We start from the raw sequence: 138,462 nt of genomic DNA on the forward strand, positions 1-138,462 counted from the left end.
GGAGGGGAGCTGCGTTTCCATTTAAGGGCTATAAGGGATTTAGAGGCTGTGCTGGGCTGTATCATTGATGCCCTGTTGCCACTATTCTGCCACTTTTAAGTAGAGATGAGCGCACTCGGATTTATGAAATCCGAGCCCCCCCGAACGTTGCCGATCCGAGTCGGATCAGAGACAGATCCGGGTATTGGCGCCAAATGCAAATCTGAAACCGAGGCTCTGACTCATAATCCCGTTGTCGGATCTCGCGATACTCGGATCCTATAAATTCCCCGCTAGTCGCCGCCATCTTCACTCGGGCATTGATCAGGGTAGAGGGAGGGTGTGTTAGGTGGTCCTCTGTCCTGCTATATCTCGTGCTGTTCAGTTCAGTGCTGTGCTGTGCTGTGCTGTGCTGTGCTGTGCTCAGTCCAGTGGTGCTGTGTCCTGTGCTCTGTCCTTCTGAGGTCAGTGGTGCTGCTGGGTCCTGTGCTGTGTCCTGTTCAGTCCAGTGGTGCTGTGTCCTGTGCTCTGTGCTTCTAAGGGCATAGTTATTTCCCCAATATTCCCCTGTGTTTAAAAAAATAAAAAAACGTTATTTAAAAAAATACCAAAAACTAATTTAATTTTTTTTTAATTACCACAAAATTTGCACAACCAATCCTGCAGTATAAGCCCATTGGTACTGCAATATTACCAAGTTCACACATTCAGCAGTAAATGTCCAGTGGTACTGCAATATTACAAAGTTCACACATTCTTCAGTATCAGTCCAGTGGTGCTGTGTCCTGTGCTCTGTCCTGCTGAGTTCCGTAGTGCTGCTGTGTCCTGTGCTGTGTCCTGTTCAGTCCAGTGGTGCTGTGTCCTGTGCTCTGTGCTTCTAAGGGCATAGTTATTTCCCCATTATTCCCAAGTTTTTAAAAAATTAAAAAAAAAGTTATAAAAAAAATAAAAATTAAAAATTAAAAAAAAATATATAATTATAGCCAAATTTACAAAACCAATCCAGCAGTATAAGCCCATTGGTACTGCAATATTACCAAGTTCACACATTCAGCAGTAAAAGTCCAGTGGTACTGCAATATTACAAAGTTCACACATTCTGCAGTATCAGTCCAGTGGTGCTGTGTCCTGTGCTCTGTCCTGCTGCGTTCCGTAGTGCTGCTGGTTTCTGTGCTGTGTCCTGTTCAGTCCAGTGGTGCTGTGTCCTGTGCTCTTTGCTTCTAAGGGCATAGTTATTTCCCCATTATTCCCAAGTTTTTAAAAAATAAAAAAAAAGTTATAAAAAATATTAAAATAAAAAATTAAAAAAAAAAGTAATTATAACCAAATTTGCAAAACCAATCCAGCAGTATAAGTCCATTGGTACTGCAATATTACCAAGTTCACACATTCTGCAGTATCTTGTGCTACATATAATGGAGACCAAAAATTTGGAGGATAAAGTAGGGAAAGATCAAGACCCACTTCCTCCTAATGCTGAAGCTGCTGCCACTAGTCATGACATAGACGATGAAATGCCATCAACGTCGTCTTCCAAGCCCGATGCCCAATCTCGTAGTACCGGGCATGTAAAATCCAAAAAGCCCAAGTTAAGAAAAAGTAGCAAAAAGAGAAACTTAAAATCATCTGAGGAGAAACGTAAAGTTGCCAATATGCCATTTACGACACGGAGTGGCAAGGAACGGCTTAGGCCCTGGCCCTTGTTCATGACTAGTGGTTTCAGCTTCACCCACGGATCTTATCCCTCCTCCTCCTCCCCCCCCTCCAAAAAATTGAAGAGAGTTATGCTGTCAGCAACAAAACAGCAAACAACTCTGCCTTCTAAAGAGAAATTATCACAAATCCTCAAGGCGAGTCCAAGGGTGTTGGTGGTTGTCAAGCCTGACCTTCCCATCACTGTACGGGAAGAGGTGGCTCGGGAGGAGCCTATTGATGATGTAGCTGGCGCTGTGGAGGAACTTGATGATGAGGATGGTGATGTGGTTATTGTAAATGAGGCACCAGGGGGGGAAACAGCTGATGTCCATGGGATGAAAAAGCCCATCGTCATGCCTGGTCAGAAGACCAAAAAATGCACCTCTTCGGTCTGGAGTTATTTTTATCCAAATCCAGACAACCAATGTATGGCCATATGTAGCTTATGTAAAGCTCAAATAAGCAGGGGTAAGGATCTTGCCCACCTAGGAACATCCTCCCTTATACGTCACCTGAATAACCTTCATAGTTCAGTGGTTAGTTCAGGAACTGGGGCTAGGACCCTCATCGGTACAGGGACACCTAAATCCCGTGGTCCAGTTGGATACACACCAGCAACACCCTCCTCGTCAACTTCCTCCACAATCTCCATCAGATTCAGTCCTGCAGCCCAAGTCAGCAGCCAGACTGAGTCCTCCTCAATACGGGATTCATCCGAGGAATCCTGCAGCGGTACGCCTACTACTGCCACTGCTGCTGTTGCTGCTGTTAGTCGGTCATCTTCCCAGAGGAGAAGTCGTAAGACCGCTAAGTCTTTCACAAAACAATTGACCGTCCAACAGTCGTTTGCCATGACCACAAAATACGATAGTAGTCACCCTAACTGCGGCTGTAACTGCAATGTTGGTGTAAGACGTGCGCCCGGTGTCCGCCATCAGTGGAGTGGGATTTAGAGGGTTGATGGAGGTATTGTGTCCCCGGTACCAAATCCCCTCGAGATTCCACTTCACTAGGCAAGCGATACCAAAAATGTACAGAGAAGTACGATCAAGTGTCCTCAGTGCTCTAAAAAATGCGGTTGTACCCACTGTCCACTTAACCATGGACATGTGGACAAGTGGTTCTGGGCAAACGAAGGACTATATGAATGTGACAGCCCACTGGGTAGATGCATCCCCTTCCGCAGCAACAGCAACAGCTGCATCAGTAGCAGCATCTACAAAATGGCTGCTCGTGCAAAGGCAGGCAACATTGTGTATTACAGGCTTTAATAAGAGGCACAACGCTGACAACATATTAGAGAAACTGAGGGAAATTATCTCCCAGTGGCTTACCCCACTTAGACTCTCATGGGGATTTGTGGTGTCAGACAATGCCAGTAACATTGTGCGGGCATTAAATATGGGCAATTTCCAGCACGTCCCATGTTTTGCCCACACCATTAATTTGGTGGTGCAGCATTACCTCAAGAGTGACAGGGGTGTGCAGGAGATGCTTGCGGTGGCGCGCAAAATTGCTGGACACTTTCGGCATTCAGCCAGTGCCTACCGCAGACTAGAGGCACATCAAAAAAGCATGAACCTGCCCTGCCATCACCTCAAACAAGAGGTTGTGACGCGCTGGAACTCCACCCTCTATATGCTGCAGAGGATGGAGGAGCAGCAAAAGGCCATTCAGGCCTACACAGCCACCTACGACATAGGCAAAGGAGTGGGGATGCGCCTCAGTCAAGCGCAGTGGAGACTGATTTCCGTGTTGTGCAAGGTTCTGCAGCCATTTGAACTTGCCACACGAGAAGTCAGTTCCGACACTGCCAGCTTGAGTCAGGTCATTCCCCTGATCAGGCTGTTGCAGAAGCAGCTGGAGAAAGTGAGGGAGGAGCTGGTAAGCCATTGCGATTACACCAAGCATGTAGTTCTTGTGGATGTAGCCCTTCGTACGCTTTGCCAGGATCCGAGGGTGGTCACTCTTTTAAAGTCAGAGGAATACATTCTGGCCACCGTGCTCGATCCTCGGTTTAAAGCGTATGTTGTGTCTCTGTTTCCGGCGGACACAAGTCTACAGCGGTGCAAAGACCTGCTGGTCAGGAGATTGTCCTCTGAAGAGGACCGTGACATGCCAACAGCTCCACCCTCATTTTCTTCCACATCTATGGCTGCGAGGAAAAAGCTCAGTTTTCCCAAAAGAGGCGCTGGCGGGGATGCTGATAACATCTGGTCCGGACTGAAGGACCTGCCAACCATTGCAGACATGTCTACTCTCGCTGCATTGGATGCTGTCACAATAGAAAAAATTGTGGATGATTACTTTGCTGACACCATCCAAGTAGACATGTCAGACAGTCCATATTGTTACTGGCAGGAAAAAAAGGCAGTTTGGAAGCCCCTGTACAAACTGGCTCTATTTTACCTGAGTTGTCCCCCTTCCAGTGTGTACTCGGAAAGAGTTTTTAGTGCAGCGGGGAACCTGGTCAGTGAGCGGCGAAGGAGGTTGCTTCCTCATAACGTTGAAAAAATGATGTTTATGAAAATGAATAATCAATTCCTCAATGAAGTACAGCACTGCCCTCCAGATAGTACAGAGGGACCTGTGGTTGTGGAGTCCAGCGGGGACGAATTGATAATGTGTGATGAGGAGAAAGTACACACTGTAGGGGGAGAGGAATCAGAGGTTGAGGATGAGGACGACATCTTGCCTCAGTAGAGCCTGTTTAGTCTGTACAGGGAGAGATGAATAGCTTTTTTGGTGTGGGGGCCCAAACAAACCAATCATTTCAGCCAAAGTTGTTTGGTAGGCCCTGTCGCTGAAATGATTGGTTTGTTAAAGTGTGCATGTCCTATTTCAACAACATAAGGGTGGGTGTGAGGGCCCAAGGACAATTCCATCTTGGAACTTTTTTTTTTTGCATTATATGACCAATCAACAGTCGTTTGCCATGTTAAAAAAGTAAAACCAAATTTAAACAAATTCAAGAAATTAAACCAAAAGTAAAATGCCCTGTCATAATTTAAAACAAGAGGTATTGACGTGCTCTAAAACTACTGTATTGTTGTTTATATTTTATAAACACTACACTTGAAAGCTTGAGTCTTTCAATGAAAAAGTAACTGTCCATTGCACAAATATTTGCAACAGGGACAATTTTAGGGTTAAGAAAGTCAACTAATAACACTTCGACGCTCTGTCTTTATAAACACTACACTTGGAAGTTGGAGGAGGTATTGTGGCCCCGGCACCAAATTTACTACCGGGGCCACTCCACTGTGCAGTCCATATTTAGGTGTATCAGATATTAAACAACGGTGACAGTTGATGCCCAATTTTTTAATTATATTGTTGGCGCTGTAAAAAATTGTGTTCCGGGCACACCACACTACGCAGTCCATACCCTTTTTTGGTGGAATTCTGACCCGTGGAGGGTTTTTTAATTATATTGTGGCCTCGGTACCAAATTGTGTACCGGGGCCACCACACTACGCAGTCAAGATAGAGAGATGCGTATCATAGATAAAGTACATTCAGTGGTGTGGGGCAAATTGAAAAATATTCAAAATGCACTGACATTATCAAAAACAAGAGGTTTTCACACGCTGAAACTCCAACATGTATATCATCATCATCATCATCACCATTTATTTATATAGCGCCACTGATTCCGCAGCGCTGTACAGAGAACTCATTCACATCTGTCCCTGCCCCATTGGAGCTTACAGTCTAAATTCCCTAATATAGACACTCACACACACAGACAGACAGAGAGGGAGACAGGTAGACACTAGGGTCAATTTTAATTGCAGCCAATTAACCTACTAGTATGTTTTTGGAGTGTGGGAGGAAACCGGAGCACCCGGAGGAAACCCACGCAAACACAGGGAGAACATACAAACTCCTCACAGATAAGGCAATGGTCGGGAATTGAACTCATGACCCCAGTGCTGTGAGACAGAAGTGCTACCACTTCGCCACCGTGCTGCCCATGTATATGATGGAGAGGATGGAGGAGCAGCCGTATGTGCAGTGTAATGCAGACCTGTTGAAGGTTTTTTATATATTTTATTGTGGTGCCCAGTGCCCACTACTCTACGCAGTCCAGATACTATTTTTGGGTGTAATTCTGACCTGTTGAAGGTTTTCTATATATTATATTGTGGTGGCCAGTGGCCAGTCCTCTATGCAGTCCAGATACTATTTTTGGGTGTAATGCAGACCTGTTGAAGGTTTTCTATATATTTTTTATTGTGGTGCCCAGTGCCCACTACTCTACGCAGTCCAGATACTATTTTTGGGTGTAATTCTGACCTGTTGAAGGTTTTCTATATATTATATTGTGGTGGCCAGTGGCCAGTCCTCTATGCAGTCCAGATACTATTTTTGGGTGTAATGCAGACCTGTTGAAGGTTTTCTATATATTTTTTATTGTGGTGCCCAGTGCCCACTACTCTACGCAGTCCAGATACTATTTTTGGGTGTAATTCTGACCTGTTGAGGGTTTTCTATATATTATATTGTGGTGGCCAGTGGCCAGTCCTCTACGCAGTCCAGATACTATTTTTGGGTGTAATTCAGACCTGTTGAAGGTTTTCTATATATTTTTTATTGTGGTGCCCAATGCCCACTACTCTACGCAGTCCAGATACTATTTTTGGGTGTAATTCAGACCTGTTGAAGGTTTTCTATATATTATATTGTGGTGGCCAGTGGCCAGTCCTCTACGCAGTCCAGATACTATTTTTGGGTGTAATTCAGACCTGTTGAAGGTTTTCTATATATTATATTGTGGTGGCCAGTGGCCAGTCCTCTACGCAGTCCAGATACTATTTTTGGGTGTAATTCAGACCAGTTGATGGGTTTTTAATTGTATTGTGGGGAACACTCCTCTACGCAGTCCAGAAAGATACCTCGTTGCAACATTTTGTACTAAAAAAAATAAATTATTGTGAGGTGTTAGGTGTTCAGAATAGCCTTTAAATTAGTGGAAATTATTGTTATTGAATGTTATTGAGGTTAATAATAGCGTAGGAGTGAAAATAAGCCCAAAAACTTGATTTTTACACTTTTTAGTTTTTTTTCAAAAAAAATCCGAATCCAAAACCTTAAATCCGAACCAAAACGTTTCGGTAGGTGTTTTGCAAAACAAATCCGAACCCAAAACATCGAGAAAATCCGGATCCAAAACACAAAACACGAGACCTCAAAAGTCGCCGGTGCACATCCCTACTTTTAAGCAGATGGTTATGACAGATGAAGAGCACAGATCTGAAGGTAAATCGTGTACAACGTCTATAGTGTGTACACATGAATCGGCAAGCTGATCTGGACTTTTTTTTTCCTGTCGGTAAAATCGTTAAAACTATGGCATTGTTAGAACGTTCCTGTAATGTGTATCAAGCCTTACAAAATATGCAAAATACATGACTACATAAAACAGAGCACGTACATACATCAGTATTATAAATCATATAAAGTACATGGACACAAAGATGGAACAAGCCACTAAAGCAATGTCTACCATATTGTTGGAGCAGCTGAAGGAGATGGATTCGGTTAGTAGGCGCAAGAAGACACCTGTCTGCTGAGGTTCTTGGAGCATGAACGGAAGCAACAAAGCAATTTTATGATTCAACTAATGACCATGCATGAGTGTATCAGCAGAGAAAATAGAGAGAGTCAGATGTCTTTCCTAGATATTTGATTACTAGAGTGCAAGGGCCCACAGCACATCCACACCCTTCCCAACACAATTTTGTGGGAAATTATTGCAATTATGGTGGAAGACTAGTCCAAGTTATTTTGAACCCAGCACAATGGACACTCTTGCCAATTCTGATTTAAAGATGTACAGGCATTTGTAATACTTTTATTGTTTTTTTCTGTTATAATTATGTTTTTTAAAAATATTGTTGGTTTGTTATGGCTAAAATCATTACAAATATTTTGTTGTTTAAAAATGTTTCTTGTTATCAAAACTGTACTGTTTCCCAAGCTCACTTACCCTCTGCAAATACTCCCTATTGATCTAACCATCACAGATGCCATACGTTGTACTAAAAGGTTCTCCAAATTTCTCTGGAAATGTTGTAAACATTTCATCATGACCATGACATGTAATAAAACCAGATGGCCAGATTCAGACAAATTAGATTATTTATATCGGGACTTCCTGTTTTCTGATAACAGTAGACTCTGGAAACACACACTTCAAAATTGGAGTCAAGATATTCCCTCATTAACAAATCTAGACATTATACTAAAGTATCAAGACAAAACTTTAAAATAGGTCCATATCAATGTGTTACACAGAACTTATATATCACACTCACAGAGAAAGCATTTCATGTCAGAGGAGAGAAGTTCATGCCCGAAATGCAAACAAAGTCCAGCCACATTTTATAACTTGTGGGAATACAAGAAAATACCTTGCTTATGGAACAAAATATTAGCCTTCCTAAACTCTGTTTTTAAGGTTACATTGCGTGGAGACCCCATTCCAATGTTATTTTGTAATTTTGACACTTGGAAAGACAGTTTGCCTTCTGTTAAAATTATACCAATTCTAACTGGTATTTACAGTGGCAAAAAAAGCAATTTCTAAGCATCTGGACGTCCTCTGCTCCACTGTTCCTAAGAGATGTGCAACTGGAATTGCTAGAACTCCTCTTCTTTGATAGACATGCAGCCTTTCCAGTTGTTGAGAAGGGGGAACTTAAATTATATTCTAAATGGGGTCTCTATGTGGAGTCATTGTCAAAATCCCAACAGGATGATATTCTCAAACTATTTGAATCTACCAAATGGTCCTTGTATAGACGCTTGGGCTCAGATAAATAATGTAGCTTGCTGGCTGTTTTATTTGATGCCTCATGTACTACTTGATGTAATGTGTTAACACAGCACAAAATATGTGATATTGTCTACCCACCCTCTTTCCTTCACCTCCTCTCCCTCGGCCAACACTTAATACACAGTGTAATTAAAATTCATAATCTACAAAATGTTGTATAATTATTGTAGAAAAGTCGTATGATGCATTGACATTGACTTTGAGTCTGGCTATACTAAGTTATGCTTGATAACAAGTAGATGTTCCCTTAATGGAACCAACCAGGGCCATCTTTTCCATTGGGCACGATGGGCAAGTGCCCGGGGGCCCCACGGGCAAGGGGGCCCCATAGGCAGGGCTCTTAATTAGAATAAATAATCCTGCAAAAGAAAACTTTCAAGGGTCACTGAGCAACTACATCTATCTATCTCTATACATCTATATCTATCTATCTATATATATATATATATCTATATATATATATATATATATATATATATATATATATATATATAAATATATGTAGGGGCCCCGGTGCACTGCTTTGCCCGGGGGCCCATAATGTTGTTAAGATGGCCCTGGAAGCAACTCCACCACAATTCAAACTTGCATCTCCTATTATCTCCTTTTTGTATTGTTACAGTATTATCTGATGCATACATTCGTTGCTATTTGAAAATCACATATATTGAATATCTACTGTGTTTTTGTGTGTAGAATATGATAAATAAAACGTTTTGGTTTTTTTAAAAAATGTTTATTTGAAACACAAGGTACACAGGCCATTGTCTATACAACGATATTTACATTTAAAAACATTACTGTTACTATTTTTCAAGTAACATTTGTTAATCTAAATGGTGGAGACTGATGTAAAGTGCAGTTTTGCATAGATGTGACTCAATCTCAATTAAAATGTCAAAAAATGCAAATTCTAAACAATGTGTCTTTAATACAATCATTCCTATTGCCGTCCACGTGTCTTGCCTTTCTGATATGTTGGCAGTAATTATATATTATGTAAATACAACAAGCAGCAACTACATCTGGCATTAAGTTCATGGCAATGTCATTCCTATTTAACAAACAACGCCAAAGTCCTTTTAGTCGTCCAAATGCATTTTCAGCCACCATCCTGGCAGAGTTACGGGTATGGGTGAAGCGAATCTGGTCAGATGAAAGTTGATGATGCTGGGTGTATCCCTTCATTAACCATCGCCTCAATGGATAAGCAGCATTGCCAATAATATGGACTGGGATCTCCACTCCCTGGACCATCTTGGATTTCTGAAAGCAATAAAGCAGTTTTAATAAAACAGTAGAGTAGGTACAAATATGCACAGATAGAATATACAAACTCAACACAGTTGCTTTTGACGTGTAAATAGCACCCAAGGCCTTAGTGCTGTAAAGAAAGTAATGCTAACCATGACTGTTAAATTCTACAACTGTTAGGATTAAAATACTAAATCAAATAAAATTGCTCAAAATTTCATGACCAGTACTGTAGATCAAATATAATTTGAAACATCCAACGCTTTTAAATTTCAGACCTTTTTAAACAGGGGGGGGGGGAGAGGGCTTCACTGTACCCTTAGCCCGGGTGCCTCCATTCCCTTAATCCGGCCCTGGTTACACCTCTGCAATTTGGTAGAGGTCAGAATTGGAAAGAACTCTGGCATCATGTGCACGACCAAGCCAGCCAATATAAACTGAATTAATACGTTTTAGTTAGTATTCATATATAACAGTAGAGGAGATATATTACATATTAGCTATTTTTTAATCAAAACATCAAGAACATATTATGCATACCAGAAATTGTGGTCAACTACAGCCTGTAGAATAATTGAATGCCATTTTTTTCTGTTGTAGTAGTCTGCCAGATTGTCTCTTTGGGCAATAATCAGGATGTGTGCCCCCTCTATGGCTCCAACAAACTGTGGATATCTGTGTTTTTTTAAACCTATAATGGTGTCATTTGGGCGCTGTCCATGTGGCATGCAGATAAAACGGTAGTACAGGGTTTTCATCAATGCTGCAGTCACTTTATGACTCATCTATAAGAGCCTCTGCTACATCATCTATATGAGCCTCTGCTGTCCCCTTTTAATGACTCAACTTGAAAATGCAGGGCAGACACAGGCCCAGTTTGAAAGGCAGCGACCTGGGATATAACCAGGACCAAAGTGAGGTGTGAAGGGTTGCAACAGTGGTTGAAACCGTGTTCATTATTCCGTGTTTGACCTGGGATTTTGGTGAGAAAGGGGTATTAAAGTGTTGGGAGGATAGCTCCACCCCTACTACACGAACTATCACTCCAGTTTATTTCACGTGCCTTGTAGTCAGCATGTCTATTAGGGATCCTGCCCGGATTTTTCTTTTTAATTTTTCATTGTCTTGGGCTCAGGGATACCTCCCCAGGAGTTGCTAGCCTGTGGCCTTCCTCCACTCTTGGTCCCTCAGCCGGGGGAAAATAGCCTGCAGGCTTTCCTTACCGCCAACACCGCTGCAATACTCCTGTAGGAGAGAAGTAGATGACTGACGGCTGTCAGCTCCCTGCACAGTGTTTCCGTGCAGGCATGCAGCGTTGACAGTCATTACCGCAGCAGACTCGATAAACGGTGCTGCGATGCATGCCCCCTATGCAATAAGCATTTGCCTGACCAGAAAAGCAGCATCCATCCAGTGGGGGGGGGGGGGGGGATCTCTGACGACGTCCAGAACTCATGCAGGTAATGTCTCAATGTGAGGTAAGTGACACTACAAGTACTATTTCTGCACCACAGCTTCCTTCCTTTCAACTGGTACCACCCACCAGTGGGGTGTGCTAGGCTGAGACAGCTTTGGCGCACTCCCTGGCAGAGTCCGTCCAGAGTTTAGCTAGGGCCTCTTTCTCATTGGAACGCCTCCTTAGCACCCCCATAGAATTAGGAGTAAACGTCATGAACCAGACACGACTTAGGCACAAGATTCCACCTCTGACCTCTCTTCTGAAGTGGAAGGAGAGTGTTGAGGGAGTCAGGTGACAAGGACTCCTATAGTGTTGAAGATTTATCCACAGCTCAGAGCGTGGAAGGGCGAGTTTTAGGGGTTTGTCAAATATTAGGGTTTGCGCATCCAGAGATCTCAGATTCTGCTGGGTTCTTCGTTTTCAAACGGCAAAAGAAACAGGTGATTTGTTTCTCCTCAGTTGTTGGAATTGATATCGGAGACAGGGAAAAAAACCTGACAGCCATTTTCATATGTTGGGAAAGTTTAAATCCCTTTACCCCTTACTCTGAAAGAAGGTGGAAAAATGGGAGACTCTTTCCACTGTGGATCAACTTATTGCCAGGCCGACCAGATTCACTGCTATCCCTGTACATGTTGGGGTTTCTCTCAAGGACGCCACAGACAAGAAATATGATTTCTTGCTGCACTCAGCTTATGTAGCAGCGGGTAGCCTTTTCAGGCCGAACATGTCTACAGCCTGGGTAAACAAGGCTATTCAAACATAAGCTGAACAGTTGGACAAGGGTCTGCATGAAAATCGACCACAGGCTGATTTGCTTGTTCTAGCTGATCCCATTAGAGAGGCTTCTGAGTTCTAAGGTCAAGTATTTGGATACAATCTGAGTTACTTCAAAGCTCTTTGAACTCATTGTAGCAGATCTTTATGGCTACACTCTTGGTCCGTAGATGCCGATTCCAAACATACGCTAGAGGCGTTACCCTTTGATGGTGTAACCCTCTTTGGATCCCAATTGCACCAGATTATTCAGGTGGCCTCTGGTGGTAAGAGTTTTATTTTCCAATTAGCCAAACTAAACCTAAACATCTCAGGTTTCGGTCCTTTTGTCCCTTCATTAGATCGCAGGGGGCTCCTTCAAGAAGGCAGTCCTTTTCCACAAAAGGCAGAGGGCCCTCTAGACGCGGAAACCCCAGACTGACAGACATGGTGTCTGCATGACGGGACTCCCAACCACGGGACTGTGGTAGGGGCCCGTCTCATACACTTTCAGGAACAATGACTGGAATCATCCCAAGTATTCCTTAATTTCACAGGGGATGCTCTTTCTGGGCCTCGGTTTTGACACCAGATGTCAGTGGGTAATTCTTCCGGAGGACAAGGTTTTCTTGGTTCTGTCCAAGACCAGGTCTTCCTGGCGAATCAGGATGTGTCCTTCATCTTCTGCATGAAGTTTCTGGGCACCACGGTATCAATATTTGAAGCGGTTCTCTTTCCCCAATTTCATTATCGTATGTTCCAGTGGGAGTCCCTCCGCTGGTGGTTAGACCAGTCGCATCTCAACATAGGTCGCTCCTTCCAGTCCTGGAAGTGAATACTGGTGACAACGGGCGCCAGTCTTTCAGGATGGGGTGTGGTCATTGGTGCTCTCTGGTTCCAGGGCTCTGGGACTCTTAGGAGGCACTTCTGTCCATCAATGTCTTGGAACTCCGGGAAGTTTACAGAGCGCTTGTACGGGCTTAGAGGCTGCTGGCGGGTAGATCTCTGAAGTTCCAGTCATACAATGCAACTGCGGAGACTTACCTGAACCATCAGGGGGGCACTTGCAGCTCAATGGCCATGAAGGAGACATTGGTTATATCTTGGGTGGTACATCATGGTCCGGTAATATCGGCTATCTTCATTACAGGTGTGGGAGGCCAAATACCTTAGTCACAACAGAGTACATCCAAGAGAATGTCTCTTCACAAGGATGTGTTTGCCCTTCTGGTTCAGTGTTGGGGTCTGCCAGACATAGATCTCTTGTCTGAACTTCATGGTACTTTTCCTTAGCGTAAAATCCCGGGATCTCGCCACAGGGTACATCGATGCCATGATGATTCCGTGGAAGTTTCGTCTGATGTACTTCTTTCCGCCAATTCCCATACTCCTAAGAGTACTCAAGAAGTTGAAATGGGACAAGGTAACAGCCATCATGATAACCCCAGACTGGCCGGGCGTGATACTTAGATGTCCTTAAGATGGTCACAGGTCCACCCATCAGGTTGCCCCTTCGTTGTCACTGGTTAAGTTGTCTGGCTTTGATAAAGTGGCTTTTGAGACCCTGGTTCTTCAAGCTCAGGGTTTCTCTCCCTCAGTGATTCACAATGATCAAGGCCATGAAACTTTCTGCTGCCAATTATTATCTGGTGTTGGGTTCAGAGTTTTCACACCTTTCGCTTCAACCTTTCCCGTTTCCTCTGCTTCCTTCAGGCGAGTCTCGACAAAGGTCTCCGCTTAACCTTTTTTAAAGATGCAGGTTTTGGTGCTGTCCATCTTTTTCCAGCACAAGTTGTCAAGTATGAAGGATGTCCAGACCTTCCTGCTGGGGGTTCTTCATGCTCAACCCCCTTTTGTGCACCCGGTTGAACCATGAAACTTTAATCTGGTACTCTGGGCCCTTTGAACCACTGGAGTCCGTAAATCTTTGTTATGATACCTTGAAGGTAGCGTTTTTACTCGCTGTGTCGTCGGTGTATCAGGTTTCTAATTTGGGGGCTTTGTGCTGTACTCCCCCTTTCCTTGTGGTTCATCTGGACCGGGTAGTGCTTCCCTCTAAGACCTCTTTTGTCCCTAATGTGGTCTCCCGGTTTAATTTAAACCAGGAAATTTTCTTTGCGTTCGGAGTCTTTGGATCCGTCCTTGTTGCATTTGAACGTGGTTAGGGCTCTTAGATGTTATGTGGACCGTACCGCTACAGCTCACAAGTCTACTGATCTGTTTGTGCTGTATGATGCGCACAAATGTGGTTGACCGACCTTGAGACTGTCGCTTGTGCGTTGGATTATTTGCACTATTCGGTTGTGTTCCGTTCAGTCGGCTTGGCTGGTGCCAATGGGCTTAATAGCTCATTCGACCAGAGCTGTCAGTGTTTTATGGGCGGCTCATCATTGTGCTTCGGCCGAACAGTTGTGTTTGGCTGCTGCTTGGTCATCTGTCCGCACTTTTGTCAAATTTTACAAGTTGCAGGGCTTTGCATTTCAGGATGCTAGCTTTGGGCACAAAATCTTGCGCACAGCCGTTTAAGAGCAGTCCCTCCTTTAGGGGCAGCTTTGGCATGTCCCCAATGTGTTGCAGTGTCCCCCAATAGCATGACAGAGAAAATGGGATCTGTGTTACTCACCGTAAAATCTGTTTCTCTTAGTCTATTGGGGGACACTGTGCTCCCACCCTTTTCTCTATTTGTTTGCTGGTTGTCTGTTTTGGTTTTTCTTCTTGACCTTGTTGGGCCCTCTCTTTTGGGTTTTATTATTAAAAAACTGGAGTGATAGTTCCTATAGGAGCTATCCTTCCAACACTTTTAGTTTAAAGTGCCCCAGACTCCACGACCACCTACTATACCCCAATGTGTCACAGTGTCCCCCAATGGACTAAAAGAGGTGGATTTTACTGTGAGTAATAAAAATCCCATTTTTGTCTGGGCTTTCTTTTCTTGCACATATGCATTGGACATATCCTGTAGTGCAGGGGTGTCCAACCTTTTAGCTTTCCTGGGCCACATTGGAAGACGACGAGTTGGTTTGGGCCGCACATAAAATACACTAACCCTAACGATAGCTGATCATCGAAAAAACCATAGAAAACATAGTTAACATATTAAACTTACTTGGAAATGAAGTTATACCCCATTCATACTGCACCAAAAACCCAGGTTTTTGCAGAGGCACGCTGAAAAACCGGGGTCTTGGTTCAGTATGAATAGTCCAACCACAAAATCCCGGGTCTAAAATCCCGGGATTTAGACCCGGGATTTTGCGAGGGGTAATTCCCGGGTTGGACCCCGCTCGCCTGCAGTATGAATGGTGCAACCCGTGTAATTCCCGGGTCTCACCATTCATACTGTAAAAAAAAAAAATGGCAAAGTGTAAAAATATGGTTTTTATTAATAAAAAATACATAACAAATGTTTACTTAACTTATTTTCAGCCAGCGGTGTCTCCGGTGCGTTGCCGGCTGTCAGGGGGACCTTTAGTCCATTAGACGTAATTTCTAATGGACTAGAAATTACGTCATTTTAGTACCCAGAGGTCCCCCTGACAGCCGGCAACGCACCTGAGACACCGCTGGCTGAAAATAAGTTAAGTAAACATTTGTTATGTATTTTTTTTTAATTAAAACATTTTTTTACACTTTTTTTTTTCTAAAACCCGGGTCGGACAGGTGCAGTATGAACCCGCCCAACCCGGGAATCTTCTTATCTATACTGCCCTGTGCCCCGGCAATATCCCGGGTTAACAACCCGGGATATTGCTGGGGCGGCAGTATGAAAGTGGTATTAGTAAGAGTTAGGAAACCTGTTGCAGAATCATGATTAAAGCAGTAGTCCCATTACCAGCTACAATTTAACTTACCTGCATCTGTCCCTTAGTGGGGTTCGGGGAATTAAATGCCAAAAACTTTTTTTTCCTCTGCACCCATGAATCATTTTTTTATTTGACCAGTTTGAAATGGTCACCGATATAGGTAGCATCAGGAGGACTAATAGAAATCTACAGAGATTTAAAGATAGGGTGACGGGAAAAATGGCTCATGGAGCAGCCTCCGATGAGGGTAACAGTGGGTGATATTTTCACCCTACTCAGCACTGCACATTTAAAATGGTTTAAAATATAAAAAATACAATCATCTCTTAATATTTATATTAGATACATACAGAGAACACAGCTAGTTCATAATTGCATGGTGCAGAAAGTCCAAATTCAGAGTAACAACAATAAGATACTGGATAATCTTTCACTGCTGCTGATAGTTCGCGCGGGTGACTCCTCTGTGCTGCGCTACACAATGGATGTCGGGTGTGATGACGTCACCCCCGACATTCACTGCGAATGCCACACGGAGGAGGAGACCAGGGAGGGAGCCGGAGCGCCAGCTGACGTGACCGCAAGATAAGTATTTTATTTTTTCAGCGCTGCCCCCTTGCCACAACCAAAACTCCTGCTGGGCCACATTTACAGGCATGCTGGGCCGCATGCGGCCCGCGGGCCACTGGTTGGACAACCATGCTGTAGTGTATTGTCTGTTAGAGCAGAGTGCACCTAGACCTGTATTCAACAAGACTAGTAGGTTTAGATCCGCTCCTAGTTTAATATGGACATGTGTATGCCTGATTTACGTGCGTTTTAAAAAAAAGTTATTTATGTTTGTTTTGCGTGGCTTAATGAATCAGGTCTTCTATGTTAAGGAGTGCAATTGCCTATCTCCTTAGAATGGTGTATTGTGGGAAATGTGCCTTGACCTGAAAAAATCGCATCCATATGTGCTTATGTGCATGTTGAATATCTCCTTCCAAAACCATTGGCATTGGTATGATATTGGTTCCCCCTTTGATGCTATAATAGCCTCCACTCCTCTGGGAAGGCTTTCCACTAGATTTTGAAACATGGCTGCCAGGATTCACATCCATTCAGCCACAAGAGCCATGATTGGTCACACCAGAGAACATGTTTCTATTGTTCCAAAGTCCAATGATTGTGTGCTATACACCACTCCAGATGATGTTAGGCATTGCACAAAGTGATCTGAGTCATGTGTGTGACTACTCGGCCATGGAAACTCAATCCATGATCGCGTTGATGAACAGTTCTTGTGCTGACGTTGCTTAAAGAGGCAGTTTAGAACTCTGTAGTGAGTGTTGCAACCGAGGACTGATGATTTTTACTTGCTACAGCACTGTTATTTTGTTTTTGCTGCTCTATTGTCTCAGAATCCATTCCAGGTTCTGCTGTATGACAGACTTGTGTCTCTGTGTGCTGGAGGTTGCTAAGCAACCATATTCACCTTGCTTTCTGAGATGCTGATGGGGATTTCACATTGTAGCTAATTTATAAGCTCTTGTAATACTTATTACTGCTGACTACCTAGCAGCTGATCAGCCAATACTCTCTGCTTACATGACTTCTATTCACCAGCTGATCAGTCAAAACTTCCTGCTCACATGATTTATACCCAGCAGCTGATTGACCAGGACCTAAATAGACTAATTGCTAGTTCAATTTCTCTATTGTGTACTCTGTATGTGCCTCTCTCCCTCTTCATTATCTGTCATGTCTGAGAAAGTGTGCAGAATTATTTATACTTGTGTGAAATGTCACTGAAAGTTGCCCAGTGGAAAATCAGAGATGGACGCCTAGTGCCTATCATGCAAGGCTGGCCTGGTGAGGATCTGAATCAGGGCCGGACTGGCCATCTGGCACTTCTGGCATTTGCCAGAAGGGCCGATGGCTGTATGGGCCGGTTCGGTCCCTGCGTTTTATGTCCCACAGCTTTTTCTTCTTCTTTTTTTTTTTTTTACTTCTGCGCGGCTGCCCAATGTGATGTCATGACGTCACGCAGCCGCCTAGGAGCTGTCAGTATGTTGAGCGTTCGGGGTTGTTGAGGTGAGTTGGTGTGTCCGGGGGATAATGACAGGTACTGCAAGGGAGGGGAATGAGTAAAAATACACGGAGGAAGTGATTGAAAATGTCTGCAAGGGAAAGGGCGGGGTGTGTGACAATGGCTGCAGAGGGGAATGGGGGGGTGTGTGACAATGGCTGCAGAGGGGAAGTGGGGGTGTGTGACAATGGCTGCAGAAGGGAAGGGGGGGTGTGACAATGGCTGCAGGGGGAAGGGGGGTGTGTGACAATGGCTGCAGAGAGGAAGGGGGGGGTGAGTGACAATGGCTGCAGGGGGAAGGGGGGGGTGTGACAATGGCTGCAGGGGGAAGGGGGGGTGTGACAATGTCTGCAGGGGGAATTGGGGGTGAAAATGTCTGCATGGGGGGCAATGGCCGTAGGAGGGGGAAAATAAAAAATGGCTAATCTGTGTGGGGGACAGTATATGACTATAATGTGTGTGGGGGGACAATATATGACTATAATATGTGTGGGGGGACAGTATATGACTGTAATGTGTGTGGGGGGGACAGCATATGACTATAATGTGTGTGGGGGCACAGTATATGACTGTAATGTGTGTGGGGGGACAGTATATGACTGTAATGTGTGTGGGGGGACAGTATATGACTGTAATGTGTGTGGGGGGACAGTATATGACTATAATGTATGTGGGGGACAGTATATGACTATAATGTGTGTGGGGGACAGTATATGACTATAATGTGTGTGGGGGAGAGTATATGACTATAATGTGTGCTATTAAGTGAATGTGGGGCTGTTTGGGGAAAATTAGGTATATTTATTAAATGAAATTATGAATTATTTAATGCCTGAGATGGTTGTGGGAAATGGTTATTTTTATTAAATATAAATGCTTTTTAATTTCCTGCTGGGGTTGTTTGGAGGGAGGGAAAGCGGTTTATTTATTAAATGGGAATACTATTAATTTAATGTTGGGGCTGGTTGTAGGGAAATAGGTCTATTTATTAAATGTATATACTATTTAATGTCAGGGCTAGTTGGAGGGAAATAGATGTATTTATCAAATGTGAATACTATCATTTTAATGTTGGGGCTGGAGTAAGGCCTAATTTTAAAACGTGGGTGTTATATTGATTTAACACCGCTGCTGGTTGGAGTTTTCTAAATTTCATGTAACCATTTTTTTTTTTCAAATAGGGCCCCCAACATTCCAGGATCTAAAGACACCAGCAGCCACAAGTGGAGACAATGACAAGACAGGTAAGAGAAACCAGGACATTCTGCCAACTGTCCTGAATTTGGTGGGTGACTGTCCCGCTGTCAGGATTTGGTCTGACTACAAGGACAGTTGGGAGGTATGTACTGCTTCACATTGTACTGCTTGTGAATGCAGAACTGTGTGCACCTAATAGTAGTGCTCACAGTATTGCCTGTGTATTTGTTGAAAATGTGTCTAATAACCATATTACATCATAGGAGTCCCCCTGTCTAAAGTGCCTAGGGGCCCCCGAGCCTTAATCCAGCTCTGGTTAGCAGGAGGGAGCGGATAGCTACTCCCAGTTCCTGTATAGGACACAGCCTGCAGAGAAAGCTGAGGAGCTCTAAGTCTCATGAGATTTATTAATCTTGTGAGACTAATAGCTTCCCTGCTCACTCTACAGGAAGTTCCCACCCTGATGGATGTCAGCAGCATCAGAAGCATAGATAAGTGCATTGGGCTGGGGGTGTTGTAATGTGTTTCTGGGGTGGGGTGTGGTATGATAGGGAGGGCCTGATAAATGTAATGTTTTCTGATAATGTATGTATCAATGCCCCATGTTGACCACGCCCCCAACATAATGTGGGCACGCCCCTGGCGGCGCCGCTGCTGCGCAGCGACACACAGTCTTGTCCTGCTCATCAACAGAGATGGGCCTGTATGCTTGAAATGCCAGGGCTGATTTTTAGTCCCAGTCCGGCCCTGATCTGAATGATTATTCTTTCCAGAAAGAGAAAAAAAAGAAAAACAGTTGGTTTCCTTTCCCTTGTCCCCACATTTGGATACCTTGCTGTTAGGCATGAACTAATTCTGACCAGAAGTTTCAGGTTGCCCACAGATTACTGACCTTTATCCTGTCCAATGTGGATATGGATAAATGGGAAAATGTCCCTATAGGGCATTTGTCTAAGGCCATCACTATACCGATCCTGAATGCCGCAGGTCTTAATGATGGTACAGATAGGAAAAAAGACACCTTTCTTAAGTCTATTTACATAGCAGTGGGTGCTTCCCTGTTTCAGCTTCAACTTGAGTCAACATGCCTGTAGAAAAATGGTTGGAACAACTCCTAAAGGGTTTGCAGTCAGGGAGGCCTAGGTTTGAATTGGTAATATTTTCCGAACATACCTGAGAGGAGTCAGAATATTTGGGGGATGACTGTCTTATTGGGGCTGAAATTTCGGCTATGTTGGTATTTGCTTGCTGAACTCTCTGGCTCAAAACTTGTGAGGCGGATTTAGAGTCCCAAGAAGGCATGTACACTCGCTTTCATTCCTTTCTTGCTGCCAGAAGAGGAAAGTCTGAGGTGCCAATACAATAGTCCTCTGGCCACAGAGGAAGATAATATAAAGGAATACAGGCCTGTGGGTATATTTACTAAACTGCGGGTTTGTAAAAGTGAAGCTGTTGCCTATAGCAACCAATCAGATTCTAGGGCCTGATACATTAAGGATCTTAACTTAAGGAACTTCTTATTTAAAACTATATAATTTGCACCCCTTGCATTGTAACATGGTTTTGTCCAGGAGACTTAAATAAGAAGTTTCTTAAGTTAAGATCCTTAATGAATCAGGCCCCTAGTTATCATTTATTTAGTGCATTATACAACATGATAGCTAGAATCTGATTGGTTGCTTTAGGCAACATCTCCACTTTTTCAACCTGCAGTTTAGTAAATATACCCCCTAGTCTGCAAAGAAGCCAGCGACCAAGCCCTCAGACATTTTCTACACATGACAGGACTTCATTCCCTCAGTGGTGGCTGTAGTGGGAGCGTGCCTGCTTCTCTACCTAGATAATTGGTTTAGGTCCACTTCAAATTCATGGGTGAAGGGATCTAGGATATATCATTATCAACCTGTTTTTGGTCCAAAATAAAACCAAATGGTTCTTTTCAACCAATTTTGATCTTCAGAAACCTTAACCGTTTTGTTCAGGTGGACAAGTTCAAGAAGGAGTTGTTAACATTTATTAACAATATGGAGCAGTACGATTTCATGGTGTCCATGGACATCAGGGATGCTTACTTGCATGTCCCAAGCTGCAATGTCTTTTCAGATTTTCGGTTTGATCCCACAGTTTACAGTTTAGAGCCCTTACCTTTGGTTTGGGGACTGCCCCTTGGGTATTCACAAAGATAAAGGTGGTTATGGCCACGCTCTTGAGGTCCAGGTGAATAATGATTATCCCTTACTTGAACAATATCTTGATCAAGCTGGAGTCTCCAGTTCTGCTTCAGACACATTACTGGGAAACAGCACAGCTATTGGAGTCCCACAGTTGGATTATTAATGATCAGAATACAATCTGATTTCTACCCAGAGGCTGGTCTTTCTGGGTCTGGTGTTGGACATCCGACTGCAGAGAGTGTTCCTTCAAGGAGACAAGATAGACTTGATGTTACAACTCACCTGTCCTCGCTCCAGCGCCGCGATCCTCTCTTCCGGGTCGCGGCAGGGCTGTCACATGACAGTCAGGGCGGGGAATTCATATCTGCAACACTACTAAAGTCCTGCTCTGAGGCCTGGACAGCGTCAGAGCAACTTCCTATGTACCCTGACTAGGTGCTTCTAGTGTGTCTCCCATGTACCAGTTCCTTGCAGGCTTTTCAGACATTAACTCCACGTGTACCAGACCCAGGCTTGCTGACTACGTATTATCTCCACTCCAAATGTGCCAGACCCAGGCTTGCTGACAACGTATTCATTTCCATTCCAAGTGTACCAGACCCAGGCTTGCTGACTATGTATTATCTCCACTCCAAGTGTACCAGACCCAGGCTTGCTGACAACGTATTCATCTCTATTCTAAGTGTACCAGACCCAGGCTTGCTGACAACGTATTCATCTCCATTCCAAGTGTACCAGACCTCGGCTATCCTGATACTACCTTCCAGTTCCAGTGTTATCGTGGGCTACCTCCTACATCCTTACCTCTAGAGGCAGACCAGTGGACCGCGACCTGCGATCCTCCGCAGCAAAGCCCATCCCGCCTTGCGACGGTTCTTGGTGAACACCAGGGGGTTTGTTAGACTCCGCACCACCGGCCGGCCAGTGCTGATCTAGAGTAAGGCAAGTACTCCATATTCATTACTTACATTGCTACATAATTGTTACACTTGATACATAAACTAGTAAGGACTTCTAATGTCTCACAGACGGATGTCTGTGAGACATTAGAAGGTGCTGAAGGTGCTGTGGAAGATGGTTTTGACCTTCAAGGCAGTGCAGTTCCAGGTTTTCTTACAAGTGCATTTCAGTTTGAATTCTTATCGATATGGTACAAATATCATTTAAACTTGAACACACAACAGTCCTAGGACACATTAATCGCTTCTCTGGTGGCTGAGGGAAGACAACCTCAACAGAAGTCTTCCCTTTGCTTTATGGAACTGGATAAATTGCGATTACAGTCTGAGGCAAGGGGGCGTTCGTTCTTCAGAACCAGTTTCAGAGTCTATGGTCCCCAACGGACGCTAAACTTTCATCTTCATAATCATGATCAATATCCTAAAGTTAAGGGTTCTGTTAAACGCTCAAGTTTAGGGACAAACGTCTCTTGCGGAGCAAGCCAATTAGAGTTCAGTCAGTACATCATCCATCAGGCCTGACCTATATAAAGAGTTCCCTAGCAATGAAGGAGACCACCAGTATCATGCGTACGGGGCCAAATGAATTCAGTCTGTAACGAAGCAGGAGGAGTGTCACGAAGAATGTCACAAGTCAAATCGTGATTAAAATGTGATAGTTTTTATTGCAAATAAGATAAAGAAGGCTGTGTAGTCCTCATTTCGGGAGAGGAAAATATAAGTAGCACACAGGTAACAAGGGCCAGTAATTGTGCACAAATAGCATAGTTTGTAGATTCTCACAGACAGCAAGGTAATACATAACACAAGGCAGTCCACTGATTACAAGTTACAAACATTATTATGTTTGGCTCTGCATATTATCTCCTGGCTTCTGACCTCTGGCTATATTGACTATTCTATTAGATCCCGCTTCTGTACCTCATATCCCATCCGGCTTGAACTCGGAATGTCTGACTATCCTCATTCATTTACTACGTTGCTGGTAGCTGTCTTTGGGAACTGCAACCTGTGAATCCTTTGCAACAAAAAACATACCTCTTTGCGGGGGTCCCTGGCAAAGATCAGCCTCTCAACCTGTTCCTGTTACATCCTCGATTGCTACATTATCTTCTTCGGCCTCTACACCCACCTTGTCTAAAAGTCTACGTATTCCTCCTCCCGAAAAATATGACGGGGATTCTATGAAATGTAGAAGCTTCCTTAACCAATGCGCCAATCAGTTTGAGTGGAATCCGGAAACTTCGTCCAAGAGGGTCAAAGTGGCTTCTATCATTTCCCACTGGGCAAGCGCCAGCTTGGGTCTCAATGCAATGGGAGAGCAATGATCCTATCCTGCATAATTCTATTACCTTCGTTGAAACTTTTCACAAGATTTTCTATGAACCAGGTCATATTTCTTCAGCAGCTGAACCTTCATCAGGGATCCCTCCCCCTGGGGCAATACGCAGTCCAATTCTGTACTGTGGCATCCGAACTAAAATGGAACAATGAGGCTACTGCTACTATTTCCCTATGCATCAGAGTGGATTTGTGCTTCGGGAGCGCACTCAGGAGAGAGACTGGTCCCGTCACTTTACACCCTGTCTGGCTACCAGGTTCCAGAGTCTCACCCTCGTTCCAGAGAAGCCAATGCAGATCGGACGCTCTTGTCTCACTCCTGAGGAATGTGAGAGACATTTTAAAAACAACCTTTGTCTTTACTGTGTTGACTTGGGGCATCTCTTGACCACCTGTCCCAGGAAAAAGAGAAACGCCCTCTCCTAGCCGTGTCAGGGAGGCCTACCTAGGAGCTTGGGGTTCTACTTCCTATTCCACAAACAACTCATATTTTTTGATGTCTGTCACTGTCGACACTCCTAGTGGGTCTTCTGTGATCTCTGCCTTTGTGGAGTCCGGATCTGCCGGACATTTAATCTCCGTCGCTATGATGTTTCTGCTCCATTTACCTATGCAGTCCCTGCAGCAGCTGTTATCCTTAAGCGCTGTCTATGGTAACCATGTATCCAATGGCTCCATCACCAGCGTTACCTACCCTGTCCGGCTGCTGGTAGGAGTTTTACATGTTGAGTGGGTCAAGTTCCTGGTTTTACCACAGTCCATCAATCCTATCATTCTGGGGTTGCCCACAGTTCGACTGGCACCACGCACAGGTCAAACGTTGGGAACCTCAGTGCAGAAAAGAGTGTCTTACTCCAGTAAATCCCACAGTGTCCCACACTTTTTGCCATATTCTTTTTTCCAAACCAGCCTTGCCTGCTGTCTACGCTTCCTTCTGTGATGTTTTCAGTAAAACAACTTCTAAGAAATTGCCACCTCATCACTCCTGGGACTGTCCTATTGACCTCGTTCCAGGGAAACAGATCCCTAAGGGAAGAATCTACCCTCTATCACTTCCAGAGACTTAGGCTATGCCATGGTACGCTTCCCGAAAATTTGCAACGAGGCTTTATCCTCCTCTCCCGCAGGAGCAGGGTTCTTCTTCATTAAGAGGAAAAATGGTTCTTTATGTCATCGTATTGATTATCATCAATTAAATGGCATCACTATTAAAAATCAGTAGCCCCTTACCTCTGAATAATTTGACCGGATCAGTGGTTCCAAGTTTTTCTCCAAACTTGATCTTCTGGGAGCCTACAATCTCATCCATATATGTCAAGGGGATGAATGGAAAACTGCCTTCAATACTCAGGATGGGCATTATGAGTATCTAGTTATGCCTTTTGGCCTTTGCAATGTCCCAGCAGTTTTTTAGGCCTCTGTCAATGACATTTTTCGGGATTTTCTGTACCACTCCATTGTAGTGAATTTGGATGATATCCTGATTTTCTCTTAACATCTACCATCCCATCACTCTCATATAAAGGAGGATCTCTCCCATCTACGCCAGCATCTTCTTTACTGTAAGTTGGAAAAATGCCTGTTTGAGTCCCCTCAAGTTTCCTTCCGTAGATATCTGGTGTCCGGTTCAGGCCTGCAGATGGAGCCGGAGAAAGTAGGGGCTATCGTCAACTGGCCACAGATTCAGGGGTTTAAAGCAGTCGAACACTTTATTGGTTTTGCCAATTATTAAGGCTTTTCTACCCTCATCGCACCTATTACCAATCTCACTCGGAGAGCTACCAGTCTCAAGTCTTGGCTATCTTAGGCGGTAGCAGCTTCTGAAAAGAGCCTTCTCCTCAGCTCCAGTTCTCACTCAGCCAGATCTGTATAAATAAAACCTTTTACCTGGAGGTAGATGTCTCCACAGTCGGAGTAAGGACTGTCTTCTCCCAAGAGTCTTCTCCAGGGAAGTTTCACCCATGTGGGTTCTTTTCCAAAGAATTCTCCATCCACAAGAACTACGGAATTGCCATTAAGTGCACCTTGGGGGAGTGGCGTCATCTACTGGAGGGGGCGGAGCATCCAGTCACTGTCCACGCTAACTATAAGAACGTCACTTATCTGCGAACCGCATAGTTTCTCAATCCGCATTAGGCCCGGTGGCCATCATTCTTCTCTTGTTTTAATTACTTACCTTCCGTCCTGGTTCCAGAAATTCCTGGGCCGATGCCCTGTCTCGGTCCTTCAAAAATTCTGATCTTCTCTGGGCTCCTGAGCCACGGCCAATTATTGATCCCATGAAAATTGTGTCCTTGACTAAAGCTTCTACCAGAACTCCTCCTGTTGATCGTTGTTTCTTGGATTCTCATCTCCGCCTCAATGCCTTACATTGGGCTCACAATTCTAAGTTTTCAGTTCATGTTGGAGTCAAGAAGACACTTTCACTTCTTTCATGACACTACAGGTGCCCCACTCTCCACTTCTGTTTTGGTCTGCAGAATTTGTGCCAGGCACAGGGTCCCCAGACGACCACCTTTGGAATTACTTCTTCCTCTTCCTATTCCTGATTGTCCCTGGCCTACTATTACCATGGATTTTATTACAGACTTATCGAGCTGTGGGTACAATACCATCTGGGTTGCAGTGAACCGCTTCTCAAAGATGGCTCATTGTGTCCCTTTGAAAGACATACCATCTGCTTTCGATTGACCTCCATTTTTATAAGAGATCTTCCAGCTGCATGGCTGCCCACGGAATATAATCTGTAACCGAGGCGTCCAATTCGTCTCCCGCTTCCAGAGATCCTTCTGCAAGAATTTAGGGGTCGACTTGAAATTCTACTCTGGATATCATCCCCAAACTAATGGCCTGATTGAACGAGTCAATCAAAATCTAGAACTCTTTCTACATTACTATTCCTCTGAGAACCAGTTGGACTGGAGCAACCTTCTCCCATGGGCCGAATTCTTGCACGATAACCATCTCCGTGAATCCACAGGCTCTACACCCTTCTTCATTGTTTTTGGTAATCATCCCATCCTTCCTGACTTCACTTCTAATCCTGGCTCTTCCATCCCAGCGGCAGATGCTCTGGTATGCGATTTTTACTGTATCTGGCACAGACCAAGACTAAGCTTATGGAGAACTCCCTATGATATCAACAGCCTGTGGATCACTGCCGGAGAGATTTCCCTTTTCTTCACAGCGATGATAAAGCCTGGCTCTCCACCCGCAACTTGAAGCTTCGGATCCCAGCAATGAAGCTGGCTCCTCGCTTCATCGGTCTGTTCAGTATCATTCAGTTCCGCCCTCCCTCAGAATCTGCAACTCTTTTCACCTTTCTCTACTTAAACAGTTAGTGCTTAACAAGTTCTTTCAAGAACCCTCTCAAACATCCCCATAAGAACTACGTCTAGTGATGAGTATGACGTTAGCCACCTTTTGGACTTTCACATCTTTCGAGGTCAGCCTCAATACCTGGTCCACTGGAAAGGATTCGGTTTGCAAGAGAGGTCTTGAGTAAACAATAAAGACCTCCATGCCCCCCAATTCCTGGCAAAATTCAAAAAAAGTATCTCGGATTCCCTTCTGGATAGGAGGAAGGGAGGGAGTACTGCAGGCGCAGTCCATGTCTCTCCTCACTCACGCAGGAACAGCTGCCTGTCTACTTGTTTCTGGACATGTCCGGCAACCAGGCGTGCTTCTTCTGACCGGTTACTGTGCGCATGCGTGTCCTGTGGACTTAACTCTGTGATTGTGCACGCCTCAAAGGGCAGCTTTGGGAAATCCCAAGGATTTTTATACTTATGTTAAATCCTATTCTCAGAGTCAATTGGGAGACACTGGGCCCCCACCTATTTTCCTGTTTAATGTTTTTTTCAGGGGTGATGTTTTCTCTCTCTGGTTCTGTGGGGTCTTATTAGAACAACTGAGTTTCTTGCAGGATTGGGATATAGGAGAAGGGGAGCTTAAAGAGATTACAGATATTACAGCCTTCTTACGTCTCTGTCTGTCTGTATTACCCAGTATTATTTTATTAATGTGCTTGTATCCAATTGTAAAGACATCTATTTAAAACAAAAACCATATATCCAACTTGATTTTCATGCAAGATATGTTTTGAATTATGGGCTACAGCATAGATATCACAAATTTAGTAACAGAGGTAATGTATAAAGCAATGTTAGATAATTTCTAGTGTTCATTTGGAATACTTGTGTAAAATAAGAAAGAATACACTTCCTACAGTAAATTACAGATATTAGAAGTAAACATATATATACACAAACACAGTAGGAATCCTATATATAAATCGTAACTTACAATTTTAGCACCTGAGGCGAGTAACAAAAATGTTACACCCCTAGGCCTCAATTTTAACCAAATGAACATAAAATACACATAAATGATGCCCCCCCTTCAGCGTTGCACCCTGGGCGTTTGACCCTATCGCACAGTCCTAGTTATGACCCTTTAAATCAGGTCAGGTTTCTGACCACTTGCTTTCAGTGTAGAAATCTAGGGCCTGATTCATTAAGGAACTTAAATTAAGAAATTTCTTATTTAAGTCTCCTGGACAAAACCACGTTACAATGCAAGGGGTGAAAATTAGTATTTTGTTTTGCACATAAGTTAAATACTGACTGTTTTTTCATGTAGCACACAAATATCAACTTTAAATTTCAGTGTACAAATAAGCTATCAAGTATTTGTGTGCTACATGAAAACGTCACAGTTATCTCTATAAATATAATTCTACACCACTTTTTAAACAACCTTCACTATTACTTAATAGAAAAGCATGTAATGGACATTAAAGTGTTTTTCCACCTTTCTTTCATATTTTTAGATCCCCCTTTCCCAAAATTAGTGCTTTGGTTTGGGTCTCTCCTTTGTGGAGTTTACAATTACAGGGAGAAATCCAATGTAAAGCTAGAAATTATAGCTTACTCCTGACTGGAACAACTTTGCAGCCATCTGATCAGGAGTCAGCTATTAATTTTAGTCTTATGTCAGATGCTCAGCGGTTTCTACAGAGGCTAGCCAGCAGAGGTCCACAGTAAATGAAAACATTATGATGCAGCATGGTGGCTTAGTGGTTAGCACTTCTGCCTCACGGCACTGGGGTCAGTAGTTCGATTCCCGACCATGGCTTTATCAGTGTGTAATTTGTATGTACTCCCCGTGTTTGCGTGGGTTTCCTCTTGGTGCTCCATTTTCCTCCCACACACCAAAAACATTCTAGCAGGTTAATTGGCTGCTATTATATTTACCATAGTCTCTCTCACAGTCTGTGTGTGTGTGTGTTAGAAAATTTAGACTGTAAGATCCAGTGGGACAGGGACTGAGGTGAGTTCTCTGTACAGTGCTGCGGAATTAGTGGTGCTATATGCTCCAAGGAAAAAACTTGCTCCAAAGTAGCAGTTGGGGTATGTAGATGGGAGAGGTGGAGTAAGGACTCCAGAGCCTGGCATACAGTTCAACCAAAGCTTTATTGGCCCCAAGTCTAATATACAGAGTACACAGAAACAATATTGGTGTAAAGGTGCTATATACAATATAATTACTACTGGCAGTTGGTAGCACAGAGTGAGCTAACAAACTACACAGCTTCCTCTTAGCAGTCTATCGTAGAGATTTCATTAAGTCACATCAGCCTTAATATTTGATATACATATTTAATTAAAAAAAATCCATAGAAATTGAGGAACAGTAATTAAACATATTTCTTTATATACATTAGAGAAAAGTGCTTTGGAGGGTAATTTAAGAAAAGTGGGAAAGAGGGAGAGTGCAAGGTAGTATGAGAGCACAAGGAGGAGGAGATATAGAAACAATGTGTATGGCTCTCCATTCAGTAGGTGTGGCTCTCATGTTAGTTAGGTTGTACTTACGGTGTATGCGCCATTGCGTAAATATCAGTTCTGTGTCACAAGATCTTAGAGGATAGAAAGCTTTGATGTATTTTACAATGTGTTGCTGTTTTAGAAATTGTCTACAGTGCACATATTGAAAGCAGTTTCCTATAAAACAGGATTTATGGATATATTATGAAGAATGCTATTGTGTTATGAAAGTTTGGTTTGTCTACCAGAAAAGTGTTTTGTGTTTTACAGTGCCTAACCCTTTACCTTCAAATATATATTCTGTTCCCTGTCACTTTCTTTAGGATGAAAATGCTGAGTTATGTTTGAAGCTGGTGGCTCAAAGGAGGTGTGAGTGCACTGTATTTATGATATGTAAAAGTATAAACATAAGTGGCTCTTACGTGGTTGCATGTATCTGCAATTTTTGGTATGTAAGCATTTCAGTAGTTGTAGAGGCGTCAAGACCCCATGGGCTCAGTATCAAGTGTAGCACAAGTATATTACTGTGAAGATGAATTGGGAACTGTGTAAAAGTTTACCTTTGTTGGGAAATGTACTTCAATGTAAAGCAAAGTGCTGGCAGTACTTGGAATATGGACAATGCATAGCTGTGCTACAATGTGTTGTTTAGTAGTAAAATTTGGGGTATTGTGCACAAGGCTCAGGTACCTATATTAGCACCATTGCCAGAAGACACATTTATGTTAAAACTGGCTCAGAATGATCTTCTGTGCACATTTCAAGGAGGAAAAAGTCATGGTTCTATGTCTAAGGACATGGCTCTTAGTTAGGTAGGATAGTTCTTTCAGGCAGTCACTCTCTGTCTGAGAAGATATCACTCATAGGTGGAGGATAGCGATTGGCTGCGAGGCTGGTTGACTCCTCTCACAACTCTCCATTGAAAAATGCTTGCATCTTTTCCACCCAAAGAGATAAGGTAACTGTCATCGTGAGTGAAGCGAACGTTGGTCACATGACTCCCATGACCAGAATACACATAACTGGGTGCCTAATGGAGAAACATATGTATTGTAAATTAATTACATGAACATTGCTTTGAAGGACATGCTATGTGTGATATACCAGTGCAATATCATTATAGAATACAAAGTCATGACAAAACATATTAATGTGCCAGACTTCATACCTTTGGTTTATTGCAAGGGTAGCGAAAGAGGTGAACTTTACAGAAATCATCTGCAACAGAGATCATGGTCATTCCACGGGAGCGGGCAAGAGCGTTAATATCTGTCCCATCAGAACCCTCAGGCCAAACCCCTGTAAAAAAATGTTTAAATATTTTTTTATTTTTATGTTATATAGTCGAACTATTCCAATGTCAACCATATAAAACACACCTAAAAGAGGTAAAAAAATAATACATAGACGGAAGTTACATGAAAAATAAGTGAAAGAAATAATGATATCTGCCGCAAATGTTTTTGTGCAGCACTGAAGACCCATGTGCAGACATATAAAACACACCTAAAAGAGGTAAAAACACCTAAAAGAGGTAAAAAAATAATACATAGACGGAAGTTACATGAAAAATAAGTGAAAGAAATAATGATATCTGCCGCAAATGTTTTTGTGCAGCACTGAAGACCCATGTGCAGACATTGCTACAGATTGAACAAGTTGTATTTAAACACGTGATTAGCCAGAGCTACAGTTCTATCACAAGCACACTATATGTGAGTGGGTGGCCCAGTATATACATCAGGTTTGCTGTTTCTTTCAATTAAACATGCTTTATTTGTATATAAATGTATAGTTGTTGTGACACCAACAGTCATTAAAGCTTTGTTGCACTATGCTTAGTACACTGCCACAGTTTAGTAAATCTCTTTCGAGCAAATAGAACCGTGACAAGAAAGAAGTGTTGTCCCTTGCAGGACAAATGGGAAGTGTGAGTGGCTAGCCCATTGGTCTATTTGCCATAATCTAACACTCTGTTGGGAGAACTGGATAATTTTGAAAAGCCATTATGGCCCTACAGGGATTCTGCTAGTGTTCAGCCCTGGCTTGTTTGACCAGAGGCGGAACTAGTGATCTGTGGGCCCTGGTGCAGGGAGGAAGGAACTGGAGCCCCCGACCCTCTGCATCTGCCATGTAGCGGGCTCCATTATCTCCATGGGCCCCAGTGCATGGCATCTGCCGCACCAGCAGCCAGTGCAGAGAATGCCATACAATGTGATTCCTTCTGGCTAGAACAAAGGCAAAGTGGTGACAGGTAAAGTAAGTGAACAATGCAGCAGGAGATACTCAGTGTCTGTGAGCTGTGCAGACCGCGCCTGCAAATATGGAACTGGAGTCTAAGAAAGAACCAAATCAAACCCAAAAAGGAGAAGATAATCGCCTCCTGGAAGGCAAGGGCGGAGTGTGCAAAGACTCCCACAGCAGCAGTAGTGTTATGCTAGATGAGGCTTGTGTGGAAGTAAGTTCTGTACTGCGTGTGTGTGGATCTGACTTAATGCTTGCGCTCTTGTGCCTGTCCATTGGTGGTTCTCAGTGTGCCACCAGAACAAAAAAGGAGGGGAGGGACCCAGACACCTTTGGGCTCTTTCAGTGTTTTTACTCATCGGGTGGTCCCCTGTCTTGGTAATAGAGTCCCTGGATTTGTGCACAGCCCTTCAGTAAAGCCAGATTGCAGCTGTCTAAGGCAGAGGTGCACAGTAAAGAAGGACACCTTGGTTGCCTGAAGGTAGAATAAGATTAAGACAAAATAAAATAAGAATAGACGACCTCATAAAAAACTAAATTAAGACAGGTTAAATAATGTCATAGCTGTGGGGTATGACCTGCAAGTGGTTTTTTTATTTTTACCTCTTCCAAACTCATGGTGACAGCAAAGCTTATAGCCACCATCCCTGTGTCCTCCAATAAAATACATGAGACAGACATCTAAATATCTGTATTTGGCAAGGACCATGATGTCTGCCAATTCACTCCTGTGAGTTTACTGTGTCACAGCATATACAAGAATACCAAGTCACTTTTCCCATGACAGACCTATAAGCATTGTGCAGATTATAAAATAGGTCAAGTACTGTGACAGTCACTCACCAAACACATGGTATCCCAGCACACAAGTGTATGTCGCCCACTCACGATCTCTGCTTTCATATCTGTTTCTGAGAAGTTTGCAGCTCCCGGCGATATCCCCTATCATATGAATAATTAAATCACAAAAAAAAAAAAAAGAGTTTGTCATTTGCATAAGGATGAAGCTGTATCATATATGTTGTATGACTTTCTGTGCTGTGTTGAACAGAGATACTTTGTTCAAAATGTATTGATTTGTAATGTCAAGCAGTATCTATAAAACTATTGTTGAACTGTTCTGTTTTTTATCTATCAGATGTCATTTCAGTTCAGTAGAGAAAACAATATGGAAGTTATTACTCTGTTCCATGTTTTGGCCCCTGCACTTTCTTACCACTAGGAATATATTTTGCAGATACAAATATTTCATTATATGTAACGGTTATAATGACATTTTCACATGAATGCCAGCTTTGGCCTTCAAAGACACTATACAAAGGAAGCACTTGTACTATTGCTTTTGAATGCAAGCTTATAAAATCAGGTTTAGCTAAAGGCTTGAGGAAGCCTCCAAATACTGTGCTGTCACTACTGTCCAGCATAATAAGTTTGGGAAGGTTACTATTATCCTTTTCATGTTCTTTTTTATGCTCAGAAATTAGAGTATCACCAAAAATAGGAATGCACTTAACATATAAATAGATAATCTCTTAGATATGATTATAATCAAAAGTAGTATCAATTATACTCACAGTACAGTATCTCATAGTCACCAGAGTTTGACATTATATATTTTCCATCCTTTGACCAGTCCAAATGTGTGATGAAGCTAGAGTGACCCTATGGTTGTACAATGGGAAGACAGAGTATGAGAACAGGGTGGGATTGTTGGATGATGGAGAAGAGGGTGGGTGTGAAAGGGATAGAATAGTGTGAAGGAAGGGAAAAATAAAGGCTTGTTCTGAATACCCAAAAATATTCTGCAGAATATCAAAAGAAAACCAAAGCCTCATTTTTATATTAAAATAAAACAAAATTTGTTTAAATTATAACATTTTATTAGTAGTTTTAGCTAATGAAAACTATTTACCTATACTCTACACAGAACTCACAGGCATTCAGCAAGTCTAATAACTCTTTGGCCAAAATTCCAGAACAAATTCTGGATTTGGTGTCTAATAGGTGAAAGATGCATCAAGCAGTCATATTGGTTTAAGGCATTGCCTTACTTTGTTCTTACTGGTTATATGGCTACATAGGAACTTCCTGTCAGCCACTACAGTTGTTTCTGAGATATGTAGTATGTGGGCATGAATTTCCAGAACTCTGGAGCCAATAATACAAAATGGTGAATGAACACACGGGTCATAGAGTATCAAACCTTAGGGGTGAAATATAAATCAGTTACCAACTTACAGCCCCACTCCTCATGTTTAACAAGTTGCCCTTCTGTGTAGCAAATTCAGTCAAGGTCCATCCCTTGGGATCCCCATCAGTATTTTCAGTTTATCACATGTCCCTGCAATATGACTGTACACAGCCAAGACAGGTTCAAGCTTTGGAGGACCCCAGTTGTCCATCTGATTCACATGATGGACAGGAGAAGTATGAATGTGACACAAAACATACCAACAAAATCTTCTCAAGCTAAAGAGAGCAGGCACCTTTAGGCCATCAACAAAACTGCATCAACATACATCTCCTCACTTGTCTAAAAATATCTCCCAACTCAACACCTCCGTTCTGCACAAGATCTGCGTCTCTCATCTATTCTCATTACATGCTCCCATTCCCAGCTGCAGAACTTTTTTCGGCTGCACCCACTCTGTGGAATTCCCTCCCTCGCACATTAAGACTTTCCTCTAGTCTTCAGACATTCAAGTGCTTTCTGAAAACCTACCTCTTCAGGCAAGCTTATTACCACCCTTTACATAGTCACACAACACAACAACCCTCCGACGTCCTGGACAACATTGCTGTGTGACTGGATTGTATAGCATTTTTTACCTTTGCACTCCTGGTGGACCAATATGCAATATGTAGCACTTAGCCATCATGTATTAAACTCCCATTGTCCTATTATAATTATCGTAGATTTGTAAGGTGCCACAGTGTTCTGCAGCTCTGTACAGTAGGGAAAACAGTACATACATAAAATAGGGACATACAAGGTAGACAAAAAAACACAGACATGAAACAAAAGGTGTGAAGGACCCTGTTCATTAGAGACTGGAAGATGGCACAGCTGAAACCAAAGGAGCAAATGTGGTTTAGTGTGGAGATTGGGACAGTTGTGAGGGTGCATTAGTGTGAATAGTGTTATCGGGGATAAGGAAACCTCTAAAAAAACAGATGGGTTTTCAAAGAGCGTCTAAAGATGAAGGCTGTGGGAAAGACTGATTGAGTGTGGTAGGGAATTCCATAAGTGGGGAGCAGCACGGGAGAAGACTTGTAGGCGGGAGTGAGAGGTGGATACCAGAAACGAGAAAGAGGTAGATCTAAAAGGGCGGGAGGGAGAGTATTTTGTTATGAGATTGAGATGTATGCATAGGTAGTGTTGTTGAGGGCTTTGTAGGTAAGGGTGAGTAATTTTAAATTGATTCTGGAGGACACAGGGAGCCAGTGTAGGGATGTGCAAAGTGGAGCAGCAAATGTGGAGTGGTGAGAGAGGAAGATCAGTCTTGCAGCAGTATTTAGGATGGATTGAAGTATGCATATATGGGTGTCAGGAATGCCAGATAGCAGGAGGTTGCAATAGTCAAGATGGGAGATGATGAGAGAATGGATGAGTGTTTTGGTAGCATGTTGAGTAAGAAAAGGGCATATTCTGGCAAAATGTCCCACAGGCTGTAAGCTTGCGAACAGGGCCCTCTTAACGCTGTCTGTCTTTATTACCCAGTATTGTTTTATTACTGTGTTTGTTCCCAATTGTAAAGCGCTACGGAATTTGCTGGCGCTATACAAATAAATATTGATGATGATGATGCATAACTATTAAAAAGGGGTGGGTATTGAGATGAAATTCTGAAAACAATAAAGAAGCGGTCTCTAATTCTGAAGGAATGAGACCACTTCTGATCGGTTGCCCATCTGTTAAGTAGGGTGGCTTACCGAACAGTAACTCCATGACGCTGGGTAGCTCCTACAGGGCAGTCCATTTTAGTTCAATGGGTTTTTTATCCCCCTAAGATGGAGTATGTCAGATCAAGATAAAAAGGATGATAGGTAGGTATATCTTACTCATGCTATATATTATGTATTTATTGTAATTTCTAAAAAAAGATAATTTAAATCAACTGACCTCCTTCTATAAAGTAGAAACTCTGCTGAGCAGATGTACTGTAGAAGAAAGGGATTTTCCAAGTCACAGGGTCCCAGCTGATAACAATCTAGAGCAAAGATCTTTTGCAAAATCAGAGGACATGGGCTTGGAATGATCTTAGGATTGTCAATTAAAAAAGGATGTGACTCAGTGAATGCTGGGTAGACAAAGAGACCCCAGACAACTTCAGGAGCACAGCTGTCGTCATCATCATCATGTATGTATACATGGAATATAGTCATAAGAATCTTTTTCATATTTTAAGATATCTCTGTGCCAATTTAAACTTGGGGACAGAAAAGGCGTAAGATGTGGGAACTATTAAGAAACACTGTACAGAGAAACTAGAGTAATCGCATCTCATATGCGGAAGGAGATTTTATTACGTCATATTATTATTATCATATTTGATATGAAATTGTGCAAGAGGCAATCTATTGAATGGGAAATTATGTCAGAGGCAAGATATGGAAGAATAAAGATTTTGGACTATATATATATATATATATATATATATATATATATATATATATATATATGTGGTCATTACTCATGTGTCAGACAATGTGATAATTTTGGAGCAATTATCAAGGCCTTATATTCCTGTACACAAGGCTAAGTGGTGTGATTTACTTCAATGGAGTAAGTTTGTTCACAATAAGTATTATTAATTATTTATTTATAAGGCATCACAGATTCTGTAGCACCAGTCATACAGATACAGATAGGACATAACTAATACAGTAAGCAATATCACAACCACATGAGGCAGTTAAGTAGCACAGATGAGTGTGAGTAATAGTGTGGGGGCTAAGCAGAATGTAGCAAGAGACATGACAGGACATATGAGGGAGACAGGCAGTAGACTGACATGAGACAATAGGTAGAGAGGACCCTGCCCGTGAAAGCTTACACCAGGCTTGTCCAACCTGCGGCCCTCCAGATGTTGTGAAACTACAAGTCCCAGCATGCCCTTCCAGCTATCAACAGGTTGTATACTGGCAAAGCATGCTGGGGCTTGTAGTTTCACAACACCTGGAGGGCCGCAGGTTGGACAGGCCTGGCTTACACTCTACAGACAAAACACCCTTTGCTACTGTACATGATACTCATTCAAAACTCCTGCAGCCGCTTTTTCATCTGGAGTGGCAGAAGCCAAAGACATCATAACCAATCTTCTCGTACGAAGCACACAAAGTCGTTAAAGATATTTCCCATCAAGCAACTGAAAACACTGTATAATTTCCCCATAACTAATACCAAGAGACAAGGTTTGATTGTCTACCATGAATATCCAATTGAAAGTGCATTCCATGACATTTGCTGAATTTCACTGGCTCTTACAAGGTCTCTGAATGAATCAATGCTACATCATTTCATTTCAAAATCCCTTCTACATTACAAATATCTTGCATAGAATTTATCTTAGCTAACACCTCTGTGAACAATCAACTTGCAATGTTCATGCTCCTCTTTTGGTTAAAAACGTTCACTCTCGCTCAAGCCTATGGCCCCCAACCCGTATGGGGGGTACAACAATCCTGTCTTTGTGTTTCCACTGCCTCAGAATGTGTATATCCCCGATTTTCTTCTTCACAAAAGAGTATGCTCAGATAGGCACATTTTATATAATTGCACCCAGACTGGAGCACTGTATGTAGTTAATGTAACTTAATTAGGCACTGTCAGGGCTTCAAGTTTACTCAGATGATACAGATTAGACAGTAAGAAGGGACAACACAAGTCCTGATTCACAGAGATCATGTTACTTTGTTTATATAGACATGTGGGAAAGTTGTTGTTATTTTGTTGAGGTTGGTATAATTAAATTAATGCTGTGGCCTTTTCATTGTGGATTGCTAAAAATGCTAGAATGTTTTTTGTTTAATAACTACACAAGAGAAAACAATGTGGAAGCCTTAGCCTTATAACAAAATATAAAATAAATAAATGGTGCTAATGCCATAATACAATATGGTAGTAACACATTCTCAATAGGAACTGAATATGTATTGGCCGTCAAAAAAAAAACCATAAGTATTATAAAAAATATTATTAAGTGTAGTATAAAGTCAATAGAGCATTTGCATAAAAGGTTTTCGAATCCTTGAAAAAGAGCTCAAGGGCAGCTGTTTGTAGACTGTTGCTTGTCAGATTTAAATAAGTGCATAGAATAAAATTAGACACCCATTCAGTGAGCTAGTTTAACTCCTTTGCTGCTGAGGCTTTTCTCAACGAGGACTTTTCACATATTTGTTTATAGCCTGCCGATCAAAAGCGATTAGCAGGCAATAAATAAACAGGTACATTTCTATATATACTTAAAAACTAAAACACAAGTACAGGCTAAACTGGTTACAGATGAAGCACGAAATACTGCAAAAATAAAGTACATATAAAAACAATATAAGTAAAATTGTACACAATTTCAAATTCATTAGAAACACTAATCCTTTGACCTGTACATATGGGCAGGGCTACCATCATAAATTGCAGGGCCCAGTACAAATGAAACAGGGTCCCACCCATACTTGACCATCACCCCCTTCCCCATCCCCCGTGTTCAGTGGATGCAGAGGTGTAGTGTGGAACCATAGTGCCCGGCGCAAAAACAAACATCCCAGACCTCCCCACATGCACACCAAACTCCACACAGGTCATCAGACCTACCTACATGCCTTTTACATTTAATGAGATCAGTGCAAGGGGGGCTAACAATAATATTTAGAGATATGTTATTGTTTGTTCAAGAGGGGCTGGTGATGGGGTTTTTCTGAAAATTGACTGGCAGTGAAATCTTTGTAATGTAGTTGACAATGAAAATTATAATCCACATACATAGCTAGACCCTCACTTATTGCAAAATGTCTCTACAGTGATTCCCCTCACAAACACCCTAATATTACACTGTGACTCCTACACACCAGGCATGTCTACCTGTAATTACACTGATGTCATGACTCCTATAGAGGGCCACAAATACTCTTATATAAGAAATCCTTCTTATCTTTAAGGGTTAGCAGACCTCTCATTTTAACTGAATTTGTCATTTAAATCATTGCAATTTCAATGTTCTCCCCAGCACCTATTTCACACGTGCCATCCGGTTCTTGGAGCCGAACAGAGTCCTATTATAAGAGAATCATCTAGAATCTATTAGAAGAGGCACTATGTGAGCACTATAGCCAGCAGTGTATGTTTGACCAAAAAATAAAACATTAGAGAGAACTGTCACTCACCACACACTTTCCATATCGTGTGTATCGCTGTACTTTCTCAGAGACAGAGCTATCTCCTTCTCCTCTGGTACTTTCTACCTCTTCTTGAAAACTATCTTTTTCTTCTAAAGAGCCGTCTCTTGAATAATCACCCTTGCGGTCTTTCTGGCCTGTGCTGTATATGTAGATAACGTTGTCATGGGATCCAATAGCCAGAAAACTCCCATCTGTGAGACATAAGGGGTTAGGAGGAGCAATAAGCATTGCAAACTAGTCTGACAGTATGTACACTAAAGTTAAGCAAATGACGATTAAATGCAAGAAATATAAGAAAATACATTGAAAACAGAAGAAAAAGGATTTTTAGACTTACAATAAATCCATTTCTCTTATTCCATCTGGGAGAACATGCTACCATGGTTAGTATGAGCGGAACAATGAAGTTGGCACTTAAATAGTTAATTGTTTAATGTAACTTGCTGACAGAACACCTCCGCTCTGCAACCTGTAACTCCTCAGTCTAATTATAAAGCCCCAAGGGAGGTAAATAAAACAAACAAACACCAAACAGCAAAAGAGCAGAAGGAAGGGAACGCATTGTCCTCCAGATGGAAATTTATCGTAAATATAAAAAGTCTCTTTTCTCTTTCATCCAATCTGGGGGACACTACTACCATGGTGACGTGCTAAAGCAGTCCCCTAAGGGATGGATCGCTCTGACAGCCCGACACGCAAAACACTGCAGCCGATACTGTCTTCCAAAGATGCAAAAACAGTGAAGTGATAAAACCTTGTAAAGCTGTGGACAGAGTACCAGGGAGCTAATCTGTCGAGGCCCAGTTATGTGCAGCCCAAGGGGCTCCCACAGAGTGGGTGAAATGTGCGGTAATACGACTATGAACAGGCAGACTGGAACTCACATAGGCCTGCTTGATAATAGATGTGATCCACCTGGCGATGGTCTTTTTTGTAGTCAGCCAACAGCACAAACTGGATAGCGGAAGTCCGCTCCATATAAATGGGAGAGCACAGACCACATCCAGGGAAATGGGAGCTGTGACTCGAAGAGGCAGCCGCCTACTGGAAGACCAGGACCACAATCTCTGGATTCAGAGGTAAAACTAAAACTATCTTGGTCTGGAAAGAGGGATCCGTATGTAACTCAACCCTGTCATCGTGGAAGAGGAGTTAAAGGGAACAGCAGACAAAAGCCCCAAGCTGTGATACCTGCCATATGGAAGCTATGGACAGTAGAAACACCACCTTCCACGTGAGGAACCGTAGCTCGACAGAGCCGAACAGTTCACTGGATAGTATCAGAAGCACTTCAAGGACCAAGTTCATATCCCAAGGTGCTGTGGGCGGGATGTAAGGCAACTGGATATGCAGAACTCCTTAAAGGAAAGTCTGCATTTCAGGAAAAGCCACCAGTCTAATTTGTAAAAAAAAGAGAGAGAGACGACACCTGCACCTTTAAGGAACTGAGGCAAAAGTCCACATCCCAGCCATCCTGTAGAAAGGCTAGGAAATGTGAAAACTGAAAACGTAGCCATGTGACAGATCCGATTCTCACACCACTTTATGCAGGCGCTTCATAGCCGGTGGTAAATAGCTGGTTTCCTGGCCTGTAGAATAGTGTCCACTACTCTGGTGAACAAACCCTTGGACCGCCACAGACTGGCATCAACAGCCTTGGTGTTAAAGCCAACCGAGACAAGTCCTGGTGTTGAAAGCAGACCATGCAAGAGAAGGTTGTCGCAAAGAGGCAGATGACACCACGGACTTACACTAATGCGTAGGATGTCTGTGTACCAAACCTGATGAAGCCAATCGGGTGGGCTGCCAGTATTACTGGAAGCCCACTTGACCCAGTGGAGAACTCGAGGAAGCATCGAGATGGGAGGAAACAGGAATCCCAACTGGAACTCCCACCACATTGTCATGACGTGCACCACAAACGCTAAGGGGTCCCTGGTCCTTGAGCAGAATATGGTCACCTGGTAGTTGCAGCGAGACGCCATGAGGTCTATGTCTACAAGACCCAACTTCTGGACCAAAAACTGAAAGATTTAGAGATCACTCTCTCTGTAGTACTGCGTATCTGCCGAGGTAGTCAGACTCTCAATTTTCCACCCTGTGGCATTGTCCGACTGGAGGTGGACCGATGAACCCTGAAGGATCAACTTAGCTCCCATAGAGGCAGGAACATGGCTTTTAGTTCTAAGACATTTTACGGTAGAGAGGCCTCTCAAGACGACCAAATACCCTGTAGGTGGTGGTGAAGAACCCCAGCTCTCCAGCCCTGGAGGCTGGCTTTCGTGGTGACAATGATCTAGACAAAGGACCTGCCTACTGTCAAGTGATCCTGCAAAAGTCACTAACGGAGGGAGACACGCCTCAGGTGACAACTGTATCAATTGGGAATCCCAAGTGGAGAAGGGAGCCAGACCTTTTCCTCAAGAGGTCCCATTGGAAAGTCAGATAGCGGTGACTCATGTAAGGGAGAGTCTCAAAAGCAGAGACCATCTGCCCAAGCAGCTGCATGCAGAGGCACACAGAAGGGCAAAGGACGTCCAGAACACTTCTCATCATGACTTGGAGGGAGCGCACCTTGATCTTTGGGTAAATATCTTCTGTGCCATGATATTTAGGATAAGACCTAGGAATACCATGTGTTGACAGGGGACCTGTCAGGGGACCAATTGGGACTTTTGAAGATTGATGATCCATCCATGTTCTTCCAGTACCGATGGTGAGGGTAAGATGCTGTTGCAAGAGCAGATCTGAGTCTGCCTTGATCAGTAAATTGTCCAGGTATGGGACGATGCTCACCCCCAGAGCGCAAACGAGTGGCCATGAGCGCCATGATCTTTGTGAAGATCCTTTGTGCCGTGAAGCCCAGAACTGACAGTGGGAGTTCCACACTGTATACGGGGATGGGAATGATGGCCCTTCCTGATGGGCACGTGGAGGTAAGCATTGTGAATATCGATGGAGGCTAGGAACTGGTATGGCTCCAATCCGTTTATCCCAGATCGTAGTGACTTTATGTGGAACTTGTCCACCCGAAGGTGCAGGTTGAGAGACTTGAGATTGAGTATACGATGAAAAGATCCACCTGCTCCTCTTTGCCCCACTGGAACCCAGCAGATGGCATCTGTTGAAAGAAGCGAAGCGGCCGAATGGAGCATCCCTGATCTTTTTATGTTATCATGTGGAAGAGCAGTGGCAAAGAAGTGAGCGCAACCAAGGATATCAGTTTTGTAACCCTTCTCTAAACAACAGTAGGCACAGCCGGGAGGAGGAAGCCCTCAGGCTGCAGGCTTATCAGGGAGATTGGACCCTGGACGCCTCGTCGAGTAAGACAATTTGCCCCTCTGAGAATGATTCCTGGCTGCAAAAGGTCTCTGTAAGACCGACCACTGGTGGATGAACCACCATAAAAGGACTGGCGAAAAGGACCCAAACCTATGGATCAATGGGTTGGGGACATTTACTGGGACGAAGGCGCTCTTACTTCCTGTGGCCTTACAGCTCATGTTATCTAATTCCGGCCCAAACAGGACTGAACCTGAATAAGGAAGCACCTACAGGCACTTTTTCAACTCAGCATAAGCGTCCGAGGACAGCAACCAGAGAGTACATCTGGCCAAAACTGCCTATGCCGAGACAGATAACGAAATGAAAGCTGTGTTTTGAGCTGCCTCATATAGATATATAGAAGCCACTATTAAAATGTAAAGCCAGGGGAAGTAGTTCCTGTAGAATCCCTAGCAGGGGGCTGAGTGAAGTGCTCACAGCCACATAGACTTGATAAAGCCAAGTGGGTCAATGGGAAACAAACAACCTGTCTTTTTTGCTATGTGCAGAGACCCAGGTCAGCAGACTGAGGTTCTTCTAAATCCAAAAGGTCTCAGGCCTGACGTACTACCAGGACAAAATCCTCTAAGCTCTGACACCTAGAAGATTCCTCCAGGTCCCCTACCTAAGAGGAGTCAGAGTCCTCAATGAGTTCACCCTCCTCCTCAGATTATTATTCCAAGTCTGAGACTGAAAGGAGGGGATAAGTGGACCTATGACGCTTGCATGAGGTCTGCGCGAGTCCAGGAACCTATTCAACCGGTCTAGCCCCCTAACCAATGACGTGGACCAAGAGGGTTCCCTCAGAGGTGGACCTTGGAGAGTGGGAGAAGACATGGGACCAGAAGTACTCAGGTCAACAACAATTGGTACCAGGACTGCCACCTTTCCCTTGTCAGTCATTGTCCTGTAACAGGGTAACTACAGCACCAATAAACCTGCAAACCCAAAATATGAAAGCAGGAATAATTCACACAGACCTTGTTTGTTGGTTCAGGTATGTATTTGAACAAGACTGTCTTATTAATAGCAGATAATGAACTAATGTATTGTTGATCACCAAAAGCAGTATCCTGGGTTATCTTGCAATATCACTTTTATGTTTTTGCAATTGTAGTCCTATCTGCTCAGTCAAATACCGAGCCCATGTGTAAAACTATATCACACAGATATCTATTACACTGAAATAAATACAATATACATAGGTTTTAGCTAGAATACAAGAATCAAACAATGTACTTAGCCCTCCAAGATAGCATAGTACAAAGAGAAAAGAAGCCTGTCAGCAAGCCTTACAGCATGCACTCCCTATTGAATCCTCTCAGGAGTGTTCTGCAGATGCAGTGATTTCCTTTCTCGCTCTAGGAAGGTAGCAAGTCCTCAATATGAACTGGGGGGAAGGTGGGGGTGGACATTTCTCCTTAAGGCGTCCTGTTCTGCCTCCATGCTTTGCTTCCGGCTCATTGCAGGCTGTTTGCAATGGCTTTCAGTGTTAAGCCCGCAAAACGGCCTCTCCTCATTGCCTTTGCCAACTCCATTGGTCCCCTCATACAACCAATGGTAACAGTGTCCACCCGCCTGGATGAAAGAGAAAGAGCTATATATTAACAGGACATACAGTTCCTCTTATTGTCTGCTCTTGACTGAAATTTCCACTCACCTGGCGAGTATCTGACCACAGAAAGCTGCTCATTGCCATCAGAGTACATAGACAGAATACTGTGAGACTGCATATCCAGGACCAGCCACCTGTAAAGGAGAGACATATGACTGTGCCAGGAGGAAAAGGTGAGAGACAGGGCAACAACAGATATGGAAACAGTGAAAGATGGTGAAGAGCAGAACAGAGAAAAGTCGATAGGGGCAGTAGAGAGCAATTAAAATTAATAAAGGTCAATGGTGGAGAGATAAGAAAGGAGAAGTATAAAGTAAGATATGTTATAGAGAGTAAGATGTATTCATAAACATATTTTCATTCTTACTTTCCTGTGCTCAGACCCACACAAGCTTCTCTTCCATTGGGGTGGAAATCTGCACATAAGCCATGATCCTATGACAAATTAAAAATAATTTAAGCATGTCCATATCATCATCATCAACATTTATTTATATAGCGCCAGCAAATTCCATAGCGCTTTACAATTGGGAACAAACAGTAATAAAACAATACTGGGTAAGAGGGCCCTACTTGCAAGCTTACAATCTATGGGACAATAGGAGCTTGATACACAAGGGTAAGTGCTTACTGGACAAAAACATTTACATGAAAATTAGTTCCCAAAATAATCAGGCGGCAATGGAGCAGAAAAATAGGCTTTAATGGCACATAGTTTGGTTTGCTTTTGCATTGTTTTTTTGTAATATACAACAAAACCCTTCATCTATTTAGTTTGCTAATTGGTACTGGACTTTTAAAAGGCCTGTCTAAAGATTAGCTGCCGGGACTATGAACTCTTCCTATAATGACCCCCTTATCCCTCTCTTGTCTTACTCTTTGCCCACCAATTTCTCTTTTCCTTAGATATGCTACTTTAAGGATTAAGAAATTAATCATCAAGGGTCTGGTTTACTCTATACTGATTTCAGCTTCATTACAGAATGGTAAACAATGCAATTTGTTGTCAGCTAGTTTTGGACAAAACAATTAAACAATTATCTCTTGTTACTGCCTAATGTCATGAAATATTGTAGTTTGCCTCATGTTTAACTTTTTATAAACTGACCAATTATTTACTGGGTGAACACAAAACAATAGCTTCCAGTACAGGGTTTAGAATTAGACACCCTACTCATCCACGCTTGTCCTGTTCATCTTATCATACACTGAGCCCATTAGCAGTCGGTCATCTCAATTTTGCAGACTACACATTTCACCACTATCCCTAAAACTATTGCTGCTATATTACAAACAATGGGCGGAATTTGTGAACCGGAAAAATGGGTGCAGCGCATATTTGTATGGACAAATGCCCCTATTTGCCTGCCAGATGCATACATTGAAGCATGCTCCATTTAGTTTCTTTAAAGTAAGTCAGCGCAGACACTTTACATAACATTTTAAGGCATTATGTTCTGTGAAATGAGCATGTTGGCTAAAGTAAAAATATCACCTCAAACTCTTAATTGATAAAAACTTTTAATTTTTTTTCCACCCAAAGTATCACTCGGGTCTCATTTATGTCTTAAATAAATAATTAGGGGATATGAGGGCTACTTTTTGTAACGTTTACTTATATTGGTTTATGTGTGCATATTAACCCTTTCACTGCTTAGGTGTTTTTCACCCCTGTTCTGAGCACTATTAGCTCATCACATATTTTCAAAAATTCAAAAATGATCAGCAGACAAAAAATAAACAGGGGAGCCATCAGTCAGGAGACTTCCCTCTTTCAAACAAGGGCACCGTCAGCTTTCTATGTGGCAGTGATAGGGAAACAGAGGCTCTAAGAGAGCCTCCCCCTATCCCTGGCATTTCCCATTAACATGCGATTCCTTATCACTGGCAGAATCATAAAACCCACAGATCTTTTCCGACTGCTAGTGACAGATGTTGGAGAGGGCGTGGTTTGCAGGGTACCATGCTGCACGTTTGGTGGTGTTGCCCTAAATTGCGACCTTATGGCAACAAATTCATAATCTCATCAAGGATATTACACTGGTTAAAATGCCCGAGTCCCCCCTATACTCGCTTTTTCCTAGACGGCTCCCGGGGACTAGTCGCTCCATGCAAAAACGTATAAATGTTTAATTGCCGCTCTATGGAAAAACACCTCTCCCCCCTCACTCTCAGCCACTATCAACAAAGTTTGGTCAGTTTATAGGATGGAAAGCATCACAGCTCTCCTCAAAGACAAACCAGTGAACTTCAAAAACACATGGTCTTCCTGGACGAATCACTGTGATGCTGAACCTCCCTTGACAACCGGTTGACAAATCTCTGTTGGTCTGGATAGGTACCCCTGTCAGGTTAAAGAAGGATCATTGCGCATATAAGTTCTGGAAAATTCTGATTTAATTCGTTCTTCATATAGCCACACGGGTCAATGCCTCTCTACCCTACAATCTGAAGCATAATACAATGAGTAGAATATTCTCCTGTTCCCCTCCCCATTCCCATAACCTCCCTTTCCTTCCCCTATTGTTCGTCTCCCCCCTCCCTCTGAAAAATAAAAACAAACAACATTTTTCTTTTTCTTTTCCATAAATAACATACCGGATTTTAGAGAATTAATCTAAGTCTTTCTATTATTATGTGTAAACTCTATTGAATTTCATATGTATACAGTATGTTTATACATTCTCTTGGTATGTTTCAATATCATTGTTTTGTTTTGAAAAAACCCCAATAAAAATTACTTTAAAAAACAAACAAACCCCCCCCCCCCCCCCCCCACAGATCTGTGGGTTTTCTAAACCCCTTACATGCAGAGGGACGGGTGGGCTTGTCCTTAGCACTTTAGGAGGACGAGTCCAAGTTGTCCTTAGCTCTCAAAGGGTTAAATAATTTCTGCTATGAAAAGTGCCTTGTTGGTACAGAAGAATGTAGAGGCAAAATTCCAATTACACCAGCTCTGAGTGTGGTAAAAATCTTGATCACCTAAATGCTTTCTAGACACCCGCTAAAACAGAAACACTCTCATGTCCGGGCAGCTCCTATTAGCATAAGGAGGAGAAATATGTCCTTGTGCAATCAATAATATTGTGCAACGCTATCATATTTGTGTGTCTATAAAACCAGATGTAACTGTGTAAACAAAGGCACATGACAACATGGATTGAAACTGAGAACCGTAAGACATAAAAAGTACCTTTCCTAAACAGACAAAGGATATAACTTTACTTCTGACAGTTGTCCTTTCAAATATCTATGTACAATGTAGTGTGTAATTAGGAGCTGTGATTGAGTATTGAAATGTGTATTTGTGCTACTGCGTTCTCACCTCCAGTACACATGCCCAGCTCAGGGTATGATCGTTACCATTCCAGATACACAACTGCTTGTCATGCCCAGAGGTCAGGAAGATATTCTGAGAGGGGTGTGTAGCCAATCCCCACAACTCATCTATGTGCCCCTACAAAAAAACAAAGAATAAATAATGAATTGAAAATACATAATTAAATGGATTTAACACTGATATTAATGAGAAACTCATGGGGAGAGGGGCTTGACTATGCTGTTAGGTATTTCAAAAACATCTGTCCCAAGCAGGAGGGAGGACCTCTTGCAGAGACCGTGACAGCCATGGGGACCCACTAGAAGGGGGGACTGGTGGAGTAGAGATAAAGACATTTTAATTTTGGGTGGAGTTATCCTTTAAAACTTGGTATTTATGATTTTCTGTATTCTTACAATGAAGTCATCTGTGTTATTTTCAATAACTGTTCAAACTAACAGCCTATAACATTTCAATTAAATGAATTTTTTTTTACTGTGTTGATAGATTTTACTGTGGACCACTGCATGGACTTTCTAAAGGTAACCATGTAATAATGCTTGCCAGTTTTCCTGCAAATAATACTGAATATCTGTATATAGAAGAGAACACATATACTTAATTCTGCTAGAATATGTATTATCCAGAACACAGTGATGGATTTGTATGTTCTTTTTTTTACAGCAGTAAACATATTTCCCTCTTAAAAGTAGAAGTATGAATTACTGCACAATACCTGATTCATCAGGAAAATATAGTAATGTACTACATTCTTTTCTCTAATACTTACATAAACGCCTGTCAATGCAAATGCTTGTTAATTATACAATTACTTCTACTATCCAACAAAAATACATCTTTGTTTTGTGGATGGAGTAATAAGCCTAAATGTGGCCTCACGGATTCTTAAATGCTGACCAACAAAATTCTCATTGCTGTGCTGTCCTGCAATGATCCCAATCCTGGTGTGTTCCGAACAATTCTCATTCCTGTGGTATTCTGCGTCACTCTCTCTCTCTTGTGTAGTGTTCTGCATGGTTCTCAAATCTGTGGTGTTCTGTGTGATTCAAGTTCCTTCCTATAATTCTTAACTCAGTGTTGTTGTAGTTGATTCTCATTCCTATGTTGTAAACCCCATTCTGGGGTGTTCTGCAAAATTATCAATACTGAAGTGTTCTCCTTCGAGTGGTGTTACAACATGTGGGGCCTGATTCATTAAGGAAAGTAAAGCAAAAAAAAGAGTAACTTTGAACTTTGGCAAAACCATGTTGTTTTGGAGAAGGAGGTAAATTTAAAATGTGAGGACAGATTTATAATTGGGGTAGAGCATGCCCTAGATCAACTTTTAATGTTAGTGTAAAAATAAAGCTATCAAGTATTTGCATCCTACATGAAAAAACAGTCAGTATTTTCCTTATGTGCAAAATAATAAACTCATTTGTACCCCTTGCATTGCAACATGATTTTGCCACGGTTCAAAGTTACACATTTTTTGCTTTGCTTCCCTTAATGAATCAGGCCTGTGGTGTTCTGCATGAATCTCGATTCTGAGATGTTCTTTGTCGTTCTCTTTCCAGTGGTCTAGTGTGATTCCCATACTTGTAGTATTCAGCATGACTGTCAGTACTGTGGTGTTTTCTAAGACTGTCACTTTTATGGTGCTCTGCTTGATTTTCATTCCTGTAGTTTCTCAATACTGTGGCGCAAGACATCTGTTGTGGTCTGTATGATTCTGAATCTTGCTGTCTTTTGAGTTGTCCTGCTACGGTCTTAACTCTGTGGCATTCTACAAGATTCTCATTTGGAGGCTGTCCTTTAAGAGTCTCAATTCTATGGTTATTTATTAACTTATTTATTGATGTTGCCATAAGGACATATTTTTGCATGTGAAATTACTCTTATCATACAAATGTGCTTATTCAAACCTGTATTATAGGTGTGAATCCCTGTTCCAGAGAACCTTTCAGTAGAGCATTCTTCGTTGTACCAATCAGCAGTTCTCCTCCAATTCCCTCCACAATAGAACGCACAGCCCCAAACTGTTCAGGAATCTGTAGAAGACAGTGAAGGAGTTTGATGGAACAAACTGCCACCAAATACATGGCTTACCCAAGTTGTATCCTAGTAAAGTGTGTAAGCATAGGGCATTCTATCCAATGACTGTTGCTTAATGCTAATTATAGTGAAAGGAATCATTGTGTGACTCCTTAGATCTGTCTGATACTTTATTCACTAAGCTATTATCATACAGGCTTTTTTATGGCCATCTAGCTATTGCGGACACTGTTGTATGGTTGTCTGTGTATAATATTTTATTGTACCTCTACAGGGCAAGCAATAGGTATGCTCTTGGTTATATTAATAAGTCCAAACATACAAGCAATAAGCTAAAAACATGTATCCGTATCTTCTATGCCCTCTTATTAAAAAAAAAGTTAAAATAAACCCTGCTTAACATTAGGATAATTTTTTTCCCTTATATCTCAGACTACTATGTTATATAGGGTAATGTCATATTCTCCCACATTATTCTGTAGAGTGATATCATAATGCTGTTCTAGGATGCTGTTCTGCTGGCTAATGGTATCCAAGGTTGAGTCTTCCATCTCACCTCACACTCCTTAAGCTGGCTCAGTGTCTCGCTCCATAGCACCAAGCGCTTGTCCTTCCCTCCAGAACTGAGCACATAGCCCCCTCGGAGAGCTGTCAGCGAGGATACACTGCCCTCATGTGCACGCGTGTGACGGACTATCTGGTATGTGTCTGAGGAGGAGTTAGAAATTGGATTAGGAAAAAAAGTCATAAGAAGTAATGGAAAACTTATGACAATAGTCAATAGTTAGGTACAGCTAGTCTAGTGAGTGACTTCTTTTATTTTTATGTGTTTTTTCAACACACTCACACTCAATCAGACTTATTTATAATACGGTGGAGCAAACACAAATGCACTGTGCTCAACAGCAACCAATCAGTTATTACAGTTTATTACTCTAACTCAGCAATGGGCAACAGGCAGGATGTGGGCCACCAGCATGCCACCGAGTGTTCACCTGCACACCCCTCTCCCCCTGGCGGCTGTTCCTGATCCTATCAGAATGGACAGTGCAGGAAGGTCATGCAGCATACGCGGAGGAGGAGGTAGTGCACTGTGCTATTCCTCCTTCTTCTGTGCGGCCCCTTTGAAGGCTGGAGGGCCACGCATGCTATTTTATGTTGCCCCTTACTGCTCTAATTTATACTTTACTAATCAAAGCTTATGTCTGTTTGGTTGCTAAGATTACAGAATATTTGTATCATGGATCTTTTATCCCCATATAAAACTTATCTGGCAAAATGCTTTAAAATAGGTACTAAATATTTTAATATAAAAGTTATAAAAAATGTAATACAAATTTATGTTAATCTACATACGGTGCATGTCTAGAATGCTTTCGGATGTATTCATTATTGTATGTAACATTGTTAGCAAACTGAGTTTAAGAAACAGACTCCTATAAACCTCAATTCTGGTAGATTTTTCAATGATAATCCCACCTTTACGAACTTTTTAAGGATTAAGGGCCTGATTTAGAGTTGGAAGCAATTTACACTGAAAGTGTAAATTGCATCCAGTAATTTACACAGTATTAAGAATGGCACGGATCTTTAGAACTTAGAATACTGTGCAAATTGCACAAACACACCTCTTTATCTGCCTTATGGGCCGGCGTGCAAGTGTATCATGGACAGCATCCTGTAAAGCAGATAATAAAATGTATAAAAAAAAAATGTACAAAAAAAAATAAATAAAAATTGTTCTTTTCGCCCCCCCAAACAGCAAAAGGGTTGGTTATGCTGTTTGGGAGGGGGTGCACACTTTTTTATTTTTATTTAACTAGTTTTTACTTTGTTTTTTGACACATCAAGGTCTCTTGCACCAGCTGAAAGCACCCTCAAATGATACGTCTCATAGTCACGTATCTGCGGTTGCTTTCAACTCAAAATAGCATGTAAAGAGCGTGAACACGCCTTTACATTGGTAGGCTCACCCGCTACCTTCCCTGTTCCACCTCTCTAAGCGCAGAAAGGTACAACAGGGAGATCAGTCTCAGTAGGAGTGCAAACTGAGACCGATCATTAGCCAAAAGTGCTTTTAGCGCTGAACAAAAGGACTTGCATCTCACTCTAAATCAGGCCTAAATGTGCAAAATAGAGCCTTAGGGCTAGATTTACTAAGCTGCGGGTTTTGAAAAAGTGGGGATGTTGCCTATAGCAGATTCAGATTCTAGCTTTCATTTATTTAGTACCTTCTACAAAATGACAGCTAGAATCTGATTGGTTGCTATAGGCAACATCCCCACTTTTTCAAACCCGCAGCTTAGTAAATCTAGCCCTTAGTGTCTGATTTGCAAATAAGGAGATTTTTGTACTTACTGTAGAATATTTCTCTGAGGCTGTATGGTAATACAGACATTAGGCATATATTTTACCCCTAGGAGGCTAGACACTGGTAAAAACCTGCCTACTTCTATCCCCTACTACTCCCTGACTTCCCTATTCACCCTCAGTTTAACACTAGCCCAACATGAAGACAAGAACAATAAGAGGAGGAGAGTAGAATAGAGACCAAGCATTCCCGGGTCTGTTGGACTGTGTCCCCGTACAATCTCAGAGAAAGAGATTTAACGGTAAGTACAAAATTCCTCTGTCTTTCCTTACACAGTAGGGGGGCACAGGCACTTGGATGTGCCATAGCCAGATTCTATGGGAGGGATGGAATGTTGTTTATACTGGCACCCTGAAGGATCTTCCAACCAATTCAGCCTCTATACAGTAACACCCATCAAGTAGAAATTACAGAAGTATGCATGTACAGTATTCTAGAGAGCATGACTAACAAACAATTAGACATATAATATGGCTTATATTTGCAAAATAGTCCCTTCATCCACAAAGATGGAGTCTTCATTTAACTTTTTAGTTTCATTTTACTCACAACACCCCATTAGTCAAACCCAATTCCTGTTCATCCTGGTTGAAGGAAAAGCTATATTGCCATTGTGTTCATTAAAATACAGGGATATTTTGATAAAGTTTAATAAAAGTAGACTAGCAGTAATCTTCATGGTCTAAGGTGGGGATTACATGATCAAAATAATGTTGGTTTCTGCAACAGCAGAAAAATATCACCATGTGTGGTTCCGAACAAACCATAAATGAAATGTGAAGGACGGTTCTGCTAGAACATTCATAGCTCAAGTGTTCCAGCCCATTGTATTTTTTGTGGAAATCTCTTCTTTACTTTGTATATACAGTACATGTTTTATATACATTATCTCACCTTTTGCACCTCTCCCCAATGTCCTTGTATCTGCTGCACTTCTGCCCCAAGTTAATATCTGACCCTCTGAGTCTCCAGTGAGGACATCACCGGTTCGATCAAACAGCAGACACTGCACATAGCGAGGTTTTTTGTACTTCTAAAGGAATTAAAAACATATAGATACTTGAGATAGATGTAAAATGTGGACTAGTAATTTATAATTAATCAAACGGTAAAATAATTCAAGAATGCATAAAGCGCTACGGAATTTGCTGGCGCTATATAAATAAATGTTGATGATGAATGCATAGCACAAAAATATTGCCATTGTCATTGTTGAGACAGAAAATATTAAGAAACAAAAATCAAATAAAAAAATAAACAATACCCCCCCCCCTTCCCCAAACAAACAAAAAAAAAAAAAAACACACATGTAGGGGTAGATTAGATGGACCTGGAGGTGCTTTTCTGCAATCAAATTCTATGTTCCTAAGCAAAATGGTAACCATGGCCTTGACAGCAGAAAAACAGAGATGAAGAGGTCACCTGGCACAGATATCCACATACATAAAATATTTGGTTTTAAAGAGTTACAGGTAACACCTACCCCAAAAATGCCCTGTTTCTTAGTAAGCGAAGCACCACTCCAACTCCAAAAGTGTATATGTGATTTGCCCACAGTGACAATGTAATAGCTGTCAACGGGATTGAAAGCCACACACAGCACTGGCTCATTTGTGCACTAAAACAAAACAATAACCTGTTATTTTATTGAAACGTAGATATTATTTAAGGAGAAGTGAAAGAGGAAACATTTAAAGCATTGGACACATAAATAACGTTGAGCAGGAAACATGTCAGTGCTCATCTGGAATTGACCAGACCTGGCACATGGAGCTGCTGTTGCTCCCATTGCTGTTCTCACATTACAGTAACAGACCTTTGTTTCTGCAATCTTGTTCCCTTTTGCCGTGTCCCAGATAGATAACACATGTTCATTGCAGTCATCTACAACACAGAGGTATAAGCCAGAGTCCTGTAAAAGGATTGGAATATAAATAAGGTGTTTATAAGGAGAACGAAAGCCAGATCCATAATGCAGGAGAGAAAGAGAAGAAAACACAATTGAAGAAGGCAGGGTGAATTTAATATGAACTATTATTGCTTCCTAAATGATTACCTAGAAAAACTACTTTCAATTGTCTTTTAGGCATTTTTGTAGACTGGTCACAAGGTATCATCCTTGCCTAACCTCCTGAAAATCACTCCTAAACGAAAAGAATTCTCAGAATCTTGGAGACACTGAACGGACTGAAGTGGAGTGATCACTGAATAGTGAGACTTACGTGGGTGGAGAAGGCAAGGCAGCCCACACCCCTTTCAAAGAAGCCGAGACCGATCTGATGTAATATCTGGAGTGTCGATGAATCCCATATAAACACCATGGGCTGCAAACAGAAAATGATAAGCATATTGTATATGTTCAAACAGTAATCGCTCCTCTGTGGATTGTACTTTTATCTATCTACAGAGGTTGGTAAACACTGATGTCAATGGTGGAAGATGATGGAGGCTGGAAGAACCATTCGTTTCAGAACAGTACACTTCATATAATATTACAAATTACACATAACTATGCCAACAGGAACTCAGCATATGCAAATTCAACAAGCCTAGTGTACAGAGTAAAACAAGACATGCAATTGTGAAAGATACATTTCTAAAATAAAATAGTATACCAAGGAATGATAAATACATTGTGCAATACATTTATTTATTTTACAATAGAAAGGAAACAACATTGTGTCTCTTCTGTTTTCATTAATGTAGCAATATTGCAGTAATCTGTTCTGTTCTCATTTTGTTTTTCAGCCTTACTGCAGATCCGGAGCAGCATGAAAGAGCCAGACCAGCATGAAATCCCCTGGATTTTATGGTTTGGGGCTTCTTGCCAATTAACCAATTTAGATGTAATCTAAATACAACAATTGTGTAACCAGCTCCTCAATTCAACACACAATCTAAAAGTTCCCACTAAGCACACTGAACAGCATAGAGTATTTGCTATATATCCCCCACAGGTTACCCTAATTTCAGGAAGTGTTCAAGTGATATCTGTATAGATAAATTATTAACACTAAAATGTGTTTCTCTAAAGATAGGAATTATAATATTGTTACAGATGTCAGCTCTCTACACCCATACTTTGTACCCAAAATGCTTCTTGACCAACACTGTGTTGTATACAATATAGTTGAAGTACAATTGCAAAGGCTACATGCAGTAGTGAAATGACAATTCATACAAGTCAAAATTAGACAGATCCAAAACAAGAAACATGGAAAGTCTTTAAAGTACAGCGGCTCTGTGGCCAGAAATAATAATGACGATAATGCGGTCTATCTTTTCAGTAAGAATTAATGACATCCCTGAGACACTAAGGGGTATAATTACTAAACTGTGGGTTTTAAAAAAGTGGAGATTTTGCCTATAGCAACCAATAAATTTTTAGCTGTCATTTTGTAGAATGTACTAAATAATAACTACAATCTGATTGGTTGCTATAGGCAACATCTTTACTTTTTCAAACCCACAGTATAGAAAATATACCCACAAGGGTTTTTTTGTTTCCATTATACATTATGACATTTTTATTCTTACAATAGGTCACCTTAGTAGTATTTTATTGAAGGTTTGTAAAGGCAAAATTGTATTGAAAGATGCCAATTTAACTGATTTAGGAACTGATTTTTACAATGATTGTATAACCCAGGATTTGTGCATAGGGTTCCCATATGTCCTAGTTATATATATAGCCCTGTATTTGAAGGCTCACTGTGTTTAGGTTAAATTAGGTGAATGGTATATGAAAAGAAGCTTGGATTAAATGGACTGATAACTTAGTGTCAGAAAGGTTGAGTCCCTAGAAATGTATTTATCGGTGCTTCTCCTTTGCTCACCTTACCGTCCTTGTCCACTCCAGCTGTTTGTCCGGAGGCCACTCTGACGCCATCAGGATGCACAGCTAAACTGTACGAGAGGAGAGCGCACAAGAAGGTTAAGGTGAGAATCTAGGATATGTTAGAAAAATTGTACACACAATAATTTTAATTGTTATGAAAAAAAGGTAATGGGGATATCAGGCTTTAGATTACTTTGATGTATTAGTTTCTACATGTTCTCTCGCAACTTTTACAAAAGCCTTTGATTTATCTGGCTGGCTTCCCTTCATGCCCTTTAACTGTAAATGTGTATTATTAGGCAGGATTACCTATTCCCATTGGATACAATATTACTGTATTCTCTGGATTGGATATGACTGTATCCAGATTCCAGGGCAAGAAAAGTATAAAAAGAACTCTGCAGAGTTATGTAAAGATAATGCAGAAAATCACAGAAAGATAGAAATAGTATTTATTTAGTAACATTGCAGATAGACATTGAAGAGCAAGTATAGTAATGCTACCTTGAGACGGAGCCCCCTCTAGGCTGAGCTAATTTTTAGTCTCTTGTCAATAAGCCTCATGACTTCCTGAAACTAGTTATTGCAAAATCTTTGCCGGAATTCTTTTGTTACTTTATACCCACCATAGTCCTATAATCCGGGGTGATTGCCAAATGGGTCATGCAGGATCTAAAACCTTGCAACACTTAACAAAAAATGGACAAAACACTATTCAGTAAGTATAGTTCTATTTATGAAATCACCCCATGCCTTTCATAACCGAAATTCAATCCTGCCTATAGGTCTTATTCACTCCCTGTCAGGACTAAACATTTCCTGTGTCAGATCCTATCTGACTCACCAGCGTACGCAATCCGTGTGCCGCAAAAAATGGCGCTGGGTTCCGCGGCTCACATCACAGATGACAATGACACAGGCAGTGAAATAGATGACTTCTCCAGACTGCAGTATGCGGAGACTGCATCGGGAGTCACGGCCACGACAACCAAAGCTGCAGGGAGGGGATCAAGGAAAATCTCCTAGCTGAACATTTTGGTGAAGAAGAGCTCCTGAAACAAAGCTGCATTGCATGTGGCACTGCAGGTGGGATAACAAGTTCCTAAACCACCAATCAAAGCTAAGGATACACCCATTCTAACTGCAACTTCTCACTGGGAAGTTCTGGTTTCTGGTCATCATGGTTCTGTATGCTGGACGGTATATACATTGTGATTGGGCGGCCGCGGAGAAAAACTTTAACACTTACACCCTCTAAGGAAAAGAAGAGCATATATTTACATAAAGGATATTGGCGCACTAAACAAATGAATAGGAAAACATTCTCTGTAAAGAATTGTGAAATATATATCAGCACTATATAAATAGATAATAATAATAACACCAGTATGACATTCAGATTACAATTGCGGATTGACTGGCACCATAATTAAGCCCTTCACCCTAAAATATCCCAGTGAGAAACATGGTAACGATCTATAATAATCAGCAGATATCTAGTGTTCACATAAACTAACAACCTGTGTTATGTGATAGCTAAAGTGACACGGTCATTGCCTATTGTGACGTTGCTATAGAAAGTGATAACACTGTAAAGAACTGTGCCTGTCTCTGTGTGCCAGAATGTATATTTCCTAACATCTGTGTATGATTCTACTATATGCACATATGTGTAAGTGTGTGTCTGAGCAAATCTGTGCCAAGTATGTCAGTGTGTCATCTGTTGGTAATTATATCAGTGAGGGGGTTAGTGAGCCCATGCAGGACATTGTGTTGGTGAGTGAGGTGCTGTGTGGCTGAAGGCTGTTGTGCTTTTGTCAAAACCAGTGTATTAAAATATTGCGTATTAAGCAAATGTGTAAGGACCAACTAACTTTAACACTGATATGAGGGTTGTTAAGGGTGTTCAGGAGAAAACCCCAAACAGGTAAATATCTCAGTAATAAAATAATATCCAGCTCCATTTCTTCTCAATGAGGCAGCAGTAACACAATCTGCCCAATCCTGCAATATCAACATTGGGACTATCCTATCTCTAAACTATCATCAGTTGTATTGGGAGTTTGCGGGCGAGGTTATAGAGTGCTTGTATGGGTGCTGTGATGAAGAATTTGTTGCTAGCGCAGCCTGACTATAAAGGCTTGGTGCAATCTGAAATTTGGTACAATTTGTTAATTGTTTTTAGCTAACATTAATGCACCAGCAGTGGGAGCATGTCTATACTCCACTAGCTCTACGTTCTCACTGGCTGGCTGCTGTGCATGCTACACAATATATTTATCCTGGACGATAAATGTCCAATGTCCACACATTTCTTAAACAGTATGTAGATTTTGTGGGGCACCTTATGTGTTGGCAGAACCAATAATATTTCAAACATGAATTCTCTCATACCCTAAAGATTCAATTTAAGTCTTGAAAAAAGCCAGATAAATATATGAGCAAATCTCATCCTATCTGTACGGTTATGTAGCAACCTCTCCATCTGTAAAATAGCCTCATTTACCTAAAATGCAATGTCATATTAACAGTACATTGATATAAAGAATGATATAAGGCAATTGCTATAAGAGATAAATAATAAAAATATATATATACACATATCTATATATATCTATATCTATATATATGAGAAACATGGAAGGCCTATAACATAGCTGCAAAAATGCAGGCCTGCAGGCCTTTGAAGTGACATTTTTATTTGTGCATTTCCATCTGGTTCCACAATACCACAAATGGTCAGGCAAGGCGACTGCACGGAATCACTTCACAAAGGCAGAAAGCAAACATGTAACAATATATGCACAAGGTGCTCAAAATCAATGTGTGTCTCAACGTTGTGGAGTCAGTTAATATCCTTTAAAGCGTTAAATACTCACCTAAATTATAATTTCCTCTTCTGGACCCGGAGGAACCTGGAATATAGTCGCACAAGAAATTAAAGACCATAGACATGTGCACAAATATACAATATATATATATATATATATATATATATATATATATATATATATATATACACACATATATTTGATATACAATGCAGTGCACCCTGGCATACTCGTACCACTGAGAAGATTTGCAGATGAGACAGCTTTCCTCTCTAGCTTTTTGCTTTTATCTTTTACATCCTTGACCATTTTATCAGAGGAACTGTTTCTGCGTAATCTGCAAAAACAAGAAATATTAGGATTAAAGCTATATACACATATTAATTTCCTTACATGGCTGAACTGAATCTTCTTCAGCATTTTATCTTAAAGTGTAAAGTTCACAACAATTTGAAAATTTATCAGAGAACAGGTTGCTGTAATGGTTTCCTGGTTAATTTTGGAAATTGCCATTGTATTTCAGCACAAAGCACTGTAGGAGAGCTCTGCTGGGCACAATGTGTTGTTATTGTGAGGAGGCTTGGGCCCTGCTCTCTGGAGCTTTAACTTTTATGATTTTCAACCACCCATGGCCGTAGGGTAGAGGATGTTTTAAAAAAAACAGTGTAAATATAGATAGCAAACTAAAAGTCTGATTGAGGGTCATTTTCTACATAAAATGTCAGTGTAACATCAGGGGCTAATGCAAGGTTGGCCACAAAAATGGGCGTAATTACTCTTAAAAATGCACACACATAAAAACTCTATTCCACCCATATGCAGAGCTGTCACATGCCGGTCCTATAGTCAGGTCCCGGGTCTGTGACTTTCCCTTTAAGAACCATGATTCTGCTTGCTTCTCTTTCAGAGACATTACTTTCACAGGTGCTCCTAGCTACTGTGATCTGGACCACTCCCTAAACCTCATTGGTCCTGGAGCACTATATGAACCTCCCAAGGTTATGGGCTCATTGCCTGATCTTTGTGTTACTTAGTCTACCTCGGTCTAGGGTGCTGCCGCCGCCGCCGCCGCCGCTGCCGCCTGTGTGCTGGACATCTAAAACCACCATACCTGCTACTTGTGGCTCGGCTGCCTGTATTTTTTTACTGAACTTCAATCAAGTTACCTTGTCATCTGTGGTTCTATGTTTGCCACGGCTATTATTATTACTCTGCTAATTATTAGTTGCTTGACTGTTATCAAGAATATATTGCCAAGCTAGTAGCCAGTTCAGTTATTCATGTTATGTGCGTTCAATCTTCATGCCGTTGTTATTGGTTACCAACTGAACTTTCATGATTTCATTGTATTTTGTGAACTGCCGTGTACTCAGCTTGCTGAGTTGTACGTATCTTATACTGTTGCTGTTATACCATCTATCACTATACTATATTGCAACGCTACTAACATCTTCTGTGTTTTGTTCAACCTTCACCATCCACTGCTATAATATCTAAGTAGTGGCAAAAGGGATCCATAAAATATCCTTAGCCGTGACAAGAGCAATACACATCTCATGATGCGAACATCTCCACTTCTGCAGCATATGCGCCTAGTTTACGCCACGTCAACAATATCGGCGTGTATTTGCACCTGCCCTCTAGCAGGTGTTGGGAAGCCATAGTTTACAAGCATATATGCGTGATTCATGCCCCTTAACTTTTCCTGTTCCACTTCTCCTGTCTTAAAGGATGTGCCAGTGCCGGATACATGCAAGTCTGCATTGGCAAATATGTGGCCAATCTCTTTGTTGGCATGCCCAGTGCGAATTTAAACAATTTATACTACACAAACCACTGTAAGTCCAACTGAGCATCAGGCCCCCTGTGGATATTTTCAGTCATTGTGCTGGGCTTTGCACATGTGCATATAGTTATAGTTATATCTCAGTGTTCTATAGGTATACTCATCTACCCCTAATTGTGTACCAGGTGCAGAACAAAAAACAGGTTTATTATTGGTGAATAAGATATTTAAAAGGGCTATAAGAGTTGCAGAAAAGGCAAACTTGAATGAGTCCAGTACTTTGCACAGAGGTATAAAGCTCTTGACCCACAAGAACAAATATTTGCTGTTAACACCAGCTCTGAAGGGGACATTATGCAATTGTTTTAGTGGTGTCCCGTTTAAGAACTAGACATATAACATGCTCCTGGCTGGCAGTGTGGTGCAGATATAGCAATGTTTTCAATGTGACAAACTCCACTTCTAACAAACATAGATGTGCTGTCCTTTTGCTTTCATAAATTAATTAAACTCAATATCATAATAAGAGGAAGTAAGTACTTCCAGCTGCCTTAGCATCTTCAAAAGGTGGAAGGATCATGCAAACAATCTTATTAAAGGGAATAATTGTATGTGTGAGTAAACCTGTGAATTTTTGCACAAATGACAGCACTAGAGCGCTAAACGAGAAGCATAAATGTACATTTTACTGCTTAGTCATAAATTAGCCTAATTTGTTAAACAAAATGTATATTTTGAAAATAAAATGCTTTGTGTAGCTCTTCTCCTTTGCTCAATAAAATGTTTTGTTTTTTAAAGTGTGCACTAGGTGGCACTGTTCTATACTTGTCTATGGATGATTATTAAGTTATTTAAATCAAGTTATAATAATGCTGGAAAAATATGTTTCTGTTTGTAAAATGCAGATACGTAAACTAAAAGTAAGCACAATTAATAGTCAAGGTATCTCTTTCCAAAATGTAAAGGTTAGTATATTGTATACCAGTGGTAGTTCTCCTGGTTTGTGGTGCAACTACAAGTTCCAGCCTATACAAGTTGACCACGGCTGTTTTATAAAATGAGTTGTCAAGCACAATAAACGTTTTAAGAAACAATATAACAGACAATGAATAAATCTGACAAGTAATGTAATAAAAAAACAAAACAAAAAACACACAGAAGTATGTTAGGAAATATTTAAACTATTTCTCTGACTATTTTTACACAAAGGATTTATTGTTCAAGTGTCCAGTTAATAAGAGAACAGTTGTTTTGTTATATTCTGGAGAAAAGGCATTTTGTCTATGCTATTTTGGTCGTTTGGTTATGCCTAGGGCTTCCATCATTTTAATAAGAAAACCAAAGCAATCATGAGACAAGAAATTTGATCAGCTTAGAAAAGCCACCATGTGCTTTTTTCTGGAGAGACATTGAAAAAAATAGTTATAAGGACTTAATCTGAGTACATAAACTGGATTCTAGATAAATAACAGATAAACTTTAATTTCTGATGCTACTTTGCACATCTACCCAACACACACACACATATATATATATATATATATATATATATATATATATATATATATATATATATATATATATATGCAATTATTGAACAGTCATCATTACCATTTATTTATATCATAGCAATACAAATGTATTTGAGAGTAGATTCGTATTCTGCTTTGTGATTAATTTAGCAAGGTATAATTTGTATCAATTGTGTTGCTGAATATTTTTATGCATGCATTGTGAAGATCAAAGACACTAATTGACTGCAGAGTAACAACATTTAAATGTCTTTTTTTTTTCTCTATCACAATGTTTGAATATTCTATATATAAACAAGTGACTTTTTATTTCACAGCTATGTAAGAAAACATGCACTGTATGAAGCAAATCAGTCACTCAACACCCCACAATAGCAACCTATTAATCAAAATAGAGCAAATTGACAGGGGTTGTTAGGTAGATTCCATTAGAGAGTGTCTGCATAACAATTAGAGGAATGCAATTATTTTGTGTGTGTGTATTTCTTTAGTCCTACGTTCTGTCTGTGCTCCTCCGTGCTCTGTTCGCAGTGAATGCCGGGCGTGACATCATGCCCGGCATTCACTGCGAAGCACCGCACAGAAGAGGGGACCAGGGAGGGAGCCAGATCGCCACCTGACCTGAACGCAGGTGACCACAAAAGGTAAGTGTTTTTCGGGGGTTGCTTTTCTACAGGATTTTTTTTTTCATTGCCTTGGGCCCCCTTTCCCCCTGGACCCTCAGGCACCGGCCCTGTATCCTGGGAGTCAACACCTACAGAGAAGGTAATACAACATGGAGGTGGAAGAGTCCAAGCTGTACAGTCCTTAGGGGCTACAAAGCAATATCTGTTACTTGTAGAAACCAAACTAAACAATCACTCCACAGGAGACCAGGCATTGCTCTATTTTCTAAATTAACGCTCACAGGTATCATGTTGTATTAGCAAATATTTATGTCTCGGCCTAAAATAGTATAATAATAGTATATTATAATAGTGAAAGCCACTTGTTTGAAAGTGGAATTATCGTTTGTTTAGGATCAGGATAAAGGCCATAATTTCAATTTATTTTACTGATTTACGAAGTTATACTGGTCAAAAGTTGTTATCTTGGTGCCCCAAGAAACTGCTGTACCTTGGCCCCAAATTTTGATGTTTATAGTCACAAACGTTATGTTTGGGGCAGAATCCCCAAAATTGACTGAGTACATATACAAAAGGGTAGACATTGATCTACAGTCTGGATAACAACATATACAAGTGATGTTTTTAAAATGTATTAATATTTAATTGTAATACTTTATATTTGAAATACTGAAATTACATGTTTGACTACAGCATAGTGCCAGGACACCTATCAGTTTACACTGTTTGGGACCTTCACACACACTATTTAGTTATGCCATCTCCTCAAAAGCTTGACACCTAGAAAACACGTTCCAATTAATTTTTCCTGGGATACAACAAACAAGTTGGGGATTATGACCTAACTCTGCTTAAATTTTTTTATAGCTGGTTTCCAAAGTCCCAGAACTTCTAATTTAATTAAAGTGATTCTGTATGACTGTAATCCATTGTTTTTGGAATTCTGCCACAAACATTTTAGGAGAAAACTCTTTTACAGAAGGAATTAAGACAAAGTCATCTGTAGGTTTAACTACTTGTATTCTCCTGTTTGTTGAGCGTCACCATATTGGATATCTGCCCAGGATTATGATGCTCTCTGGACAGCATGGGATGATATGTTTTCAATTATGACTTCTGCATAGCATTAATAGAGACCGGGGGCTACTTGAAAATGATTCTATTCTTTATCTAAGGTAAAACAAATGTCACTACCTGCATCATCCACAAAAATTATCTTTAATGAGAGAATACTGTGAAGATACAGTCGCCGGATTGTTGGCTTTGTTGTGATTGCATATCAAATGTGAACCCTTATCTCTAAGCAGTTTCTATCATTCCACTTCAAAGTGTAGCCTTTGCCTACTGATATCAGAAGCAGTCATATTGTAGACCACGCTAACATTCATCATAATACAGTCAAAGTTTAAGGGCTTGCCTAATACACATCCCCAATAAGTTTGGAAAGAGAATATTATTGGGAATGTCCATATATGGCATAACATCATCATTATCATCTATTTATATAGCACTACTAATTCCGCAGCGCTGTACAAAGAACTCTCTCACATCAATCCCTGCCCCATTGTAGGTTATGGTCTAAATTCCCTAACACATCATCATCATCTATATAGCGCCACTAATTCCGCAGCGCTGTACAGAGAACTCACTTGTTAGAATAAACAAAAAGATAGAATTCTTACAAATAAATAGTTACTATTGTATTGAAATATTAACTATTTGGAAAGCAATAAATAAAAGTAACTTTGCCCATTATGATTGGCTATATGTGCTAATTAAATTCAGTCATCACTCTGGCCCTGCACAAAAAGTGATACAAGTGTATGACTGTATGATTATCATTGATGTCACACTGTTGTTCTAAGTGCTATCAACTTATAATGCCTCTCCATAGACAACAAACTCAGCATGATTAATGTGAGCAAAACAAAAGTTGCATGATATTTTCACCATAGTTTTCTTTAATGTAACATTGTCTATTGGAATTGACAGATAGGACGCTCCTATTAAACTGTTAATATCCACATAAAAGCCCAGTAAAAATATGCAGCTCCAACCCCCTCCATCATATAGATGGGCTTCCATGAGCCATTCTTGGCACACTGATGTCTACACAGGGGCTCACTGTTACCATCCTTACCAGTCTTGTCATTTCTTTACCGGTACCATAACAATCCCATCAGAAAACTGCTGTGGAAATAGCACGACAGAGACTAATTGGTCTCTATGTTATACTGTCAATGCTGTCCCCATGAATAGCCATAATATGTGCGGCTCAAAGGTTACTTTTATTTCCAGCAGATCACTCATTATTTGCATTGTCACTGGAAGAAAAACTCTCCTTTAGACAGTCCCTTATTCTAGCTGCATAGCCTGAACAGTTGGCTTTGGGGAATACAATTTGAAGATGTGGGTGGTGAGATAAACAGTTACCATATAAACAGATCTATGGAAGGAATGTAAAAACAAAAACAAAGTTTTGCAAATTGGTGTAATATGCAGAATGTTAAGTTGATGATATAATGTTGATAATATAAAAAGATAAAAAGAACCCATCAAGAAACAGTAACAGAAATATATTGCAGGTGGTGTTACAAATATTATATCATAATTAGCTTTCATCAAAACATAAATCAGGAGCCTCAATCACACTGTGGATTATTACACAAGTGTCAAAAACAAAGAGTTGGGATATCTTTCAACGGTCTATAAGTACCTATCAAAGGCCCTGAGCCGTGAGACTTTTTAAGGCCAACAGGATAAGTTATGCCTCTGTAATATCTTTAGACCTGCAATAAAACCTTCAATGAAAGGCTAACCCAGTCAGCTTGGGGCAAGATTACATCACATATATGCCAGGGATCTCAAATAGCTGACCAAACCCTTACTTTACGGCTCCGTCAACTTTTAAATGTAAAAACCGGGACACGAAGTGTGCTCAGGTCATACAATCAACTATAAGCTTCCTTGAGGGCTGCAAATGCAATAAAACAATTATAGAAATCTACCCACACTTATACTGTTAATTTAAGGCCAATTTGAGCATCGTGAGCTACATATTTTGTGGCTGTGTGGGGGAAATTCTCTGGGAAAGCAGGACACCCCCCCCCCCCCCTACACCTCTACACCATGTTCATAAGATGAAGGGGTGGACAAGACGCATTTAGGTGGATGTTTCCCGTACCCCACAGAATTTTTCTCCCCACAAAACAACTTGATTTTCTCTTGTCTCCCTGAGGTGGATATTGGGCCTCGTCCACTTTTAAAGCATTGTTTTTTGCATATTATCAAGTGACTGTAAACTTATAATTTAGATACATCCCCCTTCCATGTTCCAAGGGCAGTGTGTGTACCTTGAAATGCGATTGCCAGACAGGCACTATGTGAATTATTTTGCAGTTCGTAAATGAGTGTTATTGAAAAATATGTCTCATGCAAGTGAAAAATCTGAAATGGCAAAGCTAGGCACGTCAGTTATTTCAAATATGGAGTCACATCACTGGCCATTCCACTATGTTATAATACATCCACTGCACAGCTATTTTAAAGGTGACAGATCAGCAAATGGGTGAGACTAATGGCATGTTATTTATGCTTAAACCCGACATTATAGTTTACACAGCACTTCACTTACAGCTCCTTCTTGTTCAGTCTCAGAGCAGTAACAGCGCGTATAGTGGCTCCTCCCTCTTCCGGCGTTGGGCTCTGGAACACCTTCTCCACCTCTTGTGCCTCCTCGGAGTCAGTGATCCCATCTGGAGTTTCACCATTCAGTGAGTCATTCTCACACAATATTGTCCCATCCACTGTATCTAGACTTTCTTTGGATCCTTTCTCCACCAGAGACCACTCCGTCTGTGTCCCAACAGTACTATGTAAACAGCCAAAATCTTGTGCACACTCCACAGGCTCACTGTCATAAGAGTAGAATGTTTAAGCGTTATATGTAATATGATCATTGTGATTATTGACAGTACCTATTTTATGTGCGAAAACAATCTTAGTTATTAGCTATAGCGGGATGTGTTCCTTTTTCTGTAAATATCAATATCTATATATTTCACTGTATAAGTTTCACCTCTACTACTGAGCTCTTTGCCTTATCTTTATAGACAAAGAACATAGGTGAAGAGTCTTCCAGAATACATATTTGTCCCAATGCTACTCTGCTTAGGTGGACAGCCTGCTTCTTGTCAATTTTAGCTGAGGTTTGGACTTAATGTTTGCAAATGTTACTTGTATTTCTAAATGCGACTGCTAGTGCCGCCCCAGTCTGCTATCTGTTAAAGTATTATATGATCAAGCTTGGACTGGCCCGGTGATTGCACGAAAACCTCCAATCAGCCGACATCCGACCATTTGGTCAGATATCGAGTGAGTGTGTATAGTGACACAAAGATCTAAAGTCATCCCAAAGTGCCGATCATCGTTGCATTTGGTTGGTCGTACTGTTTAATATATTCTGACCAATCACCGACCGATCATGTAGTGTGTATGCACTCATGCTCACAATCTCCATAGAGTTTACAGAGTCGTGTTCTATTCAGCCGATACTAGCAGTGAATGTCCCGGTGAATAAATGTAGAGAGTGCTGTAGAAGTAATAATTAACTTGTTCATTCTGAGACAGAATGTTTAGTTTGAGAGTCACAGAAGCTAATGAAATTCGTTAAAACATGTGGATAGCTGTAACAAGGTGGTTTTAATCAGTGTGACAATGTCACCATATTGAATGAATGAATGCATGCTGTGCTGTCATTCTCTGAAGACCAGAGAACCAGATGAAGGACCAGATAAAGAGCACAGATCTGAAGGTAAATCATGTCAGTGTGTACGCATGAATCGCCAGACTGATCGGACCTTCAGTCATAGGTACAATCGTTTGAGATAACACATTGTTCGGAAAATTCTTCACTGTGTACCTAATCATCCTTTTTGGACAAGGTGGATAAGCCTAAAAGCAATGAGATCAATGGCTGAGCCCTATGAAATGGAACAAAGTCTCTCCTTAAATAACTACCTATAAAGACTGACTTTCAATGGTCTTTGGGGCATTTTTGTAAAGTAGGGCTGTGTTCTCAACCCTGTGAGATGCCAATCTGAGCATTAGAATATTCACAACTGAAACACAAATAAAACAGCCAAATGTAATACAAATGGAGACAAAATATATGTATGAAACACAACCACCTATATGGAACAAAGTTCATTTATCAAACTTGTTTACAACTAGCAGTGTGTCAGGTGTACAGAAAATTGTTATTGCTGTAAATGAAGATGTTTAGGCTGGGTACATGAATAGACATCTGTCCCAGTATTGCAATGTGTGTACTAAAATTGTATTACATTTTATGTGGTCAAAAAGAAAAATTCTGCTTGGTCGAAGATCTCTATCAGCATGTGTGTGGGGTCATTGGTGAGATGAACAGACTATATAGAGGCCTATTGCTGCAAAGACAGGTAGTTTCTGGTCATTTCAGCAGTCGTGCTCAATCCCCATCAGACGTTGTTTGAAATCACCATTTAAGGCCTATACATATAGTAACTTGGGTCCAGCGTGGTTTACAATTACCCTATTAGCTATCTAAAGTGCTGCATGTATAGGCAGCTTAACAGGTAACTGTTCTGAAGAGCTGAGAAGCTAGGCCGCTACTATTTGTCAAACTGACATGATATATGTTTACTGAAATCTACAGCTTACTAGTAGATAGAACAGAAATTTCTTAGCATATACTTTCTACCAGAAGGCAGTAGAGAAATTAATGACAATAGTAAGAAAATCATTAGCAAATCATCTTATTATTAGCAGGGGAGGGCTGGCAAATTTTAGCCCAGGGGGCAAGACTAGACTCAGCAGCCTATTAGTAACATTTTAAAGGAAAACAAATGCCGGTGGCCCAGTGATCCAGCAAAAGGACTGGCCCGGGTGGCACATGCCCCCCAGCCCAGCCTGCCCTGATCATCAGTGTGGTGATATAAATTTAAAAAATGTACAAAGCTCGAAGTCACTTCCTTTGACTTTAGTATTATTTTTCCAACTGATTATTTTGAAATGACAATAAACACATGGACAACAAAATAACAAGGCCCCTTGACTTTAGTTTATATCAACCGCTAGGCAATATTTTGGCAAATTATTTCTGTAAGAAAACCTTAGCATTGCAACCCTATCTTCTAAATGCACAGGCATATATATTTTATGTTTTATTTTATATTATATTATTATATATTACATTATATTTTAGTACCTGCTGACTTTGAAGGCTGCAGTAACATCACTTATAGGCTGCACCAGAAAGGATGAGGAGTCACCTGCAAAAGTAGAAATTCAAAATTGTTGATGGCACTCTGTAGTCTGTGTCCAATGGTTCAAAAGATTTGTGTATAGCACAGAGGTGCCATATAGTCCAAGTCAAATGCTATACTATACCTCAGTTGTGTCAATTTTCCCTTTAGATTTATCTAATGAAATATTACGAGCTGGATGTATCATTTGTTTCTAGTGAACCACTTTAACTAGCTTCTATAAAGGTGTCACTAATGCTATATCGATAATAATGATGCATAATGAAAATATTATCCCACAGCTTGAAGGAGTGATTTCTAAGCAGGTGGAGGGTGTCATCCCATTGGGTGTTTGGGTGATACCTTTGTGGCTGTGGGGGGGTCTAATAATATGACACACAGCAGATAAAGGGGATGCAGTCAATACACCCTAAAATTGCTGATAGCATACACACACATAAATGGATTCATCCTGGGAAGTCTTACTAGTGCTCAACACATAATACACATTCTGTAATATGTAATACATATTCTGTAACACATGAAACATACTCTGTAACACATAACATATAACACATATTCTGTAACACATAACACATATTCTGTAACACATAACACATACTGTGTAACACATAACACAGATTTTGTAACACATAATACATATAACACATACTCTGTAACACATAATACATATAACACATACTCTGTAACACATAACATATAACACATATTCTGTAACACATAATACATATAACGCATACTCTGTAACATATATTCTGTAAAGCATAATACATATTCTGTAACACTTAATACATATTATTATTATTATCATTTATTTATAAGGCGCCACAAGGTTTCCGCAGCGAACGTACACAATACAAACAATGGACAGTACAGGGAATAACAGTACAAAACAATGAACGAGTACTACCAAGACTACAGAGGCTCCAGGCAAAGCAAATATATTGAAGTTGGTGCAGATGAGAAGGTAGAAAGAGAGGAGGGCGGAGGGCCCTGCTCATAAGAGCTTACATCCTAAAGGGAGGGCAAACAGACGGTCGGTACAAAGGAAGCGAGAGGAGTGGAGCAAGCGCAACCCTCTACAGAGTAGGAGCCAGGTGATGAGAGCGAGTATGGAGAGAGGGTTAAGTGGAAGGCTGGTAGACTTTGAGGAAGAGATGAGTTTTGAGTGCCGGTTTGAAGAAGCACAAGTTATGGGACAAACAGATGGAGCGAGGGAGGTCATTCCAGTGCAGGGGGGCAGCTTGGGAGAAGTCTTGAATTCTGGAGTGGGATGAGGTGATCAGAGTGGAAGAGAGAGGAGACGGTCATTGGCCGATCGCAGGGACCGGGCAGGAGTGTGGATTGAGAGGAATTTGGAGATATAAGGGGCAGTAGAGTGGAAGAGGGCCTTGTAGGCGAGGGTAAGAAGTTTAAAAAAGGATTCGGAAGGGAAGGGGAGCCAGTGTAGGGCAAGGCAGAGAGGGGAGGCAGAGGTGGAGCAGCAAGAAAGGAAGATAAGCCTCACAGCCGCATTGAGTATAGAACGAAGGGGGGCGAGGCGAGAGCGGGGGAAGCCGGTGAGGAGAAGGTTACAGTAGTCAAGCCGGGAAATGATAAGTGCATGGATAATAGTTTTGGTTGCTTCATGAGAAAGGAAGGGCCGGATGCGGGCGATGTTGCGTAGTTGGAAGCGACAGGATAGGGCAAGGGATTGAGTGTGGGGGGAAAAACAGAGGGAGGAGTCGAGGGTGACGCCCAGGCAGCGGAGTTGGGGGAAAGACGGAGATGCTGGAGTTGTTAACAGTGATGGAGAGATCCAGATGGGATGAGGACTTAGACAGAGAAAAAAAAATGAGTTCGGTTTTTTGCAATGTTAATTTTGAGAAAGCGTGAGGACATCCAAGAGGAGATGGCAGAGAGGCAGTCAGATACACAAGAAAGGAGGGGGGATCAGGAGATGTAAAGTTGAATATCATCACCATATAGGTGATACTGAAGACCAAATGAAGTGATGAGAGCACCTAGGGAGGTAGTATAGAGTGAGAAGAAAAGAGGGCCAAGACCAGAGCCCTGAGGGACTTCTACAGGGAGGGCGGAGGATGAACCGGACATGGATACAGAAAAAGAACAGTTGGTGAGGTATGAGGTGAACCATGTGAGGACAAAACCAGAGAGACCAAGAGAGTGAAGGGTCTGCAAGAGGAGGGGGTGGTCCACGGTGTCAAAGGCTGCGGATCGGTCCAGGAGGATGAGCAGGGAGAAGTGACCCCTGGATTTAGCAGAAAGTAGATCATTAGTTACATTGGTCAGGGCGGTTTCAGTAGAGTGCAGGGGGCAGAAGTCAGATTGGAGATGGTCAAGGAGGGAATTGTCTGAGAGGTGACAGGGGAGGCGGTTGCAGACAAAATTTGCTTGAGAAGTTTAGTGGCGTAGGGGAGAAGTGAAATGGGGCGGTAGTTAGCGAGTGAGGTGGGATCAAGATTAGGTTTTTTTTAGAATCAGAGAGATAAGGGCATGTTTGAAGGAGGAGGTGACAATGCCAGAGAAGAGAGACAAGTTGAAGAGGTGAGCTAAATAAGCACAGACAGTGGGGAAGAGGGAGCGAATAAGGTGAGAGGGGATGGGATCCAGGTGGCAGGTAGACGGGGGAGAGGAAAGAATGAGGGAGTGGACTTCTTCGCCCGTAGTAGTGCAGAAGGAGCACCAGGGTGGGATGTAGGACGAGTGATGAGCGAAGAGAGACAGGAGAGGAAAGAGAGGAGATATCAAGTCGGATGGCCTCAATTTTGAAGGAGAAAAAGGAGGCAAAATCTGTAGCAGGGAGGGAGAGTGGGATAGGTGGAGGAGGGGTGGGGAGAGAGGTGAACGTGGCAAAGAGGTGGCAGGGATTAGAGGACTGAGAAGAAATGAGGGACTTAAAGAAAGATTGTTTAGCGAGGGAGAGGGCGGAGCAGTAGGAGGAGAGGATGAACTTGAAGTGAAGGAAGTCAGCCAGGGAGCGAGATTTCCTCCAGAGGCGTTCAGCAGCACGAGTGCACTTCTGGAGGAAGCAGGTGAAATTGGAGTGCCAGGGTTGGGGAATTAAGAGGCGGTGGCGGACAGAAGTGGAAGGGGCAACAGCATCCAAGGCAGTGGTGAGAGAGTGGTTATAAAGAGAGGTGGCTTGGTCAGGGCAGACCAGGGAGGGAAGAGGGGATAGTAGAGTTTCAAGAGAGGAGGGAAAGGAAGTAGGATAAACAGCATCAAAATTGCACCTAGTGAGGGTAGTTTTAGGGAGGGGGAAGCAGGGGAAGAGGACAGATTGAAAGAGAGTAGATGGTGGTCAGAGAGTGGGAAGGGAGAGTTGGAGAAGTCAGAGAGATCACAGAGATGAGAGAAGACAAGGTCCAGGGAGTGACCAAGACAGTGGGTGGGGGAGGAGGTCCACTGAGTGAGGCCAAGGGAGGAAGAAAGGGCAAGAAGTTTAATGGTGGCGGGGTCAGAGGGGAGATCAATAGGGATGTTAAAGTCACATAATACATACTCTGTAACACATATTCTGTAACACATAATACATATAACACATACTCTGTAACACACAACTCATCTTCTGGAACACATAATACATATAACACATACTCTGTAACACATATTTTGTAACACATAATACATATAACACATACTCTGTAACACATATTCTGTAACACATAATACATATAACACATACTCTGCAACACATAACACATTCTGTAACACATAATACATATAACACATATTCTGTAAGAAACAACACAGATTCTGTAACACATAATACATATAACACATACTCTGTAACACGTAACACATATTCTGTAACACATAATACATATAACACATACTCTGTAACACGTAACACATATTCTGTAACACATAATACATATAATACATACTCTAACACATAATACATATTCTGTAACACATAATACATATAACACATATTCTGTAATACAGAACACATTCTGTAACACAATACATATAACACATACTCTGTAACACATATTCTGTAACACATAATACATATAACACATATTCTGTAATACAGAACACATTCTGTAACACATAATACATATAACACATGGGTGGGGTACGGGTTGGCGTTGACTATAACCCGGACACACATAACACCTTCAAGAAAAAAACGATTGAATGGAAAAACGACAGGTGTGCACATCTCGGATGCCAGCAGAAGGCTGACAGGACCTCCTTACGACTGCCCAGCTCTCCGGCATACTGTGTCACGTCAGTGCGCCCTTCATGACTTAAAATTTAAAGTGGGTCCCGACATTGCACAGTCGTTTTTAAGTGTGTTAATATACCTGTCGTTTTACCATTCAATCGTTTTTTCTTGTTGGTGATCTGTGTGTCAGGGTTATCGTAATCAGGTAAGTGATTACCACCGATAACACATACTCTGTAACACATGATACATATAACACATACTCTGTAACACACGATATATACTATATAACACATAACACATATTCAGTAACACATAATACATATTCTATAGCACCTAATACATGTTCTGTAACGCATAATGCATATTCTGTAGCACATAATTCATATTCTGTAGCGCATAATACATACTCTGTAGCGCATAATACATATTCTGTAGCGCATAATACATGTTCTGTAGCACATAATTCATATTCTGTAGCACATAATTCATATTCTGTAGCACATAATACATATTCTGTAACGCATAATACATGTTCTGTAACACATAACACATATTCAGTAACACATAATACATATTCTATAGCACCTAATATATGTTCTGTAACGCATAATACATATTCTGTAGCACATAATTCATATTCTGTAGCGCATAATACATACTCTGTAGCGCATAATACATACTCTGTAACACATAATGCATATTCTGTAGCACATAATTCATATTCTGTAGCGCATAATACATACTCTGTAGCGCATAATACATATTTTGTAACACATAATACATGTGATTTCCAAACAAACAAACAAACAAACCTGTTTTCAGAGGTTCCACAATTAGTTAGTGAATCTTCAAATAAGAACCTTATCATGTACATTAAAAAATAATTCGAGCAAATCCAAGAAAAGCTTATTGAAAAGAGCTATAAGAAGATTTCAAACACTTTTAATGTCTCCCGAAGCACTGTCATAAAGGAATTCAGATAATGTGGCATAACTGTTAATTTGTCTATTACTGCAATCCTCCAAGCATCCATACAAGAAGGACACAAGTTAAGGAGGCAACCAAGAAGCCTATGACAATTGTGACAGTTACAGTCTTAGATGGCAGAGATAGGAGAAACTGTTCACAGAATAACAAAAGCACAATCACTTCACAAATTTGTGCTTTATGAGAGTATGAAAAAATCAAAACCACTGCTGAAGAAAACTCACATGGAATCTCGCCCACAGTTTGCCAAAAAAGCATGTTTGAGATCCACATACCAAGGGGAGAAAGATTCTATGATTTGACCAAACATAGACTTAGGGGTAGATTTACTAAACTGCGGGTTTGAAAAATTGGAGTTATTGCCTATAGCAACCAATCAGATTCTAACTGTCATTTTGTAGATTGTACTAAATAAATGATAACTAGAATCTGATTGGTTGCTATAGGCAACATCTCCACTTTTTCAAACCCGCAGTTTAGTGAATATACCCCTAAGTCTATTTGGTTAATTCCATACAAGTTTTGCACATCTGGACAGTGCAAATTTCCTCCATTTTTCTTTGCAAATCATTTGTGAATAGCAATTTTAAAATTATTCCGTAGGTGGGATTGAGGTTCTGGGCTCTGACTAGCTCCAATGAAATTGATTGCTTTGTATTTAAGCCACTCCCCTGTGGCCCCTGCTCTATGCCATGAGGCATTATCCCTTTGGAATATACATTTGTGTGTTTTCATTCCCATAGCATGTCTCTGCTCACCCCCATACTGTGTTTGAATATTAGCTTTAAGATTGGTAATATATGAGATTGTGTCATATTATCTATTACACTGTAGGGGAGGTTTTCATGTTATTCCTAGGGCTTCCTATTTTTACTTATGCCAAAAGAGTAAGTCTCTGTGCATTCTAGGTCTGCAGAAACAATACCTCAATAATAATATTATCAGGTAGACCAGACTATTGTTTAACAGAAACTATCTTTGTTTACCTAAAGAACAGGAGATCTAGCTAGGGGTAGTGTCCCCTCCTCTTTTGAAATCTAGTCAGTCAATTGTTATGTTTAAAACACAATGGAGTGAATAGTCACCTCTACATTATGCTGTAACCATTTATATAGATTGTGTATATTTGGCCCTGCTATTTACATTGCTAGTTAACCACACGTTACAGGCTTAAAATGAGAAACTGTAATATTGTGCTTTTAGCTACATCTGTAGGCAAACAAGATAACGTTTATTAGAGTATTCACAAGCCAGACATGGTGGTTTTCTGTGTCTGGTTTAAGCACCTTAATTAGGAAATGTGCATTGTATCCCTATGCCTGAATATCCTAAGACACAGCAGACAGCCAAACACACCCCTACAGCCTGAGGCTATTCTGTGGGTATAAGAAAGAGCAGTGGAGTGTCAGGGGGGTTTATAGAGGAAAGATCAGGCTGGTGTAGTAGGTAATAGTTCCTGCCAGCTGACAGAGGACAGAGATCGGGAGAAGGACTGCGAGGACCCTTGTTCCTCTTCCTTTGGACAAGTTACCCCAGGTCTTGTGAAGCTGTCTGCTCTCCAAAAGCATGGTGACAGTGCAGCCGGACCGCTGCCCTGCTGGCAGTCACTGGAGCTTCACACTCCCAGGAAAGCCTAAGCCTATAGTCGGATTACCCAAGGAGGCAATAATAGGACCAGTATTGTATTGTTTGTACTACTCTCTTGTCCATTGTGCCTACCTGTAATTGTTACTCCTGTACATATATCCAATCCCTTGCCCAAGCCTGTCGCTACCAACTGCGCAACATCGCCCGCATCCAGCCTTTCCTCTCTCAAGATGCCACCAAAACAATCATCCACTCTCTCATCATCTCCCGCCTCGACTACTGTAACCTTCTCCTTACTGGCCTCCCCCTCTCCCATCTTGCCCCCCTCCGCTCCGTTCTCAATGCGGCTGCTCGGCTCATCTTTCTCTCACGCCGGTCCTCCTCAACCTCCCCTCTCTACCACGCCCTACACTGGCTCCCGTTCCCCTACAGGATCCTTTTCAAACTCCTCACCACCACTTACAAAGCTCTCTCCCAGTCTACTGCCCCTTATATCTCTAACCTCCTCACCATTCACACCCCGGCCCGCTCCCTGCGCTCGGCCAATGACCGTCGCCTCTCCACCACTCTGATCACCTCTTCCCACTCTAGAATCCAGGACTTCTCCCGAGCTGCCCCCCTGCATTGGAATGACCTCCCTCGCTCCATCCGTCTCTCTCCCAACCTGTGCTCCTTCAAACGGGCACTTAAATCCCACCTGTCGCTCAAAGCCTACCAACCATCCACCTAACGCCTCATCCACTCTTCTCATTCTCCCTCTCTCCCCTGGCCCATCTCTTCTCTCCCCCCTGCTTCACTGGCTCCCTTTTGTGCCTGTTTTTGTTTCACCCTCCCTTAGGATGTAAGCTCTTATGAGCAGGGCCCCCCTCCCCTCCGTTCTCCATACCGATTCTTCCGCTCTGTCTTTACTCCATATGACTTCCTGGAGTTCCTGAAGCATTGGTACTTTGTGTTTATTGTTCTGTACTTTGTCACCCTGTTTTGTACTACTGTTTGTACTGTGTACGGCGCTGTGGAAACCTTGTGGCGCCCAACAAATAAATGATAATATTAATAATAATACATATGTTGGTTTTGTGCCTGTTGTTGCTGTTCCATTAATAAAATCTACCATTGGTTAGGTTGGATATCTGCCTGGGTGTAAGTATTTACCCATGTACAAGGGAACTCGGTAGGCTGTTCAGCCTTGGAAGACACCGTCCCTCACAAAGGGTGAATACTTATGTAATAAAATATTTTCAGTCTTTGTATTTGTGATTAATTAGGAAAAAAACAATTCAGTTCTTTTTTACATTAGAGAGTAAGTCGTGTTGACCAGACGTAAAAATTACAGAATACATTCATTTTTATTTCATAATGTAAAGAAAAGAAAATGTGAAAAATGTCAAAAGGGTGAATAATTTTTATAACCTCTATATATGTATTCCACACATTTTCTTTAACTGGGCCGTCATTAAAATGAGGCCAAAAAATGTAGATGGCAAAGACAGGATGGACAGTCAAAGTTGGGAACATTGGAGTCCAGTAGCCACTGTTTTTTTTTTTTAAAACAGTGGCTATTGGTTTTGTTTATAAGGAGCTAGACAAGTGATTATTACAAACAGTGCTAGGGAAAATTAAACAGGTGTTCTCGCTGTCTAGTTGCATTGTTATAACTTATGAAAGTGAAACCCTAGTTCTATGTTTGTTGCCAGTATTCAAAATGACAACAATTACATATCATCTCACCATGATCAGTAATTGGGGAGTTCTAGTACCTTAAACTGGCCACACAAGGGCCAAACCAATTCATGTTTACTTCAGCCACAAATAGGCCGAGCTGCAAATCACTTGTGGCTCCATTGCAACCTGCCTGGTAATGATACTTTCCATTTCAAGAGGATCATTTCGGGGGTTGCTATAGTTTTTTTAGGCATTAACGATAAGATATCGGACCAGTTGTCCACTATTGACTGTGATATTGAACTGCAAAACCTGTAGTTCACCTAGTTGATTAGGGTGAAGATGTCCAAAGGTAATGTGTTTACATAAGGTAAACTATTTAAAAATAAATAGACCACAGCTTGTACCTGCTTTCTTAACTGCAAAACAAAGCACCTGTCAGAAATCATGGGTCACAATAAAAGGTTAAAAGCCAAAATCACGACTAGCAGAATTACTTACATGAATTTCCAGGAGGATAATGACTCTCCAGATTACGGATCCTTTGCAGAACATCACACAGTGCTGATTTCAACAGCATTACTTCCTCCTCCTGTGCCCGCAGACGGCACTCCCACCCAGCAGTTGGGCACTCATCTGTATAAAGTGAAACAATGCTTCATCAGGCTGCTCCTAAACATTAGCCCTTAGGCTGCTACAGTGACTTTTGTCCTCAATCTTAGCATATTCAGTTCAGCAACACATTTATATTATAGTACCATGTCTGCCAAGCATCAGTACAGTTAATCAATATTAGTAACTAATATTATTATACACTATTGCATATATTATTCCCACATCAATGGTTTTGATTCTGAACATTGGGTCTCTGACTTTTTTACTATTACTTAAATAAAGTGTCAATATTAATATTGGTTCTTAGTACATTTTTATAAAATTGTCAGCAAAAAAAACATTTCCCTGGGTTGTCAGCCCTGTACATGACACTTGTAGTGTTGTGTTATGTATACTCCTATTCCTGCACTATCCTTCCACTTGTAATTATGTTATTGTTTCACACTTAAATGCTCCACTTTAACACTGTAATTCAAGTTTACACACCCATCTCCGCTATGTCTGCAGAGATACACACCCCACACAATATACAGATAAGATGGTTATTCCCGACCACACAAAACTTTCCCCATTTTAATGACACACTTGTAATCTTGTTACTATTCTTATTGTGCCGTTGCTCTTATTATTTTATTGTTCTTTTAGAGTGTAAGCTCTTCCTCCAATGAAGCAAAACGACAAATTAGATTTTTATTAGTGCCTGTTTAATTTAATGGTGACTTACATTCTAACTAGCTGCATAGGAAACCACTCCAAATTTGCAAGGCACTAAGGGCCGTACTGGAAAGTTACAGAGTTTATATTTGTCACAATATGTGTATTCAGAGAGTCATAAACGTTATCATATGCAAAAGGCAAATACTACAAGAAGGAAAAACATAGGCATAAAAAATATGGGATCAAAGTACTACTATTTATTTGAGACATATAGTGGTCCTTAAAATGTAAGTACTACATTAATACTTAATAGCAGGGTAACAGACACTTCAATGTAAACTACTTATGGTTATACTTTATGTACACTCACCTGCAGGACGGTCCTCCTCCATTCCAGCTGTAGCTGCACTGACAGGGGCTGTCACTAATTTGTTTTGTCTGTTTCCTCTCTTGGTGGTAACTCCGGGAATAGGACAGAAGATTGCAGCCCTGGTTGCCTAGTGCTCAGAACTACTCCCCCAAAACACATTCCCTACAGCTCCCCTCTCTGCTTCACTTTCTTGTGCACCCCTCCTGTGGTCTCTCTCTCCCCTCCGTCTCTCTTCCTCTCCCCCGCACTCTCTGTTCCTCCCTCCCTTACAGAAGAGACAGTCTGTGTCAGGGCAGTGACTGTCCCTCCCTCAGGAAGCGCGTCTCAATCAGACAGGCACTAATAGCGAGGGCTAGAGAGAGAGAGAAGGGGGAAGAAGCAGAGGAAGGAATGATTATAGACGTAAAGAGTTCAGGAAGAGAGATATGATAAACAAAAATACTTATATTGTTAATTGTCTGAGAGACACAATCTTCCAGATAAGGAAGTCATGAAGTAGTATTCACTTGAGATTGAAGTTACAGAGAAGCATCTACCACTGTGACAGGACCCAGACCGCAACGCCCTCTAAATATCCCACCCCCTCAGAAACACACTGCAGGGTGACACGAGACAGACCAATAAGCCCTCTAAATCCCCCAGTTATAGGGTGACAGGACACAGACTGCAAAACATTTGTGTCACATTTATGAAGCGTGCTCTATGCACACCACAAAACGCCTTGGTGTGGTACCAGTGTCTGTATGGTCCACCCAGTGCACATCAAGGGGCATATCTACTGCCCGCTCTAGGGAGATGCCTACGCATATAACAATGAGGCTGGGTACACGTTACAGTGATTTCAGACGATTATCGGGCCAATCAAACGATAAATGGCTGTTCGGCCAGTTATCGCATTATTGTGTACACTCAGACGATTAACATTCGAAAACCCATTGTATAGTTTCATTTGATTTTTAAGTGTTGGTAAAATCGTTAAGGATATGGCATTGGGAGACATTTACCCCCAAAGTCTAGGGGGTAAATTTAACTGCAGGTTTGAAAAAGTGGAGATGTTGCCTATAGCAACCAATCAGATTCTAGTTGTTATTTTGTAGAATGTACTAAATAAATGATAACTAGAATCTGATTGCTATACGCAACATCTCAAACCTGCAGTTTGATAAATGTACCCCTAGGTGGACAAAGAAATGGAAAGTTGTCAAGAGGCACACTGAGCAAATGAGTTCAATTGCTACCACTTAAGGACAGCCCATTCATTAATTTAAATGTCTCTTAAATACTGCTCATTTAAACTGTATTTATGGTGTAAATGAATTGTGAGTCAGGGGACATCAGAACTTTTTAATTACGTTTGTGACTTTTAGTGTGTAGAAGTTTTATATTGTTCAGGGGCCATTCAGCAATATGGAGATGCACAAGGGGTCCCATTCAAAGTATAGGACAATTGCAGATACACTAATGTGCTTGGCTATTGTGGGAGTGCACTAGAGTATGCACTAGAAACATCATCATCATCATCACCATTTATTTATATAGCGCCACTAATTCCGCAGTGCTGTACAGAGAACTCACTCACATCAGTCTTGCCCTATTGGAGGTTACAGTCTAAATTCCCTAACACACACAGACAGACAGAGAGAGAGAAAGATTAGGGTCAATTTTGATAGCAGACAATTAACCTACTAGTATGTTTTTGAAGTGTGGGAGGAAACCGGAGCACCCGGAGGAAACTCACGCAAACACGGGGAGAACATACAAACTCCACACAGATAAGGTCATGGTCGGGAATTGAACTCATGACCCCAGTGCTGTGAGGCAGAAGTGCTAACCACTTAGCCACCGTGCTGCCCACGGCTGTGAAAAGTCCTTTAGCAAAGTGGAAAAAGCCATGTGCCTCTAAAAATGTGTCCTCTCTACCCTTTTATCCCATTTCAATACTCACTTAACACCTGCTGAATCACTCCCATAGCTGCACACGTTAAAGTTCTAGAGGGAAAAGTACTATAGTTCAGTTTTGTACTACTAAGTGATGTTCTTAACAGTTTGCAGACTATCAGATTTACTAGAAGTCAAACCACTGATACGCTGCTATTTTTCAAAACACCACATTAGACATCATCATTCTGATTTTTTTACATGGTAAGAATACAAATCATGGGATATATCAATTTGTGGTTTGCCAAACGGCTGTGAAATCCGTCAGAATCCCATCAGAAAAAAGAGGTGGTTCTTAGAGGCAAGTCGGCAGCCATTGGCCTAAGATGCCGATAAGAAAGGACCCCAAACCTGTTTGCTACTGTGGGTGTGGCAATCTGGCATTGTCTGGCAATTTACACTATTCGTTGTAGTGTGGATGATCATGATAATTTGTCTACTAAATTGTGCTATAAATTATATTATCTCACTGCTCACATCTACAAAGATGATAACATCCAGATTCATCTGGTTCTCTGTACAGAATGTCATATTCCCATATGGTTTACTGAGCATTTACTGTACAGAACAACAAAGTTAAAAAACACTATAATAATTAGATTTCATTTCTTTACAAAACGTATTGTAATGACCTGCACTGCCCTACAAATAGGATTTGTGTATAAGTATGTTAGAACGAAAACATGCACGAAAAATGAAATAGGAATGTTAAATAATTTAATAGTATTTGATGTTAATATGCTAGACAGGCTTTTGGAGCACAGGTTTGGAAAGCTGCTGGCGGTTTTGGAGTTTGTAAATCGCCAAACATCGCCAACAGTTTGAGCTAGATTTACTAAACGGCGGGTTTGAAAAAGTGGAGATGTTGCCTATAGCAACCAATCAGATTCTAGCTGTCATTTATTTACTGCATTCTACAAAATGACAGCTAGAATCTGATTGGTTGCCATAGGCAACATCTCCACTTTTTCAAACCCGCAGTTTAGTAAATATACCCCTTTGTGTTTTTAGTTTGGAGCTGCAAATCACTGCTTATATGTGGCAAGTTGCAAAGTACCAAAAAAATAACTGCTTGGTAACTTTTGCCCCTAGTTAGTATTTGTAAAGATTGCAATTATATTATGAAAATCTTATAAATAATTTTCCATCACATTATATTGTCAAAAAAAAGCAAACTTAATGCGGATTTTAACAATAATTTTGATTTCTGCCTAGTGTTTTAATGTGAGGAGGTCGTCATATTTTTACTGATTGATCTCTAGTGCTAGATTTAACATGTGTTCATTCTACTGTAAATGTACTGACAATCAGCAAAATGACCATAAACAGCTCCCTCTGTATCTAAGAAGTATCTTTCAAAATCTAGGTCACAATGTCACAGTGACTTTGATATTCGCAGATATTAGAGTGAGATAGGTGCCATTTTCCTATCACGGGACATTTGCCCAGTCTTCAAGTTACATACAAAATCCAATCAGATTTGATCTGCCAGAATGGAAAACCAAGTGATGCAAAAACTCACATTGGCATGTGTGCCAGCTCATCGGCTGACGATTAATTGGCAGGAAAGCATTCACAGCCAGTTTCCATTGTAATGTGATTGATCTGCAGAACATAGCCCTCCAGGTGCAAAATACAAATTGCTTACAAATCTGATTGTATTGCTGTGATCAAGTCCAATTGAATTGCTAGGGCAAAAAACAATGTTTTTCTCTGATCTGTCTCTTTTCACTACAGAAGTTACTCATTGTTCCTTAAAATAACAGTGAAATAAATGGGAATGACTCTTACTTCCACACAGCTGATGGCAAGTTGTGCCTCACTGCAGGGATACAAATGTTTATGTCCTTGTGTTCTAACAGCGAAATAAATAGCAATCAATCTTTCAGTGACGTTTAAAGTGGACCTATCATCAACACACAGTGAAGGCAGCCATTTTGTGCGCTGAAACCAATATTTATGAGAACATAACTCCCAACCATCCTGATTTAGGCAGGACACTCCCGATTTGAGGGCTCTGTCTGGCCATCCCGATAGGCAGGGGCGGACTGGCCATCTGGCACTTCTGGCAAATGCCAGAAGGGCCCATCTAGCCATCGATGGCTATATGGGCTTGTGCGGGCTGGCATTACATAATTCCAGGACCTGAGAGCTAATGGGGCCGGTCCCGAAACTGACAGGCTTCCTGGTGGCTGCTCCTCCCCAGAAATCAGCCACTTTAGTACTTGTGCCGCAGCCGTGCGGATCAGAGCTGTTCTGTCCCCTCCCTCTCCTCTTTCTAATCTTCACCTCCTTCGTTCCCTCTGTTCCTGCTCTCGACTGCCTGTCTGAACTGATAGCTGCGGATGCCTTCTCACCGGCGCTCCCAGTAGGAAAACAGAACACAGGATGCCATAATCAGGTATGTTAAAATATTTTCTTGTCTGCAATGTATTTTTTATTAATTTTTTAACAACCTTTCTTGAACTGGGGGCACAACTGTATGGTATGATATTATTTGGGGGAACTACTGTGTGGGATAGTATCATTTGGGGACACTACTGTGTGGCTTCTTATTATTTGAGGGCACTACTATGTGGCTTATTATTATTTGAGGGCACTACTGTATGGCATAATATTATTTGGGAGCACTACTCTGTGTTATAATGTGATTTGGGGGCACTACTGTATGGCATAATATGATTTGGGGGTTCTATAGTTGCTTAATATCAGGCTTGAGGGATGTGTGAGGGAAGGGGGGTTCTTAATATAATGTGGGAGGTAGGCTATTAATTTAATATTGGAGTGTAGGTAGAGGCTAATGATGATGAAGAAATGTAATTTATTGGTGGGACTGTTTGAAGGGAGGGATATAGATCTATTTATCAAATGTGAGTACTATTATTTTAATTCTGGGGCTGGAGGGTGGCATAATTATTAAATGTGGGTGCTATATTGATTTGATGCCAAAGGTGGTTGGAGGTTCCTGAATTTCATGTACCCTTCCTATTTTTCAAATAGGGCCTCCAACATTCCAGGATTCAGTCAAGCAGCAACTGATCTAAAGACACCAGCTGCCACCGGTGGTGAAAGTGACAAGACAGGTAGGAGAGAGCAGGGCAGTCTGCCAACTGTCCTGAATCTGATGGGGCAGTCCCAAATTTGTCCTGCTTAGTCAGGATTTGGTCTGACTACAAGGACAGTTGAGAGGTATGTCCAGCTTCACAACATACTGCTTGTGAAGGCAGAGCTGTGTGTTTCTAACAGTAGCGCACACAGTATTGCCTATGTATTTGTTTAAAATGATTACCGTGTTAAATAATAGGGGCCCTGCTGTCTTAAATACTCTGGGCCCCCCGAGCCTTAATCCAGCTCTGGTTAGTCCCTGGACAGCACACAGCCTGCAGCAAGCCGAGGAGCTCTAAGTATCACAAGATTTGGTAATCTCGTGAGACAAAGAGCTTCCCTGCTCACTCTACAGGAAGTTCCCACCCTGATGGATGTCAGCAGCACCAGAAGCATAGATAAGTATAGTGGGCTGGGAGTGTCATAATGTGGCTGGGAGGGCGTAATAAACGTCATGTTTTATTACAATATATGTATCAAAGCCCCATGTAGACCACGCCCCCAGCACAATGTGGTCACGCCTTTTTCGGCACACAGTTGTTTTCTACTCATCTATGGAGGGGGGCCCCAAAAGTTCTCTGTACCCAGGCCCCAAATTTCTCTTGCCGTTCCTGCACACAGTGGCGGATCCAGGGGGGGTGATCGGGGCAATCGCCCCACCCCCTAGCAGTGGCTTACTGCCGACGGCTGCACACTGTGTGCAGGTCCGTTCGGCAGTGACAGGCAGGGACAATGTGCTGCCCGACTGCACAATCAGAGCAGCCGGGCAGCACATTGTCCCTGCCTGTCACTGCCGAACGGACCTGCTCACAGTGTGCAGCCGCCCTACCGATAGGTGTGAAGGTTGGGGGAGATTCTGTTAACTACTGCTCTGCATGGCAGAGCAGCGGTGATTGGGTGCACAGCAATGAAGGGGTTTGGAGGGGAGGACAGAACTGGGCAGCCTTGTGCTTCAAAAGCGCTAGGCAGGCCCGCCTGTGGCCACACCCCTGTCCCACTGCCAGAGGTACAAACGTTGGGTGGTATGTCAGAATGCAACTTCCCATGTAATGTCTAGTGAAAGAAGGTAAGGGTTCACTTAAAGAATTACACCTTCACTTCAGAACTACATGGGCACAGGATTGAACTACAAGCCGGAGCTTTCCAATATGTTAGAACAGATTAATTAATTACAGTATCTTGCAGTTGTTTGTGTGTGCACTTGCAGCGGGAATATAATATTTCTTCACTGTAGCAAGGTGTATTTCTAACAAGGCTAGCTCTTACATCAGGGCCTTTATTACATGTCATCAAAGGCTCCACACAGCTTACTCTTACTACAGGTTATTTGGAAATAATAACATTTAGGTTTACCATGATTTTCAATGTGACACATTTCACATATTTCACATTGTGGAACAATTTGAAAACGTCACAGTTCTACTGTTCAAAAATCTGCAACAAAGAAATAATGGTAAAGTATGAACCCTGAAAATGGTAACTCAAACTGTAGCAAATGAGTCAAAAAATATGTAAATTCTTAATACACATCAGCCAAAATTTTAGTAGGGTAACAGAAAGGCTGTTTAATAATAAGAGTAAATGTGTTGAATATTCATAAATAGCACACATATATTATTGAATTGAGGTGTTTCAATCAGACCACTTGCCAGAGGTGTATAAAATCCAGCACCTAGCCATGCAGTCTCCGTTTGCAAACCTTTGTGATACAAAATGGGTTGTTCTGAAGACGTCAGTGACTTCAAGCGTGGTACTGTGATAGGATGTCATCTTTGCAATATGGTATGGTATGGGGCTGTTTGTCAGGTTTTGGACTAGGCTCCTTATCTCCAGTGAAAGACAATCTTAATGCTTCAGCATACCAAGTCATTTTGGACAATGCTCTGCTTCTAACTTTATTAGGTATACCTGAACACCTGCTAGTTAAAGCAAATATTGAATCAGCCATTCATGTGGCAGAAACTCAATGCATAAAAGCATACAGACATGGTCAAAAATTGCAATTGTTGTTCAGACTAAACACCAGAATAGAGAAGAAATGTGATCTAAGTGACTTTTACTGTGGAATGATTGTTGGTGCCATACGGGTTGTTTGAGTACCTCAGAGACTGCTGATCTCTTGCGATTTTTATACACAACAGTTTCTAGTGTTTACAGAGAACGGTGCTCAAAACCAAAACCAAAAAACATTCATTGAGCAGCAGTTCTGTGGATGGAAATGCCTTGCTAATGAGAGATGTCAGACGAGAATGGCCAGCCTGGTTCCAACTGACAGGAAGACGACAGTAACTCAATTAACCATGGGTGGTATGTAGAAGAGATCTCTGAATGCACAGCATATCCAACATTGAAGTGGTTGTGCTACAGCAGCAGCAGACAACACAACACGCTTGTGACCGCCACAAAATACATAGAACCCTTGTGACTACAACACAATACACAGCACCCTTGTGACCACCAGGCAATATGTAGCACCCTTGTGACCACCATACAACACATAGCACCCTTGTCACCGCCACACAATACAGAGAGCTTCAAAATACAAATAGTCAAGCACAGTTAACTGTCAATGGCACTAGGATGTAATCTCCATGGTAAAAGTTGGTAATTCTGTTGTAAGAAAAGGAACTGATTCCTATGCTAATATACATGGGCCATTTACACATGCATATTATATTTTCAACCTATCCCTTGTTGGGCCTGTTTTCACATATTCCGTTATCACATATCTCCTGTTGTCACATATGCACTGTTGGACCTTTTGTCACATATCCCCTGTAAAAATAAATTGTTCCTACCTGTTGTGCTGAGCACCGCTGACCTCCGTCTGGGACTGGGTGGAAGTTGGTACAGCTCGAGTCACACCACAGCCTCTGTAGGCGCAGCCCTCACCCCACTCAGCAACAGGCAGCCTCGCGATTGGATGCCTGTTGCTGTCCAATGACGGCACGGTCCCTTGGCAACCAGTCTGCATCACTACCTTGCTCATCACCCCATACCCCCCCCCCCCTTCTCCTCTCTGCGCCAGGTGCCCTCACAAAATTTTTTTTTTTTTTTTCCCTTTCTGACTGGCATGGGCCTATTTCTGTGGTGAGGCCTGGGGCTGCAGCCCCATCACGTCCATTGTTAATTTGACCCTGGTTATTTTTATAACCTTTTTCTCATATAAGCACTGTACTTTTTACATTACAGCTAAATACTTTAATAAATGGTGTCCTTGATACTCTAAATTAATTCACAAGCCTTTCTTAAGGAATAATTGTTGCTTGACCTTGTTAGTCCTTTAACTGCTGGATAGCAATGTGCTAGATTGTATGTATGTGCTAAATTTTGTGGAGCACTCCTAAAGACACCCAGTTGCTTTATTTTCTAGCTGCATGGTTTACAGCAGTGAGGAGTAACAGGTGGTCCTAATGAGTGACACATGGAGCCTTGCCTGACTTCACTCTTTCCTTCTTTATACCCTTTCGGTCCTTATCCCACCTTTACATTCCATAAGGCTTGGTACAAACTATGCAAAATGTCTCCTGATGCGATAGCCTTAGCAATTTTACCAATGATTAAAAGAAAAGTCCTGATCAGCATGCCGATTCATGTGCAACACTAAACACATTTTACATGACTTATCTTCAGATCTGTGCTCTTCATCTGTCATAACTGTCGTCTGAAAAGATTGTGACACCGCACACTCCATTATCATCATCAGCAGCTATTTATATAGCGCCACTAATTTCACAGCGCTGTACAGAGAACTCACTCAGATCAGTCCCTGCCTCATTGGAGCTTACAGTCTAAATTTCCTAACATACACACACAGACAGAGAGAGACAGACTAGGGTCAATTTGATAGCAGCCAATTAACTTACTAGTATGTTTTTGGAGTGTGGGAGGAAACCGGAGCACCCGCTGAAAACCTATGCAAACACGAGGAGAACATACAAACTCCACACAGATAAGGCCATTGTCGGGAATTGAACTCATGACCCCAGTGCTGTGAGGCAGAAGTGCTAACCACTAAGCCACGTGCTGCCCCATAGAGATCTATGGACACTGCCGGCCGTGCATACACCCTGCAAAATTGGAACAACATTGTTTCATCATAGAATGCGATTTTTCGTTCACTTTAAAAATCAAACTAAACGATATGATGAGGTTTGGAACGAATCGTTCTTCATTGCAGTGTACACAGTAGTGGGATGTTGGGCTTGTTGTCGTGTGATTGGCTGTTTATGGTCTGAAAACACTGTAGTTTGTACCCAGCCTGTCATTGAATTGTCAGATTGGTTTCTTATAACCTATCTTATTTAATATTTAGGAGGTTAAGGGTACTGTGCAGCCCTCTTGAAGGTTAGAGGACTGAACCTGCTGCTCTCGAAGTGTATCAGGTTGTCCATCGTCGTTTAGTGTGTATGGACTGGGATGTGATTTCACACAATTGTGTGATTCGTGTATAAAGCGAGCACAAGATTGTGATTAACCCCTTACAGCCACAAGTCATGTGTGCAGAGAGAGTGTATGTGACAGAGTCAGACACACAGGTAGCAGGATGCAGTGAAAGTGACAGAGCGAGAGAGAAAGTAACAGTCACAGGGTGTGGAGGAGATGGGTGTGAAACAGACAAGCTGCTAACAGGGTCATTATGGAATTAGAGACCTGGCAGCTGTTAACAAGATTGCGTCTGTGGTAATCAGGGAGGAGATACCTGTCAGACAAGAACAAGACACTTATAATAGGATGACTGTGAGAGGAAAAGCCTAATGACTGCATGTATGCACAATAAAGTCTAATGCAAATAATAAGCACCTGTACATTCTTTATGAAACATTCAAACGCAGTTTGTGGCTATCCTTAATTCCTTATCTGTAAAGTGTCATTAGAGCACTTGCTGCTGTTCAGAGTTCAAAGCAAAAGAACTAGCTACAGACAAGAGACAGGAACATAGAAACATTTGGTGTCTATAACCTGAAGAGTTTACAAATAAGACTGTTGTTAAATGAGACACTATTATTACTACACATGTTTAATTGTAAATAAAATCTATAGTTTATAATATTTGGGTGTTTCTTGGTTAGCTATCAGAACGGTAATGTAAGATACAACATTGATTGAATCATGGAAAGACAAAAACAATGATTGAAAAGATAGAAATGGGGGTTGGAGAAGAGACAGGTTCACAAAAAAACAGCAGGGCAGGAGGGGAGAGCGTTAATGAGCGATTGTCAGTAGAAATAGCTGAGTCCTGGATTATTCACTAGGTAATCCGATTCTCTTTCCATCTCTTACTCTCTCTGCTACCTTGTCTTGCACTGAAAACCGTTGGGTCTCTGTCTCTCTCACCCCCAAAATCCTACCCCCCTAATAAGAAGGGGTTCGTCGATCCCCTTCTCTACAACCCCCTTCAGGATGGCCCTCTTCAAGGCCAAATTTACTTTTCAGAAAAGGGTGAAACTTGCTCAAACTCTATGGCTTCTCTCATGGGTCAGTGTCCTAGTAGGGTGCCTGACCTTTGGATTGGGGATCTATCTCAAGGTGCAACTATGGATACACAATGAAGTGATGGACAATACCGTGGCTCATGCTGTTCCCAACACTGTAATATCGGCTGGACTTGTGGGAGTCATCCTTGGTCTGTTAGCAGGGAAGATCAGTCAGGACTCACTTGATATGGCCAAATATCCCAAATGGAAGCCATTCATGCTCCCTTACTTCTTCCTGTCTATCCTGAGCTGTTTGGTTTGCTTGGCCGCTTTGTTCCTCAGTGTCGTAATGAGAGGAAGTTTGGAAGAATCTCTGAAGATAGGTTTGAAAAATGGAATCAGGTTCTACAAGGACACTGACACTCCAGGCCGTTGTTACCAGAAGAGGACAATGGACAAGTTACAAATGGACTTCCAATGCTGTGGGAACAACCACTACAGAGACTGGTTTGAGGTACAGTGGATCAGCAATCGCTACCTGGACTTCTCCTCCAAGGAAGTCAAAGAGTGAGTTATAATTTTGTTAGGAAATGAATATATTTGACTGTTGACATCAATAAAAAGTGTGACATACACAGTTACATCCTTAAAGTATAATGATTATATACAGGATTGGTAATTAAAAGCCACATACCATCTGCCACTGTAAAGCAATTGTGTCAGGAGTATTTAATCTGCTGTTGGTATCCTTTAAAGCAGGGACCTATAGGCTTCCCAGTGGATACCTATATTACTGTCTGGTAGAGCAGAACTGTAGCGATATTAAACTACATATCGCTGCATTTATTCAAACATGTACTATATTTTTTATCTAATACTGCTAAGCATGGTTGGAATAATAGTTAGATATACTAGGCCATTATCATTAGTCACATGGAGACAAAGAAAACATGAAATCACATTTTTAGCTACCGCTATGTAACCAGTAGCTTATTTTACTGATGATTCCATCTGCAAGGCAGTGAGCAGAGATACCCATCAGTAGCATCAGGGATGTAAATTCAGCCCTGCTCATAAGATTATAAGTTAGACAAAATATTCAAAGGCATTTTCAGTGCACTTCTAAATGTTAACCGACACTGTTACTAAGATTGTAAATGAGGAAGTGGAAAATGGGTAACCTTACTGTCTTGCAGAGATACCATATTGTGTAATTGTTCAATATTTAGATTGCTACTATAGTAACTAAAGCTAAAACTGGATGCACTTCTTTGATGTCTAACATTCTTCCATGATCTGCTTACATTTTATTATGTCCTCCCATCAACCTCTCTTATTCTTGTTCCCTGTGCAGTCGAATTAAAAGCAATGTGGATGGCAGATACCTGATGGACAGTGTCCCCTTCAGCTGTTGTAACCCCAACTCTCCCAGACCTTGCATCCAGCTGCAGATAACCAATAACTCAGCCCATTACAGCTACAGTTACCAGACGGACGAGCTAAACATCTGGGTGAGGGGCTGCCGGGAGGCCTTACTAAGCTCCTACACTGGAATTATGGCCACGAATGGGGCCGCTGTCACCCTATTCTTTCTTATACAGGTGAGAAAAAAAACCAGTTCTGCCTCATAACTAAAATAGAGGAGCAATAGTGACAAAGCAGTGAGTACTTTGTAAATGACCAATATTAATGACTAAATAAGGACAAACATTGGTAGTTAACAAAATGTACAAAAAATAGCATTGTGTGATGCCCAAAACATTTCAGATATAAAGAACAAAGGGAAATAACAGTCTTTACACTTATACTACCCCCCTACTTTACAGACAGTTGAAGCCACACCATATTTAGTACAGTTTCCTAAGTGGATAATACGAAGTACAAAAATCTCAAACTGCAAAGCACAACATGACAGGTTGAACAATGAATCCATCAATGCACATAGAGCAGACTGTGAAGCAAGAGTGTGAGCCTGTCACTCACACTCTGATGCAATGTACAGAAACATCTCTTTCCAATATGCCATGCAGGATGGACATATTTATTTATGTATAAACACTTTGGATATTTCACGTATCACTTTTCTCGGGTGGACAAGTACGCTAAAAAAGAATCAGGGACCAACTTGCAAATAGCTGTCCAAGTCAGTGAAGTAGGTCATCGGGTCTTTAAAATCACACTAGACCTGAGCTAGTTAGTGTATTGTCATGTGATTACCTAGGCCAATTTGGAGTCTGTGCTGTACAATGTAGGTTTGGTGATGTGGCATACTGAGCAATTCTGTTTATATTTTCATGAATAAATTCCCGGAGAAGATGACACCTATCAAACATTTATGTAGCGTGATGAATATAAAAACCTACAGTTTTATAACAAAAATTAAATTTACAAAATGTTTATGTATGTTGTCTGTTTGTATATATCTTTCATAGATAACCAATAATAATAATTTTATTTATATAACACTTTTCTCTCAATAGGACTCAAAGTGCTTATTGTTGCAGAATAAAAACACAAAATAAAAAATAAACATATAAAGGATTAACAGAGTACATAAGAAAAGTGCTAAGCATTTGATATGCTCCGCCATTTGGAAAGTCTTACTAAGTTATTTTCCATACCCTAATATTCTAATACAAACCCCCCTAAACACCTTACTTTTCAAATTACTGGTACGTAAAAATACCTCTGTATGTTCATATAGGTCAGTATTGAACAGGTTTTATACTGAGTGGAAATGTACAAACTGTTTGATTCTGAGTAACATGGATTTAATTTTGGCTAACATTTCATCTGCTGTTACATCCAAGTTACACTGAATCTATCAATGCTGGCATACTGGATATAAAACAGTGGTTTTGTTGATCGCTACCATTTGATATGATTTTACAATTGTGTGTTATTCATTTTCTTCTGCTTATTGAGGGAAAAATGCTTTCTGATACAGTGGATATAAAAAGTCTACACACCTTTATTGAAATTGCAGGTGTTTAGCATGTAAAGCCTGAAATCAATTTAAATCATGCCAAACCTTTTTCCACATTTAATTTGCCCTTGCAACCCAAAAAATTAAAGTGAAAAACAAATAGACAATTTTTAGGAAAAAGAAGTGAAAATAAAAAACCTACAATACCCTGGTTCCATCAGTATGCACACGCCTAAACTATTGGTGGAAGCACCTTTTGCTTTTATTATAGCAGTGATTGTTTTTGAATAAATTTCTATCTATTTTGCACACCTGGGGGATACATTTACTACACTTCGGGTTTGAAAAAGTGGAGATGTTGCCTATAGCAACCAAATTCTAGTTCTCATTTATTTAGTACATTCTACAAAATGATAGCTAGAATCTGATTGGTTGCTATAGGTAACATCCCCACTTTTTCAAACCCACAGTTTAGTAAATATAGCCCCTGGACATTGCAAATCTATCCCATTATTCCCTGCAAAAAAAGTTCAAGGTCCATCAAATTGCAAGGGGATCTCCTGTACATAGCCCTCTATTGGTCATTCCACATGTTTTCAGTGGGATTGAGATCTGGGGATAGATGTATCAAGCTGAGAGTTTCCAGCTGGTTTGAAAAGTGAAGATGTTGCCTATAGCAACCAATCAGATTCTGGCTCTCATTTTATACAATGTGCTAAATAAATGAAAACTACAACCTGATTGGTTGCTATAGGACATATCGCCCCCATTTCAAACCCACCGGAAACTCACAGCTTAATACATTCACTCACTGGTTTTCAACTGGGCCATTCCATGACTTTGGTCTTCCTTTTCTGAACACATTCCTTGGTTGACTTGGACATGTGCTTTGGATTGTTATCGTGTTGGACTGTAAAATTCAGCATCTTCAGCTATCTGACAGAGACCAGCAGGTTTTGTGCCAGCTGTTTTGATATTTGGATCTATTCATTATGACCTCTATCCTAGGTAGAGCCTCCTGTCCCAGCAGGAGAAAAGTAGCCTCTAAACATGGTGCTGCCACCTGCATGCTGCATATTTGGAATAGTGTTCTTTGGGTGATGAGCTGTGCTGTCTTTGCGCCTAACCTATAATCTAGAATTAAGGCCAAAAAGTTCAATATTGATCTCATCACACCATACAACACTGATAGTAGAACATGCAGTGTCCTTATAGTCCTCAATTAGGGAAAGGAAGAAGGTGCCTTTGGAAATTCTGTAGAAAAATATTCGTAGGTCTCCCATCACACATGGTCAAGGGAGGTAGATCAAGGGTTTGAGGAAGAGGGTTGAGACATGCTCTCCAAGAAGAGCCAGGAAGTCTTCTCAGCCTTGTCCGAAAACATGGCCCTTGTCATGGAGGTAGTAGGTGATTTTCTCCATTGCTGCCATCTGCCATTTGGGTTTTTTTGAGAGCCGAGAATAAATAAGGTGTTTTTTTTCAATTATTAGCTAATAGACCCTGTGCTAACACTAAAATGTGTGATGCAAATATCTTGGAGAATTTGTAAGGGCCTGGGGTGGAAAGCACAAGAGAAATATCCATGGCTCCTTTGCCACCAGAGCCTCAAAGAGACTGAATGTTGTGGTCCAATGCTATTGGTTCAATCACTAGGGCAAATATTAAAGGGACAGACCTGACCGGTCCCATTGTGGATGTACATTTTATCAGATGGGGTACTTTTACATTGTTATGAAGGAGTGAGATAGGCCTGTATCAAACGCAGTTGTGTTGGTCTTTTCCTTCCTTGTGGATCACTACAGTTTGCTGGTGAATGGGTCCCCTTTTAGGATTTTGTTGAATAAGTACAGACAGTGGGACAGCAGATTTGAAAATTTCTTCTAAAATACAGCAGAAAATCCACCTGGGCCAGGGACCTTTCATGGTGACTTATTTCCTCTAGCGTACTTTCTTTGCTCAAATACTCTGCTGAGCATTGGGGTGGTTTAGACAGATGGAACTTGGCAAGAAACCTGTTGATTAGGAAATCTGTGGGTTGATTATCATGTTTTTTGGTTTTTGCCAACCTCAACCTTGAGGCCAGTATCCGGTTTGTCCCCCTTTTCATAAAAAGTTTGATTTAGCCACATAAGGATTTTGGCATTTAGTTTGATAAAAGGAGGTCAAATTCAGATTTATTGAGGTCTGCAAGAGTGTGTGGGTCTGGGTCAAGCTTGTGGTTAGTTTATAGTCTGGAGTTGGCCTTCTTCTGTTTAAAAGCCATACTGATCAGATGTAGGACCACTTTATGAGCTATATAAATAACAGATTGGGACAATTCAGGGATATCATTGATACCTCACTGTTGTGTAGGAGTGTTTTATTGAGGTACCATGTCATAAGCCAAGGACGACGCACCAAATGGGAAAGGTCTATAGATATAGGGGCATGATCCCACTAAACTAATAGATGGACCTGGGCCCATTTCGTATTCAGGGTTAGGTCATAGATAAGCAGGATCATATCTATTCAGGAGTAAAAATTGTGGACTGGAGAGTATAGAGGTTAGAGATTATTTTAGGAGTCATGAGATTTAGGAGGGAGATCTGATCTACTAGGGGAGGCAACACCAGGGGTAGACCTGTGCAAGGTATTGGTTGGTGCTGCATTGACGTCTCTGACATCAAGAAGTTCCCCTTTTCTAATTTGAGATATGAGTCAATCTAGCTTATTAAAAAAATAATGTTGGCTTTAATTAGGGCCATAAACATTAACTATAGTACATAATCTGTTATTTCATTTTCCTACTAAGATTAAGTAACAGCCTTTTTTTTATCTGGGAAAGAGAGTTGATCAGCTCAAGTGTTAGGTGGCAATTGCCACCCCTCTCTTTTTTTAGTTTTGGGTCACAGGCGTAGTACGAAATAGGTCTTCTGAACAAAGTTCAGCTCACCCTAGTTTAGTTTCAGTATGCAAAAAAGGTTCTAACTTTTCTCAGGGCTATTAATCCCTTTAATATTAAATGAAAGTAGTCTAAGACTCATGTGCGATGGTTAGAAAGGTAGCTTGATATGTCCTCAGTACCAGGGGGCAATGTAGGCACCCGTGTATTAGATCTAGAGGGTCTGGGAGGGAGCGGGTGGACTGCCATGTTACAATAAAGGCCAAGGCTTCTGTAGTGACACTGGGGAGAGATACTATATTCTAAGTTAGTAAATAGGTCATCAGGAGGCACTAGGGGGGCATGGGGAGATTATGGAGAGTCTCACCGGGTGGAACATATACAGAAAAGAACCCAATAAGGGTCCAAGAGTTTATAGCAAAAATTGTTAGTGGTATGGGGTTGTAAGTGGACTAAAAGGTGGCTGCACTAGGGTGGGGAAGGGAGTTTAGACACATGTTATAAAAGTATATGTAGAGTCTAGTAAAATACATCCATGGCAAACATTAACAGAGGGTGTAATAAGGAAACAAGTGTATACAATGTAAACATAACAACGGCAAAGTAAAAATATAGGAATGCTCTCGATTATTTCCCCAGGGCCATTGTGGTCATTTAAAGTGCTAAACTTTGCATGGTCATAGGCTCAGGATTAAAATCTACATAGAGGGTATAATAGTTTACCACAAGAAATATGCAGTGTCCCTAAGATGTATAGGGACCGCACTGAGAAGGGGAGATGGAAAAAGTTGGTAGAAGATTGATAGCATTCAAGATACTTATTGAAGTATTAATAGAGTCTGGGGAAAATTGGGGAGCATCCGCAATGAGAGGTACCACAGAATGGGCAGGGTCAGCCTTGTATAGAAGGGACAACCCCTAAATTCTGGTACCAGAAGAATTAAGAGAACAGAGAACCGTCATGTTTGTTTAAGTCTCCGAGTTGGAAGCTGTTGGTCTTGGAGATCTGGGAGAACATGATTTAGATTAGTTAACTCTGAGCACAGCTACAGCCCCATTATAACAGTTTGCACCCAGGGTATTTTATGTTTTTATTATTTTCACTTATTTTACCTAAACATTGTCCATTTGTTTTGCACTTGAACTTTGTTGGTTTCAAGGTCATATCAAAGGGGTGAAAAGGTCTGACATGATTTTTCTTGATTTCAGGTTTACATCACAAATACCTGCAATTTCAGTATGGGTGTTTGGACTTTTTATATCCACTCTATATATTTGTTTTATTACATTTAACGGTCTGAAGAGCTATCTAGTCAACCTATCTGTACCCTGGTTTTTCAATACCCACCTTCCTTACTTAGCTATGAAACTGTCCAACTTCGTGACACATTTTTTGAAAAAAGTTAACCTTTAAAAGAGGTTGTTCAACACCTATTAGGCTCACCTGTACCCATACTGACCTTCCAGCCTGAAACCATTATTTCTTGTATGTGGTGAAAGTGGTTCATGAAAGGAGGGGTTGCTGCCCCTGTCCATGCAGGGCTCCTGTTTTAGATACTGAGTGACTGTTAGTGAGCGGGTACAAGATGAGAGCAGAGAAACAGATACTTTTAAATGCTTTTTAAAAAAAAATCATTATCAAATGTTAAGTTATATAATTTCCCCTATAATTAAACCTGCTCAAAGCTACACAATAGTATGCTTAGCTGCCATTAGTTAGCACACTAAGCAATTTAAAATGTGTGGCCAGATTTAGAGTTGAGAGACGTGTCTGAGCTAAAGTCTAAATTGCAGTATAAAAATAAAGCTGTCCATTATTGTGTGCTATATGCAAATGCAGCCAGTATTTTTCTTGCATGTAAAAAAGTAAAAGTATTTGCACCCCTGGCACCTTAATGTGGTTTGTCCATGAGCAAATTTGTTTTTTTTGCTTTGCTCTGAACTCTGAATGAGGCCCTATATTTCCTTGTCCTTGCCCATGAACTCCAACAAACAGTTCAGTAAACTGTGATTGGATACTGGTGTTGAGTTTACAGGATAAGCAAGGTAGTATGTAAGTGATATTAATAATTTTAGTTATGACCAGCAGTGACCAAGTATACTATGCTGGGCACTGCTGGACAAACCTACATATACATATATTATGTGTTGGGAACTACCAGGTATATGGAATAATAAGCTTTATATGCCATTTAGCAGATTAATGGCAAAAGGCTATTCTTTTGCCTACTCTGTGTTTGGGAAATTAGATTTTGGCAACCTTAGCAAAGGACATTCAAAACAATTTAATTAGACATTATAGTTAAAAATAATACATATAATACAATAAGAATATATTTGATCACTTCTATGAATTTCCCTGCAACTCCATGAGGAATACACCTCCAAAATATGCTTGTTTCATAATCAACATGTAATGTTGCTATCTATATCAATACATAACTCTTACGGGAGCCATAGTCTGTTTCACCATGTTTCAAACAAATACCAATCTACTATATAACTTTTAGCCTCCTGTAGCTATTGAGGCATATATGCAATAAGAGTAAAGTTTAAACGTAAATAACTAAAAAAAACAATTTAAAAAAAATAAAAAAAGGAAGAATAACCTTACCATGTATATATTTTTTGTATTATAGTTTGTTTTTCTTCTTTTTACGTCCAAGCAGCAAAACCTCTATCAAAGGGCGACTATATATATATATATATATATATATATATATATATATATATATATATATATATACACATATATATATAAAAAAACAATATTTGACTGTCCTTGCTGGACAGCAACTGTCAAGCCATCCCACAAATACTGAAGTCACTCCAGTGTAGCTGAAGGCGAATCTTACGAAGTTTAGTCTTTTGCATAATCATGAGAATGAGTAATGTCCACATGTCATGACACAGCCACCACTCATTACATCAGGGATGCTATTCGCTTAGTGATATGTTGGTTTCATAGCAAGTACAGCACTTGAATACAGGCCCCAAAAAAACTGGTTCAGTTTGGGCCAGTGCACAGCTTGTTTCTACATTAGATTTGCATAATTCTACTGCGACTCAAGGTGAGTTTCTTTAGTAATGGCTTCCTTCTTATCAAACAACTCCGTGTTCTAGATTTGTTCTGTGACTCATGAAACTAGTCATAAACTTCAACTCTTATAACCAATAGAATGAAGCAGTCATAGGGATATAAGGTCAGCCACTTGCACTATATGAATCATGTGTACATTTTAAATAAGAATTCAAGAAATCCTACCCTGCATCCATTCAGTATATGAACAAAAGCATGCTGCCATGCAGTTTGCACAAGTAACAGACTAAAAAGTTATTTAGTTGGCTTGTGCCCTATTTTTATGCCATCACACCCATTTATAAGGGTACAAGCAGGAATTAGGGTGGTGCACGTTTACTCCTTCTGACCAGAGTAAATCAGGGCGTAAGCTGGCTAACTTGATCCAAAGTGTTCCCTGTCTGGCCAATACCTACACAACTAAACATAAACTCAGACACAATTAACAGCATCCAATTTACAACCTTGCAGCTTTTCAGGGTAAGTACTCCCCAAACAATAGCAGAAATTACTGAACAGTAAGGGAATAATCTGACACTTGCTGGAGGGGACTTTTGGGACCAAGCTCTATTTCTCAGCCTGCTGGGATTAATTTATCTGAAGCCAGGTGCCAAACTACAATTAATGCCACCAAGTATAACATGTCATGAATATCTCTACGACAGAGCTATATGGAAATGGGAATTAAGGAGGGAGAGGGGGGGGGGAGGGGGTCACCTATTTGATGTATGAAGTGAGCAAGTTCTTTTGAGAAGGGATTCATCTAAAGTGAACAAAATTCATAAACAGCCCTTTCATTGTCAAACCCTAACCTGGTGCATTTCACTTGGGGTAACTAAATGCCCTCAGAATTTTCGATTAGCGTCTCGGTGTCTCCAGTTCCTGAATTTGTCCACAGTATATACTGAACATTATTTTGTGTGTGTTTTATGCAGGATGTATATCAAATTATTTCACATACCACCAACTAAGCATTCCATATATACAATCTTTCTTTTCAGGCCTCAGTTCTAATCTGCATACGTCTTCTTCAGACCTCCATGGAAAAGATTACCGGTGTGGAGGATGTTGAGACTGATTCTGAAGGATTTCTGTTAGAAAAGGGTGTCGGGGAGACCATTAGCAGCGGCCTGGAGAAAACCAAAGCTCTCTTCAAGTCCAATGCTGAGGAGACGGCGGGTGGAGGGGGAGAGGCCCCGGCCAGCTAAACGGATCATAGCGGAGTAGACAGGAAAATGCTCTGGAGTTTGGATAGACTGTAGAGATAGCCCAAGACTACTTGTATATTAAATTCCTGCCCTCTGTATAGAAGACCCTGGGTGCCCCTCCTTGGTATTTGCAGCTGTCATTGAGATGTGGGAGGGATTATTATTTTGAGGGAGGTCTTCCTCCCAATTGTAGCTACGAAAATGTAGATTTAGACTAAAATAAAAAAATGACTGCAATACAATGTCTTGTATTGTGGGGAGTGAGGAAGAATGCAACACAAACACACACACACACACACTGGGGACACAGTATACCTCAAACACAAAACTATAGCAATGTATCACAAGTCACAATTGTAAATACACATCAGCTAATGTAGAGAATATGCACCAATTAAAAGAAACCATGACATTTAAAGAAACAAATACCATGACATGTTTTATATCACTTCACATACCTATACATGACACTAGTATTTGTGCTTGAAATAAAAAGACACAAACTTCTAGGTTGTAAATAATTTATTCGTGTGGTGACCCACAAACTATCACATGAATAAAAAAAAAAAGAATCTTCACTCTCAAAATAAATTAGAGACATTTTATACAAAAATAATTTCAGGCTATTTGTCATTAGTAAACATTCTTTATTAAATGCAAATAGATCTTTTCATGTTGCCAATAATCACTAAAATTGTCCAAAAATGGGCAGCTAGGATACTTTATTTGCTAATTTAGTGTACCATGAACTTCTGCAAATAGGTTTATCTCCATCGTAGGCTGTTTAACTAGGTCTATCATATAATGCAGCATCAATTCATTAAAAGTGGGTTATTGCATATAGAGGAAATACCGCCCACGCACTATTGCCACTCTAAAGCAGGAAGTATTCCAGCATAATAAAATGAAAATAGGTTTACAAACACCTATTATAAAAAGGAGAACTCATTTGAATACAGAGCCCCTTCCTCAAATTGGTGAAACTGCCGTCTGTGCACCTCTGAGAATGCCTCCTATTACCATATACTGGAACATGCTGAATGGTTGGCAGTCTGAAGGCAGGAAGTTGATGATCAGATGAAGTGTGAATGAGAGGTGCTGACGAGTACTCCCCAAGCAATAGCAGCAGATTGCAGGTATACTGGGTGCATGCCCACTGCAGTTTTACTAGTTGGGGGAAGGAGGGCTATTCATTTTGAGTTCTAAATAAGGTCAACCTTAGTTTGTAAAAGACCCTCACATGTAATGCTACCAATAGTTTCAGCCAGTCATAGCCCATCAGTATCTCGCCTCCCTGGATCGCCTGTAACATTTTAGTGCCAATGATTTACTTGTGTGAACTTAGTATTATCAAGAGGTGCATGACATCCCAATCTTCCTGCACAAGTATGTCCGGAGCCTCTCATCCCTACTCTGTGCTCTTGGTAACGTTTAGATCAGCGTTGCCCAAACTCAGTCATCAATGGCTAAAAACAGGTCACGTTTTCTGGATTTCTGTCTGTAGGAACAAGTGGGATAATTACTGACCCAGCCAAATAGGTTAACTCACCTGTGCATGATTAAATAAATCCTGAAAACATGACCTGTCGGTAGCCCTTGAGGACTGAGTTTGGACACCTCAGGTTTAGATGAATGCATTGGACGCTGGACTACCTACACATGAACACACAAAAGTCGTCAAAACTCAATTACTAATGCTAGGACTGGCTACAGGTTCTAACCCCGCTCACGTCATCTCCTGCTTATTCTGGAGCACCAATCTGAAGAACGCTCAGAGCTTTGTCAGATGCACACAATCAATTATAAATAACGGCTCTCTTTAGTAAGCATCACACTTACTGTAACACTTTTGTAATGGAACTGAACTCATAGAAAATGGCCTACTGGGTAACAATACACTATTCAGCGAATTTGTTAAAATGTTACACCTAATTTTACAATAGCATTATCATCATTTAGAGAGAACATTGCGCTACAATTAAAAGCCATATACTACATATAGCCACATACTAAAACCAGGAAAGTAAGATGAACAAAATTACAATAATAAAATAACTTGGAAGATAATAAAACAAAAAGTTAATTACATGAACAGGGAAGATGAACTGTTTCATGAGCAACTGAACAAAACCTAATGTTGCCCATAGCAACCACAAATAGGTTTGTGTTAGTTTTCTAAATCGACAGAATGTAGCTGGTTGCTATATGCAACATCTCCATTTCCACACAACAATTTTTAAAATTGTATTTATCGATCATCAACATTTATTTATATAGCGCCAGCAAATTCCGTAGCGCTTTACAATTGGGAACAAACAGTAATAAAACAATACTGGGTAATACATACAGACAGAGGTAAGAGAACCCTGCTCACAAGCTTACAATCTATAGGACAATGGGAGTTAGAAACACAAGGGCATGTGCTACATCATATTGCACATTGGACCAGCTAGAATGCAAAGGTAAAAGTATTGAGTGGGCTGTGTGATCAGTCACACAGCAATGTTGGCCAGAGGGTTGTTGTCTTGTGTTAGCAGTGTAGAGGGTAGTAATAGGGTAACCTAGGGAGATTAAGAATCTGTTTGAGGAATATCATAACCTTGTCTGAAGAGGTGGGTTTTCAGAGAACGCTTGAAGACTAGAGGAAAGTCTTATTGTGCGAGGGAGGGAACTCTACAAAGTGGGAGCAGCCCGAAAAAAGTCCTGTAACCGGGAGGGTGTGATGAGAGTGGAAGAGAGACGCAGATCTTGTGCAGAACGGAGGTGTCAATCCAGTTGATATTTTGAGACAAGTGAGGAGATTTATGTCGGTGCAATTTTGTTGACGGCCTAGTATGTTAGTAGAAGAAATTTATATTGGATTCGTTGAAATACAGGCATCGAATGTAGAAACTGACAGAGTGGCTCAGCAGAGGAAGAACAGTTTGCAAGGAAAATCAATTTAGCCGCTGCGCGCAAAATAGATTGTAGGGGTTCAAGTCTGATTTTGGTAAGACCAGTAAGGAAGGAATTGCAGTAGTCGATGTGGGAGATGATGAGTGCATGAATTAAGTTTTTTGCTGAGTCTTGTGTGAGAAATTTGCATATTTTGGAAATGTTCTTTAGATGTATGTAACATGATTTAGATATAGAGTCGATGTGGAGAATAAATGATAGTTGTAAGTCAAGGATTACACCTAGGCAGCGAGCTTGCGGGGTGGGATTCATGGTCATGTTTTCAGCAGAAATGTCAGGCAGGAAACGTCTGTTTTTGTGTGGGAATATTATTAATTCAGTTTTTGAAATATTGCGTTTGAGTTGGTGAGAAGACATCCAAGATGAAATGGCAGAAAGACAGTCAGTAACGCGAGACAGCACAGATAGTGAAAGATCAGGAGAGGATAGACTGATTTGTGTATCATCCGCATAGAGATGATACTGAAATCCAAAGGAGCTTTGATGGAATATCTAAACGGTTTTAATTCATGCACCATGTGAGAGCTGGCTGGTGATAGTATAGAAAGTGCTTGAAAAGGTTCGGAAGCCTGCATTATGTTTGTATTCAAACACCCCTTATATATTCATTCCAAAACAGAACAAATATGTTGTGGCACACAAATAAATAGAAATTTCCAATACAATTAGAGAAGAAATTGGCATTCATGATATAAAAGAAAAATATTTCAATAATATATATATATATATATATATATATATATATATATATATATATATATATATTTCTTATATTTTTTAGATTTTATTATTTTTCACATAAGGAAAATACTGGCTGCTTTTTTCATGTAGGACACAAACACTTGATAGCGTTATTTTTACACTGACATTAAAAGTTGATCTAGGACATGCCCTACCCAAATTATAAATCTGTCCCCACATTTTAAGATTTACCTCCCCCTCCAGACCAACATGGTTTTGTCAAAGTTACTCATTTTTTTTCTTTATTTTCCTTAATGAATCAGGCCCAATGGGTGTATCCTGACTTATCACCATTTACGATAAAACAAACACACACACACACACACACACACACACACAGTTTGCCATGTGAAAAGTCCACTTAGATTTGAGTCATTATTTGGCTCCTTTTGTTTTCATTACAAAAATAAATTTATAATAATTAAGTTGGCTGCACTATGATCTGTTTCTGCTGGGAGATAACATGGAGAAGATGTAACATCAACAGGAAGATTACTACAATATAAGATGCCTAGCATCGGAATCACATTAAATAAAAAAAATAAAAAAAAAATGTTGCCATGTTTAAACTGTGAGAAAAAAAAACCCCAAGACATTTTATGAGATTCATTTGCAAAATGCTGTTCATACAGATGGACTGCAAATACACCTATATATAGTAGGGAAATATTTTTGTTCCATATCATAAGAGACAATTTCTTCTCCAATTGTATTGGTATGTTTGTATATTTACATCTTTGTGTTGATGAGATCTTTGGAGTTGAAGACTGCATACAATTGGTTTGCGCCACATACCATAAAAGTTGTTTTAGTAGAAAATTACAATAGGTCAAATGTTTGTATTACAGTTTAAAGCCCATTTTAAATATTTAATTTAACACTGAGGAGAAACACTGACCCACCAAAATCTTCTATTGTAAAAATAATAAAATATCAAAGCACTGGATACACCATTGCTTTGCAAATAACGTACTATGACATATATACATACACATACCCATGACAACAGCCCAGAAGGGACATCGATCATACATAAAAGTCTGCATGTGAAAGCTAGGTCACCTGTACAAACTGCAGTCAACCATGTGCGATTAGATCACACCTGGATTTTAGGGTTAGACCCCTTTCCTTGTTTCTCCAGTAAGTCTTCCTGCTTGAGTTTAGGTTTTTCAGTTCTTGTATGCCAAACCCAGATCTGTGTGAACAGTCCAATGCGTTAGTTACATGATAAAAGGGGCTGCAAAACAGGCAGGAAGTTGTCTGATACATGTCACATTATCACCCCTATATAAAACAGATAGTAAGAATCCTTACCCAAATAATTACCATTTTCCTACCATTCTGAAATTTTATTTTGGGCCATCTGCAAATCCCAAACGATATTGTGGCTACTCTGATCTTATCTAATGATCATTAATAGTAAGAAAATTATTTAACTGTTACAGTAACCCAATTAGGAATAGTTTGTAATATTAGGTAACTGTAGTTTATAGCATTAGGGAAGATTCAGTTCTGCACAATTAATAGACAAAAAAAAAAAGGAAGTCAGTCTACAGCTCAGCTTCAATGTTTTGCAAATTAGTATTCCTCCTCTATAAATTGACTCAGTTCTGTTCTCGGAAAAAAATAAAAATAATGATTCCAAATCAAATTAAAGAGGTGTGCACAGATAAGGAGGACACAGAATGGAAACATTCTATTTTCCCATTCTCGGCTATGCATTTTCCATGAACAAAAGAAAAACAATAAACTCAATAATAAAACTATGCTAAGCAGAATTAATAATTGTCAAGTGCTGAAAGGTTCCCATTCCTTGATGATTCTCATCTCTACTTAGAGGTTATTTCTCAAATAAACAATGTATTCGGTAAGTCTGCATCCTAATTACTTTGGCATCTCTGGATTAAGTCACTTCTCATCAAACCACAATTCTGTTACACTTTATCATGTTTGAAAGCAAAGTTGTCTGAGGTTCTGCAATCTTAGATACCCAGCTGGTGTCAAACAATAAAAGTGGTCACAGCTAGGTACACACTTAAGGTTAGATGTACATATACCCACCTTAGTGCAGTTATCTGCTCGTGGCTCCAGTTCACCCACTGTCACCAGTTGTCCCAATAAGCTGCTCTCCAGAAAGCCCCTCTCAGCATCTGGGTCAAAGTATGCCTTGGGATGATGGAGAAGTAGGGATAGTGAGACTGCAAACCCTGCCATATCTATGGGGAACGGTCTGTGCGTCTTCCAGGCAGTGTGAAAGCCGACTACTCTACCTCCATCAACCAGCGGTCCTTCATACCTCAGTCCCCCGACTAACCCAACTGGCCAGACAGATACTTTCAGTGTGTGACGCATCTAGAAATAAAAAAAATTCATATTATGGCATAAATATGAAAATACTACATATGGGCTCGGATTCTATATCTGTACAACGAAAAAACTTTTTAGTAAAAACAGGCAGTGAATATCACCAATAAATGTACTTTGCCGGCTAAGCATACAGACAATATGAACACAATCAGTAGTATACAAAAATGGCACCCTTACTTGAATAAGGACCACAGAGTGCGGTAACTACAACAACTGCTCTTCATTAGGACCTATACCTGAAAACAAGCTTGAAGAGGGGTAGACAGATTCAGTACTACTGCCCCACAAGCTCAATCAGCCCCCATATTGAGTTAACAGCAGGAAAGAAATGGTACCATCCTCTTATTTGCTACTGTAATGAGGGGCAGGTCAAGTGAACAACCCCTGTAAAACAGAAGCAGATTCACTGACAAACCCAAACTACTCCAACTTTGCATAATTTATACAGTTTTTGAGTGGTGACTTGGCTTTTATATCAATTTGATTAGTTGTTGTTGCATGCATGATGAGCCAAAATAAGACAAAAAAAAACAAAAAAGACAAAATGATTACTCAATTGGCAAGATATATTAAATTGTGAACTTTGGAAGGTCTCCTTTGTGATGATGCTGGGACATATTGGTAGCACAACCCTCTTGCGATACAGGTGGGTGACCCACTCTCAGAGAGGCCCTAACAGCAGCCTGCCCTGGCTGCAAGTACTAGAATAGATAGAGTGTCATTTGTGCTGGAACCTACAGGACCACAGTTATGGAACTCATAGCCTATAAAGATTTGTTTTTTTTTTTCCTTTTTCAGTCCCACCTCTTGTCTACAAAATCAAAGAATGAAGTATAACAATAATTTCTTTTGTACAAAATTAAAGGTTATTATGCACTGCACACACTCTACGAGGTAACCACTAATGACAGCCATGATTTGGAGACCAAAATGTTTCCCATTAGAAAACACAATTATTGATAATAAAATAAAAATAAATTTATATTGCTCACCTCCTGAAAGATTTTAACACTGTATGTGTTGTCATCATCGGCAAAATATACAACTCCACGGTCCTTGGGTGATCGGTTCTCATGCAGCCAGCGTAAAGCTTCATTTCGTTGTTCCACACCACGTGGCTTCAACCAGTTTGGATCAGACTCTTTGAGCTTCATTGCTGATGGAGTCTGCACATGCAAGTGAGTGTACTGCAAATCACTCTGTGCCAGCAGATCTGTGACGGCCGCAGTGCGCTCTGCAGAGTCCTCCACCAGAATCCAGTGCAGAGCAGGGATGAGAAGCAATGTCTGAGACAGACGAGTAAGCTCCGCTCGCTGATGGGGTCTGACCAGAACATGAGAAACCAAGTAGAGTGGGTAAGCAGACAGGACTATTTTAATCATCTATGCAAAGAACTTAATTTAAAAAAACAAAACATAGGAAAAAAAGAAGCCATTACTGAAAGATAGGCAGGTTGGATAAGTGATCTGCCCATACAGATGCATTTCAGCCAACATCAATTTGACAAGAGCTACACAACATTACTGTGTGTCTGATAAATCCAGCTCCTTCCATTAGCTCTGCCTATGACTTCATGTTTCCCTCCATTCCCATCTTCTCACATGCAGCCCTATCTTTACCAACTCCCACAATATTGGACAGTTCTCTGCCTTCTACAAGACCAGCGCTCATTCTGTTGGGTGCTGCTGCAAGCTTTCAAACAATCAGTTTGGTTATAAGTTACATTACCCCTCTCTCACTGGGAACAAATGGATGAATAGGAGATAAAAAAATGGAATAAAAATAAAAAAGTACTGAAACCTTAATCAAAGGTAACTTAATTAAGATGCCTTTAAGATTTTTTTTTTTAATTCAAAACAAAATTTTATTTTATAGCGCAAGATTAATATCAATCCATACTGTGAATATGCATTTTCCTCTTCAAACTCCACTGCGGCCCTCATGAATGGGTTAAGCCTTAGCTGAGTAGAGACAGGAAAATGTTGAACCCCTCCCCCCCCCCCCCCCCCGACGGTCAGTATATAGAGTGACCCCCTCCTTCTTTTGTCGTTTTCGACGGCCTCTTCAAGCCAAATAAGGTGTTCCAGCAGTTGGTGGATAAGTGCGGGGCCTGTCAGATCAATCTGATTGTGAAAAGTCAAAACACCAAGACAGAGTAATTCTAGTCCCAGCAAAAAGACTCCAGACCAAACTGGAGTATGTGTTCTTCTTATTGTGCGCACAGTGAACAAGATCAAGACCAAGGCAGTGGAATTAATAGTGGCTCTTTGACTCTGTGGACGTAACATAGAAGATGCTTCTAGAACAACCTTGGTCTCCACACCTCTGCAGTCAGGTCTTCTGCATGAAGGAATTATTCACCCGAATCCAGAGACTCTTCCTGATGGTGTGGAGATTGAGAGGTCACTGTTCAACAGTAAAGGATTCTCTGACAAAGTCATTGAGGTATTACTGCAAATAAGAAGGGTTTAGAAGGCATTCATACTCTAATACAAACCCAGCTTAATTAATCCTGTTGCTGATAACATTCCAGGTGCTGGATCTCCTTCAAGAGGGCTTGGCCCTTAAAACATTAAGGTACAGTTTGTGTAACATAGCTTCTGTGAAATCGCTCTGCCCAGAAAGTAGGGCACGTATATGCACCTGTGCAAGCTTCTGGCACTAATCCCCGCTTGCACCTGCAGAAATGGGATGTGAGGCAAGGGCTAGTCTAACATTGCCCAAGTACAGCAAGTTCGTTACCACAAAAGCTACTCATGCAGAAACATGTATATACACCTGTTAGGACACGTATCTTTTACACCTGCTATATAGCAGGCGCCGATGGGGACTTGTCATACCAGGCCCCATCCAAAGACACCTTTGCCAGGTCAATTCCAGAAGTAATTTCACAGATTTATAAGAGGAACAGATGCGAGGTGCCAAAGGTATTGAGGGAACATTCCACAAGGGCATTCTCCTGTGCACACAGGGGTCAGGCTTCAGCAAATGAATTATGCAAATTAGCAGGCTGGTCATCCCTTCACACCTTCTCCAGTCATTACACTCTGGATGTGGTATCTCTGGCAGATATTCAGTTTGTAAGGAAGAGTCTTCAAGCATTTGATCAATAAAATATTTTATATGCATTGATTGATTGGCATTTGCTTGATTTTGATAACCCACCCTGTGTTATTGCTTGTGTACATCCCCTTGTGAGGGCTGCCATGCAGTCTGAAGAGGAAATAAGCAAATACTTGCAGCTAATTTCATTTCCTTGAACTACTCCATGGTAGGCTTGATATTCCCTATCATGTTATCCAGTTTGGGAAATTACTCAAAGACAACAATGGAAGGAGGAGTCACATTATATTCCTTCTGGAGAAGGCTGACAAAGAGTTAACCCATTCATGAGGGCTGCTATTGAGTACTTCAAAGAAATAAAAATAATGGCGAGTATAATTTGCTAATTTTCAGTTCTACTTGTAGTCGCAACAAGTTGAATTTTGTATTATTCTAATGCAAATCGACAGTTAGCACTCATCAAGAAACTCTTTTTATAATGTTTCACAAAATATCTCCCAACTCGGCAACTCCGTTCTGCGTCTCTCATCCACATTCATTACATCCTCCCATTCCCGATTACAGGACTTTTTCCGGGCTGCACCCACTCTATGGAATTCTCTCCCTCGCACAATAAGACTCTCCTCTAGTCTACAAGCTTTTAAGCGTTCTCTGAAAACCCACCTCTTCAGACAAGCTTATAATATTCCTCAACCACCCTCTTAACCTCAGTACATTACCCTATTACCACCTGTTATACAACTACCCCTTGATCACCATTGTTGTGTGACAGGATCATTTAGCTTATGAGTCACTTTTACCTTTGCAGTCTGGCTGGGCCGACCGCAAATTTAGACTTAACCTCATGTGTCAAACTCCCATTGTCCAAAAGATTGTGAGCTTGCGAGCGGGGCCTTCTCACCTCTTTGTCTGTTTTACCCAGTTTGTTTATTAGTTTACTATGTTTGTCCCCAATTGTAAAGCGCTACGGAATATGTTGGCGCTATATAAATAAATGATGATGATGATTTGTGAAACAGTGACTGCCAGTTTGGATACTTCTGCCAAGTGAAAGTAGGTGCAAAGGTGTTGGTTGCCCAGGGAAAAGAAAAATAGGGAGGTAGCAAGAAAACAAAAAAATTGTGATTGTATTTTCAGCTACAGAGTTCCTATCTGTTAACAAACTCACTGTCACTCCAGAACAAAATGATGACATTCTATCATATCAGGACATGAAATCATAGTCTACGCTAGATTATTGGAGATTGATGCTTACCTTGCATATGTTGGGGTTACTACATATATAACAGGCAAGTTATCCCCACTATGACGGTTCGGGTATTCCTTTCTACGAACATCATTGGCAGAGTTCACTTGATGGGTACAGTCACACTGCTGACCTTGAAACAATCACAGCACAAATAACCTCATGGGAATACTATGTACTAAAGCAATGTCAAACAAAATATTTGTATACACTTTACTAGATGTTCCATATTATCCCACTGAATAGTGGAAAACCTGATTTCTAACGTACCCAGTTGTAACAAAGCATAGAACAGACCAGCAGTGGACACCACAAAATACACTAGAAAGATATTTCTGAGTTTCAGCCTCATGTTAAAGAGAGATCGGGGATGCACTCAGACATGAACACCTGAAAAGAAAACAGACAATTCAGAGATACAAGTCAGTTGTCCAGTATTTAAACACATACAGCCCCTCCAACAAGACACCTTATACCCAGTGCAGCTCTACACTAATTAATTTATTTTTACCTGTGCTGAATTAATTGACGGTACCAATGAATGTTCCAACTCTTTTCTAAGTTCTAAAAAGCCACATGCTGTGAAGAGAACAGGTCGCACAGACTGGGGAGATGGCTTCACGGTAGGTGCTGGAGCTCTATAGCGGGATCAAGGGCATGCAGTGAGGTTTATCAGGCAATGCCAGCACAGGGGACATACTTATTTATTATACAATTCCATCAGAATTACTCGCCTGACCCAGACTCAGTAAATACACAAGAGAGACGTGTGGATGATGGCATTTGTTAATGAGACTTGTCAGAACTTGTTGTGTGACGGGATCATTTAGCTTATGAGTCACTTTTACCTTTGCAGTCTGGCTGGGCCAAAATGCAAAATGTAGACTTAACCTCACGTGTCAATATCTCATTGTCCCATAGATTGTAAGCTTGCGAGCAGGGTCCTCTCACCTATTTGTCTGTTTTACCCAGTTTGTTTATTAGTTTATTATGTTTGTCCCCAATTGTAAAGCGCTACGGAATATGTTGGCGCTATATAAATAAATGATGATGATGATGATGATGATGAATTAACAAGTACGAAATGATGTTAAAAGCACTCTTCGCATCAATTAAGTAATTCAGGCTACATATCTCTAATAGTGAATTTGAGGGAGGAGGAGTTATGGAGCAGAACATTTTCTAAAGGGTAGAAGGGGTGATGTTGGAGGGTCTCAGAGCCGTAACGAGGGCACAAGCCCAAGGGGGCGCAGCCACCCGATACCTGCCTCTGTGCCCAGACGAATCGCGGCTCTAATCAAGCTCCCTACAAGCAACAAACAATTCCCGTCATCAAAAGCAGTGCAGTGGAACGCATGTGCATTCCACCGAAAGCAGGAAGTTCGGCATTTGGAACGCACATGCGTTCCACTACGGGATGGTAAAACAACTACAACAAAAGACGGAAGGGATCAGCCACCACCACCTTTATATACAAGGGAAGAGAGCAGCGGCAAACACAAAAAAGTGAGTCTACATAAAATGCTTTTGTTGTAAATAAACCTTATCCTGTCTTGAAGCTGAACATGTCCTGTATATAGCCTAGGGCAGGGGTCGGCAACCCCCGGCACGCGTGCCAGACGTGGCACGCTGACCACTTTTGTCTGGCACGCCGACGCTGAAGCTGCTTCACCAAAGCAGTAGGTGATGGCCAAAACGGAGCTTCTGCGCATGCGCAGAAGCTCCGTTTCGGCCATCACCGGCTGCTTTGCTGAAGCAGCTTCATTACCCATACCACAGTGAAGCTGCTTCAGTAATGAAGCAGCTTCAGCAAACCAGCCGGTGATTGGCGAAACGGAGCTTCTGCGCATGCGCAGAAGCTCCGTTTTGGCCATCACCGGCTGTTTTATTGAAGCAGCTTCCAGGTTTCTGGAGAAAGATGAGTCTATAAAGGTAAGTAAAGGCAGCAAATTGAGGGGCACATATATTTGGCATACTTTGTATTTGTGGGGGGCAACTGTGGCATGCTATATATTTATGGGGGCAACTGTGGCATGCTCTGTATTTATGGGGGCAACTGTGGCATACTATATATTTATGGGGCAACTGTGGCATACTATATATTTATGGGGGCAACTGTGGCATGCTATATATTTATGGGGGCAACTGTGGCATGCTATATATTTATGGGGGCAACTGTGGCGTGCTATGTATTTGTGGGGGCAACTGTGGCATACAATGTATTTATGGGGGCAACTGTGGCATGCTATGTATTTCTGGGGGCAACTGTGGCATGCTATGTGTTTCTGGGGGCAACTGTGGCATACTATGTGTTTCTGGGGGCAATTGTGGCAAAGTATGAATTGCGGGCACAAATTGCCCAGCCTGCTTGGTGGCCCGAGTCCCCACTGGAGGCCTATCTTTGAAAATACATTTTTTATTTTAAAAGTACTTTTTTTTATTTATTTTTAATTGAGTGCAGGGGGGATCGGTAGTAGCTAAATCCCCTTCAGCTCAGGTATCTTCAGACGCCAGGTCATGTGACTGGACTGCAGTGGTCACATGGTACTCTGCGGGCTGCTGGATATCTTCCCATGCTGTGCAGGGGAGAATAAGGTAAGAAGGTGTGCTGGAGAGGGGGGGGCAAGTGTGATTAAATCATGTGGGCAGAGGGGACATATGTGAGCAAAGCTGCTGAGCAAGGGGGCATGTGTGAGTAATGCATTTTTCTGTAAGAGGGTGGCCTGGTGCTTTTCACCCAGGCAGCCCTGTATGTATGTGTATATATATATATATATATATATATATATATATATATATATATATATATATATATATATATATATATATATATATATATATATATATATATATATATATATATATATATATATATATATATATATCACACCCAACTGCCACACCTGGGCTTCATTAGATTTTAGCCGGCACTCTGATAGAAAAAAGTTGCCATCCCCTGGCCTAGGGAGATAGTAAAATCAGACAGAGAATTATCATTGCTTAGAAACAGATTTGTGGGATCCTAAATTTCTGGGTGTACAAATATTACAGTTTTACATTCTCCCCGTTGACAATATTTGTGGTTTTATTTAATGATAACGATTGTAAATGGGCTGCATTGTACCCTCCCCCAAGTCCCCATTGTTTAGGTCAGGCATGTCCTAGGGATTGGCAGAGAGGGTAAATATGGGGGAAGGGATATAGAGGGGCAATGTGTATTTGTTTTTTCCTTTTATCAACACAGAGTTCTGCCATACAGTATATGCTACAAATAAGGAATCTTTAAATTCTTAATTAACTTTAAATGTTCAAAGTACACATTTGCACAAAGCTGGGTTTAATGTGTATACAGTACATTTACATCAATGCTTTTACATATGTTATAAGTAGACAGCAGTATTGTTATTCCTCTTCTTGGGACTTGTGCCATAATCCCATATAAACACAAATTGGTTATGCTCTACCACACATTGCTATATACCCGCACTTTTGCAGACATTAACATTTGGGAGATTGGTGAGAATGAGCAGTTCCTGGCCCTACAGCAATTTTCAGTAAATACTGTAGATCTCATATATGAAGTATAGAATGCCCAAGGGCAAATGCAAAATATTTTTGGGTGATGTCCTGTGCCTATTTCTAGCAAAGTGCTTTTGTTTGTGAGGCAAGATGGCATGTTTACCGAGGAGCAGAAGTCTATACAGCCAATAGGTGGAGTTAGTACAGAGTAAGTACACTGAGTTTTGGTGAGCAGTGCAAAAATTTTATTCATTTTGAGTGGGATTATTGGAATGATATAAGTGCTGAAAGTGCGTTTTTATTTGCTTTCCTTGCTTGGCCGAAGGGCACACAGCTATTAGCAATCTTCATAAAAGCTAGATTTTTTTTGCAACAGCCCAGATCTCGTCCTATACTTATTGGGAAGGGAGAAGCACATGTCAACCCATTTCTAGACGACTTCAAACCACAAAAGTACCCCGTGTAATAAAGGCAGTGCCTATGTCCCCTCACTCTCATGAATAAATTGAAGCCATAGATGAGGCAAAACCAAATAATAATTTAGGGGGAAAAATGGAAAAGTATAATATAATGAAAGAGAGATTTCTAATGTGCCAGGAAGTTGGACTATGATGTGACATTTACGCAGTCTTCTTGATATTTTTCTGCTTCCCCATAAACCTAGACATACCTCTTTGTCTGTATTACCCAGTATTGTGTATTACTGTGTTTTTCCACAATTGTAAAACACTATGGAATTTGTTGGCGCTATATAAATCAATGTTGATGATAATGGTGATGATGATACGTTTGTGGCGGCGTCTTCAAAGACCAGAAAAAGGCATGTACCTTGAAGTGCGCTGGGTGGTCCATATATAGACGCAAAGGTGCAAATCCAAAGCAATTTCTGGTGCACATCCAGCACACTGCATAAATTAGGTCCACTGTACTGTTGGCCAGGGCGCAAGCCCAAAGGGGCGCAGCAGCCGTCCGCTACCTAGCTCTGTTGTCAGTGATAAGAAAAGCCTTTGACTTCCGCAGTGGAAGGCTTTGCGTTCCAAATGCCGAACTTCCTGTCTGTGGAACGCACATGCGTTCCACTGCGGAAGTCACAGGCACATCTTGACTGAAAGGGTCCGCTGCCATGCACCGCTGCGTCGTATCTGCACTCTCCTCTAGTTCTGCTGTTTGTCACTTCCCGTGTCTGCAGGTCCTCATATGAAGGGTAAATAACATTGTTTTCGGGGTCTCTCTCTCTCTCATATGTTAGTTTGAGATCAGTTACATTGACCCATTATACAAATAAAACACACAATTTATTATCACAATTCTTATTTCAGTATTAAGTGCATCAAATTTTACAATACCTATCACTATATATTTTTTGCATACTTTAAATAGTCATTAGGGCAGAGAGCTGGTTGTTGATTAATTGGAATCCCACCACTGTGTGTGTACATGTACATTATATATATATATATATATATATATACGAATTCTTTCAGTAAAGTGCTAGCCACACCCACATTAGGTTGGTCACACCCACTTGTGAAATGCCACTCCCACTTAGATGGGGGGCCGTATCTCGCCCAGGGCACCAAAATGTCTAGTTACGGCACTGGAGGGTCTGCACATATAAAACTAAATGTGAATAATCTATGCAAAATGAACTGTGTAACTAAAGTTTGTAATGCTATAAAAGTAAACAATGAACTTAGAACCATACATGTCAGGACACTAAATAGTAAGTTGAGCGATCATGATTTTTCATATATTACAAGAAAAAAAAAAAAAAAAAAAGCAGTGCCTTACACTGTACAACACGGATGATATTATCTTCATACTATACATTAAGAATAACGGCTTTTAACAAGTGCTGATTATTCACCTCCTCCCTCTGCTTCTAGGTAAGTGACTGCAGCCGAACGTTTCCTGCATCTCCAGGCGCAATGAATGGGTATAGAGGCCTTTCAGGTGATAATGTCTCCTGGCGCAGACTAATGACGTCAGGTAATTGACACGTGGTATATATTTTAGTTTATGTGGCTGGCGCTGAGCATTGGTGCAGCAGACACTTTATTATCCGACTATATTCAGCGATTTGTAGTGTATTATAGGGGTTTTGTAGAAGTCACTTTCAGACATTGACAGTTGTGTTATACTATCTTAAAGAAATATTAAACAGTAAATTAGATATTGAGTAGTAATAAATGTAGGTGGAAGAGGTGAGCTACCTGTGGCACAGGAGGCATATTCACCAACTTCACTTGTAGGTGCTAATTGGTCCTGGTCAGGTGTATGTTAGCAGATCTCACACAGCGCGGACCTTGGTGAACTATTATTTTCATATTGACGTCTTTACCGAATTTTATTATAAAGCAGGGTATAGTTTGCATGGTTTTTAACATAAAAGATGTTAACTTAGGAAAGAAGAGCAGATAATGGCACATGGATTCAGTATGCATAAGAAAAGGGATTTATAGTGTGCAGTTTGTCGGTCTTGTAGTCCCACAACAGGTTGCTTAAAATCTGATGTAGGAAATTATGTTTTTAAAGCTTTCTTCTTCCAGGTATTTACGAGTCACGTACTGCATATGTAGTCGTTGTCACTAGTAAACCTGTAACAAACAGCTATATAATGTCACCTATAAACTGTCTCTTCTAAGCAGTAGTCCAATTACACAGCAATAAAAGGGTCATAGCACTTGTGTGTATGTTTTATTATGAACATTTACAGAAAAATAAATCCAGCACGAATATAGACCCCTAAAGACAAGTTACACCCAGATTCCAGGGACAGAAGTGGATTTTTTTAGTTATTATTTTGATTATCATATTGATATTAGTAGAAACACTGTAAGGCACTCAGAACTGAGCATTTTACCATGATTTGTGGGATGTTTCTAATACCCTTATAATTATAATCTTATAAATAAGAACAGAAGTATGCATGTCAGTTCATTTTTTAGTAATGTTTATCTAATATACCTTGAAAGTGGGGGTTGTGCTATCAAACACATTGCTAGTATACCCAATCCTTTCATGGCGGGTGTAGGAGGATCACATAAAGTGTCAGGACAGTGGAAAAAGTAACAACTCCCTCTAATCTCTGTAACCCCCGATGGTCTATCTGTAGTTCATAATTAAACCAGGAAGGAGTCGAGTAAAAGGACACACAATTGTGAATAGAACAGTGTGTCCTCAGCAGTTTCAGTGGAAGAGATTTAAACACCCAGTGCAAACTTCCCTTTCTCTCCTTCCACAGTAAAGGGACACAAATTGTCAGATGTCCCAAAGCCATCCTTAACAGGTGGTGAGGAAACAATAGGTATAAACAGCAGTCTGGAGGACCTTTCTATCAGTGTCGGCAATGTGTATTTTGCAAAATTTGAAAAAGCTGTAAGGAGATTATTACATGGCTGCTCTACAAACCCAGTAGATGAACACACCATGATGTACCATACAAGGAACTGGTATGATCGACTGTATCAGCAGAAAAGAAGGGGCAAGAATTGCACCCCAGAATAGACCAGCCGGATTTTTGTCCCAATCCAGTGAGAGGTTAAGAAAGAAAGAACTAAATACCTTCCCTTGTCCTACATATAGGAAAGAAAAGACATCTGCGATGATACCGGGGACAATGGTACCTTGAGATGGGTTAAATAAATCACCTAGGCAAACAGTGGGTGAAATACACACTGTATACAGTGTGGTGAACCATGTATTTATGTATGTGTATATATATATCTACTATATAAATGCCTAGTGGCGTGTGTGTAAAAAAAAACCAACAAGCTGCAACGCCACCTGCTGGGCAGAGTTATACACTGACATATATTTCTTGAAGGAGAAGTGACAGTCGGGAGTGGTTGGTGGTTGCCGGGGGTGACAGTGGGGAGTTTTTAACACATTTAGTAGCTTGATTTGACTAGAATGCATGAGTATCATGCACGGGTTAACTTGTAAATATATATATATATATATATATATATATATATATATATATATATATATATATATATATATATATATAATGTTTGTTTTGACGCTACCAATAAATATTGTCTGATGCGATCTATGTGGCTCCAACGCACGAAAGATAGTTAATAGCAAAGCAATAGCATCTACAAATAACAGTCAAAGCTAAATAATCAAAATAATATGCAATAATAACAAATTGAGGTACAACGATAGATACGCAGCGCACTGGATCCAGCTAACAGCCATTCAGTCCTGAAGCCTGTGGTCAAAGCAGACTGAATGATGGTTACAGTTCCTGGTTTATATACAGTTTGTGGTACATAAAAAACAGTGGTGATGTCCTAGAGTAAACAGAACAATTGTAAAAGCATTTTCCATTGGTTCAGGATTTAAGACAGTCCAGTACAATGCAGGTCATAGTGTGGTTCAAACAATGTTCTCCAAGGATGGGGGGAAACTCTCCAACTGTTGCATACATGTCTTCCCTCAGGAGCTGCCGAAATTCTGGTTCAAACCAGCCTATTTGCATTTCAAACACAATATAATTTTGAGCATTAATAATTTATCATCCATAACTAGCATACGCAGGGGCGATCGCTAAGCCAAGTGTTACAGATGTCTAATGGTAAAAAGTGGATTAGTATGATACTAAACATGATACATTTTCTATATCCTGAACCTTAGATGTCAAAGTGGTTTTAACATTATTATATTAAACTATTAAATCTATTACATTTGAATATAAAAGACTATGTGTGTTATGGCCACCAGTGCTGCATAAACTCATAGAACAGATAGAATAGGTGTTCGCCTTTAGCAGCTGCCTTTCCCGTAGAGACTCAGATGCCCCCAGGTCTTATGCTCAGAGTAGTATGAGTTTATGCATACATGGTAGCGCACAGGAATAGGAGGTTGCACACGGAGTAGCGACAGGCCAGATGTTAGCGGACTGGGCAGGGCACCAAAAGGTATGTCAGGTATAGGTAGAAAGGTCAAGGTCACAGGTTCAGGGTCCAGGGACAGGCGTAAGATCAGGGTCACTAGCAGAGGTTCAGAATTCGGGTACAACCAGTAGATCAGGGTCAGAAGCACAGGTTCAAAGTCCAGGAACAGGCAAAGGTCATACACGGGTAATCAATCTCAGGTTAAACACCAAACACAGGAACAAAGAGCAGGCAGCTGTACTGGAACAGGACGCTATAACCAGCAGTGAGGCTTAGTCCTCACTGCCTTAAATAGTACAGATGGCCAATCAGGACACAGTCCAGAATGTGTCCTCAGCTGCAGTAGAATAAATATGCAGAGCCTGCAGCCAATGGAATAGGCAGAGTGCTAGCGGTAACTTCATTTCTTAATCAGCCTTGATTGGCTGAACAAACCCAGCCTTGCACGGCTGACTCTGTCTTCCCCTGTGCGCACGCGCCCGGCTGTTTGACAGCTGGCCGGGCGCGGCGCCAGGAGCTCCCCAGTGTCCCGGTTGTTGCCCAGGCAATCGGGACGAAGATGCAGGAAATGACGTCCCGGTCGTCATAGCAACGGCCCGAAAGCCCGGAAGAGGACTCAGAGAGTCGCACCGCCGCGGCCGCCGCGACTACTAACAATGTGCTGGAACTTTATTAAGGTGAGCTATTTACAAATGTATGTGTGAGTGTAAATGTATTAATATGTGTTTATGTTAGGAACCCCTCCAGCCGGCACAACACAACCCAGAGTCTACTCTGCCAATCAGGTGTTCACTGGAGCCCCTGATGGTGGGGACAGACTGGGCTGCAGACTGACAGAGGGTCGTAAAGTGTGTACCGGCTGGGGAGAACCCAGGTAAGCGGAGTGAGGTCCACGCAGAGGTCAAGGGCCGGCAGCAAGTTACAATTCCAGTTAACAAGCCGGGGTCAAGGGTCACAGGCAAACAGGAGAAACGGTAAACAGGCCAAAGGTCAGGGTCACGGGATACACGAGCGAAGTCCAAATCCAAGCCAAGGGTCATACACGAGAGTTCAGCAGAATACAATACACAGGAACAAGAACAAGCAGGTCAGCAGACTGGGAGTCAGAAGCTATAACCCGAATGAGGTAGCAGACCTCATTGCCTTAAGTACTGACCCCAACCAATCAGCCTAGCTCTGCAAGAATACAGCCCATTGTATTAATTAGCCCGCAGACTATCTAGATGCGCACGCGCCCAGCAGTTCCCCTTGTTGGGACGCGGCGCTCTCACACTCAGCGTCCCGACCGTTGCCTAGGCCGAGCCCCCGGAAGTGACGTCCCGGTCGTCATAGCAACGGCCGGGGCGGAGGTAAGGGAGTCGCGGCGGCTGGGCACCGCCGCGGCTCGTAACAGTTTGCTAGTGTTATTGCGTAATAAGCCATTCCACGCATGCTACTCGCATATTTTCATATAAAGTCAATTAAATCCATATTTATTAATTTGAAATGACTTCATTCAATTATTTAACTTTCATAATATATATATATATATATATATATATATACACATACATACAGGGTTCACCACACTGCAAGCTGCACACTTCTATACCTCACCAGCAACCGTGTGCATCTGCACTATCAAGGAGAGATAGAGCAATACAGCAGATGTGCTCTTTATATAGAGCTAAAACAAGTCTCCAACCCTACCATAAATTCAAGTAAGCGCTTAAACGCTGCACCGATCTTGGGTGGAGGTTAGGGCAGCTCATTTCTTCCCTGGAGTTCATAGGTGACCTATCTCTTGTTCAAGACACATGAAAATGTACAGTCATGGCCCAAAGTTTTAGAATGACACAAATATTATTTTTCACAAAGTCTGCTGCTCAATTTTTATGATGGCAATTTGCATATAGTTCAGAATATCATGAGTCATAAGTGATCAGATGAATTGTAATTAATTTCAAAGTTCCTCTTTGCCATGACAATGAACTTTATCCCAAAAACAACATTTCCACTGCATTTCAGCCCTGCCACAAAAGGACCAGCTGACATCAGGTTAATGATTCTCTCATGAACACTGGTGAGTATTGACAAGGCTGGAGATCACTCTGTCATGCCGATTGAGTTAGAATAACAGACTGGAAGCTGTAATAGAAGAGTGGTGCTTGAAATCATTGGTCTTCCTCTGTTAACCATGTTTACCTGCAAGGAAACACGTGGAGTCATCATTGCTTTGCAAAAAAAAGGACTTCACAGGCATGGATATTACTGCTAGTAAAATTGCACTTAAATCAACCATTTATTGGATCATTAAGAACTTCAAGGAGTGAGGTTCAATAGTTGTGAAGAAGGCTTCAGGGCGCCCAAGAACATCCAGCAAGCGCCAGGACCGTCTTCTAAAGTTGATTCAGCTGCGGGAACCACAAGTGCAGAGCTTGCTCAGAAATGCAGCAGTTAGGTGTGAGTGCACCTGCACTCACCGTGCGGCGAAGGGGGATGGCCTGGTGTCAAGAAGGCCAGTAAAGAAGTCACTTCTCTCCAGGAAAAATATCAGGGACAGACTGATATTCTGCAAAAGGTACAGGGATTGGACTGTTGAGGACTGGGGTAAAGTAATTTTCTCTGATGAATCCCCTTTCAGATTGTTTGAGTCATCTGGAAAAACGCTTGTCTGGAGAAGGAAAGGTGAACACTACCATTCTGTGTCATGCCAACAGTAAAGCATCCTGAGACCATTCATGTGTGGGGTTGCTTCTCAGCCAAGGGAGTGGGCTCACTCACAATTTTGCCTAAGAACACAGCCATGAATAAAAATTGGTACCAAAACATCCTCTATGTCACACGCCGCTCCCTTAATCAGGTCCCGGCTCTGTGACTTTCCCTTTAAGAACCATGATTCTGCTTGCTTCTCCCTCAGACCTTACTTTCACAGGTGTTCCCAGCTACTGTGATCTGGACCACTCCCTAAACCTTATTGGTCCTGGAGCACTATATTAACCTCCCAAGGTTAGGGGCTCATTGCCTGATCTTCATGTTACTCAGTCTACCTTGTTCTAGGCTATATCTCCTACTGCTGTTACCTGTGTGCTGGACTTCTACATCTACAACCACCATACCTGGTACTTGTAGTTCCACACTGCTTAGTGAATCTCCTACGGCTGTTACCTGTGGACTTCTACATTTGCACACTGAACTGGTTCGTGAGTTGCCTATTACATCTGCACTCATATTTCTTGGCTCAACTACCTCTCTGCTCGGCTACCTGTATTCTCTACTGAACTACAATCAAGTTACCTTGTCATCTGTGGTTCTATGTTTGGCACGTCTATTCTTATTACTCTGCTGATTATTAGTTGCTGGACTGTTGTTAAGAATATATTGCCAAGCTAGTAGCCAGTTCCGTTATTCAAGTTGTGTGCGTTCAATCTTCATGCCATTGCTATTGGTTACCAACCGAACTTCTTTCGTGATTTCATTGTATTTTGTGAATTGCCGTGTACTCAGCTTGCTGAGTTGTACATATCTTATGCTGTTGCTGTTATACCATCTATCAATGTACTATATTGCAACGCTACTAACATCTTCTGTGTTTTGTTCAACCTCCACCATCCACTGCTAATAACATCTAAGTAGTGGCAAAAAGGATCCATAAAATATCCAAAGCCGTGACACTCTACGAGCAACTTCTTCCAACCATCCAAGAACAGTTTGTCGATGAACAATGCCTTTTCCAGCATGATGGAGCACCTTGCCATAAGGCAAAAGTGATAACTAAGTGGCTCGGGGATCAAAACTTCGAAATTTTAAATTTTGGGTCCACGGCCAGGAAACTCCCCAGAACTTAATCCCATTGAGAACTTGTAGTCAATCCTCAAGAGGCGGGTGGACAAACAAAAACCCACAACTTCTGACAAACTCCAAGCATTGATTAGGCAAGAATGGACGGCCATCGGTCAGTACGTAGCCCAGAAGTTGTTTGACAGCATGCCAGGGCGAATTGCAGAGGTCTGAAAAAAGAACGGTCAACACTGCAAATATTGACTCTTTGCATAAACTTAATGTAATTGTCAATGACAGCCTTTGACAGTTATGAAATGCTTGTAATTTTACTTTAGTATACCATAGCAACATCCGACAAAAAGGTCTAAAAACACTGAAGCAGCAAACTTTGTGAAAACCAATAGTTGTGTCATTCTCAAAACTTTTGGCCATGACTGTGCAATTGTCATTTCTTTACTACATACTTATGTAGCAGGAGATGGCTCTAAGCTTAAGGCAATGCCTTATCTCATATTACAATTAAATCAATATATAACACAAAATGCATTAAATATAGCTATTTTAACTTTTGCTAATGCCCTTTTACACTAAGCAGTTCCATATGAAATTCTTAACTGCACACAAACAGGCACAGAGAAGCCCCTACCTTTGTAATGTGATGATCAAGATAACATCCTCCTGCTGTGCTTAGCGGAGATAGAAGACTAATTACCATGTGCTTCTCTGGGCTCAGACGTTCATAAAAATACCAAAATTATTTTACTTTTACAGGGATGGGAAAACATCTAACCTTTCTTTGATGGTGGTGTGAATTTCTTGTTTAGATCTAATGTTTTCCTTGTGGCAGACTTAAGGGCTTCCACTTCACCCAAGCTAAGGGCAAGTTTGTCCGTAGAAGACTTTGGCTATTCAGGATCAATCCATGATGGGCTCTGTTGAACATGCCATCAATTAAAATTGGAAACAATTCTGTGACCTTGGTGATGAGATCTCTGTTTAAACCACTGACATTGGGCATACCCTTCCAAATATTTGCGGGACATCCCGACTTGCAGGCTGCAAAAGGGGAGTGTTTTATCAGTGGGTGGAGTTTTATCCAATTTTTGCACATTTGTGGGCGGAGTTTGGGCAGAATGGGGGCACAGATTATTTTGTCCCGATTCCATGATTCTAAATGTTGGGAGGAATGTGTTGAGTGCTGTGAAGAGGTAGCCAGGCCCGGCGCTACCATTAGGCAGCTTTAGGCAGCTGCCTAAGGCGCTGGGCTCAGGGGGGCATTAGTGCTGGTGTAGGTACTGTCCCTCCTACAGTCTCCCTCTCCCCTCACTCCCTGTCGGGTACAACGTCATCACCACATCCTGAAAGGGTCAGCGAGGAGCCCAGCATAGAGGAGCAGCAGCAGTCCATGTCAAGAGAATGGTAAGTAAAGAATTATGTGAAGCAGAAGGGGGGAAGCAGTGTGAAGCAAGAGGGGGAGAAGTGTGATGCAGAAGGGGGTGCAGTGTGAAGCCGGAGAGGGAGAAGTGTGAAGCAGAAGGGGTGGCAATGTAAATCAGAAGGAGGACAGTGTGAAGCGGGGGGGGGGGCAGTGTGAAGCAGAAGGGGGAGAAGTGTGAAGCAGGAGGAGGAGAAGTGTGAAGCAGGAGGGGGAGAAGTGTGAAGCAGAAGGGGGTGCAGTGTGAAGGAGGAGGAGAAGTGTGAAGCAGAAGGGGGGCAGTGTGAAGCAGGAGGGGGTGCAGTGTGAAGCAGGAGGATAAGTGTGAAGCAGGAGGGGGTGCAGTGTGAAGCAGAAGGGGGTGCAGTGTGAAGCAGGAGGATAAGTGTGAAGCAGGAGGGGGAGAAGTGTGAAGCAGAAGGGGGGCAGTGTGAAGCAGGAGGGGGAGAAGTGTGAAGCAGAAGGGGGTGCAGTGTGAAGCAGGAGGATAAGTGTGAAGCAGGAGGGGGAGAAGTGTGAAGCAGAAGGGGGGCAATGTGAAGCAGGAGGGGGAGAAGTGTGAAGCAGGAGGGGGAGAAGCGTGATGCATGGGGGTGGCAGTGTGAATCAGAAGGGGGGAGCATAAAACAGGAGGGGGAAAAGTGTGAAGCAGGAGGAGGGGCAGTGTGAAGCAGAAGGGGGGCAGTGTGAGGCAGGAGGAGGAGAATTGTGAAGCAGGAGAGGGGGCAAGAGTGAAGCAGGAGGTGGAGAAGTGTGAAGCAAGAGAGAGGGCAGTGTGAAGCAGGAGGAGGAACATTGTGATGAAGGGGGCAATGTGAAGCAGGGCGGACAGTGTGGTGCAATGTGGTGAAGGGGGCAGCAGTGTGATGACTTGTCATTTCCAGTTGGACCAATAAAGGCGAGAAGATGCCCATTGCTTTTAACAAGTGCATAATTCACAGACAAGGACTCAAATCATCACAAAAAATGGTATGTTGTCGGCTGATTGTGTCAAGTTTTTGTTCCCAAAGCTAACACTTGGATACCTCCCTTCTAGACATACTGTGTTTGTCCCTGGGCAGCAGTGGGGTTTGGACAGCGTTCTGTATCAAACATCACTGCATCTGGACTACTGGAGGAGGTAAGACTTGTCATTATTATTTTTAAAAATGTCAAGTGTGTGAGGGCCTGGAAAGTGGGTATTTGGTGTGTGTGTGGGGGGGGGGGGGTAGCTTGAAACTCTGCCTAGGGCACCTAGAGACCCTCCACCGACCCTGGAGGTAGCAATAATCATGTCATACCAGTTCCAGCAAAATTTTTCATTTTGTAAAAGCAGTATTGGATCCGGCACTAATTGGCACGATACAACATGCACTGCTCAGATCAGCTTAAAATGCTACTCTTGGGGGTATATTTACTAAGCTGCAGGTTTGAAAAAGTGGAGATGCTGCCTATAGCAACCAATCAGATTCTAGCTGTCATTTTGTAGATTGTACTAAATAAATGACTAGAATCGGTTTAGTTAGTTTAATAAATATACCTCTCAGACATAAATGTCCCTAATGTAAAGCAATCATAGATGTCAAGCAGTCCTAATCTCCTCATGGTATAAAGTAGCTGCCACACAAACCAGTGCTCACATAGGGGGGAATTCAATTGACCGCAAGATATTTTTTAATACCACATTAAGTCATTTTAACACTGTTTTTTTTATAATTTTTGAGCGGGTTAACTTTAACCGCGATTCAATTCCATTTTTAACGCTCAGTTTTTTTCATGAAACCGTCCTCTCGCGCTCTAGTAGAAGGTCTATTGAAAGGGTGATTGAGATCCTGCCGCGTTAAAAGCTATTCAATTGTTTTTTTAATGAGGCGCGTTAAATAGGCCAATATGCTCTTTTATCTCGCACCTCTTTGGGGTGTGCTAAAAATAAATTACCTAAGAAAACTATTTGAAATCATGTAGTAATAATAATAAAAAAAAAAAGATAAACTATGTTTATCAGCAATGCATAACATGTAAAAGTTGATTTTCTTAAAAAATAATGAAAAAAAAATCACTAATTTAATATATTTATGTATGTTTTTGGTACAAATATGTATGTACTAATGTGTTTTGACATGGTATAGATGATTCTATAGTAAAAAATTGTGAAATAAAAAAATATGGTAAAGAAAGAACTGTAATGTAGATATTATCAAATAGAATGGTTGTGTAATGCAATCTAATGTATGAAAATGTATGCCAGTCCTTTTTTTGTGTTGTACATTACCGTGTTAAACACTCCCCTTTTCTCCCCTATAAACTCCCAAACACCAATGAATAACGCACGGGGGCAGCGTTCCCTCTTTTTCAATTGAGTTGCACGGGTTTTAACGCTGCGTTAACTAAAAACAGTCGTTATAGCAGTTAAAAACCCATATGTTTGTTTTTTTTTGTTTTTTTTTAACACTGCGGTGGAAAAAACAAACTCGCGGTCAATTAAATACCCCCCCTAGAATTTTATAGAGAAAGGGACTCTAGTGGAAAAAATTAAAATAAGGATATCTGCAGACAGCTATGGAAGGAGGTGTTCTTTATTATCCTGTTAATGGATTTTGTTAATCCTTTGGACAATTGGTGTTGGCTGCCATGGGTTGGAAAAGTCTTGCAGGACAACAGGAATACAATTTCAGTTTATTAATTACAGAGTATCTAGCTATACAGTGACTATAAAAGAGTTTTCACCCTTGGCAATATTTACAATTTATATTCTTGCATCATGGAAGCTACTACTGATCAACAAAATTATATAATGACAAGTACTACAAGCACCAGCATGCCCAAATTGTTAATAGTAGCCTAGGTTTGCTGGTACCTGCAGTACATCAGCACCTGGGGCTAGATTTACTAAACTGCGGGTTTGAAAAAGTGGAGATGTTGCCTATGGCAACCAATCTGATTCTAGCTTTCATTTATTTAGTGCATTCTACAAAATGACAGCTAGAATCTGATTGGTTGCTATAGGCAACATCTCCACTTTTTCATACCCGCAGTTTAGTAAATATACCCCCTGGTGTCTTTATTATTTAATAAATCTATTCTATTATCCCACATCCGCCGCTGAGGATGGGAAGAGCCACGATGAAAAAAAACTGCCTTGACCAAAGTCACCAATGATCTTCTTTCAGTCAATTCCAGGGGCCATTTCTCCCTGCTATACTTCCTGGACTTTTCTGCAGCTTTTGACATCTGGATCACCCTCTCCTGCTCCACCCCATTTACACCATTGGCCTTCTTGACACCGTCCTTTCATGGTTCACCTTCCACCTCACCAACTGCTCCTTCTCTAGTTCGTCCTCCACATCTATCCTTCAACTAGGAGTTCCACAGGGTTCTGTTCTGACCTCTAGTCTTTCTGTTTACACCACCTCCTTGGGTGAACTCATGACTTCCTTTGGCCTCCAGTACCAGTAACTTCAATTTGAAAAACCTACTTAATATAGATACTCTATTTATTCTTATTTAAGAGTGTAAGTGCATGGAGAGTACCAACTCTAACTTTCATCTCCTAATCTTTCCATTGCTTCCTCTCTTGGTTATTCGGTTGCCTCTTTGCCATCTCCTCCTGGATGGCCTTACGCTTTCTCAAACTTAACATGGCCAAAACTGAATTCACTGTCTTCTCTCCATCAAGAGTCTTCTCCCCTCCCAACCTATCTATCACTGTTAACAACACCACTCTCTCACCTCTGTTCCCCAACTCCACTATTGACTCCTTCCTCTCCTTTGACCCCCACAGGCAATATCTTACCCAATACTGTCGCTTTCAGTTCCGCAACATTGCCCGCATCCGCCCCTTCCTATCCCAGAATGCCACCAAAACTCTTATCCACTCACTGATCATTTCTCGTCTCAACTACTGCAGCCTTCTCGTTACTGGCCTCCTCCGCTCCCATCTCACTCCTCCAGGCCCGGCGCTCCCATTAGGCAAGGTTAGGCACTTGCCTAGGGCGCCGTGCTCTGGAGGGCGCCACAGAATTCCAAAATTCTTTAAAACTGTGCGGCGACCGCTGACCATACCTGTCACGGCCGCCGCACAGCATTCAGATGCACGGGGGGGGGGGGGGGGGAGAGGCTATTTTGTCACCACCGCCGCCTCTCTGCTCCGTCTGCTCCCCTCCACTCACTAGTGTTCAGTGAGTGGAGGGGAGGAGACGGAGCAGAGAGGCGGCGGTGGTGAGACAAGTTAAGGGGAGGAGGGAGGAGGGAGGCAGCGATTTTTACGGGGGGGGGGGCGCCGCTTTTTAAAAAAATGCCTAGGGCGCCGTGGACCCTAGGACCCTGCACTCCTCTTCGATATATTCTTAATGCTGCAGCTAGACTTATCTTCCTCTCTCACAGCTCCCCTTCCCCTACAGAAACCTCAAACTATTCACCCTCACACACAAGGCCCTCTCCAACCTCCTCTTCTTATACTCTCCCTCCCGTCCTCTGTGATCGACCAATGAACATCGCATTTTCTCCCCTTACATCTCACTCCCGAATCCAAGATTTCTCCCAGGCTGCCCTCCACCAATTGAACGATCTCCCTCATTCTATCAGACTACCCCTAGTCTGTGCAACTTCAAATGGGTATTGAAAACACACCTATTACAAGTCTGCGATTAAAAAGTTTTTTTAATATTTATTTATATTTATGTGATATATTTTTGGCTTCTGAACACGAGTGACTCCCAATTTTGCATATCACCATGTTTTTCTGCAAAACATGTATTTATGAATGTCATTTTTTTCAGATTCTTTAAAATAATAAATATATTCTGCCTACATTTATTATAAAACATTGCCTTAAATTAATGCAGTCGGTAGTATAGAACGTTGCAATTCAGTTCTTGTCATAAAACTTCCCCCTGTCCAGTGCCCGGTTAAGGTCCACATGGGCCTGGAGCCGAAATTTACAAAGGGCCTAAACCCCATACTGTCTAAAGGAACATTGTACACACACAACAACTGCAACCTACAACTACAAGGTGAGCTGGCGAAGGTGGAACCAAATGCAACAGGTGCAAGACAGATTTGCCCTGTGCCGGCTGATTTTAACCCCTACCTACCACCACATACACACCCACAGTACATATACATTCATAGATTCTTAAAAAATATTTAAAAGCTGTTTTATTGCACAATGGCAACACATACGCGTTAATACCATTAGCACATTCAGTCTATCTTAAAGAAACATTTTAAAACAAGTTTTAAAACTGTTTTGGAACTGATTGGATATGCAAGACACAACTTGTTAATATGTGGAGATCTTAACATTGTATGCATGGTACTTGGCCAGCAACAAGGTTACACCAAATTACCATGTTTTCACTGTGAATGGGATAGCAGAGCTAAAAACTTACATTGGCAAAAAAACAATTGGCCAGCTCGAAAAAGTTTAGAAATTGGAAAAAATAATGTCATCAAATCCAGTTTAGGAGATCCAAATAAAGTTTTACTTCCACCTCTACATATAAAATTAGCACTGATTAAACAATTTGTAAAAGCACTGTCTAAAGATGGAGAAACTTTCAAATATCTTTGCACCAAATTCCCTAACATATCCGATGCTAAACTGAAGGAAAGCATTTTTAGAGGCCCTGACATTAGAAAGTTAATAAAAGATAAACATTTTGGGTGTGTAATGAATATTGTGGAACTTTCGATGTGGACGTCGTTAAAACAAGTGATTTCAAAATTTTTAGGCAATGTCAAGGATTCAAACTACAAAGAAATTGTCAGGGAAATTCTTAATAGTTACAGAAACCTTGGCTGCGGTATGAGTTTAAAGGTACATTTTTTGAATTCCTACATTGAGCATTTCCCGAATAATCTCAGAGACTACAGTGAAGAACAGGGTGATCGGTTGCACCAAGATGTTAAAGATGTAGAAAGAAGATACCAGGGTGGTTGGGACGTCAGCATGATGCCTGACTACTGCTGGATGATACACAGAGACGACACAGAAAAAAACCTCTAAGTGAAAAGCGACAAAACAAAGCTTGAAGACAATTTTTATTTTTAAATAATTATGGTTTTGTTTCGATTATTGTTTGATTTTATTGCTATTTTATTATGTAATTAAGACAAAAACACAGTGATATCATCTACACTTCTTCGTATTTCACAATATGTCAAGAACAATTAAACTTCTTGTTTTTTCTTAAAAATGTATGTAACCCCCTTTTAGGTAAATGTGGTAAAAAAAAATCATATACTATTTTTTGATGTACACAGGAGTATAATTAAGAATATAAAAGTATTACTAAAATTGAGAATTATACTCACTGTTAATTTCCTTTCCTTGAAATACTCCATGGCAGCCCTTACAGTGGGTTAATCCCTAATCATCTAGTGTAGACAGGAAGAATTTTGTCCCACCTGGCTTATATATGAAGGTAGCTCCTCTTCTTCCCCAGTGGCTTTCGTAACTTCCCAAGCCGTCCTATAACATAACTGTCAGAACAAGGGTGGGAAAATATAGGGCTGCCATGGAGTATTTCAAGGAAAGGAAATTAACAGTGAGTATAATTCTCAATTTTCCTTTCCTTACTCCATGGCAGCCCTTACAATGGGATATACCAAAGCAGTACCATAATCGGGAGGGCAATAAAACCAACACCTTAATAAGGTCAAACAGAAAATTTATTCACAGCGCTTGCTGGAGAATCTTTCTCCCAAACTGTGTCTCCTTAGAGACTGAAACATCAAGAAGATAATGCTTAGAGAAAGTGTGCATCAACGACCATCCGGCTGCCTTACAGATGCCATTTGCTGATGCATGGGTTCTAAGTGCCCAGGAGGTCGCTACCGCCCTAGTTGAATGCGCCTTCAGTATCCTAGGTACTTCATGCCCTTTTCCCCCTGTAGGCCTGTGCAATCACTTCTCTGATCCACTTTGCCAATGTGGGTTTGGAAGGGGCATGTCCTTTGCGAGGACCTTCAGGAAGTCCAAATAGTTGCTTTGTCTTCCTAAGATTTTTTGTGTTGATAATGTAGCTCTCACCACATTTAGAGTATGGAGACGTGTTTCCTCACTATTAGTGGGATGAGGGTAGAGAGATGGCAGAATCAATTCTTGCTTGAAGTGGAAGGAAGATACAACCTTGGGTAGACACTCCGGATTCGTCCTCAAAATTACTTTATCTTCATAGATATTCAGGAAGGGTTCTTCACGCCATAAAGCATATATGACCCCTATTCGAGGAGCCGAAGTGATTGCCACCAGAAGAGCACCTTCAGAGTCAGCTACCTGAGAGATATGTCTTGCAAGGGTTCAGAAGGATAAGCTGTTAAGGCGTCCAAGACAATATTAAGGTCCCAAGGGGCTAAGAATGGTTTCAGCCTCGGTCATAACCTCTTCAGTGCCTGAAAAAACTGGAAGACGAGACCTTGAGATGATAACTTGATATCAAGAAGGATGCTAAGAGCAGATAGTTGCACCTTTTAATGTAGCAGGTGCTAGTCCTTTAACAAAACCATCTTTGAAAAACTCTAACACATCCGGCACACTGCAGATATGGAATCCTTCGCCATGTCCCCTGCCCAACAAATTAATTTTTCCAAATTCTGTAATAAATCATGGAGGATTTCTTTTTCCTGGCCTGAATTAGAATGTCTATTACTTCATCTGAGACACCTTTGGATTTCAGTAATTGCCTCTCAGTTTCCACGCCATCAAACTCAGGGAGTTTTGAATTGGATGTAAAACTTGACCCTGATGTATGAAGTCTGGCCTGACCGGTAACGGCCATGGATGTTCCAGCAACATTCTCTGTGCTACAGCGAACCAGGGAAACCTCGGCCATGCCGGGAGGACTGCAATCACCTCCACCTTCTCTTTCCTTATTTTGCCGAGTACCTGAGGAATGACATCTCAGAAACTGCTGGTGATGAGGTGTGATTGGAATATGGAAATATGCATCTTTTAAGTCTATTTCCACTGCCTTGAGAATTGTGTTGACAGATTCCATCCGGAAATGTCTTGCTCGCACATAGCAGTTGAGAGCCCTTACATCTAGCACTGTCCTGAAGGCACCTGATGGTTTCTGGACGAGGAATAGTCTGGAATAGAACCCCATGTTTTCCTGACTTGACGGTACTGGTACATTAGCTTTTGTTTTCACCAGGCCTCTTAGGCTTTCCTACAATGCCTGCTGTTCTAGGAAGGATGAATGACTTCTTGACTGAATAAACTTGTTTCCTACAGGGTAGGTATGGAATTCTATGGCATAGCCCTTGGTAAATATCTCCTGGACCCGCTCGTCTTGTGTGGTCTGAATCCAAACTTTTTGCAAAGCATGATATCCTGCCGCCCACTGGAGCTAGTGGAGACTGGATCTGTAGATAGTCATTGGATCTTTGCTGTCCTTGTTTCCCCCTTTTTGGTCTGAAGGACCGAAAGGACTGTCTTGCCATATTATCCTGATGCCTAGAATATTGTCTCCCTGGCCTATAGGCACGGGCCTCCTTGAACTGTTGGTTTGGAGAATAAGAGAGAAAACGTCTTACCTTTCTGTCCTGTGGTAGACGATTGGCATTGCCACTTGCAATCCTCTGCATTAGATTATCCAGTTTTTCAGCAAACAAGAAACTGCCTTCATACAGAAGCGTTGTCAGACGGCTCTTGGATTGATGATCTGCCACCCACGGACGTAGCTTGAGCGCCCTTCTTGCTACAACCACCAAGGTCATGCACCTGGAAGAAAAAACAATCGTATCCAACGAATCTTCACACAGGATATCAATGCTGTTCTGCATAACCTCTAAGGATTTAAGAAGATACAATCTATTTATCTTATCCTTAATGTATGTATGTATGTATGTATGTATGTATGTAGAGTACTGGCCCACAGCCTCAGGGCTCTAGATACCGAAGCCATGGCTATCCCAGACTTTACACATCTCCTCAGGCATAACTCTAATTTCCTGAAGGAAGTCTCCTTTCTCCTATCCATAGCATCCTTTAATGGACCCCCATCACCCCACAGGAGAGTGGTCTTTGAGGATAAACGTGGGACTACTCTGAAAATCCCGCTCGTAAAGCATTACGAGCAAAATCTGCATCAGCTGATGCAAAAACATTAAACTGATAAAATTTTGCAAAGGTATGGACAGAGGACCAGGTGGCTGCCCTGCAAAGCTGGTCTGCAGAAGCTCCATTCTTTGCTGCCCACGAAGCCCCTACCGATCTGGTGGAATGGGCTGTAAGTCTCTCCGGCACAGGACGGCTAGCCTTTATATATGCTAGTCTGATGGTAGACGTAATCCATCTAGCGATGGATTGTTTTGAGGCTGGCCAGCCTCTCTTATTAGCGTCATAAAGGACAAAAAGAGAATCGGTACGTCTAATCTGGGAAGTTCTTTTGACATATATACGTAGAGCCCTAACAACATCTAGCTTCTCCATAGATTTTTTATCTGAATGGGAAGAAGCTGAAAAGACCGGAACTACAATATCCTGGTTAAGATGGAAAGCTGACACTACTTTGGGGACAAAGGAAGGAAGGGTCCTTAACACCGCTCTGTCCTCGTGGAAAACCAAATAAGGTTCTCTACATGACAGGGCTCCTAATTCAGAAACTCTATGAGCAGATGCGATAGCCAGAAGAAAGAGGACCTTCCAGGTCAACCATTTTAAATCTGTCTCTCTCAAGGGCTCAAATGGAGGCCCCTTGAGCATATCCAGTACCATGTTGAGGTCCCACGGAGCTGTAGGAGGTACATAAGGAGGCTGTATGTGCAAGACTCCCTGAAAAAAAGTTCTAATATCTGGCAAATCAGCCAATTTCATATGAAAGAATACTGAAAGTGCCGATACCTGCACCTTTAGGGAACCTAATCTGAGACCTGCTTCCAGGCCCTTTTGAAGAAAAGCTAATAAGCGAGGAATATGAAAAGCGGATGAAAGGCATGTCCTGCTTTCGCACCACCTAATGTAGGCCTTCCAGATCCTGTGATAGATGCGAGATGTAACAGGTTTCCTAGCTAACATCAAAGTGTTAACTACGCTGGAAGAAAAACCTCTAGACCTCCAGAGGCTGGCTTCAACAGCCATGCCGTTAAACTGAGCTGAGGTAAACTCTGGTGGTGGAATGGACCCTGTAGAAGAAGGTCGTCCCGATGCGGAAGATGGACCCCTGGTCCTTCCGCCATTGACAATATGTCTGCGTACCACACTCTGCACGGCCAAGAGGGAGCAACTAGAATTACCGGCAGACCGCCCTGCCTTACTCGTTTGAGGACGCGAGGAAGCATGGGAATTGGAGGAAATAGGTATCCCATCCTGAACTCCCATGACATCGTCATGACATCCACTGCTACCGCTAAGGGATCCCTTGCCCTTGCGCAAAACCTTTGAACTTTCCTGTTGTGTCTGGAGGCCATGAGATCTATGTCCGGAAGGCCCCACTTCTGAACCAGGAACTGGAAGACTGCCGGGTGGAGTGACCACTCTCCCGGCATCATCTGAATTCGGCTTAGATAGTCCGCCTCCCAGTTTTCTATTCCTGGAATGAAGACTGCAGAAATAGCCGGAACGTTTAACTCCGCCCAAAACAGTATTTGAGCTGCGATATCCATGGCAGCTGCACTCCTGGTTCCTCCCTGCCTGTTGACATATGCAACAGCCGTGGCATTGTCGGATTGAATTCTGACAGGGTGGCCCCGAAGAAGGGGCTGAGTTCCCTTGAGGGCCAATAGAATGGCCTTCAATTCTAATACATTTATCGATAGAGCTGATTCCTGAACCAGCGTCCCTGAAGTCGGAGGTGCAGGACTACCGCCCCCCAACCTTTCAGGCTGGCGTCCGTCGTGGCTATGATCCACGACCATGGAGCGAAGGATCTGCCTACCTGCAGATGATCCTGAACCAGCCACCACTGAAGAGATTCCCTCGCCCTCGGGGATAGGGAGATCCTCTGACGTTCCAGGTGTAGGTGTGAACCCGACCACTTCGACAGTAGATCCCACTGGAAACATCGAGAATGGGCCCGACCAAAGGGAATGGTCTCGAAGGAGGCCACCATCTTTCCGAGTAGCCTCATGCATAAATGCATTGAGGGACTTGGGGAAGACAAAACCTGAGAAGTTACAGTCTGAATAGAGCTGATCTTCTCTACTGGGAGAAACACCCTCTGTTTGCTGGTGTCCATGATGAGCCCCAGAAAAACCATGCGCTGACACGGAACCATCTGGGATTTTGCTGAATTTATCAGCCAACCGTGGCCCTCGAGAACCGCTCGGGTGAGGGATAAATGATGAAGACGACAATCTTCGGAGGAAGCCTTGATGAGTAGGTCGTCCAAATAAGGAACGACCTGAACTCCCTGCAGGTGAAGACATGCTGCCATTATTGACATATTTTTTGTGAAGACCCTTGGCGCCGTTGAGAGGCCGAAGGGGAGGGCCCGAAACTGGTAGTGACAAGATACCACCGAGAATCTGAGAAGAGACTGATGGTGGATCCAAATGGGAATGTGGAGATATGCGTCCTTTATATCTATGGACGCCATATACTGGTCCTTTTCTAGGCCGTTTATTACTGACCTCAGAGATTCCATCCGAAATCTGTTCACCCTTAAGTGAACATTGAGGCCTTTTAAGTTTAGTATGGGACGAAAAGAGCCGTCCGGCTTCTTGACTAGGAACAGGTTGGAATAGAACCCTCGCCCTTTCTGGCAATCTGGAACTCTGCAGATGACCCTCTGAAGCAGAAGGGAAGCGACATAATCCTGTATAGCCTGTCTTCTTGATGGATCCCGGGGGAGCGGAGTCTGGAAGTAACGCTGCAGGGCCGGGCCCAACAGGTCTATCTTGTATCCTTCTGAAATAATTTTCCGGATCCAGGGATCCTGGGAAGACTCTGCCCACTGTTCCCAAAATAGAGACAGACGTCCCCCCACTGGTGTCCCCTGTGGAAACGGGGAGGCAGTCAGGACGCAGGTTTCTCCTGGTTTTTGGAGGCCTGGCGCCTAGATGCAAACGAGGATCTCCCTCTAGTGGAGGAGCCTCGAGAATTAGGTTGTCTGCCCCTAAAGGACTGTCCCCTATGAGAGGAGGTCCCCCGAAAGGGCTGACGGAAAGAGCTGCCCCGAGAGTTGCGGCTCCTGTACGAATATACTGGCAAGGAAGTGCTTTTGCCCCCCGTTGCCTGTGAAATAAGGGTATCTAATTCCGGTCCGAACAAACCTGCTGCAGAGAAAGGAATAGATTCAACGGACCTTTTTAAATCCGCATCACCCTCCCAGGATTTCAGCCATAGCGTTCTTCTTGCAGAAATAGAGGCCGCCTGAATGGAAGAGGAGACCGCCGCTGAGTTCTGGGCTGCCTCGTATAGGTACCCGGAAGCCTCCTTCAAGTGCAGGGCCAGGGGGAGAAGTTCTGAGTCCTGTAAGGCTTCTGCCAGTTGGTCTGCCCAAGCTTCCATGGCTCTAACCACCCAAGCTGAGGCAAAAGTAGGTCTGAAAGAGGAACCCGCAGCCTCAAAAATGGATTTTAGCTGGGATTCAACTTTGCGGTCATTGGCGTCTGGAAGGGACGCTGAACCAGGAGCTGGGAGTAAGGTATGCTTTGCCAATCGGGCAATAGGGATATCTACCTTGGGAATAGTCTCCCAGCGAACCACCTCTTCTTCCTGTAAGGGATACAGGGAAGAGAATCTCCTAGGAATAGAAAACCTTCTTTCAGGCTGTTTCCATGCCCCTTCGGCAATAACCCTAAGCTCAGCAGAAGGGGGAAAATGGCTGGCCTTTCTCTTATCCTTCTTAAAGAGGCTCCTGTCTCTGGGGGTAAGATCCTCCGGTCCAGGGAGGTCCAACGCTTGTCTAACCGCTAAAACCAAATCATTAACAAATTGGTTCTTGGGATAGTCTTCCTGTTGCAATTGGAGTAATTGGTCAGAATCTGAATAAATTTCCCCCTCTTCCTCAGAACCCTCCTCAGAGTCTGATAGGACCACAAGGGGATTTACTGATCTAGGTCTCCTTCTTTTAGCAGGCGGGGTATTAGCGGTATCAAGCAACTGATTTAGCTTGTTCAAGCCCTTTAAAAATGCCGTAGACCATGCCGGGTCTGTAAGAACAGGGGCTGGGTCAGGCTGCAATGAGGAAGGTCCTGGCAAACCCGCTGCACTAGAACCTGAGGAAGCCGGGAGGTCTGACTGTGGGTTAGCATTACTAGCCACCGAAGTTGCTACAGTAGATAACTGATTAGACTGGAAAACCATCTGAGCTAAGGAGGAAACCGACTGTCAGGGAGGCCACCCAGGCCGGTTCCTCCGTCGGTGGGGCTGAAACCTGCTGGGTATGCACAGTGGGAACCCCTGCTTCGCATGCAGAGCAGAGCGCCAAAGGGTCCTTCTGGCCACACGGTAATTTTACATGACATTTTGAGCATGTGAAGTATTTAGCCATGGGGCCCTTTCCCTTATCTGTCATCTTATAAAGGAAGGTACACCAAACACACAGAGTAAAATATGACTCTAGCTGAGCACAGAGAAAAATGGAGAGAGAGAGAGATAGAGAGAGCAAGTATATAAATGTGGAGGAACAGATATGAAAACAAGTAATCAACAGATATTTTATAAAAGTTGTACTTGTAAAAAATTAATACCACCAATATATATAAACCAGTAGGAGACTATAATGTAAATCCTACTGGCCCAGTTATTAAACATTAGAAAGTGTGTAATAAAGGTGATACTTAGCCAATAGGCCACAGAAGGGGAGAAGTTCAACAGCAGTTTGTCCTGTGCCTGCTCCCTGCGTTCTGTTCCTCTTCCCGGGCTTCTCTTGGCGCCAGAAGGCTGGGAAAGACCATCTCTCTCAGGAAGGTGGGGGGAACTCTATTCTGTAGCTCCCCCCCCCTTCAGTAACTGCTGCTTTGCAGCTATTTGTAGCATAAATTGAAATAAAAAAACATGGAGCCTGATAAAAAAAGCTCCAAGCGTGGCAGAGTAGTGGAGACCTCTAGGACAGAGGTCTCCGCAGCGATAGCTACCCGGCGCCCCCCTCCTATGTATGAGGGGGGAATCGTGGTATGGCCCCCTCTCCTCCTTCTCCGTCTAGCGCTGGCTGTCAAAAAAAAAAAAAATGGCCGCCGGCGTTTGTCCGCTGCCGATAACCGGCACTCTCTGCCTGTAATGCCAGCGCCGGTTATCGGGGGGGGGGGGGGGGGGGGGGGGGGTTAGAGGAGTGACAGCGGTCCGTGAGACCCTTGTTCTCTCTTAAATCAGGCACCTCTAGACTTTGCAAATATATATATATATATATATATATATATATATATATATATATATATATATATATATATATATATATATATATATACACCAGTGAGCGCCGCTGGCGCTCATCTGGCAAACGGATGCCTGCGCTGCTGAAGCTGTGAGTGTGTTCTCTATAGTAGAACACACTCCAGCGCTGCCACTGTTGAAGGAAAAAAACCCTAAAAAAAGGAAATAAAATAAAGTAAATCTATAAAATTTACTTAAGTACTAAAACACTGCCCCAACTCCAGGGCACCTAAAAAAAACTGGACAGGAAGAGGCAGGGGGATTGTAGAGGGGAGGGGTTTGCCAGCAGTACTAAAGTTAACTAGTTAGGTGCCAACTCCACAACCCATGGTAAAGCAGTGTCCCCCAGACCGGATGAAAGAGAAAAAAGCTATCAATACCTTAAATTTCACAGACCTGTGTTATTAAAAGCCTACCAGCCATCCGCTTAACCATTTCACCGTTTACCTCACCTTCTGTCATCCGCCACCTTTCACATTCGTTCCTCTTGCTCCAGATAATTTTCACACCTTGACTCTTCTGTCTGCCCTTCCCTTTGGATTGTAAGCTCTTACAAGCAGGGCCCTGTTACTTCCGGTATCACTACCTGTAACTTTTGCTCCAGCTACTCTGCCCACCTCCTCTTTTGACTTTCTACCTCTCCTGCTTATCTATGCACCTGTTTCAGTGGCTCCTAACCGGTTAGCTGCATCCACACTTTGGGCAGATTCTCAGCGTGCACCAAGTATATCCTGCACCCCCTTCCTGAGACCTTTGAGTTATAGCGTTACTAGTTTATTGTACTGTTCTACCTTGTAGTCTTATTATTTGTGTTCTGTACTGTGCTGCGGGCATCCCCTGGTGTCCTATAAAGACTAATTATATTACTCAACTCTGATTGGGTTGTATAGGGCCTGTCAAACTGCTTTTAAGAGCTTCTCCATGGCATTGAGGTCCGAGTTTCGTCTGGATCAGTCAA

The 138,462-nt window shown here is 41.6% G+C and overlaps 3 protein-coding genes across 8 annotated transcripts; 1 reads left to right on the forward strand and 2 right to left on the reverse strand.

The window, feature by feature from the left end:
* Window positions 1-28,984: 28,984 nt before the first annotated feature.
* Window positions 28,985-78,918, reverse strand: EML3 (EMAP like 3). 3 transcript variants are annotated; one of them, XM_075188570.1, is made up of 24 exons: window positions 78,660-78,918; window positions 77,519-77,653; window positions 68,544-68,607; window positions 65,931-66,209; window positions 58,589-58,689; window positions 58,401-58,436; window positions 56,652-56,775; window positions 56,366-56,515; window positions 55,520-55,589; window positions 53,906-54,007; window positions 53,500-53,595; window positions 53,167-53,301; window positions 52,578-52,716; window positions 49,869-50,020; window positions 49,183-49,308; window positions 47,264-47,395; window positions 44,306-44,373; window positions 43,984-44,072; window positions 38,985-39,190; window positions 33,176-33,263; window positions 32,445-32,543; window positions 30,526-30,656; window positions 30,170-30,387; window positions 28,985-30,137 (listed from the first exon to the last, which is right to left on the reverse strand). In XM_075188570.1, the coding sequence occupies exons 1-23, from the start codon at window positions 78,679-78,681 to the stop codon at window positions 30,214-30,216; spliced, it is 2,718 nt and encodes a 905-aa protein (XP_075044671.1). In that variant the 5' UTR covers window positions 78,682-78,918; the 3' UTR covers window positions 28,985-30,137; window positions 30,170-30,213. The 3 variants fall into 3 exon arrangements, with proteins under 3 accessions (XP_075044671.1, XP_075044670.1, XP_075044672.1); XM_075188569.1 differs by having other exon boundaries at window positions 28,985-30,387; XM_075188571.1 differs by lacking the exon at window positions 65,931-66,209 and having other exon boundaries at window positions 28,985-30,387.
* Window positions 78,919-88,963: 10,045 nt separating this feature from the next.
* ROM1 (retinal outer segment membrane protein 1) lies at window positions 88,964-99,455 on the forward strand. The gene is made up of 3 exons (XM_075188572.1): window positions 88,964-89,686; window positions 90,474-90,720; window positions 99,007-99,455. The coding sequence occupies exons 1-3, from the start codon at window positions 89,106-89,108 to the stop codon at window positions 99,211-99,213; spliced, it is 1,035 nt and encodes a 344-aa protein (XP_075044673.1). The 5' UTR covers window positions 88,964-89,105; the 3' UTR covers window positions 99,214-99,455.
* Window positions 99,456-102,954: 3,499 nt separating this feature from the next.
* Window positions 102,955-115,086, reverse strand: B3GAT3 (beta-1,3-glucuronyltransferase 3). 4 transcript variants are annotated; one of them, XM_075188573.1, is made up of 7 exons: window positions 114,972-115,086; window positions 110,097-110,223; window positions 109,856-109,975; window positions 109,595-109,718; window positions 106,269-106,599; window positions 104,971-105,261; window positions 102,955-104,104 (listed from the first exon to the last, which is right to left on the reverse strand). In XM_075188573.1, the coding sequence occupies exons 3-7, from the start codon at window positions 109,935-109,937 to the stop codon at window positions 104,006-104,008; spliced, it is 927 nt and encodes a 308-aa protein (XP_075044674.1). In that variant the 5' UTR covers window positions 109,938-109,975; window positions 110,097-110,223; window positions 114,972-115,086; the 3' UTR covers window positions 102,955-104,005. The 4 variants fall into 4 exon arrangements, with proteins under 4 accessions (XP_075044674.1, XP_075044675.1, XP_075044676.1 ...); XM_075188574.1 differs by having other exon boundaries at window positions 114,896-114,976; XM_075188575.1 differs by lacking the exon at window positions 110,097-110,223 and having other exon boundaries at window positions 114,972-115,077.
* Between the last annotated feature and the right edge of the window lie 23,376 nt (window positions 115,087-138,462).

Source organism: Mixophyes fleayi, chromosome 10, assembly GCF_038048845.1.
Source record: "Mixophyes fleayi isolate aMixFle1 chromosome 10, aMixFle1.hap1, whole genome shotgun sequence".
Taxonomy (NCBI): domain Eukaryota; kingdom Metazoa; phylum Chordata; class Amphibia; order Anura; family Limnodynastidae; genus Mixophyes; species Mixophyes fleayi.

Bases quoted from the DNA above. Each gene is read 5' to 3' on its own strand.
- EML3 (XM_075188570.1), bottom strand. From the start codon at position 78,681: ATGGAGGAGGACCGTCCTGCAG. The intron at 68,608-77,518 runs GTAAGTAATTCT...CTACTTTTGCAG, and splicing joins TTATCCTCCTGGAAATTCAT to GTGACTCCTCATCCTTTCTG. The intron at 56,776-58,400 runs GTGAGTATTTAA...TCTTTTCCTTAG, and splicing joins AAGAGGAAATTATAATTTAG to AGGGTGTAAGTGTTAAAGTT.
- B3GAT3 (XM_075188573.1), bottom strand. From the start codon at position 109,937: ATGAGGCTGAAACTCAGAAATATCTTTCTAGTGTATTTTGTGGTGTCC. The intron at 109,719-109,855 runs GTACGTTAGAAA...GATTGTTTCAAG, and splicing joins CTATGCTTTGTTACAACTGG to GTCAGCAGTGTGACTGTACC. The intron at 105,262-106,268 runs GTGAGCAATATA...TTTTATTTCTAG, and splicing joins GTGTTAAAATCTTTCAGGAG to ATGCGTCACACACTGAAAGT.
- ROM1 (XM_075188572.1), top strand. From the start codon at position 89,106: ATGGCCCTCTTCAAGGCCAAATTTACTTTTCAGAAAAGGGTGAAACTT. The intron at 89,687-90,473 runs GTGAGTTATAAT...TTCCCTGTGCAG, and splicing joins TCCTCCAAGGAAGTCAAAGA to TCGAATTAAAAGCAATGTGG. The intron at 90,721-99,006 runs GTGAGAAAAAAA...CTTTCTTTTCAG, and splicing joins CCCTATTCTTTCTTATACAG to GCCTCAGTTCTAATCTGCAT.